Here is a 116,155-nt window from a genome sequence, read left to right on the forward strand (position 1 = left end):
TTAATGACAGTTACCCAATCTCCAACACAATGGAAAGTTCCTGTTTAACCCGGTTTGGCTTATCAGCTTGAAAGCATAAAAGTAAAACTTTTTGTTGTATTTAAATATGCATGTATCCTTGAAAATATGCAGACGCTGTAGATAAAGAGCACCGGCAAACGGAAGGGTGACATGACAAGCTACCCTTAGCTGCCGCAACTGGGAAATTCATGACTCTTAGTTCAGAAAAGCGCTGGTGGTGCCGCCACCTTGTGTCAATAAGTGGGACAACAAGGTAAAAGTCTGCTATTTTAAACTAAATAGATTACAGCGGAGCACAGCAGTTAGTGGGGAATACAATTTTGTTAATCGAAACGCATATATGTTTGTGTTTTATGCAGATAGATAGATAGATAGATAGATAGATAGATAGATAGATAGATAGATAGATAGATAGATAGATAGATAGATAGATAGATAGATAGATAGATAGATAGATAGATAGATAGATAGATAGATAGATAGATAGATAGATAGAATCTGAACAGGAGAGTGTATTTGTATTGTATGTCGTATGTCCTGTCTGGTGTTTAGGACTTCCAGTAACTGTATGACTTGTTTGACCTCCATGTTCACTGCATGCTTAGATGGAGGTAAATCTCCAGGGACCACCAGTTCACTAGAAATCAGCCACCGGGAACCTTAATCTTGCTGATCTTCAGATGCAGGTTCTTCTGACACCCGTAGACAAGGTTCTCCAGAACAAATACACTCGTTGTCCACTGGTTGCACAAAAGATAAACATAACATCATGGAGTGATGGAAATAACGCGCCGTTGCTTTTATTGTAATGAGACTGCGATGCCGCGTATCACTGGCGATTGCGCTCGTCAAAGCGATTGGAGGGGACCTGTGTCCATCATGCAGGATCCTGCCTGATTCCGAGCAGCACGGCACGGGAATTGCGAAATTCATTTTTTTGCACTGTTATGCTAAGATTTGTCGCCAAGATTGCTGGAATATAGAAAAGCCGCAGTTACAAAAATTTCTACAATTAATTTTCTTTCTTTCTTTTTTTAATAAAACAGTCCGCAGAATAGTATGGGCTCTAGTAACTCCACCCTATCTAAAATCCCAAACTTGGGAAGATTAATTGAGGAAACTGGATGTAAGATTGTGTTAACTATAACTTAAAATTTACATCGACACCATAGAACGATATTTTAAGTATTTCCGAGTTTCACATGGGAGCCAGTTCGTTGTTCGTTTGTTGTTTTGTCTCTTTACAGTAACTCGTGTTCCACGAAAACCTAGTTATATCCGTATTATACAAGACGGGAGAGGATTTTTTAAAACGCTCAACACGTTGGATTGTTCTGTGTACTTATAATACTGTCCCGTACTTTTCAGTGTTCTAATGCCATAAGGAAAAACGTTATATAACTACAGATTATTATGCATTGTAGTGCTATTCACACGAGATAGAGACCGATTACTGAGCGCTTTATAATGGTTTACACCATGCTTAAACATATCTGTTTCGATGTACTTTTGCAGTCACCCCTGCGCATTTAAAACGACTGTACAAACGCTTCCAAGCATTAGACAAGGGCAACAAGGGCTATCTTAGGTGAGCCACTTTTATAACTTTGCTTTGGAGAGATGTGGAATTGCACAATAGGCCTACCTGGTTTAGGGTGGGATAGCGCTGTTACCTCAATTGCAACCCCACTCGTATAAAAATGGTATTTTGACAGATTTAGTTTATCCATCCATCCATTTTCCAAACCGCTTATCCTACTGGGTCGCGGGGACTCCGGAGCCTATTGACTCGTATTCATCATATCATCCATCCATCCATCCATCTATTTTCCAAACCGCTTATCCTACTGGGTCGCGGGTTCATCATATCAATATGTAGTAATTTATTGTGAATGTATTTGTATATCTGGATGGATGACTGGTTGCCTATGCTTCTGTGTGTGTGTGTTTGTATGTGTGTAATTTGCAAATTGTCCTCATGTCCATTTCCGTCGAAGCTTAAGGTTATGCAGTTAGGCATATCCTGGTATCCCTAAATTGCCCACAGTGTCTGTCGTTCGATAGACTGGGGTCCCGCTGAGTGTGCTGTTCTGCTTGGGATTGGTGGACAGGTGACCTTCACCATGTTCATTGGATTGAAGTTGGATGAAAGTATCTGATATAATGATTTTAAAAGATTTACTGTATTTTGATACTGTAATCAGTGTTGGTTATGGGATGTTCTAATATGCTCTTGTTTAGACTTGGTTTTAAAATGCGTCTTGGGTGATTGGATGATGAGTAAATATCTAGGGTCCATCGTAGTTTACTCTGGTGTCTGTCGTGGTCTCCAAGGGACCCAACTGACCACTTGTGTTCAGATTTGTTACTACCTGGGTCACTTCTGCTAGAAGGTCAGTTATTGTGACTTCCTTATGTGGTCAGATGTGGCCCAGACCTTCTCGGCAAGTGGTTTGATGATGGGATCACTGTGCGTCTTGGTGGTCGTTTACACTTGTATTTAGCTCAGTCCACTTCTGAGCCAATTGTTCATGATGCATTTTAATACCAAGTGTAAACCTGACCTATGATTCATTGACATACTTTTGTTTTTTGAAAGTCCACAAGATTTTGGATCAGTTAAGGAGCTGGCCATGAACCCCATTGGCGATCGGATAATTGGAGCTTTCTTTCCACAAGGGTAAGATGATAAAATGCCTTAAGTGTTTTCAGTTTAGCGCAACCGAATACTTTTCAGTAATGAAGAAACAAGATGACAGTAAATTAGTCACCATTGTGTAATAATAATATATTACGAAACATGAATCAGTCCATCTCTCCAGTACAGGGTTCCTGTGTTCCAGACATATGTCAGGGAAGCAGACACTCTGACTGGAATGGCTGTCAGTCACAGGGTGCACACACACACACACACACACACACACACACACACACACACACACACACACACACACACACACACACACACACACACACACACACACAAATGGGTCATTTAGAAACTCCAGTCCACATAAAGCATAGCTGCAAGAGGAAACTGGAGTGAACATGAGCAGTGGAGGCCCAACTGCATATGGAGGAATTAAACCCTCAGCTCGAAGCTACAGTGCAATTCAGTCATTTTTGGCAAATTTATACTATGGGCTGACAAATATTGCTGCATTAACTGAAACTGTCAGAAGTGTGTAACACTGTTTTTAGTACATTTCATAGCTGTAGCTAGCTGGTACAAAAGCTGTTTGCAACTAAATACAATAACAACAAAGCAGATTTGTCATAAAATACCTTAAAACCCCCCTAAAAGCTTCCAGATTCCAAATCACGACTGTCTGATGTTTTATATTAGGAAGTAAAAAAATAGAACTATGAATTATGTTGTTAAGACTGTGTGTTTATATAATATAATTTGATCTAGATTCTTTGTCTGTGACACTCTCTGGAGCTGACAGTGAATCAAGGTTGAGGGTGTTTTTCTGTTTTTCTGGCAGGCAGGAAACTGTAGACTTCCACTCTTTTGTGAAGATCCTGGCCCATTTCCGCCCTTTGGATAAGACCCGGGCAAAAAAGCTAGACAGCCCAGAGCCTATCAACAGCAGGATTGGCAAGCTGAGATGTACGATCCTCTGCTGATGTCTAGCATTTAAACTGAAAAGCACGGTGATAATCTGATTTCCTGTTCTTACATTTCTGCAGTTGCCTTCCAGCTGTACGACCAAGACAATGATGGCAAGATCTCTCGTGATGAGCTGTTACAGGTCAGTAACAGAACCATGCAACAGTATTGTTTGTTTCCATAGACCTCTGTTTCTCAACCCGGTCCTCAGCGTCTCCATGACAGTCCACGCTTTTGCTGCAGCCCAGCTCCCTGCCAGACAGTTAGTGTTTTTGACCAGGAAGTGGGAGGAAGCAAAAATGTGGACTGTTTAGCAGGGAGCTGGGAGGGAGCAAAAACGTGGGCCGTCGGATTGAGAAACACTAGTATAGACGATGCTATAATCTGTTTTAAATGTAATAAACACTCAGTGATCCAAGTGCAATTCCTGGGGCCAAACAGACTTTATACATTGATATTAATTCAGCAGATTTAAATTATAACAATAATAATTATTATTATTGTTGTTGTTGTCTTGTTAATTAATAACTAATTTTTACCACACGTTGTCATTTTTATTTAAGGAAGTGCTGACGATTATGATGGCGTTTCTGATCATTTAAGCAGTAAGGGATTGGTTGTATGTTTGGCAGGTGCTGCGTGCCATGCTTGAAATGCAAGTGACAGAGGAGCAGCTGGAGAGCATCGCGGACCGCACCATTCAAGAGGCAGACTTAGATGGGGACAATGCCATCTCCTTTGATGAGTTCCGGAAGGTGAGTGCATTTTAATAATGTAATAATAATGTAATAGCACTGCATTGTGTGATAACTTGACAAAGTGTGAATGAATACATCCATTTTGGATATTACATAATACACCATATTGTTAAAATTTTCATCATAAAAAAACTCCTGCATGTTGTAATAACCACTGCTATATGTAATAATTTATTACAAGATGCAGGGAAATTTATTGCATATTACATTCATTATACAATGCGACAGATTATTACAAAATTCAAGTGCTGTTAGATAATGAAGTGAAAATATGTTGCATTTTGTTGGGTTATTACATAATGCAGTGTGAAGCAGCGCATTATGTAATAACACCGCATTATGTAGTAAGTGACAATGTGAATGCAGACATCAGTTTCGGTTGTTTATTACATAATGCGCCATATTATTGCATTTGCGTCTTAAAAAAGTGCAACTCCTGCATTTTGTAATAACTACTGCTATAAGTAATAATTTATTAACAAATGTGGGGAAATTTATTGCATACTGTGTTCAAGCTGCCTATTACAAAATGGCCTAAATTATTATAAAATGCAGGTGCTGTTACATAACAAACTCAATATTTGTTACATTTTGACATATTTTAACAATGTGCTGCTACAATGGCGTAAATCTAATTTAAAAATTAAACAGAATTCCGTGTATTTCAGTTGTGTTTAAACATCTTCAGATGTTTTATGTGAATATATAAGCTTCCCCACACTTCTTACATTTTAAAATTTATTTAATAAATCTGATAATCTATAATGCAGCTGGTGAGGTTCGGGTTGAGCAGCTAAAGCCATTTGCTGATTGGCAGTTCCCAGTAATCCCTCTTACTCTTTGGACATCATTTCAGCTTTGATGATTGGCACATGAAGTACATCCTTACCCCAAGCAGCAGGTCTAACAGCGAACTTTCTCTTAATTTCACAGTCATTGGAGAAGGTGAACATTGAACACAAGATGAGCAGTCGCTTTCTGCGCTAATTAGGACAAGGCTGGGTGAAACTGTTTTTTGGTTTATGGTCAGAGCTTCGACTGACTGGAACTACTAACCCAACTGACTGATCTCTCTGAGATCTGATCATGGTTTTCACTTATTCTCTTTTTGTAAAGATTTTCCAAGGTATTTTTTCTACTAAAAGGAAACCTGAAAGAAAGAGGGACCCTTCTCAGTGGTATATGACAAAAGAGGGAGACAGTATTTGTAAAGATGCTGTTGGACAGGTGTTATTGATAGAGCAAAGAGTAATATAGTCACTAGAGGAAGAGGACGCTAGCAGAACAAAGCAGCAGACTTACCCTAACAAGGCAGACAACCCCTCTACCTTCTCTCATAATAGTTTTATAATTATATTAGCACATTATATTCAATTTCTGTTTATAGAATTTCTTAGATGTACATGTCAGTATTATGTGGCCAATATTTGCGGTTTATTTTTTGTAATGTGAAAAATTAACAGTGTTTTGCAAGTTCAGAGCCTTGGGCATCTAATATCATAACCGATACTGTAATAAAATCTTGCTTTTCGGTGCTGGAGATTCCTGTTCTGCTCTGCTGTGACGTTGAAGTCTTTTGAGACGGAAAGGCGAAATGCGATTTCACTTTTTATATGTAGCAGTTGAAATAAATATAAAAATGATGTTCTAAAGAGCATACTATTTTATTTCTTTTTGAATCATTGTTCAACATTCTAAATAGCTTTTTAAATCCCGACTAGTGTCTTTTATGAATCTGAACTAATATGCAGAATTATGGAATCTGCAAACTGCGGAAAGGACAATGCAAATGTTAGACGCCCAGCGTGTAAGTGAATCAGTTGCAGCTGCATGCAGTATGTTTTTGGAAGGTAATATTGGAAGGAATATTGACGTCAGTCTGCTAATGAGGCATCAGTTGTGAGTTGGTCCATTACCGGTAACTACGCCTTAGGATAAGCCAGGATTCTATGCCAGAAAGTGTGGGATACATGCCCATAGTCTATCAGAGGCAGCACACAGTTATACAGCTGAGTCCCTGTTTACACTTGATCTAAAAAATGTGTTTAGGGCGATCCGATCTGACGTAGGCAGCACTAAATATGAGTGTAAACGGCCACCAAGACGCCCTGTTATCCGGTCACCCAAACCACTAGCCGAGCTGGTCTGCGACGCATTTGAACACGTATCTTTTGTAGTGTAAATGCTAACATATCATGATGTGTCTCTGGCATGGACGTCGCAATAACTGTGCGCGGATCCATTTGACCTTTTAGCGGAAGTGACGCAGGCGGTAATGAAATCTGAACACAATTGGTCAGCTGGACAACTTGGAAACCGTGACACACAGGTGTAAACAGCAGTGTGTCTCAGCTGGCTACTTATGATCCAGTCGCCCAAGACGCATTTTAAAACCAAAGTGCTTGAGAGACAGCAGTTCCCTTCAAGAGCACATTTTTGGATGGTGGGAGGAGGCTTAGGCAAGTACCAGTCACTAGGGGGCAGCAGTGAGCCACCTTTGGAGGTCTGAACCCACAGTGACACCTGCTGATCCGCTATGCCACCCTTTAATAGCGCTTAACATTCAGTATCCAGCACAGAACCAGTTTTTGCTGATTTTATTTCATAAATAATATTGATGGTCCAATTATAAGTAGATAGATGGTAATTTGCAGAACAGCCACAAGATGGCAGAAGAGGACAGCCCCTGGCAACCATTTACATCCATCCATTCATTATCTATAACCATTTCTCCTCTTTAGGGTCATGGTGGGAGGGGGGCAATCTAGAGCCTATGGGTGCAAGGCAGGGAACAACCCAGGATGGGTCCCCAACCCATCACAGGGCACACTCACACCTATGTGTAATCTGACAACTCCAGTTAACCTCAGCATGTTTTTGGACTGTGGGGGGGGGGGGGGACTGGAGTACCCAGAGGAATCCCCACAACGACATGGGAGAGCATGCAGACTCCACACACATGGTGGAGACTCAAACCCTGGTCCCAGAGGTGTGAGTGTGCCAGCTATTTACTTTTACATCATAAGGGTAACTTTTACTGAAGGCAGTACTTTATCGTTTATTTTCATTTTTTCCCCATAGGAAATAGGACATAACGTGTGCTGTGAAACCATTTATTTTGCATACGATTTCCAATATAATATCATTGCAAGTTTGTGTTGTGTCACAACTTATTACATACACATACTCTTCTTTCTTATTTATTCCTGGGCTGACAGGCAAGCAAAAGCCAGTAGAGGGAGAATCCAGTTCCTAAATGAGAGTAAAGAAAGAACAGATGATGATGTAATGTCACTCAGATATGGCTCATGGGAGTTTTACTTACAGAAAAATGTTCTGAGGGCAGAAAGACAAATGATTGGTTCTGAGAGATAACCAATCGGATTGTAGAAGAGGTAGACCCAAGCAACTAGAGGAGGCAGGACTGAGACATTTGATTGATTGGTCCTGCCTCCTGCAGTTGCTTGGACCCACTTCCTCTACAGATTTGGTTATCTTTCTGAACCAGTATTTTTTTCTGCCAGTGGAACATGTTTTGTGTAAGTAAAATTCCCTCGAGCTCAGATATGACTGTGGTATGTCGTGTTATGTTCTATTACAATGCCCACCTGCAATGGTGATTGTCATAGTGAAGCGATACAGCAGGACATCCAGAGTCCCTCCCTTGATATGGACGGGTAGATTATTGTCCGCCTACAATTAAAGGCCGAAGAGCAATGGGTAAATGCAGTGTGTCCCAAACCAGGAACAAGAGTTAGTGTTTTTGTTGTGAAGAAGTGGTCCATTAAATCTGTGTTTCCCAGCCTGGTCCTTGGGGCCCCCTAGACGGTTTGACATGGTGTTGGGAGGGAGCAAAAACACGGACTGTCTGAGGACCCGGTTGGGAAACACAGGCGTAATGGACCACTTCTTCACATCAAAAACATTAAATCTTATTAAGAGTCTGTTTATAATCCATCCATCCATCCATTTTTTAAACCGCTTATCCTACTGGGTCGTGGGGGTCTGGAGCCTATCCTGGAAGCAATGGGCACGAGGCAGGGAACAACCCAGGATGGGGGGCCAGCCCATCGCAGGGTACACTCACACACCAGTCACTCACACATGCACTCCTATGGGCAATTTAGTAACTCTGATCAGCCTCAGTATGTTTTTGGACTGTGGGGGAAACCAGAGTACCTGGAGGAAACCCCACACACATGTGACCCACGTGGAGATTCGAACACGGGGTCCCAGAGGTGTGAGGCAACAGTGCTAACCACTGCACCACCATGCCACCCCTCTGTTTATAATGTTAAGGCATATTCCTTTTAATCGTACCCCAGTTTTGTGTCTTGTGCTGGCTGGGATAGGCACCGCAAATCTTACATAGACTTAACATTCATATAATTAAATACTCATACAATTGTGTATTTTTCTTTGTGACTCATTTTTAACAGACTAAGAGGTACTGCAACATCACATAGCTCTGCATCAGTATCTAAACAGATGTTTTTTGGAAATAGCACATGTTCTGCAGGGATATTCTGTTTTTGAATTTGATGTTTTATTGTTTTCCAAGAAAAGTTCATCACTTAGTGGAAAAGGCACAACAGTCAGATAACAGATTTCAGTCGGTCTTTTTTCCAAATATAGCTGATTTTCTTTGTAAGGCTGATCTGCGATAGGGTTACTTCTAAAGTCAGATGGGAACTAACGTTTCCTCCAATTTTTTATTTACGTTAACATTGCCAAGACATAAAAATCCTAGCTAGTGTAGAGATAAACTTGGAATTTCAAACTCTTGTCCAGTCAAATTAGTCTACATGCATGTTTTCATTCTTTTATATTTCATTGTTGGGGGGGGGGGGGGCAGGTCTGGGAACTCCTGGATGTTTATAAAAAATAAAATGTACAGTTTGTCTTTACCTGAAATAACTTCTGATACTCTGACACCTTGTTTCCCAAATGTCTGGAGGTCGTGTTAAAACTGCGACTCGCCAACTTTTGCAAATTCTGTGAAGAGAAAGTGAGTATTTTAAAACGCTTGCAGTCTTTTTCATTGTCTTTGGAGGAATGAGACGTGTCAGTGATGCTTTACCGGCTAACGACATTAACGACTGGAGAAGTTAAACAGACTGCCTAAGGTTACATGAATAAAAAGTACGACATTCAGTCTGAAGGTGGTAGGTAGGGAAACTGAAACAGCTGTTAACATTTTACAGAAGTAGTTATACATCTGATACTTTCCCTTTCAGTGCGACCTGAAACTCTACTAAAAATATCCCGCTTTAAGAATGAGAGCAGAAGTGAAAATAGTGAACCATTTTTACACGGGAGGGTCTCCCATCCCTACATCTGTGCTGGAATTATGTATTTACACTGTTTTTAGTAACCATCTGTTGTTGATTTTGCAGCCTGTCAAATTGCCAGTTCTACATATAACATAAGGAATGTTTCAAAATTCAACATTGCCTAGACTTAATATTTATCACCCAGGTCAGCCTTGAATGAGCAAACACATACAGGGGGAGTAGGGGTCCACAACAGGAAATAATTTTATTATATACAGTGCATATCTACGTATATTGTATTGTATCATAGCAGTGCAAGTCTATGCACCCTTTAGTTGTCAGATGATTTTAAAGATGCAAATTGACAGTCACAGTAGGCCCCATTCCCACCTTTAATAATATATTTGGGGGGGGGGGGGGGGGGGATAAAAATTAAACTCCTCAGTTGAATGCATGCACGCCTTTTACAGCGGATGATATACCTGTGTTCTGATACTTACAGTGCAAAGCCAACACATCTCATCACCCATAGTATCTTGCCATGCATCAAGTGAGATAGTGACATTGATTAAGACAGAGGGGGACAACCAGTACCACCAGCCACCAGGGTATTTTGCCTTCTGCTACAAAGCTGAAGTAAAAGATTTTTCAATGGTTCAAGGCACCGGCCAGTTCACTCCCGGAATGGATTAGGAAAAGCAAGATCCGTATCTGAGAAAATCTTTGTACTGAATTGCAGGGGATCATCTCCCAGTTTAACTGTGCTCAAACTGGGTTCCAGGTTGATGATGACATTTCTTATAAAAGGGGCTCCTGCATTATTAGTTAATTATTAGTTAACAGTATTAGTTAAATGGTACATGCATACGCAGTCAAGATTTTGAAAGGTTTTTGAAGCATTTTTTTCAAATTACTTGTTACCACAGCTGAGAATACACATTGTCTTGTCCATATTATGACATATCATATATTATACAGCATATAATTTATTTTGGAGAGGGTAGGGGCTGGAGTTCCCCGTATGGTATGGTTAGTGCTGTGTCCCACGAATAGAGAGAGGGTTGTCTATGTAAACCAGAACTGGCTCCCCCAAAATGGGGTTTGCGTCCCCCAGTGGACACTGGGTTGAGGTCCCAGTGTGGCAGGGGTTCGTGTCCCCATGCTCAAGGACCAGAGAGGATGGTCTAAGGTCCCTCACTGAGAACATGTGTGCTTTAAAGTCCTGTGTTTTTGGTGGTATTTTATTTTTATTAGTTTGCTTTTTGTTTTTTAGAAAGAGATTCTATTTTTACTTTTTTCCTGTGCTTATTGTCATGATGTTGTTTCATTCCTTTCTCTTAAATGACTGTAAAGCATTTCGTAAACCCTAAGATTAAATCAGCACTTGCAATGATCAAATAAATACTAATCAGAGTTTGACATATTTTCTGTCCGAATGTTTGGTCATTTTCACCCTGACACTGTCTCTTTAAGACTGCTATGTTGCACATGAGCATTCCCATGTACCAAGGTCAAAATGGGTGCGTGATGCAATCAGAGGGACACAGTAAGAAGATCACCATCCAGTGGGTGCCTCCTCACTGCCTACTGAACTGACCAATCAGAAAACTTATTGTGAAGGGAGGCGATCAAACTTTTTTTCTACCACCCTCTGGATGTCGTATGTATACTGGTTTACAAACCCCATTTTTGTGAAGATTTTGTCCTGCAGATATATGGCTTAGGCATGCACAGATTAGGTACTTGCATACCTAGTTTGCTTAAGTCTGTAAGTCATTACAAGTCATCCACTATTAAATAAAGAATGTTCCAGTATATTCAAACTGTGCATTTTTATAAGAAACCCTGTTCGCATATTCTTACACTGTGTTAGTCATTTAGTAGCTTGCAGGAATACATAATGGACACTTTTTAATAAGCAATTTTATAATGTAAACTATTCCAAGTTCTTCTTAAATTTATACATGATATAAGCAATTCTTGTTCTTGTGAGTGAAGAAAAAGCGTCACAGAATAATCTGAAAGGTAAGACAGCATGTTTTATGTATAAAAGGACATGCTAATTATTCAGTTCTGCACAACAGTAGAATGTATATAAATCCTCATATACATTTCATACATTTGTTTGCAAATGTTTCCTGTCAAACATTTACCTTTATCCTGACAGACACTGTGGCATATAACTGAACGGCTGGAAAACCTGCTATGATTCTCATCTTATAAAACAAGGCCTTGAAAACACAAAAGGTCAAATAAACTTTGTTTTGTTTTAAGTAAATCAATCATTCCCTTCATCTCGATGTTATCTGTATAATTTTACTTGCAATCCTCACATCATTTTCAAGCGAAAACAAAAAGATTTACGATTGTTCCTCACCAGTAAATGTCTCATGTTGAATCTTGTTCAGTGCAGAGCCTTCGTCTGTTTCTCGAGCCACGACCTGGATAAGGGCATGAGAACATATTACAGTATTTCTGAACTACAGCCAAAGTATGGTCAGCCAGAGAGACCAAATTCTGTTTAGTGCCAGGAGTACAACTGGCTTACACAGGCTTAGGACCACAATGTTAAGATGAATTTTTTCTCTTATTTTGCTGTTCTAACATTTCTACATATATAACAAAATATAGCACTATACCACTTCTAGTGTAGTTAGTTTAGATGAATACTGAGATAATAATCATCATCAAAATAATGATGATAATAATTGCGAAATACGAATAGCTATCATTATGTTCCTATTGCGCAACTGTTGCTATTGATGAAAGTAACTATGAATTAAATGTCAAGAAAACAGATCATTTGTCAAGACCCCAGTCAATTTAAAAAGAAATTAAATTCATTTTCAGATAAATTTCTTTCATATGCAGTTACTCGTGGTTGTGGCCTCATTGAATTCCTTAGTTAGAGTTTCACTTCCCAGTAGAAACAATATTTATTTGGTGAAAAGGGAACTGTGATTTTTTAATCTTTTAGTTACAGTGTGAACTTGATCACTATTTAATGACCTGCATGATATACAGGATTAATAAACAGATTCTCTGAGCCTGTGCAAATTTAGACGGTAAGTTATGAGTCATTCATGTTCTTGTGCTGAAACTCTGCGATGAAATTAGAAATAAAGGATTAGCGTAAAGATATACTTACTGACATGGCCAAACATGCTTTTGCAGGCATCATAATCAATTAAAAAGCTAATTTATCTCATTGTCCTCTCATTTAAAGTCAGTGTGTACTTCTGTTTGTTTTGCTAAAACATTATCTTGTCATCAGACTGAGTGATTATATCTGTGTAAATGTTTGTGTGCATAAATCTGGCTTCTTGATTTGAATGTCTGTTTGTGCCATAGTATCTTAAAGAAAGAATACGTGGTAATATAGTATTTTACCCAAAATCTTATGTATTATTTTTTGATATCCACAGTCCTGACATGACTACCAGTATACTCCTATTGATTCTTCTCGGTGCCCCTGCCAGCATGTTTATCTCAAAGGAGAAACAGTAAGAATATTCACTGAATTTGCTATAGAAAGACAATGAGAAGATGTATCACTGAAGTAACAAATAGAGAGTATTATTTCTATGGCAATTACTTACATGTTTGATGTCATAATAATATAAGTTGAAGGTGCATTCCCAGTAAATGAGTTTCAAGGCTAGGACCAGATGCAAAAAATATGTCATGGCTGTGCTATGTGGAGACTTTGTGAGGTACTGGACTAGGAAGGAGTCCCCATCGGTAAAATTTGCTCACCGGGGGCAGGGGAGGTTGAGGTATGCACACAAGCACACAGGTTTCAAATTATATCTTTGTGGGGACTCTCCATTCATTTCTGTGGAGAAATCTCCAATCCCAACATGACGACCTTAACCGTTACCCAGCTCTAACCTTAACCAAACAAAATATTTTTAGTCTTGCATTCACAGATCTTTGTGGGGACCTGAAAATGGTACCCAAGACATCAGAATGACAGGTTATTATTACATTGTGGGGCACATTTGGTCCCCACGATGCAATATAAAGACAATCTACACACACAAACACACAAAGACACACACAGACACACACACACACCTATTTAGTGTTACAAAACACCAAGCAAAACTGCATTTGAGCAAAACTAAATTTAGCACATTGGTACTTTAGCCAGTCCAGTGTGTTCTCTAGCACTGGGAAATGTTTTGTCTTCACTTTGAATCTACATAACTTACTCTACAAGCTTGGATGTTATCTATACTAAAACAGACTTCATGCCCCCTTCCCTGGCAACCTCGTACTCAATAAGCAACTCAAAGATGGATAAAATGTTATGCAAAGATGGCAGATGAAGGAATGCAGCTGTGGTTTTTTTTTTTTTCTTTCATCGGAAGGCTGTGCAGGTGGGAGTGCATGAACCTAGCTCTGCAATGGCCAGGAACCTTCTGTGTGGTGAGAGAAAGGTTTATTTCCCGGACCTGGGGCACAACACGAAAACACCACGATTAGTGTAAACATATTAATCTTATGGTTGCCTTAAGCGAAATGCATGCCGCGATAGGCCAGGTGATTGTTCCTGTGATCATGCAGTTTTTTTAGGTCTAAATGAAATTCTATGTTGAAATGTTTCCCTAGATTTTGAATTATCATAAGCATGTTATGAGGAAGTTTGCCTAGAAACAGAAATATCACATAAACATAAAATCTGAGCAACAAACTAGCTTTCTGAATTTGACCTTATGGAACAACAGAAGCAGGTTTTCTGTGTAAGTGCTGGACATTTCTAAAAATGACTGAAGAACCGTTCGCCTTTCAAGAGCGTGAAGGACATCCCAGGCTGTGTGGTGCCACAACATGTTCAGAACTGGACCATCCATGGGTTATGGTAAGGGATTTCTAGTCATCTTTTAGTCAGAATTATGCATATTTAGATTTTTTTTGGCTTCATAAAAGTCACTTTAATATTCTTTATCTTAATTACTTCAAGATGAAAAATATTTTCTCAATCTTCCACGTGTAACTTTCCTTCCTTTCTGATTGAGGCCGATGCACGTTGACAAATGTTGCGAATGTTGGCCCATTTTCAACTCCGATCTTGAGGTGAGAAATGCACCACAGCAACATACGCCGGACAAAAAAAACTCAAGTTCTCATCTTCTGCTATTTACATGCTATTTTTCTGTTTTATCACTAAATGAATATTTAACCAGTATATTGCTGGTAACTGCATTTCCCCAAGATATCTGTTTTCAATAGAGAATAAAAACTAAATGAAGAAAGGCATTTAGAAGCAGCCGATTTGTTCATGATGCACATACAGATATAGACACACTCTCTTAAATATGTATATATTTCTCTTAGTTCCGCCTCCATATCATATTTCACATTCTTCTATCTATTTACATTAGTACCTGTATACACCCCCATGTATGTATATAAACCCAACTTTATCTCTCAATGTCTGGCACCAACCACCAAAGCAAATTCCTTGTACGTGTGAACGTACTTGGCAATAAACTCTATTTGGATGTTTTCTGCATGACAGCAGTTTTACATTTTTTTTATATACTTGAATTTAGGAACTCGAGCCTGAACTCTCCCAGCTATGGCCATCACTGATCAAGGGAAGAAACTTCACGTTTTGGTAAGATCTCTCGTTGTAGTCACATGACCAGTCCAAGCAGACAATGTCGATGACTGAAACCAAGGATACGCGAGTCCCACTGTAGGCAGTGTCTTTGGCGTCATTAGATCACTACGTTCGGCACTCATTTCATGCCGAGTGTGAAGGACCCTGTCAACAAGTGCCAGCAAAAGTAAACGTAAAATTAACAGGCAGATCAGTTTGGTGGCCACAGTCATCAGATAAGGGATACAGTTTACTGGGGAATCAAAATCCGCAATCTCACTTACGATCACGAGCTGCGGATATGGATCAAAGTAGTTCTCGAAGTGGGTCATTGAGAAAGATGTTTGCTTCAGAAAGACATGAAACGATCATTATGTGGCGTAAGTGGTTCCAAACTGCTTTACTTGATATGAATGCAAAGAAATACATACACAAATATAGCACAATTTTATATATGTGATTATGTGCAGGAGAAATGAATGGATCAAACACGGTTCCTGCGCAGCCTGCAAGGAAGGCATGAACTCCCCGACACGGTACTTTCAGACATCACTCAAGCTGCGCAGACATTTCAACATTGATGAGTAAGACACCAATCCAAACACATGTCTTCAACACTGTCATTTATATTTTTCTGCGAGAACTATGACGTACCGCAGCAAATGCCAGGGCATACTCAAAGTTCTAATAAATGACAGACTACTGAGAATATAAACATAAAACGTACTTATTTTCTCTCCAGAATCTTGAAGAATTCAGGTATCGAACCTTCCTGCATTAACTCTTACAAGGTAATCTTCCCATTTCGGAAAGAAAAAAAAAAAATGCTAGCAAACACAAAAAGCAGGATGGACTTAAGTAGTCACCAGGGTTTCAATTCTCCTTCAGAGCGATGACTTCCGTAAGGCACTGGCTCCGATTCTGAGCGATCTGCATGAGATCCAGTGTGTGAGAGATGACGAAGTAAGTGGGAGGCACCTGTACCGAGTTATTAAAAGTGGCCTTGACCGATTTTCCCGGCACCATTTTTATAGCGAGTGAGGTAGAGGGCTCGCAGTCACAAAAAGAAAGCGTGTTTATTCGTGCTGTGTACCCACCCATGAATTTTCTCTGATTCAGGAGCGAGAAGTTTTGGTCCAAGTGAAGATACCCCTTTACCAGAATTTCACACTGGGATGTCACCAGAAAGACCAGGAGGGCTTCGTAATCTCTTCCCCACCCTTGGTCAAATCTCCTTTACGTCCTTGTCCCACAAACTCTCCCATCTTCTATTTTCCCATCAAGCACGAAGATCCGTATCATCCATGTGCCTGAATGCACGCCACGCACAAAGTTCAGATATTCAGTTGAATGTGACTGAGATATTCCAACATTTTACTGTTCATTAATGCTGTTTTTAGTTCAAATATAAAAACTCTCTACTGATAGTGTGTAGAAATAAATCCCACTGAAAACTGATGCATTTGACTATTTATTGGCATGGAATTTCACACTGAAAATAGTCGGCTCTAAAAACAGAGGGCCCAGGGGTGGGACATTTTACGGTTCAACACAATAAAAAAAATTAAACTATGTTTCAGGCTATGCCGCTGTTATTTATACTGCAAACAAGAAAAATTAAATGACTTGACAGCAGGACAAAGTTACACGATGTTGGTTGTGTCAGCAAGTGCTGTGGTAGGTTGCAGTTGCTCAGTGTGAAGAGTTTCACTTAAACTTCCATTTTCCCCAGGAAACGAAGATTCAGAATTTTGAGTTGCTCATCCAGTTCCATTCGTACAATACCATCCTCTCCATCAATACTCAGAAGCACACCAGTTGCCTCCCGGTCCTCACCAAGTATGACCTTCACCTGCGAAACAAAATTAATTGGAAACTTATTTCTGTCCTACCAAATCAAAGTCATAGGGTGAATCAAAAACAAAGAGCAGAGATATCTGAAGCCTCCGGCACTCTGCTGCTTGTGGTGATGTATTCAACAGTACCAAACCACACACTATGCATACTTGGAACAAGACTCTCAGTGGAAAGGTGGTCAAGCAAATTTGTGCCTAAGTCTGAAGTTCATATGTTGGACACCAACTACTTCATTCAAATTTAGATATCTGAATATGAACCATTTCCTAAAATTCTCAAATTATTCTTCTTATAACATGGGGTGTTTTAGTTTCACTTACACATTTTAACCGTGGCATAGGAAACAAGACTTACCAAGGGCTGCAATTTAAATGACTTCCTTTTCAAGATTATCTAGTATACATTCTAAAAACCAGATTACCGCTTTTGCATGAGCTCTGCATACGCTGTCTGAGATAATCATCATTATTTCATCCTGGCTGTTTATATCATTCTTAGACAGCTCTGAGAGAAATGTATTTTGAACTTGCTTTTCCGCTCTATAAATATCTCAATATTTATTACAACAAAACCACATTGCGATATTTGATTTATTACCAAAATAGTGTAGCCCTGGCATGTTATAGCAAATACTTTCTTTCTTGTCATGCCATCCATATCTTCTTCTGGATTACAATAGAAGCTTAAGTCATTTGTCCATGGATCCATTATGACTTTTTTTTCTTTGTTTATCGTTAACTGTAACCCATTAACATTTTTCAAGATAGCGGTTGTACCGTGTTTAGAGGCAGGCTATTTGCATAAGCAAATTGAAAATGAACACGTTTGCAATCCCAGCCCAAAGTACCGAAAAAGTACCCCAGCTGGTTTGGTACCAGTATTTGACAGAAAATCAATGGAAAAGGGAAAGCACTGAAACCATGGTGTAATGTAAAATGATCACTGAAACTGCCAAGCAAATTCATTTGCATAAAGTACTCAAATTTGCAGCATCTCTTTAAAAAATGTTGCTATACTGATAACTTGAAAAATGCATACCTTGTTGTTCTTGGTAGGTGTTACTGGCTCCAGATGTTCACTGGATATACTAACTACTTTCTCTGTGTCTTGGAGGAAGACAGAGCACATCCCTCCCTATGAGTCAAACACAAACAGACAGACAAACAAAGTGATATTCAGGACAGGGGTACTACACAGTACAGCAACTTGCAAAAAAGTGTTTACTAAGACACATTATGCATTAAAAAATAAAAAGAATATCAGCTCAGTGGGTAGAGTTTGAATCTTGCAGCTCCAGTTTATAAACAATTAAGCAAAGTAGATATTCTTTGACAATGGAAACCTGTTAAATTCAAAATGCAAATATAAAACATTAGTTGCAGAACTGACCGTGACGCTTCGGATGACGCCTGTCTGGTTGATAACCTGTCCGTCGAGGAATGTATCCTTGACCCTAACCACGATGTCCGTAGTAACCCAGTCACATGACGTCTGGTCAATATTGGATCCTGGTGTGTGGGGATTATACCCACCAGGGGAAGGGGCACCTGGAGTCATAGGGCTGTAGCCTACTGGACTGGGGCTTGGACTAGCCTAAAGCAGGGAAAGGCATTTTGAGGAAAGAAATATAAACATTCTTAGGTAATTCAGTTTAAAGTCTCACCCCCTCGAGAGTAAAATATCTCTTACCTGGTAGGCCATAGGTGAAGGGGTAGGGTGGTAGCTAGCAGGGGAGTGTGTGTTTTGATAGCCCACAGGACTAGGGGCCACCTGGTGATAACTCTGGGGACTGGGGCTGGGCTGGTAGGAACCTTGCGGTGAGGGAGCTGCATAAGGAGAGTACTGGTCGGTATTGTACCTGAAATGCAAGCAGTGAGAAGTCTGAGGATTAAACAAAGCAGTCTACAAACAACTTTTCAAGTCGTTCCCTGTCCTTTAGAGTATTTTATTGCTTTATATGCATGTAAATGGCTTGCAAAGTCTTAAGGCCCAAAGTACACATCAAAGGGAGTAACAATCACCACAGAAACCACTCTTCTCTAATCTGCCTGAAACACACAGTTGAAATCCCAGCCATTGCTTCCATGGCCTGGTGAGGTCACCTCATAACAAATTCCTTATTGGCCACCTATCTGCCAGGATTTGCCAGCAGACTGCAGGACAGGGGTGGAACATGTAGGGCAAACTGGCCAATCAGGCAAGCTGGCCAATCAGAGCACACTGGGCTCTTTGGGGTGGGGCCTAAAGCTTTAACGGAGTGTTTCAAGCAGTTATAGACACAGGGGACAGAGACGTACAGTGTGTTTTTGGAACAAAACAACTGATCTATTCTAGTAGACCCCAAAAATAAAGTTATGAACAGAGAAAATGAGCATAATAGGGCCCCATTAAGCACAAACAAGAGTGACATCTTAACAGCTAAGAAGTTACTCACATGGCCGGAGTGCCAGGCGTTTGAGGGTTGTACTGTGGGTTGACCTGTGGGGATGGCACTTCTGGGTACCCGGGGGTTTGGGGGTTAGGTGTCCCACCGTAGCCTTGCGGAGACGTTGAAGGCTCGTCATCATAACCGAACTCAAAATCATCATCAGGGCTGCGATGAGAGGATTTCAGGCAAGGAATAACAAGGAAAGTCAAGCCAAATGACACAAATGTCAGACAAGTACAATGTCTTCACACAAAAGACGGGCCATGTCATTTGCTGATACCTAACCCTTTAAACATTCATTTAATGCCAAAATCCAAAATGTTAGGGCGATATGCATTGTGAAACGTCATGGGATTTTTCTTCAAAAACAATATGTCTATATTATTCTGATGGATCTCATGTCTTAAAACATTCCATATAAATGCAATTATGGTGAATAGCAACTCAGGGTACTAAAACAATTGCTTGCAGCTCTTCAGATTTGTTTAAAATACGACACTTTATTTAGCTACAAATTGACTAAAGGATTTGATTAGCCCACTATTCTTTACAATTAGAGAGGTAAATAATCAAGCAGAATTATTTTATATAGTCCACCCTTACCGTGAAGGGGTATTTGGGTTGTTGGGGTCCCAGGCTCCACTCTGTCCTGGTGTACGACTCCCATCATGCAATGGGGTCTGAGAGCCATAGTGAGGTGTGCGGCTTCCTGTTATGAAGGGAGGGGCTCATCAAAATAAATAACACTGCTGCCTACTCGCAGGAAAACTGAATTAGCTCATTTATTAAGCTCAATGTATTAAATGTGAACCACAGTAGACCCTTTCACACTATGGGGGTTCGGGAAGCAGGCCTCTCACCATCGGGAAAAACCTCGAGTGCAGCAGAGCGAAGCTTAAAGATACAAGAAGACTGAGATACAAAGATCACTGCGAGATAACTGCGAGATCACTGCGAGAGATCACGAGAGAGGATGCCATAAACATGCTTAGCACCAAACCAGCACAGCACATGGATTTTATGCATTTAAGAGTTGCTTTCACAAAATACCCAAAAACTCCTAAAACATGCACAAGCACAGTGTTTTCCCTACCCCCCCAAAGGCACCTCCCGCCCCTCCCTTGAAGGTCAAGTTAATTTAATTTAATCTTCTATACAGCACTAGATCACAACACAAGTCATTTAAGGCTACCTTTCCTATAGAACAGGTCTATACATTGTCCTTTCAGAGGAACTAAATAGCCTCATGTTATTTATCTTATTTACATAACAGCTTGACGTTTTTGTCTCTACACGGTCACGCGTTTACAATCCTCCTCTGCTCTCTGTATCGCGCGTGGCGGAGTTCCGCCCCGATACGCGCGCGCCCACACAAGTGAGCACACTCCCCCCAGCGGACAGGGAGCGCGTCGGAAAATATGCCATGTCAACCACCTGAAAAGCAGACAAAAATATCTGCTTTTTAAAAAAAAAAAAAACGTTTGCTGAAAAACTTTTGTTTAGTTCAGTTGTTATATTGATATTGGTTAAAAGAAAACATATGAATACCATGAATCCTGTTGGTGTCAGTCTGCCCCCCCCCTCCCCCCAAAGCTGTAAACCTAGGGGAAACACTGAAGGGTCAAATGTACGTTTGATTAATGAATCTCTCACCGTCATGAAGAGGCGTCTGTGACCCATACATCGGAGTCCGGGAACCAGTCCCATACATGGGGGTTTGAGATCCATACATCGGTGTTCTTCCATGTGTAGAGGTCATTCCTCCATGACGCTTGGCACCCCTATCAATAAAGAGGACATCCTGAATTTAAAGGTTCATGGACATCATCTGCTTCACCCGCTGCCTTCTAGTAGACGTTTAAGGTCAATCATATCATGGATAAACAGACTTAAAAATAGTGTTAATGAAACAATGACACTGTCTGTTTTGGGGCCCATTTGACCATCAACAAAATACTTACAATTGTGTCTAAAGAACCCTGCTCTGGCTTTCACTTTCTTATTTATATCTGTTTATTTCTCATTCGCACTTTTGTACATTTCCTTTTATATTAACAGTAACTCAGGCCTTTGAGTTTTGTGCAATATCCCTGTGTGCAGTATCTCAGCTGTTATTTTGATTACGGTATACATTCTATTTACAGTACACACATAAGCACAGAAATATACTTTTTATATTTGTATAATATATTCTTACTACTACTTTAATTTGCAGCGTTGCTATTCTATCATTTACTGATATTTGTTATGTGTGGAGGCACCGTAGGGACAATAAAAGGCATCTTATCGTATCTGAACATAATTAAACATGGAGAATCCGGTGCATGTATGTTCAGAGATATTTATTGCTGGAATGTTTCGTCAGACTTAAGTTCGTCAGTTAAGCTTCTTCTTCAGCCTCATACCGCCGGCACAGAACTGAGCAAATCCGGCTTTTGTTCTGATGCACGACGAGTGGAATATTTTACAAAATATGTTGAATTTAGACTCCTTGCCTTCTCTGAATGTGTTTAAAAATCTGTTAAACTCAGAGCTTAAAGAAGTGTCATTGTTTCATATACATTTATTTTACTCTTTGTATTTCTGGAGAGTGAGTATTTGTATGCGTTTTACATTGTGTTCATATTAATCATCTCTGTGTGTATGTATATGAAACTTTTGTCGTGTGTTTCTTATTTGCTGCCATCTTGTCCAGGACTTCCTGGAAGAAGAGATACTGTATCTCAAAGGAACCTTACCAGGTAAAACAAAGGACAAATGAAATGAAATAAAAGTATAGCCCAGGCAGGTAAGAGCTACACGCTCTACTTGTCACATGTACAGATAGCAAGCATTAGCCAAACAGACATAAAGGGCACAAAGGTACTCAAGTATACAGCCTAATTCTCAATAGAAAACTGCCGTCAAGACTTACACTGTTGTGAGGCGCTGGCGGTCCACAGAGATTGTCTGGCAAGTAGAATGTAGTTCCACACGAGCTGTGGATTCGGTGGCATCCTTTACTACTCCAATGTAACCTGCGATACGAAGTGTTAGGTCACAAGCGCTCATTTAGTGAACATGACGTGTCATTTATGATGGTTTCAAATCGAAAAACAGATTCATAGTTCATATCGTCCCATCAGGACTGACTGCATCACCAACCTTTGTAGGGTCCCTGTGAAATCCGGACCGTCTGCCCAATCAGGTCATTGTCCCTCCTACCGCGCCCACGGCCCATGCCTCCACCTCCACCTCTTTGCTGTTGGCCTGAAGCGAAGGACCATTACCAAGGCATCACGACCAATCACAGGGCTCGATATTCAAGTCACACCCACTGTGTGTAACATCTTAAACACTAAATGTTATAACAGCTTTGGACCAACCGCATTTTATCTTACAATCCATAAAAAGAAAAACAGACAGCGTGAAGAATAACGGTTCTGACCGTTGCACGTTTTGAAAGACTGCGCACTGCACGTTATTCAGGGGTTTCAGGAAGCTGCTGTCAATTTGCAGAAGACTTCTGGGAGAGGTGTGATGTCTGCACAATTTTTGAGTGGTGAATGGAGTCCAAGAAAAAAAAAATACTAATGCAACCTCTGTAGGCTAATAAAGTTAGCCAGCAACCTAACAAATGCACCGAATCACGCCAAGTCATGCAGTAGCGTTACAGTGACAGTGTGTTACGAACGACTAGGGATGTCTGAAAGATCGACCTGTTGATCACAATTAACTGGTAGGCAAGCACTGACTTATACCATTAGTTCGATGTATGCACATAATGTATTTGCAAAGTATTTGCATACTTTGTGTGCAGTACATTTCACAATGTGCCATGTGGCATCTACTCACCGCCACCTCCTGGATGCATTGGACTGCTGATTCGCGGGCTCATGGGCGCAAATCCGCCCACTGTGAAATTGGTAACGTCTCTGGGCTGAAGAGACAAAGAACATCTTTTGCTTTAACTGATGGCTGGCAGCAGTCTAGAGGCCCTTCCCCCTGGGAAACGCACAGGCTTGCAATAGGAAAGTTATAATGAAATTAAAGAACGGGAAAGAAGCACTTAAGCTTCAAAACACCAGCATGTGCGAAAGGGGTTTGACTCTAAAATAAAAGCAAAACAGACGTGCATTTTTCCACGCACAACACTAGGCAGCCATGTTGTAAAATCACAGCTAATTCATCTTTTATAACCTTTGCGGAGCTGTTCCCAATGAATACTTTATAGGCTGTGTCTAAACACAGTTAATAATAATAATAATAATAATAAAAAAAAAAGAAATTCCAAACTGGCCGACAATAATAAAAGCCAAATTATTTATTACAAGGCAAAATCCTGCATAGCTGCAGAGACGAACATTCACCTTAGACCCGCCAGCCAGGACCAAGTGTCGAGTCTTGCAGACAAACATGCCGCCGTTTTCCACCAGCTTCTTACAGTGCAGGAAAGCAAACCCTCTGAACAAATGACGGATTTCTCCTTCCCGCCCCTATGAGACAAAACCTCACTTTCGTTATTAATTTTTTTTTTGCCGCAGAAGTCTTTACAATTATCACGCAAGACATTCAATAACCTAAAATCACCTAAAATTCAGAACCAAAAATGGAGTTAATCTTTATAATGGAATGAATCCACAATTAGGGCTGAATATGGACAAAATGAATGCAAGACAGTAAGAAAACATTACACACCACACTACTGTTTACCGTTTACAAAACGCAAAAGGAGCAGCTGGACCGATGAGTACAACAGGCTCAAGACTTTCGATAAATTAAAGACACCAGAAAACGAAGATGTGGAAGATGAAATGTTAAAGGATGAGCCTATGGCTAAATGTTTATAACCAAAAGGGAGAAGATGAAACTGTAGTGCTGGTGGTGAAGCCAACGGCTTTTGAAACATTTAACAGAAGATCAAGGCGGCAGTACAATGTACCCCCTACTGGAGTACAGTCTGGGGGCTGTTTTTTTATTCTCCTCCTCTCTCCTCATGTTATTCTGTTTCTTTTTCCTTCTCTCTGTTTGCCCCCGTCTTCCTGGCCTGTCTACCCCCTACTGTGATGTTTGTGTATATGTATGGTCGGGTTGATGGCCAGTTTTTTCACTGGTACTTGTGACTAGTGACATGGTGTACTGCAACAGCAATAAAGGGTTTTGATCATCATCAAATATGCTAAGTACTAAGATCAGAATTGTTCGGAATAAGGTATTTCCTGGTACATGAAGGCAAAACCAGAACACGATGCCTTTTTACAATGATGAGATTAATACAAATACCCTGGACTGCAAGGAAAAGAGGATTCCATTGACACACATGAAGAGCATTCATTATTTTGGACGTATAAGGGCATTGAAGAGCACAATAATGTTTTGAAAAGTTGAAGGTAAAGGAGGAAGAGGGTGAACAGCAAGATGGACTTAATCATGACACCAGTGAAGCGTCAGATAGAAGACAACATAGCGTTCCTAAAATTACTGTCATTTATACTTTAATAATTTACTGAATGTTTCTGACTCTTAAATCCCGCAAAGAAAACCGAAATCAGTATATAAGAGAATATGGGTTTAGGCATCGTAATCATAACATCTTCAATCCCATGAATAGTGACTCCTTTAAGGGTCTGTACCCATTGAATACATACATGTCAATATTCGTCCATGAAAGAGCTATGCTTACCGAGTGGGGCCCATCAATGACCTTAACAATGTCCTTCACATGGATGTTGTTCTGTTCCGAGTCAAGAGCCACAGCAAAGCGGTTGTCCTTTCGCCGATTCACAGCCTGATGCCGAACTGTGAGCACCTTGCCATGCATGTTAAGGACCTGAAATATGCATGCGCCTTAGCCATACATTCATTTGAAGCAATACTGCAAACACCACAGACATTTTGGTTCCATGATCATGTTCAACAGATCTGCTAAAACTACCTGAAATGTCTCCCTTTCCAGTCGTACAATGACTCCCACAGTTTGGGGGTCAAGTTGTACCAGTTCTCCCCACTCATGTTGGCCACCAGCATCCACCCCAGAAGCTGTTTCTGAGCAGAGCTGAAGGTCACGTGGAAGAACCTTCAACTGCACAAGCACATTTACAAAAAAAAAACGCTATTAGGCTAGGGATTATTCCACACAGGAATTTATTACATATAACTGTAGGTAAACAATGCATGCATTACTTTAGCTCAGCATTTTCCAAATCATAAATCAAAAAAAAAATTAATCATCTGATTAATTACAACACTTTCCCAAGCCATTTGGGAGCTTTGAAAAGAGCCTTCTTACCTCGTGCATGGTCAGATCTGAAAAAAGTATGACGAAGTTCTCCTCCACACGAACGATGAGCCCCGTGTCACCTTCATAACGTCCAGCTATCACCTTCACATGGTCACCCATCTTGAAATACTTCCTTAGCTCATGAGCTGGAAACTCCAAGGGGTCCTATATAACACACACACACACACACAATATAAAAATGTAACTATAAAACTCAAAAGTTGGCAAAAGATTACTTCACATTGTTCTGTATTTATAACCATGTCTGCATGACCTCCCACCATTTGGACCCATCCTGACAATTGCCTTAAAATTTAACCCAAAGTTCAATTAAAGTATACTTTTATCCTACTCAGTTCAAGGTCACTGCATGCAGAAGATAATGATTGTACAAAACCAAAAGGAAATTTTATGGTTTAAGTCATATTGTATTCCGCCTGACAGTTAGGCACACGACTAAGGAAGGCAAAAAAGACGATTAAAAAAAACATGATCTTTGGACCACCCATTTATATCCAGTGCTAACCTGCAATTAAGACCTCACAAACTTAAACATATTAGACAACACGCTGAAAACAATACTACATTGCAACCCTTTACCAGCTGTTACCAGGACAGCATGTTATATAGCAAAACAAATATTTTACAATGTGAAAGATACAATGATTTGCAATCTTACAAAAGCAAACTCAATGTTTATTAAACTATTCAATTTAAAAGGTCACTGACTCTTGTTCATAGTCTATATTTTTGTTTTATGAGGCGTTACTGGGATTTTGATTCTGTTACAAGTTTATAAACACAGAAAAATTGCCTTTATTCCAGCTTCAGATGTTCACTATTATAACAGTAACGAAGGATTTATAATGTGACTGCAAAAAAAAAAATCTCTCCATTTGTTTGCCTTGTTTTTGAAGTCATTTGATCATGTAGGTATCACTACACAGGTTTGCAGTACCCAAGTAAAAACTGTTTAAGCAACAGGTTTCTGACTATTGAGAGCAATCCAGCAGGAGTGATGAATGTTAAGGTTACCAAGTTTTCTACTGCAAAATTTTTGTCTTTTTTGGAACACTTGTATGGAACATTTTCACATTACAGAAATGACAGACCGCATTGAAGTTCTTTTTTTTGTTTTGTTACAATGTCCCTAAAATGTGAAACACACCAGGATTTGTTTTGCTCCGTACTTTAGAGACAAAATAAGCCATGATGCCAACATCATTACAGAAAAAATATATTAATGGCAGGTACTAACCAGAAATACTCAGACCACTTCAAATATATTATATGATTACAGAATATTCATTCTTCAGGTAGCTACACCTGACCAATGCCAATACATAGGAGTGCGCATACCTGGTACGCAAGTACACATTCGCTGTATAAAGAGACACTCGGCAATCTGTCATAGCAGCACAAATGCGAATTCGTTTTATGTGCTTTTGTGCTGCTATAAAAAGACACCACAGTGCATTTTAATATTCATGTGACTAATTTGTACTTCTTTTGTGGTAAAAATGCTAAAATGTGACAGGAAATTTCCGCTTTACATGGCGAATGCATACTTGCATATCAGTTATGTGAACCCTTGATTATACAGCTGGGGTGGACAATCTTATCCAGAAAGGGTCGCTGGGTATGCAGGTTTTTGCTGCAGCTTCCGAATTAGGTCACTAATTAGAGCACTGATTGGCTGAAGAGTCCTCACACCTGGGTGTGAACAGCAGACCTAAAGGTTACCCCTAAACCTGCATACACACCGGCCCTTTGCAGATAAGACTGCCCACCTCTAATATACAGCAACCTCAGCCATAAGACTTGTAAACAACTTGATATAACTAAACACTGCTACTACAAAAATAAAATGCCATTTTCCAAAGTTAAACTAGGCTTTGTCTGGCAGGTCCACTTCTACAACACTGTCCTACAACCCATTCTTCCAAATGAGTGAGTCTGTATACCTTGAGGTCCTCATGTTTGGGCATGAGTGTGATCTTGTTCCCATCTACGCTGAGGATCTTGCCTTGTAAATTAATCAGCTCCCCTTCGCACACCTCGACATTGTCGCCAGCCTGCAGATTATGTTCCCGTTCCTTGCCTGTGGGCAGATGTCATAGTACATGCTTAGGTTACACAAGCGCAACAAGAATTGAATTTTGAGAGAAACTTTTGATTAAAAATACCATCACAATATTGTCCTTTAAAACTCCCAATTAAAACAATTATGAGCAACCGAAACACCATCTCTGACCATGCTTCACTGTATTCAAACCATACAAGTGGTTGGATTGTTGCGTGCTGTCATTTACCGCTTGGTTTAACCGAAAAAAAATCTAAATTAATCAGTCAATGACTAAGCACATGACAACAAGGCTGGGCAATATAACCAATATTGAATTATGGTGATATAACTTTTAAATCAGAAAATTAGAAAATTCAATAAACTTAAGGCACATTGCTTAATAGCACACAACAGCCTATCACATCTCAGAAACAATTCCAACCAATCATACGGGAGACTTAAGAATGGACAACCTATGCCCAACAATTGGCCAGAAAAGTTGACCGAGTTAGCGGAGCATGCCACATGGGGAGAAGGACCCCCTCAGACAAAACTTGGTGTCGGTGAAGAAAGCGACAGCTCAGTAGCCACATCTTTCTGAAACAAGGATGTTGCGGAGAAACAAGGTAAAAGGTGCCAGTGAGGCAGCAGTATGTTTTGCAGTTTAAAATCTGATACGCGACAGACTGGTGCCAAGTCTGGCAAAACGCTGCCGAAAACCTGTGCCAAATAAATCCAAATACCGAAAACTGATTTCATCAGTTGACGCATTATCATCTAGCACAGCCTACAGGCTGCTAGCGCTTAGAGTCACAAAGACTAGCGAATAGGGTTTCAATGTTCAATCTGAAGAAATACGGGACAGATACTGGTTAAAAAAAAAAAAAGTAAAAAGTATTAACATAGACTGACATGGGAAAAAGATTTTGCCATACCGCCCAGTGTATAAAAAGACCATGCTTTTTGGGTAGACTGCAAGTCAACATTATAAGAGGCTACAAATGAAAGGGTTAAAATTCCTCCTCTATCACTTTCCAAGTTTATTATTCTAAGATTACATGACCATAAAAACGCAAGTTCTTTACTAAAAAGCTTAATTCAGCAGAAAATGGAAGTTAATAAAGTAACTACCTGGCTGAGACTGAGACTGGTGTACAGTGTATAAAAAAATGCCAAATTCCACAGGATGTTTCCAGTAAATCTATCAGTTATGTCCATTTTGGTACCTGTGGTCTCTGTGACAACCTCAAGGTCAATCCCTTCTGGTTGGTCTTCAAACTTTTCCAGCTCAGACAATGTAGGCTTTACACCCTCTATGATCTATAAAAGAAAAATGATTTGTCAAGAGATCTCCATGAGTCATCTGAAACATTGAGAGTAACGGGTCATGTTTTTAACCAGTCCCATTATGTCTAGTTGAATGCATCTTCTCAGATTTAAACGGCTGCACAAAATGTTACGGAGAACATAACACTGAGCAAGGAGCTATTCCAGAGTACCATATCAGTGATGTAGTGCTGATGACAATCTAACTTACTACAGCGGACATGGCAAAGCTTTTAAAAAGAAATCCTTTTCGGCTGTATCTGTTGCCTTCAAATATCATGAAATCTCCATCATGACTGACTTCACCTCCAAGTGACCTGCAAGTACCAGACATGAGAGAATACAAATAGCAAAACAACTGGAAAATGATTTGGTTTGGAAATCCTTAGTTCCTTTACAAGTCAAAAGACAGGATATTTAGAAAGAAATCATACCTGATTTTCTCAGCATCAAACAGTCTCTGTGGGGGTCTCTTGAACTTCTTTCTTTTGGCAAACCAGTCTTTCTGTCAAATTTATAGAGACCCAAGACTGATTTATGTTCGCAACGGTTACTGTCAACCCATTTTCAGATTGGGAAATCATATTCACTTACCAGACTCATTCGTGCCTTGATTCGGTCCAGATCTATGCGTGGAATCAGTTTTAATGATATCGTATTTTGACTTGGTTCAACATAATCCACCTAATGGCAAAAAAGTTCAAAATCCAATGAATGCACCAGACCACAAACAGGAACACTAGACAAAATAACTTTTTCATTCATATAAAACACCTTTTCTGAATGTTCAAACCCACATTTTCCCATATGCATTTCGACTCCTCATATTTTAAACGATAAAGAGGGACCGCTAATGATATATAATTATACATACCTGAGCAATGTCATCCTTGTAGAGTCCTCGTTTGAGCCTCACCCAGGATTTAGGCTTAAGGTTAGTGACCTCTTTGACCACCTTGAGGACATCAGTCATTTCCTTGATGGGCACCATCTGCTGGTTCCAGAAGCCCATGCGCAGGTTTCCCACCCCCTCGATTGCAGCCTTTACATGTGTTTGCTTATAGGCCTCAACGTAGATGTAGCCCTTAACATGCTCAGGTGCTACAACAGATTTTATCTGCAGTGGCTGTAAGAAAGACATATAAATTACAACACAAACTAGACTTAAATCACCGTATTCAAGGAAAAGACTAGGATTTATAGTCGGACTCAAAAAATGAATGGAAAGTTTTAGTCATTTCCATTCCAGTATCAGACAGCTTTCTACAAGACTACGACTTTACAAGCATCACAAAATGCTTCGAGCACTAAATTGCAGCTCAGTGACAGTACATGTATAAAAAGACCATGCTTTTTGGGTAGACTGCAAGTCAACATTATAAGAGGCTACAAATGAAAGGGTTAAAATTCCTCCTCTATCACTTTCCAAGTTTATTATTCTAAGATTACAAACAGATGTACTGGAAAGTGTCATTTAAAATAAAAAGGATATATGGACATACTGTGTCTGTACACTGGTAGGCAATGAACTTCCTCATTAGAGCGATGGCAGTTGCTCTCTCTTCCCCGATCTACGAAGGACAACATATCAGTAAGAGCATTTAAGAAATATTACTATATCTAAACCTTAAAAATACTGACATTAAAACAAAAAAACATAAAGATAAAATGGTTCGGCATACCTTACATTTGACAGTCCATAAATTAGGATCTCTAAAGAAAAAATGTGTTTCAAATTTAGCTGTCTAACATGTCCACAGAATACCTAATCTTTTGCAGTTTTTTTTTTTGTTGTTGCATAAACTCATACATACTTGACTCCAGGGAGTAGCTGCTGCTGGGTGATGTCATCTGAAAGCTCCTCAGAACCCCCAGAGAAACTAGAAAAATGCAATTTTGATATGGTTCATGTGATCTTCACTCACATTAACAAAAGTTAGCGAAGTCTATTTTTATTCCTTGAATTCGATACATAAACAGCTTCAGACTTACTGTTCACCTCCAGAGGACTTTGCATATTTTCTCATGTAGTACTCCCCCAGTGCCTCCTCTCGAGAGTCCCTGCAACAAGAAATGCGATGACAACAAAACCTGAAACCGAGACACATCTAGTACATTAACTCAAAGAAAAACCCCCATCTCGAGTCAAGAATATTCGAACACCACTTATTTTTGCACAAATAATTTGAGGTTTAGGAGAATAATACACATGTATCTACACACCTCCACAGATTTTGGAGCCGGCGCGATCCAGAGTGGTCCTCATCCAGAACCGTGTGCTCAAGGTTCGACACTGGCAAACAAGACGAAGACACAGATTCAGGCACAGAGATGGGAAATCATCCAAGTGCTAGTGTGAAAGGAGGGTTTCTATTAACTTCAATGTGCAACCTTGGGTAAAAAAGCAGAACTGAAGAACGTTTGAAAGAAACACCACAACATCTTATAAATCTGTATCTTATAAAAAATATGTTCTAATAGTAACAACAAACAATATTATTACTGTTGCAGTTGTTAGGTCAGGGCCTTGAAAAATGTGCTGACAAAATCTAGAAATTATTTTGTATAGGAATTATATTTTTTTTATTTTGTGATTTTCACAAATGTGTTGAGTGACTATTACAAATTTCTTGTGGAGGACCTTTCACAAAATTCATTTTAAATTCGAATTTAGATGTAGCCTACGTAAAACCACGAAAAACAGCCTTACTACCTCAGGTAGTAATTACAGCTCATCTTAAACCTTTGCGAAGAAATGAGACCTGTTTGCTGAAAGGCCAGACTTGTTAATACTCAAAAGTATCATAACTGGTCAAAACAAATCTCACAGTACCACCTGACAGCTGAGTGATTACGGCAGCTTTTTTAAAAAAAAATATCAGTTCAGCAAAGCTTCAGTTAACTCAGTAATGACAACGACACTAATGTCATTTAATGCTCTGCATATAAAATACAGCACTAGAGAGAACAGATCCTTTGAGCAAGAGAAATAATACAGACTACAAGTTTATTTCCATCTGCTTTCAGAAAGAAATTGCATGCAGTTTCTCATCATTCAAACACGGTATCACCACTATTATTGGATTATGCAGTTTAAAAGCTGGCAGAAGCAAGCTGTGCATTCAGAGAGGGGATATATTATGAAGAGCTTCACTTAAAAACAGAGAAGACCTCCTTTTGCAATGACTGTATATTAAACTACTATCCCACGAAACAACTAATTTTCATGGCAATTCATCTTCCTTTTATATTTTCCCCAAGTCATTACACTAATTCAGACCAGCCAACTAAACTGCATGCATGTTTTAATTTAGTTTACAAGAGACCTTTAACAACTATAATGAACAGGAAAAATGTTAATGAAATATTAAAAAACAAATGAACAGCCCTGAAAACCAATAAGTCAAATATGTAAACAGGATGAATAAGATGTGTACCATATAGCTAGTTTTATGAGAGCAGTAAGAGAATTACAATAGAATTTGGCTAAAATTTGAAGTGAACTGACTCGCTTTGCAATTTGGTAACTGAATATCCTCTGCAGCAGAACTCACCATACCATTTTGTTCACATTACTATTATTATCAAAAAACGCTAATCAAAGTAGAACCTAAAGATTTCACTACATAATTTTGATTCTATTGCATTGTTTCTTATTTTAATCTCCTTTGGAAACAACAACCCAATGATTTTTCAAATAAAGAAAAAAAAAAACAATGTAATTAATGGCTGGGTTATACGGCAGCGTCGAGGTGCAAGACCACAGCAACCAATCATTCATCCTCATGAAAGATTATTTCAATAAGCATGGTAATATTTTACCGCCCTTTTCAAATACAACAACTGCATGGCAAACTAGCCACACCGAAAGATTATGGGACCCCCGGTTGTATAAAGACAATTCACTAAATGAGAATGTGCCAAGTAATTCTATGTCAGGACAAGCAAACAAGCTAAACGACAACAATATGAAACTCAGAGAGGGCATATCATCTGTTATAATTTTGGTATAGACTGATATTAGTTAATCAAGACATCAATCTGATGTGTCAGTTCTAGTCGATATTGCTGGCTGACATTTAAATTTTAACAATATTCAAAGTTAGTAGCACCAGAGCTAAAGACGCAACTACTACAATAATGGTGACTACTGCACTGAATGATCAGCCATTTTCTGTAGGAAAATGAGGGATTCTGTCGCTCATTCACCATTTAGAGGAGGTCTTACAGTACCGGCCATGAAAGTTTTATACAGCCTGGAACATTTTAAAATCATTATGATTTAAATACTGTAGAAAAAGGGTTTCACTGTATTAAAAAAAAAACAAACAAAAAATATCACTGCACTAATCTCCACCGAGAACCTTAGGAAGGTTTACCACCAGCGAGTGTCTCAGCATTTAGCTGGATATCGGTATAGGCAAAACTAGAGAAAAATATATCGGTACTCGTCAACTGATGCAGAAATTCCGACCACCGATTTTAACTATAATTAGTGTTAAGATAAAGTAGTTCGATTAAAACATTGCTAGTTACAAAACTGATAAGGTACTGGGTTAGGCCAGACACCTGTGAACTGTAAAAGTTCCAATATCCAGAGAGACACAGTCACTTGTGTTATAAAGTGAATTAACTCAGACTTACCTTCCACTTCCTCTGTTCAGGACCATGCAGGTGTGTTCAGGTGGCAAGGGAAGAGTACACAGCATGAAGCAAATTATATTGCCAGTGATATACAGAAAATGGAGGGAACAGGCAGATGCAAATAACAGACAAAACACGTTAATGAACAGAAAAAAAAGACCAGATGCAAGATCAAAGCATGAAAAGCTAAGACTTCATATGTCATTCGATGCTATATATAATAAACCAGTCTCACAAAATAATGATCTGGGGGCTATTTCAGGCATATGGTCGCAAGTTATCGCCCCATGCCAAAACAAATTAGCAAAATGTCCGGAAGATTATTTGATAAAGTTTTCAGCTGCAACAAACTTTTACTGAAAAGGATGCAACAAGGAAGAAATGCAAACTAAATACTCTGAAAAACACCATTTTCAGGATCTTAGCATTAAGCAGCTTATGTCCAATACAAAATAATCGAAAATTAAGGTTACAAATCTGTTGCCTCCCAAATAAGGCTGGGCAGACCATAATGGAATCATTCTGCCGTGTACCCCAACAGTAAAGAGGAGTGTACAACCACTACGCTGCTTCCTAACACAGTAGTCTCCGTTAAATAATGGGTCATTTTCACTACAAACCAGTTAAAAGAAATGCCCTGTAATGTATCTGCCATTCATGCTCTATCATTTTAAATGTAAAACATTTTAACAATCAAGCACAAACACAATGTACATATATTTAATAATGTGCATTAGAGCATGATTGTAATTACACAGACTAAAAATAATCGGGGGAAAATAAAACAGCAGAATATTGGGAATTGTGTTACCGTTAACTGAAGGAGGCATGCACAAGAAATAAAGAGTTATAAGCATAGGAAAAAAAACATCAACTTCCATACAGTTTCACAGGATTTTATGCAAATTTAAAAGCAAAAAAATGGCTTCACTTTGCCATAACTGACTTCATAACTTTTTCAAAGCTTTAAAACTTTATTGCTGTATTCAACCACCAGCTGAGCATGACTATATTGCAAGGTAAACTAATGCAATTACACAACCCCCCACAGATTAACGCTAATGTAATGGATTAAGCATTGCATCCATAGAAATCCTGTTATCTTTTTTCTGAAACAAATTGACTACTATGCCATTAAGAACTAACCTTTCTCCAATATATCTTCAGCACCATCCTCCCAAGGATCTTCATCTTCGTATTCATCATCCACATCTAAAAATAAGAGGAGAGATTTGTTTGTACTACATATTATATTTTCACACAGCACAGTCAACATCACACAAGCAATCTTACCAGCTTCATCCAAGATAAAGCCTCCATATTTTGGTTTCTTCCTGGGCCGATCATCATCCTCCTCCTCCTCCTCCTCTTCATCATACTCATCCTCATCTTCCTCTATGTCTTCTGCGTCTTCCTCCCCTTTGTCGCTGCCTCCAATGCTGCCTTGCCCCTCTTCCTCCTGCAGTAAGTACACAACTTAAGTAATACAGTGCCACATTAAGTAACAGTGTTCATGTTTTGGTGTATTGTGCATTTGCTTCTCTCATCTTCATTTAATGTATTTCTATAATTTGAACGAAAACACAGAAACCAAAGCTATATGTTATACATGCTAAATGATCCCAATAAGTTACAATCTGATAATTACCTCATTTTCATCGACCTCTTCGGCTTCGCTGCTGCGTTCGCTCTGATTGTCAGAGAAGTCACTGTCCTCGCTATCCGACATCCTGTTTAACAAGAGCAAGCAAAACGTTCACGCATTAACGACTCCTTATAACAATACTACCAATGGTACTAATAATCATATGCTCATTCAAAAACGACGTATCAGTCAAATGATCTGAAATACCTAGATTCCCACCTGTTAACTGCAGCTGTGCAACGACGACATTCTACATTGTACTTACACTCATACACACTAAACGAAAATGTTAAAACGAGAAGCTACAGAACATACTTCAAATTAAGTTACACACGAAGGTGCACTGTCGCGAAGCGCAGGGAAACTTGCTGATCCATGCCTGCATGCTACACTTTCTACAGATTCTTAGGTCAAGGAACACATTAACTACAGAAGTGTATACTTTATAAATTCATCAAAACAAAATTCAGCAAAATCAAACGTATCGGCCGCTTGGAAGGAGCCAATTCCTAAATGCTAAGCGTGCGGTACCTAGGCCTGCAATGCTAATTCCGTTACCTTAAATCAAATGCAAATATAATGTGGTATATTTCAGTGTTTTGTGAATTAATATGCTGTTATTCAACATACGAAGATCGTCTGAATGATAAAACATAATTACATACCTTTCGTAGCTTTTTACTTTTTGTAAAAATACACAGTATAGGCTAATCCAGTCGTCGCTCTTGTTTCCCAATGCGCAACGACAGAAGCAAACTATCGCGAGAGCTCGAATACCTCAGTTCTCACGGGATTTCGAGTCAAGTTGAACAGGAAGTGAGGTCATTTTTTGGTGACAGACCGGGATATCAACGTATATGAAGGCTGCTATATTTGTCTGATGTTTGCGGAGATCCAGTTTACTGCATTAAAACACAACAAAAACACTTAAAACCCACGTTCACAAAGCATGTGTGCTGTGTTTTCCATGATGTATCATTTTCTTCTATAACTAAAGCAATGAGTAAGTAGAATTTTTAAGTTCTGGTTGAAGAACTTGGGTAAAAACATATGTACTTTGACATTTGTGAAACCTGCAAATTCTTGCGTCCATCTTATGGGGAGGTATGAGCCGTGATTAAGATTCAAGACAAAGTCCTTCAATGAGTCTTATCCATGCTGAGCTGTGTAGGGTGGCCAAAGTCCATCAATAAATCTGTTCTCTATGCTGGCCTGTGTAGGTGGCACTGAAGGCGGCGCCCACGATGATACAGTTCGTAGGTCCCATTCACGATGGACCTGTACCTCAAAGTATTGAGCAAAGGCTGTGAATACTTATGTACGTGTGAGTTCTCAGTATTTTTATTTTTAATAAATTTGCAAAAATCTCAAGTAAACTTTTTTCACGTTGTCATTATGGGGTGCTGTGTGTAGGATTTTGAGGAGAAAAATGAATTTAACCCATTTTGGAATAAGGCTATAACATAAAATGTGGAATAAGGCATGCGCTGTGAACACTTGCACTGTATATATATCATTTTGTATCACTTTTTCTTAAATATTTTTGAGCGAACCTAAGCATGCCCTATATCCTCCTCATATCATTTTAACTCATGGCTATAAAAGATGCATGCAGGAACAGAAGCACGAGACGCATGAAAGACTGGCAAAGTGTCAGTTCCCCCGAAGCTTAAAATCTGTCAGACTCTTAAACAAATCGACTTCAGTGAAATTTCTACCACAGGTATGTATAAGATTGTTCGTATTCCTTCCTCCGATTTTGATTCCTTCTACATTTTCAGCAAGTCCGGCTTCTCTGAATGCATCCTTGTATGATGCCACGTTTGACCCTAACCCCTGGGTATCACCACACTCTGTCCAAGCCATAGCTTCTTGGTCAACATGAAGGTTTCTCATGAGGCTGATCAGATGGTTCGGAACACCCATGTTCTTTAACGTTGACCAAAGTTTGTGATGCAGTCAGAGGCCTTGCTGTAAGTTGAATATCAGTATAAGGTTTTCTGGTATTCCTTATGATCCATCTGATGTCAGTTATGATATCTCTAGTTCATCTGTCCATTCTGAAGCTTGCTTGTTCTTCCGGTCGTTCCCTTTCTACATATAGTTGTAATCATCTTTGTATATCTTTAGTAGAATCTTACTAGCAATGAGTGCAATATTTCAATAGTTACTGCAATCAGTGATGTCTCCTTTTTTAGGAACAGGAATAAACACTATCTTGTTCCGTCCGCTTTTCTGTTTTCATTTCTGCTGCCATGACCTCATGATTTGAGCTTTTGATGACTATATGAGCTCTTTTGTAATGTTGTCACATCCGGGCGCCTTGCCGACTGAAGCTTTATTGCAACAATGGTTATCTTTCACGATGTCTAGTGCGTGGTCAAAGACAGCTATTCTGTGTACTCATTCCTCAGTCTGTTCTAGTGCATTCGATCTGCTCCCATTGGCGTCTTTCAGTGTGCCAATCCTTGGTTGGAATTCTTGTTCTGATCTCTTTCATATGTAGGCTACTTTAATGCCTTACTGACACCATTTACAACTTGCCTATTGCCTTCAGCTATTCATTTGTTTTCAATAGCTTTCAGTGTTTCTTCAGATTTCTGTGGCTGTGATAGCTTTTTTTTTCTTTCTCTTCAGTGACATGTCTACAGTGACTTTGCAGTACACAGTCTCCTTAATGCTTATACCGAACATTATGATGCATTATAAGGGTATCTATATTGCATTACAGATCAGAGCTTCATTAAGCATAATGCATAATATTGTTTATAATAATAATAGTATTAATTCACAATTATAGCCATGCTTATGCCTTATGAATGCATTCCTATATTGTTATAAATGTGTTTATAAATTAGTAAAAACACAGCCATACGTGTTGCTTATAATTTTTTTTCCCAAATTCTGTAAATAAATCTCACCCCTTAAGTGATGTTGTCAACTGCACCCTTCTCCCCCGTGTCTCCTGGTAAGTGGGAGAGACCAAAAACGTGGACCATCTTGGGGTCCCTGAGGACTGGTTTGAGCAACATTGCTTTAGCCCGTCACTGACCCTGGACTGGGGAGAAACCAGGAGACCCAGTCTGCCACACAAAGTTTGCTTACCAAGCTCACTACTGAAGATGACACTGAGACATAATTCAGTCCTGGTTCCCCATCTTGTAGGGAACGTACACGCTACCTACCACTTACTGCCCTGCTTGGCCTCTGAGAATTATTATGCCTTGAAGGTGACACCTTGGTCTGTGTGGATATCTCTTCTATTTCCATGATGCTTCCATGGCTGCAGCCCGACCAGTCTGCTACTTCTATATGTCGCCAATGGCTCCAAGCACTGTGCCATGCACCACATCAAGTGGTAGGAAAGGTGGCACTGGGCCACTTTCTGTATTCTTTTCCTTGTGGCAAAACGGCTGACATCCGAAAACTACTTCTGAAATGGCTAGTGCCATGGACCGCACTGTTGTGCAACCCTGAAACTCTTCTCTCAAACAAGGAGATTCACCATCACAAGAAGCAATAAAAGTTTTGTATCCAGCAATGGTATACTTCCTCATTATGAGTAAAACACTTTGGTCATCATAATAAGAAGAATTCAAAATCATCTGTCTTATTTTACTGTTTTTTTACAAATAAATAAAAAAATGTCGTGATGAATATCATGATATTGGTTTTAGGGCATGTCGCCTAGCCCTGTTATTATCATGCCTTCTCCCTCGTGTTCTCTGAGTAGCTCTAATTAGCCACTGTCGTGCCATGCTCGCCCGATCCTCCTGTGTGCCACCCCCCCCCCCCCCCCCGATACCTCGTGTGGAATCCCCGTGTTTACCAGCTGTTTCTCGTCATTGTTGATTAGTCCAATGTATTTCAGTCTGCGTTAGGTACGTTTTCCCCAGTCCAATCATTAACATCAGTCGTTGTGTTTGTGTTTCTATGTATTCCTTCGATTAAACCCCATCTTCTCCTGACACCTTGAGTCCTGCTCTTGCTTCCCCGGTCCGCACCCGCTCCCATCGTGACAGCCACACCTGGTCCCTCTTTAACCCTGCCTCTCGTTCTAGCCCTTGTGTGAATCCTCCCAGGTACCTCTTGTCTACCCCTCATCTATGCCGTATATAGTGTCTCCTTGTCCTGAGTTTCTCAGTCCAGTCATTGCTGTGTTGCCGAGTGCATGTGCTCCTCTGTGGTATATTTCAGTGTTTTCCCCTGACTCTCCCTATACCTCGTTTTTTTACCCCTTTATTTTCATTGCGACATATTTTCATTTCTTCATTGCGACAATTATAATGAAACAATGGTTGGGGCAACTGTGATAAAGTTAATTTTAAGTCATAAATTAATCTTCCTCAGTCTTTTGCAATAAAGGACTGAGGTACAGGGCTTATACCATGATGCTTGAAGAATGATGTTGCTACAGTCATTTGAAAAAGTTTGGTAACCAATCTCAGCCTGCATAATAATTTACTTTACTTCCTCCTAAGAAGGTAACAGTGGTATGTCTTTCATTTCCTAGGAACATCTGAGTACTAAGGTGTTTTCCGAACAAAGATTTTTAGTAAAGCAGTATTTAGTTGTACGAAATCAAACATGAAAAACTGGCTGTGCAAAAGTTTGGGAAAGTTTGCTGATTTGAATTCATGTAACTGCTCAGTACTGATCACTTGCAACACCAAATTGGTTAGATTAGCTCATTAAGCCTTAAGCCTCATAGACAGTTGCATCCAATCAGGGGAAAAGGAATTAAGGGTGACCAACTGCAAGTTGTGCTTCTCTTTGACTCTCCTCTGAAGAGTGACAGCATGGGATCCTCAAAGAAACTCCCAAAAGATCTGAAAACAAAGACTGTTCAGTATCATGGTTTAGGGGAAGGCTACAAAAAGCTATCTCAGAGGTTTAAACTGTCAGGTTCAACTGTAAGGAACGTAATCAGGAAATGGAAGGCCAGAGGCACAGTTGCTGGTCTGGCAGGCGAAGAAAATACAGGAGCAGCATGTGAGAATGGTTACAGCCCACAGATCTCCTCCAAAGACCTGCAAGAACACCTTGCTGCAGATGGTGTATCTGTACATCGTTTTACAATTCAGCGCAATTTGCACAAAGAACATCTGTATGGCAGGGTGATGACAAAGAAGCCCTTTCTGTCCTCACTCCACAAACAGAGTCACTTATTGTCAGGGACGGATTATGGACCGGGCCAGCGGGGCCGCTGCCCAGGGGCCCTTGGGGTGCAGGGGACCTGTGGGGCCCCTAGCCCAAAACAATTTGCAATGCTTATCAACAATGTATTTTCGTTTGTCTATTTTAGAGGGCCTACATTCTTTGATCCTCTGCCTACAAGGGCCCCTGACCCTATAGGGAGGGCGTTTGGCTGCCAAGGGCCCTTGAATTGTGGTTGTTGTGGTGGTGGTGCTGGTGGTGGTGGGGGGGGGGGGCCTCGCGAACGTTTTGCCCAGGGGCTCACACAACCCATAATCCGTCCCTGTTTATTGTATGAAAAATCTCAAACTTAAGACAAGCGAGATTCATTCTGGAACAAATTGCTTTGGACTGATGAGATGAAAATTGAGTTACATGGTCATAACAAAAGGCGCTTTGCATGCCGGAAGAAGAACACTGCATTCCAAGAAAAATGCCTGCTACCAACTCTCAAATTTGGTGGAGGTTTCATCCTTCTGTGGGGCTGTGTGGCTAGTTCAGGGACTGGGGCCCTTGTTAAAGTCTAGGGTTGGATGAATTCAACTCAATATCAATAAATTCTTCAGGATAATGTTCAAGCATCAGTCACAAAGTTGAAGTTACACAGGTGTTGGATATTCCAACAAGACAATGAACTAAAACACAGTTCGAAATTTACAAAGTCTTCATGCAGTGGGATGCAATGTTCTGGAAATGGCCATCACAGTCCCCCGACTTGAATACCATCATGATTTGAAGCAGGCTGTCTATGCTCGGCAGCCATCAAATTTAACTAAACTGGAGAGATTTTGTATGGAAGAATGGTCAAACATACCTCAATCCAGAATCCAGACACTCATCAAAGGCTATAGGCTGTTATATTTGCAAAAGGAGGCTCAACTAACTATTGATGTAATATCTCAGTTGGGGTGCCCAAATTCATGCACCTGTTTAATTTGGTTATGATGCATATTGCATATTTTCTGTTAATCCAATAAACTTAATGTCACTGCTGAAATACTACTGTTTCCAAAAGGCATGACATATATTAAAAGGAAGTTGCTACTTTGAAAGCTCAACGTATGATAAACAAAAATCCAAAAAATTTAGAGGGTTTCCGAAACGTCCTAAAACTATTTACAGGTTATAGGTATTTTCACGTAAATGTGATTTAAAGTGACCAAGTGCATATCAGCAGCACTACAGATGTGTGAAAGTGACTTAATGGTCAGTGTTCTGTAGAGATAAGGGGGGTGATGGAAGCCACTGCTCTCGGGAAAAAGCTCTTCCTCAGTCTGTTTGTTCGTGACTTGATGGTCTTGAATCTTTCGCCCGATGGTAGGGGGACAAACAGTTTGTAACCTGGGTGGGTTCCTACATAGTCAACTAGCATAAACATTGTTCAGATCTGGGAGATTGGTGCCCACGGTCCTCTGAGCAATCTTAAGTATCCGGGCCAAGTCTCTCCGGTTCCCTGCCATGCAGCTGGAGCACCACACTGTAGCCCCGCAGCAGAGAATGCTCTCTGTTGTGCTCCTGTAAAAGTTAACAAGGAGCTGAGTGGGAAGGCTGGTTTTTTTAAATGTTCTTGAGAAGAAAAGTCTCTGATGAGCTTTCTTCACAAATTGAGAGGTGTTAGCAGTCGATTTCAGGTCCTTTGAGATGTAGCCCCCCAGGAATTTGATGTTGCTAACCCTCTCCATTTCCTCTCCACTTATGTGGAGGGGGGGGGGGAGGTGTCGTTTTCCTGGTTCTCCTAAAGTCCATAACAATCTCCTTTGTCTTGGATGTACTGAAGAGAAGGTTGCTGTCTGAGCACCACTGTACCAAGTGTGTCACCTCCTCTCTGCACTGGGTCTCTTGGTTTCCCGTTATCAGTCCCTCTACCGTGGTGTCATCTGCAAATTTCACTATGGTGTTGGAGGTGCGGATGGGTGTGCAATCGTGTGAGAATAGGGTGGAAAGGGCTGGGCTGAGGACAGAGCCCTGTGGTACTCCTGTGCTCAGTGTAAGAGTGGATGATACACGGTTTCCCACCCTGACATTTTGTGGTCTGCTGGTGAGAAAGTTCAGAATCCATGAGCAGAGAGTGGTTGTTGGCATGACTATAATGACTATAAATTTATGAATATTTTATAAATACTTAATTGTTTAAAAAAGGAAAACATTTATTATAACCACAAAAGTTAAGTAATTTGGTTAACCAGTCACATAGAGGCGTAATCGATATGTTCTGGCAAACCATTTTCAGCTGTGTGCGCATGTCTGCGCATAGGATGATGCACAGGATGATGCAGAGGATGATGCACAGGATGATGCACAGGATGATGCATAGGATGATGCATCGTCTACTGCGAAGGATGCATTCCATATTTTAAAGTGCCTTGGAGTTATTGTTATTCATCTGCATAATATCCATCCATTCATCTTCCAGATGCTTGGGTAATATCTCTAATGACATGAGAAGGGTTACTGGTGCCTTGTAAGAGAGAATGGTTCCAGTACAAATCTACAAAAAGACATAGATTACATTGATTATTAGAGTGGATGAAAACAGAAAAGGAAATATATATATATTTTTTGCCTATTATCACAATCCTTATATTCTGCATTTTCTTTAATGTTTGAAAATCTAATTATGGCAGGTAGTTTAAAGAGAATTCTCTGTTCGCCAGGGATGCACTCTAGCCATTTCTGTTGCTCCGTGAAATTATTATTATTATTATAGAAAAAAACAACAAAACATAAATGTTTATGTTTACTTTGCATTTCTTTTTTAAAATACTTGAACACAGGTAATCATGGATGATTTACATTTTTCACTCTGTCATTTTGTCACAGACAAAGGAAAAAAGTCACATTCAAAGTGCTAAGTTCTGTCAAATAATGAACATCAGTGAAGTCACCTTTATAAAACACATCGATAAACTGTCAGTAAGCATTTGTAAACCTTGGGTCTATCACTTTCAATCATGCATTTATGCACAATGGCATGATAAAACACTGTATAACAATGTGATGCATTAAAAGTTACTACAGGAATACAGACGTGCATGCAAGGTAGATTTTATGGACGAAAGTATTGGGACACCTGGCCATTACACCCACAGTAACTTGTATGACATCCCATTCTAAATCCATAGGCATTGATACGAAGTTGGTCCCCCCTTTACAGCTATAACAGCTGCAACTCTTCTGGGGAGGCTTTCCACAAGATTTTGGAGTGCGTCTCTGGGAATTTCAGCCCATTCATCCAGAAGAGCATTTGTGAGGTCAGGCACTGATGTTGGACATGAAAGCCCGGCTCGCAATCTCCATTCTAGTTCATCCCAAAGGTGTTTGAAGGGGTTGAGATCAGGGCTCTGTGAGGCCAGTCAAGTTCTTCCACACCAAACCCACCCAACCAAGTCTTTATGGACCGTGCTTTGAGCCCTGGGGCACAGTCATGCTGGAACAGAAAAGGGCTGTCCCCAAACCTCAAAGTTGGATGCAAAAAATTGTCCAAAATGTCTTGGTATATGGAAAGCCTTCCCAGAAGAGTGACAGCTGTTATAGCTGCAAAAGAGGAACCAACTCCATATTGATGCCTATGGATTTAGAATGGGATGTCATACAAGTTCCTGTGGGTATAATGGCCAGGTGTCCCAGTTCATTTGTCCATGTAGTGTATATACAGAATTCAAATGAGGTATCTTGTACGTGACCATTGCATTACTTATCAGTCCAGAAAATGGTGTCCGTCCTTGATAAGGCCACACACTCCTTTAAAAGAGGTTATGGCATGTTTTTTTGGGGATTTTAACTTGCACTGATGCCAATGTCTTTTTTTCAATTCCCTCCCTAATTGGGTCAATCCAACTTCATTCCTATCCTCAAAAAAACAATTTGCTCCCTGTGTGTGTGATATACTGCACACATTAATCACTGTTAAGGAATTTAAGAATTCACTTCAACAAGCATTTTGACTACTCTTACATATTTTTTTTTGTCTGGAACCACTGGTTGATTAAGCACTACTCATTGAAATGCATTATGGTCTGGAGTTGGAAATCCTCATTCAAAAAAACTTTATTACAAATATAAAATATTTTTAGTTTTAAGCAGCTTATCATTTTTAATCAAAATACTGAAGTGACATTTTATAATGGACATAAAAACACACAAAATTTTATAATATTCAATATTTCTTTATACGGATGGATATTGCAGTAACATAAATTGGTATTAAAGCACATTATGTTTGACATGGTTAAGACCTTACTTTTCTAAATGTTTTTCTAAATCTAAAAAAATTTAGATTAAATGTTTGAGATAGGGGTGGCCATATCTATTAGAAAGGGCCACTGTGTGTGCAGGTTTTCGCTGCAGATCCTTAATCAGATTATTGAACCCTGCTAGACTGGCTGAAGAGTCCTCACACCTGGGTTTGAACAGCAGACCTAAAGGTTACCCCCAAAACCTGCATACACACCGGCCCTTTGCGGATAAGACTGCCCACCCAGATTCCCATAAGTTACCTCGATTCCCGGCCTGCATTTTCGATAATTAAATGGGCCGATATTCAGCTTCCATTAAATGACTTTTCCTCACACGGAATGACGGCCTGTTAGCCACATCTGCTGTTCATCATCTCGAGGACCGTTTTTAATCCGAGAAGAAACTCCTCTGCTGGTTTTTCGTCATGAACCTCACACTGTAGACATTGTTGTCTATCCTTCTGTTACACAAAAAAAGAACAGTTAAAAATTAACATGGATGAAAGTATTGGGACACCTGGCCAATACACCAACAGGAACTTCCATGACATCCCGTTCTAAATCTATAGGCATGGAGTCGGTTCCCCCTTTGTGGCTATGACAGCTGCCACTCTTCTGGGAAGGCTTTCCACAGGATTTTGGAGTGTGTCTGTTGGAATTTTTTAAAAATTAACATTTTTTGCGGCCAGGGGCATAATAATAATAATTTTAATAATAATAATAATTATTATTATTTGTTGTTGTAGTTGTTCTTGATGTTATTGATTAATGGAATGGTGATTCGACAGTGTGGCCACACACTTCCAAAGCTGGGAGGTTGGTTTGTGCTCCAAGTTCAGCATTTTCCATCCCCATGTTTTCATAGGTCACCTGTTTTCATTAGCCAGTTAATGTAAACCAAATGTTACAATTGTCCAATAGGAATGTCACTTATCTCTCCTCACATTTTACTGGTATCAAATTTGCCTTTATCAGCTGGATGGAAAATTCTGCTTTGCAGAATGCCCCACCCATTTCCTCTCGTAGTTCAATAACATACAGTAAGGTCACGTACTATTTGAACAAAAACATTGACTGAATGGAGTTCATGAGGACTGGGTGGAGAAACAATTCACACTAAATGGGTCTTAGGGTGTGTGTGGGAACATGTGCCCTGCAACAGCCTGTGTAGAAAATCCTCTGCCTTGTGTCATTATTTTCCATTTGCACAAATGGTACATTAGCATCCTTCTCTTCATCTACCCCTTCTAGCTCTCCATAGCTTGGGGGTCACAGTGCAGGGTCAGCCAACATGCACCTCCCTTGGAGCTGGGGGTTAAGGACCTTGTTCAAGGGCCCACAGGCAAATGACTGTTCTGATGAGGCTGAGGCTTGAACTGGCAACCTTCTGGTCACAGCACAGAGACTCAGCCCACTGAACCCACTGAGTTGGGGTTTGGGATCACAGAAACTGTGTATTGCATACTGTAAGTAGGTATGCAAAATGGTATGATAAAGATTTATATTTCTAACTGAAAGACTCACTTCTGTGTTGACAGACATCAGTCTTTTGGGCAAGTCTTTGAAAAACTTTGGGTCCTGAAAAGCTTGATTTTCCTCAATTTCAAACATTAGCACTTTCACTTCTTCTGCAAAGCATGTCAATGTGGAATTGGGACATTTCTGCTGAATAAAATGGAATCAGACAAAGCACAATGAATTATTCCATTTTCAAGCACAATACAAAAATGTGTAGAATGCAACAATAAAGAAATAAAGTGGGAAAAGGTAAATGCAAAAAGTATTATGACATCAGTAAATAGCTTTGGGTTGACCTGGTAGAATAAAATTCTAGAATTTATTTAGATGGGTACAGTAACAAATATCCATCCATCCATCCATTTTCCAAACCGCTTATCCTACCGGGTCGCAGAGGGTCCGGAGCCTATCCCGGAAGCAAATATCGTATGAAACAATTCAAAGATAAAAAAAAATGTTGACATTTCAATAATGAAGAGCAATGAATACGACACAAGTTTACGCTTGTCATGTATGTGGTTATCGGTTGTGATATCCTGGCCTACTACTGAAAATAAAAAGCTAAATCTCAGTTTTAAAAAAGGTTAGCAAAAAGTTATCTACAGAAGGGGCGGCATGGTGGCGCAGTGGTTAGCGCTGCTGCCTCATAGCAAAAGGGTCCTGGGTTTGGTTTTGGGTCCTTTCTGTGTGGAGAGCGCATTACCGTATCCGTGTGGGTTTTTGCCAGGGACTCTGGTTTCCAATAGCATGCAGGATAGGATGATTGGTGAGTCTAAGTTGCCTCTGTAGTTGTGTACATGTGCACTCTGTGGTGTGTTGGCAACTGCCCAGGGTTGGTTTCTGCCTGCACTCATTGTTCCCAGGATAGGCTCCGGTCCCCCCGTCACCCCAGTTTCAGATAATGGATGGATGGAATCTGCGATAAGAAAGTGACTCACCTCATAGCTTGTCAAACTTGGTGTGTACAGTATGCATCCAAAGGTGTCCTGATGATAAGAAAATGCACACACCCCTCTGCTTAGAAAACACTGCTCGGACTTCAGCACTTTACTGGTTGCGATGAATTTTACATTATAGCCCGTTATGGAAAAAATTGGAAATGCATAGTACAAAAAACAGAGACCTGAAAATCGTATAATTTGTGACATATAAATAAATCACCACCTTCTCTTACCATTCCGCGGACAGCAATCAAGTAATCCTCCACCACTTCAATTATTTCTGCGCTGCACTGCGGGGTGACTTCAGCTATTCTTGTCCACATAGTAATCAAACCCAGCAAAGCCAATGTGTTGCTGAGGGAGCAGGTGGACAGGTCTATCCTTCGTTCCTCTGGCATGGCACAGCCCTCGGTCATTTGCAGAAAAGTTTACATGGTCTTGTAGGGCTCGTCAGACAAACATTTACTGGAATCAAGAAACCAGTGCATATTGCCCAGGATAACTTTGAAAATGCTATGTCTGAGAACCAGAAGGGTGCACCATCGTGGGTAGTAGTTCAATAAGTTCAGCACCCCTCCATTCACACGTCAGCCCTTTTCTTCCTGCAGAGGAATACAATTTTTAAAAAGTTCAGACACTTATAGGTCTACTTCATCACGCACGAAATGAGGAGAACTGTTTACAAATTTTCTGTCTGGCTGTGTGATTTTCCGTAGGGTATTCCTTTGGCTTCCCCCTACAGTTTAAATGCCTGAATATCCAGGAAGGCAAGGGAACACCCTAGGCAGGACGCCAAACCTGAATGTTCTACGAATGAATTTAAAAAGGCAATATGAAGGTGCAGTTAATGTACAGCCTGACAGAATATTCACTGTGAGTGAGAAAATTCCTCCATAGATTTTGGAAATGGGGAAATAATAAAGTTCAATGTAATCTTGTATTATCTTGTTATTACGTTGTTATTAAGTTGGGGAAATAATAAAGTTCAATGTAATCTTGTATTATCTTGTTATTACGATAAAAGTCGGTCTAAGCTATCTGTAGTCAACCGGCTGTGCTGTTTAATACATGACCTCATATTTTATATTTCACTTTTTCAGTCTTTATACTTTGTTTAATTTTCACAAAATTCAAAAAAATAATAATACCCGAGCTCTTAATCCTTAATCCGCTGGGGGTCATGCTTTGCCATCGTGGGGAAGAACCACTGGCAAAGGAAAACATCACATATGGCCAGATAAAATGGCACCAACATAAGAGTAAATTAAAAGAACCTAAAATAAACTGTAAGTAAAGCACCAGTATGTAGATAGGTTTCGAATCTTTCCATATCCAGTCATCGATCTTCCAGCCATTTACTCTGGAGAGGGGGAGGAGGGTTGAAACCTATCCTAGGGGGACACATGTACACACTCACACACTGTGGGCATGTTAGAAATGCCAGGTAGCCCAGGAATACAGATACTGAGTGCGGGCAGGATGCGAACCTGCACAGTGAAGGATCCTGTCAAGTTCTAGACAGGAAGTTGGCCACAGCGGTACCCTCTTTATGTTCTGACTTAGCAAACTCCGGTCAACAACTTTTTCCACTGCCACCGCCCCCACAACAACTTTTGTGTGTGAAGCACAAGTACTATCCAATAAGCCACTGCGCCTCCCATCTTCAACAAATCCACTTCCTCTAACACAAAATTAACACATATCTATAAAACACTATTATAGATCTTTCTAAAAGTATCCTAGTGGTGTTTCCAGTCATCCTCCTCCTTCTTAGAGTCAGCAAATCTTATTTATCATTATTTTCCAACCTCTTGGCAAGACTAAATCTGCTATTTGTCTAAAGAACATAAAGCTCAAAAGAGGTTTCCAGAACATAGTTATTCTAATCAGATTCATAGTGGCGTAAACGATAATGCAGATTATTAAGAAAGACCTCAGCCGTGTCCTGGATAAGAGTTATAACAGTGGACGGATAGAAGAAATGTAAGAGAGATTTAGGAAAGATTTAGGAAAAAGGTCAATGTTTTTTATATATATTAAGGCATCCTGTGAATTCAAAAGATAATTTAATGGCTACTGAACAAAGAAAAATCAAACTACTTATTTGATTACTTATTTGACAGGCAGATATTGTAAGCCTGTTAAATGTAGAAGTTATATAGAAGTTATATGTATAATATGAAAGTTCATAAGATGCATTCGGTCTCCTTCATAAGCACTTGCAGAATACTTGTGTCACTGAACTGAACTGGAAGACAATTGTTAATAAATACTTGACCCAAAATGACTGGAGGAATGCAGAAGATCAACAAACTATGCAAAATTGCCTGTTTCCTTCCTGCAAACAGAGTAGTGGGAAGATGTTTGCCAGTCACATCCACCACTACATTCCATACAGTTTGCTGTCTGTATCCAAATTGTTCATTAAAATTATTCCGATTTCAGTGAAACTTCATTCATTTCTGCAAAAGACTAACTTAAATTTCACTTTTAGGTTTTCCATCCATCCATCCATTTTCCAAACCACTTATCCTACTGGGTCGCAGGGGGTCCGGAGCCTATCCCGGGAGCAACGGGCATGAGGCAGGGAACAACCCAGGATGGGGGGCCAGCCCATTGCAGGGCACACTCACACACACCATTCACTCTCACATGCACACCTACAGGCAATTTAGCAAGTCCAATTAGCCTCAGCATGTTTTTGGACTGTGGGGGGAAACCGGAGTACCCGGAGGAAACCCCACGACGGCATGGGGAGAACATGCAAACTCCACACACATGTGACTCAGGCGGAGACTCGAACCCGGGTCCCAGAGGTGTGAGGCGACAGTGCTAACCACTGCACCACCATGCCGCCCCTCTTTTGGATTTTATGAAAGAAAAATATTTCTCAATTTAATGAAGTGAATCACTTGTATTTAGAAAATGATTTCGGAAAGAAGGCCAATAAAATACCTTGATAATATTTCATTTGATTCCAGCTTAACTGAAAACCATTTTCGAGAAATTCTGGAGCTTTTTCCAGACCCGCGGCCTTAAAAGTGCCTCTGCATCTCCGGCAGCGCATGGCTCTGTGTCTGTGATCGGAGCGTTGACAGTTTGAGCCCCAGCCTCGGCAGAATAGCCAAGTCTGTAGGCTCATTTCCAAGGCCCTTAACCCCCAGCTCCATGGGGCTCTACTACCTTCTCTGCCAAGTTTGCTTTCACCTACATATGTGCCCGTGTATCACGGAGAGCATGATGGGGTAGCTGAGAAGAGGATTTCAACAAAGTGTCATTATTATTAACACTCCCTAACCTCTCCACTGAATGTCTGTCCTGTCATCACCTTTATTCTGATAGTCTCTTCATGGAGAGTAAAGGAACAAAAATTACAAATGTAATGCAAAGATAAGGGGCCCGATTTTATGCCAGCGGAAAGCATCAGGCGAAGTGGTTTTGCTAGTTTTCTACCAGCGCATTCCTCCTCTTCATGCCAAGCATGAACGGTGTCAAAATAACAAACGTGTTTCCCCCCTGTTGGGAGTGGTATTTTCAAAACGAGCTTTGGCCGTGTGCATCGTTAGCAGGTTGATTTTTTTAAGGCAGTGAAATTAGATCACACTTGACCAACAAAAACCGCGTCTAAAGTCAGTGGTACGTGATTAAATGATATTTAAGCCGTGAATTTTAAAAATATGCAGATGCACGACGCTCATTACTCAGGTACGAAACCATCCAAGCAATGCGCCACAGCCCAAGTGCCCCTGCCTTTTAAAGGTGAAGTAACATGTCATTCTAATTAGTTTATGACATGTTATGCCTAAAACACACCTCTAAATAATTAAGAGACAGAAAGACAGAAATTTCTTGGCAGAAAGTCTGTTTTTTTCACCGTCAAGATAGCAAAATGGATTTGGACATAAACGTCCATAGTCACGCCTAGTGCTTTACGCTTTGCGTTAGTCAAAATACAGCACAAGAGCTTTGTAGTAATTAATTCAAAATCAATATTTATATTTTTCATTGTGGTGCAGTGGTTAGCACTGTCGCCTCACACCTCTGGGACCCGGGTTCGAGTCTCCGCCTGGGTCACATGTGTGCGGAGTTTGCATGTTCTTCCTGTGTCGTCGTGGGGTTTCCTCCGGGTACTCCAGTTTCCCCCCACAGTCCAAAAACATGCTGAGGCTAATTGGAGTTACTAAATTGCCCGTAGGTGTGCATGTGTGAGTGAATGGTGTGTGAGTGTGCCCTGCGATGGGCTGGCCCCCCATCCTGGGTTGTTCCCTGCCTCGTGCCCATTGATTCCGGGATAGGCTCCGGACCCCCCGCGACCCAATAGGATAAGCGGTTTTGGAAAATGGATGGATGGATATTTTTCATTGTAAAATCTGCCCTGTTTCCCACACCAATGATGATGGAAAAACAAATCAGTATGGAAGTGGTCTTGTGGATTGTATCCTTGATTCCTAATTTCAGCATTGGCTGTGTGGAGTCTGTGTGTTGGATGTTTTCCTTCTACAATCCGAAAAACTAGTATTTGGATGATCTGGAATCTTTATATTGCAGTGACGATGTTCCCGGTGATTGACCGGCATCTTTTTCCTGAGTTTCTTGGGCTAGACTGTAGGCTCACCACCACCCAGAAATGGCTTATGGAAAATGAATGATGATGAAATCCCCGTGAATGAGCTGTGCTAGTCGGAATATTTCATTATCATATGGGTCAATGTCAATACAGAGGATTATTCAATTGGACTTTTTCTAAACCTTTGTCTGATTAGCTTCTGTGCCTTTCAGTGTCTAGAGTGACAATCCCTTTGTATCTTGCTTACCCTTTCCACTCCAATTATTACTCCCTATTAGTATCCACAGTCGATAAGTAATATAGTCAGAACATAAACTTAGTCCGCATGCTCTCCCTGCGTTTGTGTGGACTGATGCTGGGGGCTCTGGTTTCTTCCCACGGTCCAAAAGTTTTCAGAACAGTTTGATTAAGAAGTTTAAAATGGCCATGTGCATGCACCCATGGCCGCTTGTTTCTGGGATAGGCTCCAGTTGTCCTGACAACCCCAGTTGGGATTAAGCAGTTATGGATGGATGGGACAGAATGGAAAGATATCCAGACATCCTCCTGTGAAAGATTTGAAACTAAACACTGGCAGCTGAAGGATTCAAATAGCAGATCCATAGTTCTTGGCAGCCTCTGCAGCTCAAACACTTGTACAATTGAAAATAGTGCTGGCTTGACAACTGACTGGTAATGTGCATCTGACACTTTCCAACTGCTGTAATACTCTTGGATTTTGGAAGAGATTTGTGAGTTGGAGAGAGGAATAGAAATTTTTACTATCATCAGCGGAACAGATTCCAGATTTGGAGAAGTAAGACCAGACTGGATGCAAGACTATAGTTGCAATACTTACTTAGCAAGAGTGAAAGCTGAAAGCTGAAATTACTATCATTCTGTCTGAATTATAAGACCAGCCTATATAAGAAGAGCAGAAGTGCTCGAGTTCATTGTCTTTTTTTGTGTTAGCAATGGTTACCTCCAAGTAAGCACACGCAGCCATTATCTCTGCATTAAAGTGGCCTCACGTGCAAGGAAACTTCCACTAAGAATATGACACCTGAAAGAAACCATTTACCGGATCATCAAGAACTTCAAGGTGAGAGGTTCAGTTAGGGTAAGGAAGGCTTCAGGACAGAATTGTGTTACTACCAGTGCAGAGCTTGTTCAACATTGGCAGCAGGTAAGTGTGAGTTCATCTGCACGCACAGTGAGCCAAAGACTTTTGGACAATGGCCTGGTGTCAAGAAGGGCAGCAAAGAGGCCACTTCTTTCCATGAGAAACATCAAGTACGAATCCTAATTCTGCAGGAAGTACAAGGATTGGATAGCAGAAGATTGGTGCAGAGTAATTTTCCCAGATGATGCCCCCTTCTGACTGTTGGGGACGTCTGGAAAATCGATGGTCTGAAGAATCTTCCAGCATGTTGGAGCACTTATGTCACCACTTGGCTCAGAGATCGTAACACTGAAAATTTAGATCCGTGGCTAGGAAACAAATCTTAATCCTATTGAGAAGCTGTGGTCAATCCTCAAAAAGCAGGGGGGGGGGGGAATATATTGCAGAAGCCTAGAAATTGTAATCAGCTCTGAGCTTTAACATGGCAAGTACGGATCACCGTATTCACTCGATTTGATGTATTTGCCAATGAGAGCCTTTCAAATTTACGAAATGTTTATAATTGTTCTTCAATATACCGTATAAACGTAAAAAACAAAAATCTCAAAATGCCGGCACAGCAAAATTGCCAAAACACAATTTTTGCGCCACTGTCAAAACGTTTGGCTACGATGGTACATAATTCTTTGTCTGTACTTTTCATGTAGTGCTAGAACTTTACATACCGCACAGCATCTAGCCTAATAAAGTCACGTAACAGAAAAACTAGTATATGCAGGGTGTACACTGATCAGCCACAACATCATAACCACTGACAGGTGAAGTTAAGAATATTGATTATCTCCTTACAAGTCGTGGCACGGTGTTGTAGTGGGTAACACTGTTGCCTTTCTGGGATCAAGGTTCGATTCTAACCCATGGCTCCATGTGTGCGGAGTTTGCATGCTCTCCCCAAGTCGTCATGGGGTTTCCTCTAGGTACTCTGGTCCCCCCCCCCCCCCCCACAGTCCAAAAACATGCTGAGGTTAATTAGAGTTACCAAACTGCCTGTAGGTGTGCATGTGTGAGTGTGCCCTGCGATTGGTTTGCACCCAGTTTAAGGTGTTGACTTGACCTACAGATTTCCCACATCTCACTCCAATCATCTGTGGGATGTGCTGCACAAACAAGTCTGATCCATGGAGGCCTCAGCTCGCAACTTACAGGATTTAAAGGATCTGCTGCTAACATCCTGGTGCCAGATTCCACAGGACACCTTCAGGGGTCTTGTAGAGTCTATGCCTAAGTGGGTCAGAGCTGTCTTGTCAGCACTAGGTGAACCCCTACACAATATTATGCAGGTAGTTTTAATGTTATGGCTGATCTGTGTATATATGTATGTTATATGTATATATGCTGATTCAAACATACACATTCTGTCATGCCCGGCTCGTCCGCTCCTCGTGTGTGCCACGCCCCCTGATTACCCACGTGTGCTTCCCTGATCGTCTCCAGCTTTGTCCACTTACTTTGATTAGTCCCGTCCTATTTAAGTCCATGATGTCAATGTCAGTGCTCGTTTTTCCGTCCTGCCCTCAGAATAAACCCCGTTGTTCCCCGAATTCTGCCTGCCTTCTGCCTGCCTTCTGCCTGCCTTCTGCCTGCCTTCTTGCTCCTTGCTTGCGCGCTCGCCTGCCTGTGCGATCACCCGTTCGCCCAGCGATCGCAACCAGCACGTAACGTGACACATACACTGTCACGCAACAATAAATAACATATAGCGAGCATATGCTTGGACAATAGGAAAATGAACTGGTGCAGGATTAATCATGCAAACCTCATATGAAATCTTACAATTTGCTGGGAAGCAAACAGCATGCATTCACTACTTTGCTGTAAACGTGATGAGTTTTCCTTTTTTTTTATACCGGCGACCTGTCATGTACGACGGAGATTTGGGGCCACTACTAATAAAAATATAAAACCTCGAGAATAAAGTCGGAACTTTCAAGATTCAAGTTGTAATTTGCCAGAATAAAGTCATAATTGCATCCACTTAAAGGAAAAATAAGGAGAAACCTGACCCCTGACAACTATCAATATGTATAAAATGGAGTACATGCACACTCCATAGGACATGCCAGCCTCGTTTTGTTTCACAGCTATTAACCCTTTAGTACGTTGCCCCAATGGCATATAATATGCATACAATGTATTGATTAATAACTGTTAGAGAGAAAGTGACCCTGATAATCCAAGGGCTGTGCATTGTCCCACAGGATCCCCTGCTCAAGGCACACTTCATAGGACACGGCTCTCCCATTTCGTTTTAGAGCTATTAACCCCTTAGTGTGTCGCCCCATTGCACTTTAAGTGGATGCAATATAATAATAACTATTACAGACGAAAATAATCTGAAAATCCAAGGGCTGTGCATTGTTCCCTGTAGTCCACTGATCAAAGCACATTTCATTAGTTGTGCCTGTCTTGTCTAGTTTTAAAATTATTAACACATTCATGTATTGTCCCATTGCACATTATACGGATACATTCGAACATTCAAAACTTAATTGAAAATTCGTACGTGCAGTAAAGCAATCTGGGAAGCAAAGGAGTGTGCAACCTCGCCATGAGCCCAAAATGCTAAACCACCCTGTCATTACAGCTGAAAGGACCTATTACATTAACTATTAACATGATTTTGCCCAAATCACGAAATGGTTTGGAGCGCAAAAATAATCGGTGTGCATCGTTGTCCGTGTACTGGACACCACAATTCTGTCATTAAAAACTCATTTTGCCACGTAAAGTTCTTACACGTTTTTGAACCTTTTCGCGTAGTTTTGAATGACTTAATTCTTGAAACATTGCAGGTTTTTTCCCGTAATTTTATGACTTTATTCTCGAATTATTATGACTTTATTTTAACAAATTACGAATTTATTCTAGAATGATATAATTTTTTTTCTCGTAACTTTGACTTTTTTTCACTTTATTCTCGAATTATTATTAGTTTACTCTGGCAAATTACAATTTTAATCTTGAAAGTTCCGACTTCATTCTCGAGGTTTTATATTTTTATTTTTATTAATACTGGCCCTAAAACTCCGTCGTATGACCTTCCCCAAAGAACATTTATATTTAGTTCAGCACATTACGGTTCTGCAATGCGTTAGGACAGTAGGCCCAGTATACTTATATGCTGGGAAAAACATGTGCATTTGTACCGAACCTGCGCTTCAACAAGTATCCATAAAATCAAATTTTCCTTTTTTTGACAAAAATAAATAAATAAAATTAATTAATTAAGTAGTTAAACACTCGCAGGGTGTCGATTTCCTATCTGAGTGGCATATAATAAATTATACCTGGACTAGTATTAAGGGAAATTCAGCTCCGCAATGTTCCCCCTGTCGCGCGCTGATTTCACCCTGTCCATAAACGTAGTAGATATCGGCCGGTATCGAGATTAAGAACATCTTGGGAAAAATACAAAGGCAAAAACGTGTATATGGCCAAAACATATTCTAATTATTTATGTTTGTTATCAGGTTACCACAGGTTTAATTTAGCTCAATGATATTTTAAAATGTACGTCTATAAATTACTGCCCATTATGCGCAAAGGCATACTTCAAACATTACGCAATGATCTAGAAATTACATACTAGTCCTAAAAGTAGAATGGTTTCTTGTTACGACAGTATTAAAACATCGTAAATCTATATTTGCAGAAAATAAATTAATACTTACACGTTATTCGGCCAATGTGCAACAAGAAACTCGTCACGAAACAAAAAAAATATATTCTTGCTTTCAGTTCCGAGGTTATGAAAATGCAAGCTATTTTTCCCTCTGCAATAAAGTCCAGGCAACGCTCACGTTTTAATTAGTCTGAAATGACCATAGCTCTTCTGACAGCGTCATCTGGGACTGCTCCAACTATATTATTGTGCAAGCAGTTTAGTAGAAAAGCCAAAGAAGTCGGCATGTCGAATAGGTGTGACAAGTATTATCCCGCCGCTGTTGAATGGGAAGTTTGTACTAGTTTAATCACATCAGGCTGAACTTGGTTACTTATTCGACAGTTTCTTATTTCTGAGAAATCGAAGAAAGCACACAAATCAGATTCCGAATTTAATGAATTTTATTTAAAAGAAAAGTTTAATTTCAGAGCCAATGGCCGTGTGACCAAAAACACTGAATTATTACAAATTTCTTACTAAAACGAAATGCTGAATACCTTCTTGGCGCTTTCGATTTAGCGCACACAGTGCCCTCTACAGGAATCTGTCGAAACAGCATCCTCTCTTCAAGGCAACGCGGATCCCGCGAATAAGAAGCTGGAGAAGAAGTGTCCGACTTCAGCCTGGTTTTCAGTACATTGTGGTTTTATTTGTAAAAATATAGTTAATGTTAATGCTATATAAACTTATCATTATATACCGGTTGTTGTGCTAAGAATATGATGAAGTTACTAAGCTGAACAGTATGGTTGACGCAAAGAAAACTTTTTTTTTTTTTAAATCATGCAACTATAGTAGCAACTTTATATAGACGTGCGAAGAAATATGTTGTTGCACTTTTGGTTTCGTAATGCTTAAAATACCAAAATGGAAGGCGTTGGCAAGTACGATGAACTCCCACGCTCATGCAAGAAATCGCATGGCAAATTTATATAATTACATTATAAATCTGAAGTTAGCTACACCAAGAGCGCTGCGGTAATTTGCAAACCCAACAGACTATTTACGCGGTGATAAAGCTGTTAGATGTATGTAAATGCTTGTGCATGTGTATGCAGACTTGCCTCGAATTGAAAATGTTGCTCCGGCCAGCTGATCAGAGTTGGCAGCCCTGGCGCCTATGTGGCCCTTTCCACATGACGTCGGGCAACTTTCGTTCTGACAGGTTAATTTATTTCCGGTTTACCCGCCTTACATCGAATACAAGAAAACTCAACGCTAACCATCTGTCAACAGCTGCCCATGTAACAAGCATGGCAGATGCTACCGCAGCGTTCCTTGTTCTAACAGTAAACAAAGAAATCCGTTTTTGAGTTACCACGATTTGCCTGTGCATGAAAAAACATTTGTTCTTTGGGTGAGGACAAGTTAGTTTGATTTTATTTTGAATACTTGCGTGTCTGTATTGCTTGTCCTTGTTCGTGCGCTGAAGGTGGGGTCTGAGAATCAAAACCTCCGCGTGTCCTATACAAATTACAGAACTGGCAATAAAGGCTTTTGATTTTTTTTGCTTTTGACAAGACTGCACTGATGTGACTGAGGCATACTAATTTTTTTGACAGCAATATATTGTCCTGTATCATATAAAACACTTCAGATATTTTTTGGTAACTGGAAATGTTTGTGTTTATCAACATATTTCACAATTCTAGAAAGAGGCTCGCAAGTTCCGCTTACCAGCGAGCTAGAAAGCGTCTTTGTATTGCTGTCATCGATGAGTCACAGGGGGCACTATATACCTACCTGCTGGTGCAGTGGTAAAGGATCTTGATTATGCTTGCCATACTTGTCCACGTAAATATTACGAAACAAAATGTGTCACGTAATTACATTAAAATTATAATTTATTAGTATTCTGCGGGGCTGGACTTACTTGTCTAATTTAGACCGTTTCGATATGGAAAATACGCGTCTGCAATCCTTTAACATCTTCTACCTGTACTCGTGACAGATGCACCAGAGACTGGGTAAACCCCATGAGAAAGTATTACTCTCAACTTTACATTTTTTCCCCACTTGATTCGCACTGAACTTTCTTTTATTCGAGTACTCCGGTGCTGCGCTAGGATAAACCGGAAATAAAGAGAATCTGCTTAGTGTCAGAATGGAAGAACCTGACGTCATTGTGATAAGGGCCTATGTTCTACCAGGGTCCGAAACAGTTGTCAGGCTCGCGGGAAAGGGGAAATAATTAAATAAGTATGAATGCAGGTGGTTCCTAATGCTTAGTAATACTGAATCGCTCGCAAACGAAAATCAGAGAGGGTTGCCAAGTGTCGCATCTGGTGTGACACTCACGGCTTTAGACTGTCACGCAATCAGCCTTACGGCAAATCTCTATTTTTCCATTATAAACCTAAAATTAGCTACATCGGAACCGTTGGGTAATTTGCGAACGATACTATTTACGAGGTAATGAAACTGTTACATACATATAAATGCGTGTGCAGACTTCTCTCGAATTGAAAATCCTACTCCAGGCAGCTGACCAAAGTTGGGAACCCTGGGAAAGTCATTGTGTACTGTGGTTTTAAAATGTTAAACATTGCAATGTGATCAGCATAGAAAATACCGATTTGTTTCTTTGAGAGAGTGTACTGGGATTAAAAATACTGGGCCAGTTGCACCTTCTGTTGGGGCGGATTTTAAACAGACCTGCAACACTGGTCCAAAATAGAAAATATATTAAAAAATCACAAAATAATTTTTACGGCAAGTCTATAGTATTATTCCGTTACAAATCTAAAACTAGCTGCATGAAAATCGTAGGGGTAGTTTTCAAACCCTGCAGATTACAAACAAGGTAATACAACTGTAACATGCATGTTAATGCCTGTGCAGACCTGTGGCGTCTCAAATTGAAGCCAGCTGACAGAAGTTGGCAACCCTGTGATGCACACAATGGCATTTTACAACCAATACTTTTCTTGTTTGTTATTCATTAATTAAACACATACTTCTCTCAGAGCTGCTATTGCACCACCGTCTGTAGGCAAAGAGTATGGTAGCGAATTCTGCGTAGAAGTTATCCTTGAAAAAGTAGTTTCACGTTAATCACCATGGAAAAAAATGGTTAGAACTGCCCGATGAAATGGACATATTACTAATGAAAAGATATCGCAGTACGTAAAAAAAAGAAAGGCTTCGGATAGCTGCTATAGTAGAAAGTTACAAACTTCAACCAGTAGATGTCCTCCTAAGTAAGTGAAAGTCACCATATTCACTGTAAATTAGGCGTAATTATGAACTAATTCTTCGGATATATTTACCTCTAAATTTCATGTAGGCACTTAGTGGAAAACCTAAGAATCTATTTTCATGTGTCATATAACCAAATGAGTATTCTTACAAGACATATTCTATATTCCTGCAGCACCTACATTCAGCATTATTTAGCAGCCGGTTTTGTCCAAAGTGGAAAAAAAACAGGGTTAGATGGTAGACCAGAAGAAAAAGCCTTGCTGGCAAAGGCCCTAAGGTGAAATCATTCTACCACCCATGGGATTTGTAGCAGCAGCCGCCTTCAATTTATTTTACGACGCTTTTCACAACAGAGTTCTTCCTCCAAGGCGATTGAGACGGATTTGCCGAAAACCATCATTCATCATTTATACAGATGAAACGAAAAAAAGCCAGGTGATAAAAGAGGAGTGGTACCCCCAGGGATGCCTGCTTTTAATCAAAGCAATGTCTTAGTCTTCTGGTTCTACAATTCCCCTCCTATAACTGGAACTTAAATATAGGGACCACTATCCTTGTTTACCAGACCAGAAGTACTTTACCCTTGTTCCATGAAATGTTGAGGAGGCGTGCCAGCCATGTCACTCCAACAACATCCCTAGGGGCATACTCATACTTGGCTTGGTTACCTTGTACCATGCCCAAGCACAATCGTCCCCGCTCTGCCGCTGGTCTGCTCTCACTCTGCGCTTAACGCTCCAGGCTTTCATTACCGTTTATGAAAACACAACACAATGGAGTTCATGATTAATGACTTTATTTTGTGGTTTATATTTTGTCGTTTTGAGCAGGGACGGATTATGGGTTGTGTAGGCCCCTGGGCAAAACGTTTGCGAGGGCCCACCCCCCCCCACCACCACCACCACCACCACCACAATTCAAGGGCCCTTGGCAGCCAAACCCTTGTAGGCAGAGGATCAAAGAATGTAGGCCCTCTAAAATAGACAAACGAAAATACATTGTTGATAAGCATTGCAAATTGTTTTGGGCTAGGGGCCCCACGGGCCCCGCTGGCCCGGTCCGTAATCCGTCCCTGGTTTTGAGTAGCATGGCCCTCTTATAGATTTATCGATTATGCAATTCCTCAATTTTCATTTAATCGTGCTGCGCATATAAGATCATCCCGTATTTTACCAAATATCTTGCAGTTTTTGCGTGTTGCATCAGGCTGTTCCTGGATACGCTCTTCAGCCCAAATTTCCAGCAAACACTGTACCTCTTCCATAGACTAATGTCACCTCTTTGTTAAATATTTGTGGCTACTTGATCTGTACAAGCTACCCGATTAGTTTCTTCTGGGACCAGGTCGTGTATCGTGTACATGTGCACGTGCATGTGTCATGTCCATGTTCCATGCTTGGGCATGGTAAGCGATCACACTAGATGTGCACCATGCAGCTGAACCATACTCGGTCCACCTCTAGGGTACAGAGCAATCATGCTAGTCAAACGAACTAGACCTTGGAGGTCAAATGTGCTCAGGTACGGTATAGGTCACCTAATGTGAGTACACCACAATCTTAATCTACCCCTGGAGGCTTTTCAATATGGGGACATCTGATTACCATAACTTCAGCTGCATTGATAAGACACTGATCCAGCAGACGTTTCCAATGATGTCTGCTGGTAAGGGGGCATATCCTCTGGGTGGAGGAATTCCTTAGCGTCAGCATTTCCCTACCCCAGCCGAACGTAGCCCTGAGCAAAACGCTGCCTTAAATGGTTTGCCGAAACACATTTGGGGCCACCCTTTAGTCGCTCTCCACGGCCTTTATAAACTCCTCCCCTGTGCAAGCTGTTGGCTCCGTGGCTACATTTGCCGCAGCCTTTCTAGTCTGTCAGCACCTTTCCGCTGTTACCCAAGATCCCCGTGCATCAAGCAGCACCCTGAAGACCTCTCTCTTCAGCTTCATGGCTTCCCTCACCACAAGTGTCCACCAGTGGGTCCTAAGGTTACCACCATTTCTGGTTCTGCCCCGAGTGGCTCCCGTGTGTTCATTTATTTTCTGTGTTATTTACCATAGAGCCGACTCCCAGTTTGACGAAGCCGGCACCTCAGTCAGGATCGTGTTTTTGACTTTCCTAGTGCCTTTAACATCATCCATCCTCCGCAACAGGGGATTATCTCAGGACAAGCCAGCTTAATACCCCACATTCTCAATGATCATGGACTACCTGACTAACAGTGTGTGTGGCTCCAGGACTGTGTCAAAGATGGTGCTGAACAACATTGGGGCACCTCAGGGAACAGTCCTGTTTCCCTTCCTGTTTACTATTTGCAGGGATGGGCTGATGCCACTGGTTTTCTTTTTGATCCGATGTCAATTCGATCCAAGGCTGGTTTTGCCGATACAGAAATTTGGTACGGATCTTCTCAAAATGAAATTTTAGATCAAAGGAATCGTTATTTCAGTATCGAATCTCATTTCCCAATCCTCCACACTTTGTGCTTTCAGCACAATGCCAGTTGATACTTAGGCTATATCAGCAATGGAGATGAGGATAAGCGATGTAGGGAGAACAATCTACGTCTCAACGTCTGCAAGACGAAGCTGGTGGCAACGTTGTGCAGTAGCGGCACTACAAAGGGGTCATTCTCAGTATTGGGGCCCTTTTATTTAATTGTTTTGAAAGTTTATTGTATTACTTAGACCTTCCACTGCCCAAAAAAACGGGTGTCAAGCTGAAACACTTATTTTGCAACATTAAGTAGACAATTTGTAATTCAACCATAAAATTATGTCCAGCTAATCATAGACAAAAACAAAGATTAATAATATTTCCATTGCACTGTGTTAACAGAAATGCCACTTCCAAAGAGATATTATGTCTCTCAACAATAATTTTTTTGTTGTTCAGCCCTCCGAATATCTTGCAAAATTGGACAATATTATGAACAATTCTGCCCATTCGCAACAGGGGGCGCTGTCCCATAGCACATCGTCACCGGCACATTTCAGCGCGGTGTGCTAAGAAACCCTAGTGGGGATCGTTCCTTCCTGCTGCCATTACACTTTTAAAAACGCATTTTTTTCAGTAATTTTGTTTAGTTTTTTTTTAGGATATTTATGTATTGTGCGCTTTTTAAAAATGTGTTTGCGCCGTCTTTGCACTCAAACTCTGTTTGGCACTATATGTGTGTTCGTCTGTGCGCCAGAATTCCCCCCCGGGGGTCAGTAAAGTCCATCTTAATCTTACTAACAGGCACTGACTGTCTTCTGGTTACAGCTTGCCCATAAGTCCAATAACGTTTCACCACTTGGGTTTAGATTTGGGGGGGGGGGGGGGGCAGCATACTTCCCACTCACACCACTCCGGGTATGTTGACACTTGGCCACACTGAAGCTCTGTTTAGTACATAAACAGAAACTTAGTCAGAGTTTTCCTACACGCAACACACAGACACATTGAGGTACCCCTACTTGGGAAAAACTCCAGCTGCACTATCTACAGCCTGGGGTATGTGCTTTTCTCCACATCCATTGGAGACCATCCATAATGGGAAACTCCATAGTTGGAGTGATATAAACACCTGATTGAGTGGTTTAGTTCCCATACTTTGCGTGGACCTCTGACCACCAGAGAGCCAACATTCCATGTCAGTATCCTTTGCCAAAGTCTGATCTGTGTGGTCCTTCCTGCTCATGCTTGCTTTTCCTTGCAGGTGGGGAGCCAATAGGATGGTAAACTGACTTTATACATTTAAATGAGATAAAATGGTACATCCCTGGTACAATATTGTTCCCCAAGGTACAAACAACATTAGTGTACCCCCCAATGGTACAAACATGTTCCTTAGAGTCAATTTCTGCACCTCAAAGTAGACTAAAAGGTAACGTACAGTTGGCAGACCCTTGAGGGTACGGCCTCAGTGACAATTGCATAATTGCACCCTAATAACTGCACCCTAAACAAATTGATTCTTTTTTTCTGAAGGTGAAGTAGTTTCTGACCAGGCAAATGATCCAGAGATGCATTATTTAACTTTCCTCCCGTATCAATTGCATGGTTTAAGGCACAGTCAGACCCCTGCCTGACTCTCCTGACGCCTCCCTCGCCTGGTCCCCCTCCCCGGGCTTCCTCCTGTTAGTCTGTGTAATTAAGCACCTGTTTGTCTCATACTTGCTAGTCTGGTCATTGACGTCATGCCATCTCGTAGCTGTTGCCCAGTGCTCCTGTTTCAACCAGCTGTGATCCCGTTTGTTTATCATCTGTGTTCATTAAGTTCAATAAAACCTGTTTTGTTTCTCCACCCTGCCCCCCTGAGTCTTGTCTCATCGGTTGTGACAATATGAGTAAATGTGATGCAATTTATACATAATAATTCCTAATATGTTTGTATGTGTTTATTGTATGTTTTTCGCGTCAAAATGTAAGGGGTCACTTCTTACAGTATAATACCCCAAAAACTATCAACAAGATTTCATTTATATTGTCGAGCCATGCAGTACTGAAATTAAGCAAAAACCTCTCCATCAGACAGTATGCTTTTGAAGTGTATTAGTGGTAAATAATCACGATATTTGTCAGAGTTTTTGGTGAGCCAGATGCTGGTTTTTGTGACTTTTGTGTCAAGGCGTGTCAGTAATGAATATAAGATTCGGGGCTCACATATGATCAAGATGTAATAGTGATGAATGGTGTTAAACACTGGCAATCTAAATACTGCATTTTAAAGAGAACACAGTCACAGTCGTGAACCATGTGCCATAAACCTGTATCTGATACAGAAAATATTGGATTATTTAGAGTTTAAATATTTGTAATGATTCACATTAAAGTTTCATTTAGTTAATATATGGGGAGGATTATTCTATTAAATTAAAACATCATTAAATTAGTAACCCGTCCCAGAGAATTTTAAGACATTATAGTCTTTCTGGGGAAATTGTCTGATACCTGCTGTATCACTTCTCCTGAACACATATTTCTAGCACAAATGAATGTTTTAAATCCTCAATGCTGTTTGCAAATTCACTATTTAATATACTTTATTGTAGAGTGTAGTCATTGATGTACACAGTAACGCCTTTAATTTTGGTTTATTACTGCAAGACCTAGAAAGCACAAAACACAATATAAAAAGTTTTTTTTTTTAATGTCCTGTCTGCCCTTCTGCTTCCTCTTCAATGGTTTATGGCAACTGTTAGAAAAGTCACACTACTAAGTGGTTTATTAAAATCTATTAAAAATCCAGGTCTATTAAAATCAGAACCTCCTCATTCCCATGTAAAGTATATGCTACCAGCTTTCTTGCCACCTGGAAAGCATAAAGTTATTTTGAAATTGAAGGAGATGTATAATGTGTAACGAAGAATATACCAGTTATTAAAGTTGAATTATCATGTTGTACCCAAAGGATGTGTATACTTGCTTATGAAATGTTTGGGTGTGGACATTTGTGTTTTATTCCAACACATCCATAATGGTAAAATTCCCCTTGAAAAGTTTTTCAGCTACTTAGAAGAAATGTACATAGTTCTAGTCAGCACCACTGGCAGAGTGATGAGGCAATTGACAATTACACTAAAACACTGGTATTTGGTTGCCCTGAAATAAATGTCTATTTCACAGATACATCCACACACCTTATGACATTACAGTGCAATGTAAGCGTCAGTGTTAAGTGCCAGACACACACACAAAAAAAACGAAAGCAACCTCATAAATAAGAGCTATAGTATGATCTTGCTGTTTTTGGATGAAAATATCCAAGCCTTAGATAAACAAAGCCATAGAATTTCTTTGAGACGAAACAAAAATGAGGGCAAAAATGTATAAAACGTTGTTAACAAAATAACAAAGACGAATAACTAATTTTTGGTTGGGGTTCAGTCTGAATGTCCTCTTGGATGCAGTACCTGTTCTGACTGAATGTAAGGCACATTTGTAAAAAATTGCCTGTATTCCAGCACACCTTAGAGCCTCTTACAGGTCTGGGCAAGGCTGCAACCATTAATACTTTTGTGCCTGTGACCATTGTCAGGTACAGGCACAAGTGTCTGGGTCAGGCTAACTTGAGCGTTGCTTAGCGCAGTAATGCGGCCACTGCCAGCAATCTGCAAGTTGACAGTGGTAGCATAGCTGGTCCTCAGTGATCCTCGGCCCACCCTTGTCCAAGAAGCGCTCTCTGGCTCAGTCTCTGGATTGGAAGTAGACATATCCTGACCCATGGCAGGAGGAGAACAGGCCACAGTGGGGCTGACAAGGCTACTTTGATTCCTGCTATTGTAGTGGTCACTGCCATGTGACTCAGCGTTTGAGGGACCAGGAGAGGGCGAAACACATTTGTTGGGGGTTTCCGGACCATCATACTTGGTCAGTAGTTCTCGTATGTCAGGCCAGGCAATGCTAGTGAAATGTCGCCCTCCCTGGATGATTTTGGTTGGTGCGAGTCTGACAGGGGATAAAACACCAGATGGCGGGTTGCTGTGGGCTCCCTGGGGTCTCTGTATACCTGGACTGTGTTCTACATTCTGAGAATAATGGTTGCTCTCCGTCCATGACCTGTGTCCGTTTTGTGCTGGGACGGGAGCTCTGTCTGCCAGGATGAGGAAAGGAATGCTGCCCGCGTGTGGTTGTCTTTGGGTCTGGGGTACGTTTGAGTCACTTACAGGGGAGACCCCCGCCACGTAGGAAGGGGTGACGATGGGGTTTTGTGGCTGGGGAGTAGCGGCACCCCACATGTGTTTGGGAACACCTATAGGGGGAGGGGAAATGATGCGAGGACTTCCCGATGTTGGTGAGGAAAAGCCGGAGGACGGCGTCGAACATTCCAAAGAGACACACAGCAGAGTAAATGTATGTGCCTCAGATATGCGAAGCGACTTCAGATGAGGAGGCTTTTTCGACGGGATACAGGGATAGTCTTGGGTAGGTTGGGTACAATAGAGGGAAGAGCAAGGAGAAGGAGAATGCACTCGAGAGCTAGGCTCGGAAGCAGATGAAAAGGGTCGGGCCACTCTGTTATAGGAAGTATTTTGAAGGTGATCAGGAGAAAATAATGACCTTCCCAGACTTGACATAGATGTCTTCCTACTAATGCCAAATTCACTGCCCCAACTATTTCTATTGTTGTTATTGTTGCTGTTGTTCCAGTTTGGGTGATTTAATTGCTCCGGGGTAGTAGATGACGGTGTCTGCTTATGGCAGGGGTGTGGGGACATTGTTGGAGATTGTCTGGCACTGGAAGGAGTGGAATGGGCAGCAGCACACTTGGTTTGTTGGGTTGTGGTCAATGCACTGCCAAGACTTATATTTTGAGAAGTATCTACTATAAAACTCAGTTTTGGTGAGGGAGATCGTAGTCTCAGAGATATAGAGGACTGTGGCAACGTAGGAGAGATGGAACTTTTTGCATTTAAGCCGCTAGTCATGGCTAAAGATTGGGTGTTATTGCTCCTTTTTGCAAGGCTTTGGCTTATGCAGGAAGCTGCTTGCGACTTAGTCATCGGACTAACGAAACACGAAGAGGGCTGAGGGTTTTCTACTGGGGTAGTGCAGCACTTGGGACTACAACATGGCTTTTTATCGCCTACGGTGGAAGGCAAGTTAGATGGTCTATCATTGGAGAGATGCGGATGTAACTTTGGACGGGATTCTCCTGAACTTGCTTGTACCTGTTTCTTGACAGAGTCTTCATGCCTAGGAGAGACAGGAGGCAACCTAGAGCCAACAAAGAAACATTGTGACATAAGAAAATTATTCAAAAACAATATACAATATATATACACAGGAAGAAAAGAAGACAATTGTGGCTTTCCTGAGCTTTATAACCACTGAACTCAGCTGATTTGATTGGAACGAACTCTCTCTCTTACCTAATATTAGACTCTGCTTAAAGGCCTGTGACAAGCATTTTAAGTGTAAGAAATAAGTCACAGTTAAATAACATTATACTGTTTTATGCATTACCGTAAATACAAACCTTTGACTGACGCATTGCATGGCTTGTGCCTCCAGATTTGAAGGAATGCACTTTGTTTCACTATCATCTGGCAAGTCTGGTCTTTTGCTTGAGACCTTTGGAAGATCTGAAAAGGGCGACCTTCTCTGAGTGGTAGCTTGCTCTTTGGTTATCTGGTCCTTCCTCAAAGAAGATTCCACACTGTTAGAGATAGGCTGTTCTGGAGCTGATATGTCCTTTGTGATGCATGAAGAAGAAAAAACGTCTGTTGAGATGCCTTCCAGGGAAACCTTCTGTAGTGGGCAGGAAACATATATTCTATTCTGGCTCGGAAGCCCTCTCATCAAAACAGAGTTTTCTAAATTTTTGTTATCTATTCCAGGTTCTGAGGGCAAAGTCACATTATCCTCAGGGGCAGATAAGGGCAACACCGTCTTGGGATGTTCAGGATTCTTGTCACAATCACTTGAATCTTCTGGAACATTGGCACTTTTCTCTGTCTCCTGTTCTAAAGTCATTGTCATTTCTTTGCTATCCAATATTTTGCCATCTAAATTCTCCATAGATATGTCTTGTGAACATGTAAAGCTCTCCTGTTGCGAATTCCAGCTAAGATTTTCCTCAAAATGGCAAGGCACATCTCTCATTTCTTCCTGTAACTCTTTACATTCATTCAGTGCCAGGTTTTTCTGTATTGCCATTGCTACCTGTCGCACTTTTGATTCAGTAGTTCCGTCTTGCAAGATGAAGGGCTTTTCTGTTACAGAAAGGCTTTCCCTTTCGGAAAACACTGAATGGTCACCCCCCTGTTCTTCAGGTGATATGAAATCAGTATCTTTGTTGGAATCTGTTGGTGACTCATAGTCACATGGTGCATTTATTTGTACAGAGCTGTCCTGCTCAGGGTTTGTGCTTTGTGTTTCAGGCTGGGTTTCCTTCAAGTAAGAACTCCCTGGACACAATCCATAATCTGTGTGTACTCCTCCAGGAAAGTGACAAACGACTCCTGTCTCAGTCGTTACTGTCTCTGCATCTGTTCTGTCTTGGGATTTTTGATATTTTGGAGAGAGTGGAGAAGCAGGATGTAAGATGGAGGATCCTTCCAGGTCTGAAGTGCTCTCTCTGGAGCTGGTTACAATACAGCTGTTCTCCTGGACGTACGTGGAAGACAGCTGCTCTCGAACAAGGACGTGGCCGTACATCAGGGGCTCTGTAAGCACTGGACAGTCTTCTAGCAGAAAAGAAGACACAGCGAGGTTTGGTTTTGCTCAGCCTTCTGGTAAGACCTATGCATGTCATTTATGAAAGTTGGGCTCAAATCTATGCAATTTATGCAAATGAAAAGAAATATTTGTGTCGTGCAATAAAAAGTTAGCTACTGACAAGTATGGAATGAAATTTGTTGCTAGGTATTAAAACCTTCAGTAAAAATAAGAATAACTGAACAAACTCCTTCATATAACATAATAATTCATTGAAACACCTATAAGATCATTAGATGAGTATGTGAGCGTTTTAAAAAATAATAAAATGAAATATATATTTTTTAAGGATTGTACCTTTTGAACCCTAGCAATCATTTCACATTGTTGCCCTTCAATAATGATAATGCTGCTTAAATGCTTTAAACAGGCCAATTTGCAAAAATTAAAATACTAACCCAAGAACAACCTAAAATCAGAACTGATATTACTGGCTCACCATTAACAATTTTGTATATAATTATGTTGGATTGAGCTAAGTACAGTTTTTTTAAATATCGTACCATTAGACCATTACAAGAACTATCTATTAAAAACTAAGGACTTTTCTAAAGGAGAAAATCTCAGTTTGAGGGCAAAGACTCACCTAGTTTTGTTTCCGTCTTGTCCGTCTGCTCGGACGCGCTCCCTGTTCCCTCCGCTGACACCCGGCCCTCCTGCAGTCTCTTGTGCAGTGGCATCTTAATACTGGCTGCCTTGTCACTGTACATGCGGACCAGCATCTGTACTTTGCTAAGGATTTTCTCCGAATTCTCTGACAAGCAGGGATTCACTCCACCCTCAAACAGACCCATTCCCATCACATCAGGGCTCCCCTTGTAGAGGTTCTTGCTGAGAATGTCTTTGGTACGTATGGAGCATTTGCTCACTTTGATCTGGCTGGACAGTCCCTCCAGATTTGTACATGGGACGGCGCTTTCAGACTGGACAGTCTGTTTTGTGATCTCTTTCAGGTTCTGCTCAGAATCGTCCCCCTCAGTTAGAACCTCAGGGTCCATTTTGTCATCCTTGCTTGAAACACTATTCCTACATTTTGCAAAAATGCCAACGGAGCATTCCTCCTCAGTGGAACTTTTCCTTTTAATATTTTGTCGGTTCTGCATTTCTGTATGTGCGCTGCACTCTCTTTTCTCCTTTTCTTTCCAGATTTTCATCAGCTCAGAGCAAGTATGGCTCTCAGTATCAGGAACTTCACTACATACCTCCCTACATGCATACGATTCAGTATGAGCATCAGCTAAATCTGTCCAATCAGCTGGCAGGTCGGCTGGGATAAGGATCTCTTCAGGAAGAGGAGAAACATGATCATGTTCAGAGTCATCAACATCTGAGCGTCCAGTCACTGACTCACAGAGGTCTTCCTGTTGACTGACAACATTTAACCGGGATACTGACTCCTTTACCATGCCACTGGGAATGTGAGAAATACTGTTTCTCCTGGGTATCTGGCTATCTGTGATCTCTGCAGCCTCATAGTAATTACGGATTTTCTCAATGATTTGTCGGTTGCTCTTTGTCTGCGAAGATTCATTTTTCTCAGTAGTTAAAGGCCGGGGGAGGCAGTTTTTGCTTGACTCAGTGGTCTGGGGTCCTTTGTCATTGTTAGAAAGACTGGAGGCTTCAGCACCATGAAATCCATACGTACATTCAGATTGTGATTCCTCCAAACTATCTTGACTAGGCACGTCGTTCGTATCCTTTAATTCAGTAGGGTCTATGGAGTTCTCCGTGAAGACCAGAGTCCGGTTCTCTTGGCTAATCTCTTGCAGCATACTTGCTGGGGACGGAATGCAACTTTCTTTTCTAGATTCCTCCACGTCAGACATTGTACCAGCCTGACATGGATGGGCTTGGCCTTTTGTGATGACAGTTTTATTGTCTTCCACTGACTTCTCATCTTGCATGCCAATATAATCAGAGTCTTGGTGGCAGCTGCTAGTCCCAGGGGAAAGAGGTTGGTCCTCATCCTTCTTGGTGATACAAGTGTCCTGTTCTTGGGCAGTAGCCGTGATTTCCAAGGTCTCGGGGACGGTGTGTTCCTGCGGAAAGAAGAACGGCACTTTACATTAGAGAAAAGGAGCCAAGCTGTTTCTTCAGTGCCCGAGTGGGTAACAGCCTAGATGCTTGTAGCATTTTGGGGCATCTTTGCTTACACTTGCATTACAAATGAAAGTCAATTGCAGATAATTACAGGATATGAAAATCATTCAATGTGCAATTTCATCATCTGATGATTTGCACAGTTTGACCTTGGGGAGCGCGCTTTCTGTAGGGTAGCTATTTCCCGTCTAACATTAAATAAATGATGAATTCTTAAAATAAATCTTATTGGAAATGTTTTTCTGCCTTCGGAATGCAGTTGCCCCTCACTTTATGATGGTTCGCTTTGCTATAGTTTGACTTCACGATGGTGCGATAGAGATGCACGTTCAGTAATCGGCTTGGAATTTTGATCTGTTCCTGAGTTAGCAATGCGCCGTACAATACTGGCTACTGATGCTGGACGACGGCAGCATCCACACAGCCACGCTTACAGTCTCTGTAGCGATCGCAAGTGTAAAAACCTCGTACACTGTTTAACAAAGTATCGTATGGTGGGTTTTCTTTTTGTGTGTTTAACCGAAAAAAACTTGTATTCATTTATTTACTTATTTCAATTTCTGGTATTTGGTTAGTTACAGAAAAGATTTACTTAATTAAGTGACAGTAGCTTATTGTCGTATCATATTCGGCTTATAATATTTTCCATGTATGATGGGTTCATCTGAACGTAACCCCATCGTAAGTCGAGGAGCACCTGTATATTTATATAACACATATAACAATGTCCCCTGTGGTGGACTGGTATCCCATTCAAGGTGTCCCACTGTCTTGTGCTTTATTCTGCCTGGGATATACCCTGTGTCCAGTGTAGGTGATTGTAAGATGGATGGACAGTTGGACATCAAGTTTGCCTTTGGCTATTGTGTAAATAAATACAGAATATTTGTCACGGTTATTGTACTTTAAATAAAAAGGGATCTTCAATAAATTGCAAACATGAATATTTTGATCTGAAGCCGGCCTCACAGTATAAAGGTAGGTACCTTACTAAGCAGCTGAGCTAGCATCCCTTCCCCAGCCTGGCTTTGGTTGATGAACTGCATGATCTCCTCAGTAATTGACAATGTTGGAGGGGTCATGTCTTCATCTGGGCCAAGTCCAAGGTTGTCCGGTGCTGATCCCAGTTCAGTAACGGAGGAAGCTGGCGTGCATTCCTCCTGAGGGCACAGCTCACACTCCTTACCTGCCTGTAAGCAGAGTAACCATCACACAAATAACTGTGCAGAGGTGTATTTACTGAACGCAATGGTACAAAGCAGTGTTTCCCAGTCCGGTCCATGGGAACCAAAAGACAGTCCACGTTTTTGCTCCCTCCCAGCGTAAAAATGCGGACTGACTGGCAGGGAGCTCGGAGGGAGCAAAAACAAGGACCATCTGTGGGTCCCCAAGGACCAGACTAGGAAACACTGGCATAAAGAATATTGGCAACATATAAAATCATTCACAAAAACAAACAAGGTGGAATTATATATACATTTATAGAAAAGATTCTTCGGACCTACCTTTAATGCATCTGTCATTCAGAATTCCAATATGGTTTTGAGAACAGGGAATAAAAACAATAATCCCAGATTAGTAATATATTCAAAGTATTAACCAAATATTATCATTGTATTATGTCATACAATGAGGATAATTTTCTGTGATCTCTGCATTGACTCTACTGACATTCATTCAATAAATTCTTCATATTAATTTGGCATTAAGAATTTTTGAGGCATTCAGTTGTCAAAATTGCACCCCACTTTGGCAAGAGAGACTTAATCGCAGTGCTATCATATACCACCAAGATACATAAGGAGTGAATTCAGTTCCTGAAGAGTCAAACTCACCGCTCTGCTTGCACACGACCTCAATATTCTTGGCAGGGGCTGAGGAAACAAGCAGGAAACACAATCCATTGTTCCTGCTCCTAAATGTATCACGACCTTTGATTTTATTAGATTTATAGTGCTACTTCGTTAAGCAAACATATACAGACGCTCCTCTACTTACAAACGAGATACTTCCGAACGGCTGTTCGTAACTTGAAATGTTTGTAAGTCGTTATCCAACATCATTTTAAGGGTGTACGCAAGTCCAAAGAGCTAGGATGCTGGGAGTACGCACGCTACGCTGCTGCGCGGCGGGAGCAGCAGCCAGACGTCGTACTACTCAGAGTTGGCGTACAGAAAAAAAACTTGATGTTACGGGCAGGAAACGGGAGCCCAATGAACACAATTTGGACTTACAGTCCTCTTCGTTCATATATCTCAAAGTTTGTAAGTAGAGAAGCGTCTGAAGATTATGCAGGGAAAATGTACTGCTCCCTTATACCAGCTAATTTTACGCTGGTGAAAGTCAGGTGTTTATAAAACTTGTTAAAAATATAGGGTCTAACCTGACTGCCTTCTTCCACGACGGTATGGAAGGTTTCCTTCCAACAAGAGTGGGAGACTCTTTTTTGCTTTCTCCGGCGTGTAGATGAACTCTGGAGGCTCTGCAGAAACCACATAAATTATTTTGTTGTCAGCATCAAGGTGCAATTATGTATGTTACTGTAATATTGAACGATGCATTATTATTTCATTATTCTGTTCATAGCTTTCGCCAACCTGACTGCCTCCGTCCTCGTTGGTGACCTCGTGAATCACCGGGTCTTGGTGAGGAGGATATTTTTTTAACCGACTCGTGGTCAATCTGAAGAACTGGTAACCAAAAAGTATTATGGTGCAATTTTTCCAGCAAGTATAGATGTAGAGATTAATCAGTTTATGGAAAGAATGTAAATACAAAATAATAATTCTCACTTTGACTGTAGTTGTCTCCAAGGACCTGCCTTGCCTAGAAATGTTTGAAGAAATGAATAATTTTGTTGGAATTCCAGGCTATGTTCACAAAGCACAAAGCGGTGAGAGGCAGCACTTCGGACAAACCTTCTGAGGCAGCGAGGCTGGGTGGTTCTCAACGATCAGTCTCTTGAGGTAGTGCAGCCAGAGTCGCTTTTCCTCCTGGTTCTTTGCCTGGAAAAGAGACTCAGCCTCAATGTCTCAGGAAAAGTGAGGCAAAGAAAATGCAACATGCAAACGTTCCACTAACAACGACAAGCAAAAATTCTTAAGATCACGAATGATGCTGTCGATAAAGCTTAATATACTTGATATGTTATGCTCGGTTGCCTATATGACCATAGCAACTAGAGAATATCTGACTCTAAGGGTAAATTTAAGTACAACATTGACTGCAGCACGTCTCTGGTTTGTGGCAAAAACACTGTCATTCAAGTGTCTGACACTCAGACGTCCTTGAAGGCATTCCTGTGTAAAATTACAATTATTTCAGGATATATTTTCCAGGTATATTGCTTAAAAATCAGGATCATACTCATTTAACCAAAACACATCTCAGTACTGACAGCCTACTTGACGTGCTGGTCTTCATGCACAGGCCTGATTCTCTCACCTGTACGATGTGTTGCTGTTTGGGGATGGTCTGGTCAGACACTTTGAAGCACAAAGGGTCTTTCAGGGATTCTACCAGAAGCAGATTACAGCACTAAAAAGAATCATGGAAAAGAATAAATGAAATGAAGGTAAAATACTGCTATAATGCATGTATACTGCTGTCCCAAAAACTAAAAGCCGGTAGAATAAGCATGAGCCGTATATTAGATTTCTGATGATCAAATGACACTTTTAATCTGATTTTGAAGAACAAGGTTGTCTCAGTATGAATGACAGTTACTACATAGTAATTTGTCATGTAGTGGCACAGTGGTCAGCACTGTTGCCCCCCCCCCCCCCACACACACACACACACACAGCCCAAAAAACATGTGGAAATGGACTGGAGTTACTAAATTTCTCATGTGAATGGATGTGTGAGTGATTGGGGTGTGAAGGTTGCCCTGCAATGTGTGGGGACCCCATTCTGGGGTGTTTGCTGCCTTGTACCTGTAGCCTCCAGGCTCTGGACCACCAGCCCCAAGCAGATACAGAAGATGAATGGATGGATTTTAAGTGGGTAGTGTGGCTTGATAAGGTATAACTGGGGGTACTGCGTGTTCCTGTGTGGAATTGGCTTGTTTGTGTGTGTTTCCTCTTGCTGTACCCGCTGTCATCCTCTCCATTGTGTGCCCAATGCTTCCTGGGACTGACTTACTCTGAAACCAAGACTGGGTAGGCAGTATGCCTGTAAGTGATGACCCCGGGTTCAAATCTTGCGGTCAGCAGAGTGACATCACTGTTGGGACCCCGAGCTATTCACCCCGGGGACTGTCTGACCCGGCTTTCACAATTGTACATCGCTTTGGATAAAAGCATTTGCTACTTAAATGTAATTGATGTAGTTTCATTAACTGCTTTCTATGTATTATATAGTTGCAACATAGTATCTATTTTGTCATTTAGTAAACGATGGTCAGTTTACGAAAAATATACTTTAGTATATTAGTATCTATAGGTATTGGTATCTACAGGAAACTTACAGTGCTCACTGCCACACCATTCCAGATGTGGCTTTCCTCTGTTATGATTCTCACACTCAAAGCCAGCTGCTTCCAGCTGGCTTTGTGTGTGACAGAAACTGTATAATGTGAACATCCATCCATCCATCCATCCATTATCTTAACCGCCTAGTCCCCACTGGGGTAGCGGGGGGCCCGGGGCCTGTCCCGGGAACAACGCTTGCATGCAGGAACCAACCCTGGGTGGGCTAATATGAACTTATGTGGCCAAAATAATTGTAGTCAGCAATGTGGCAAACAAGGGGGAGACAGTGGCAAAAAATGCTGTTTTAAAAAAAGATTTAGTCTTTCAAAAAAAGGTATTTATTTTTGACAGTGTTGCTGTTATCCCACTGTCTGCTTACTTATTCAGTGCATGCATACTACCATCAGTCATACAGAGATCCTCCCATGTTTATCACTGATAATTTCTGGAATTACTAAAAGGTCACAGATTGAGCTGAGAGCTATGTAGCTTCAGCTAAGGGTCTCCCTGCTGTCTCCCTGCTTTTTACATGCTTAACCTGCACAATACAAACTTTAATTAAACAATGATCCTGAGCACTGGCCTCTTCAGTCACTGTACTTACAAAGATGTGAGTGCTGTATATGAAATGTTCCGCTCTCTTCTTTGCAATAAGGAGCATCTTGTCAAACAGGAAGAAAGCCCTCTCCTTCTTGACCCTTTGTACCCGGAAGGAGCCCTCCAGGACTAGTTCTCCAAAACCACTGAGATCTGGACCATCCCAGTTGAGAAGTAAGTTCTCGATTTCCTGTAGCGTAACATAGTGCAACGTATCATTATTAAGCAATGACTACCAACTATGAAATACTTACACACGGCTTAGCCTACAGAAAAGTATCACTTGAAAAACAATAAAAAATGTGAAACAGGCCTTTATTGCATATATCACACTATAAAAGCTGATCAGTGAGACTGCATCAGAAAAACTGTAATATATTCCTATGTTTGACATATGAAATTTCAATAGGTAAAGCTTTACATTAGCTGCACCTTCATAATGCATTCATAAAACATTAATAAGCATAATGTAAGAATACCCTATAATGCATTCATAGAACATTTATAACCAGCATGTTGCTATTTCTTATCATCTTAACACAATGCATTCATAATTTCAATGAAGACATGACAGCTTTAATATACATTAGTAACAAACATTATATGATTATGTGATTATAATGATTATTAATGTATATTAAAACTGTCATATGTCGATCATTGCAAGTATTGTGAATGCAATGCTTTGAGCCACATTAAGGGAAACTTACACACTTATAAATAAATTATGAAAGTGCAGTTAATGTAAAGCGTTACCTCAATATATAATTTGGGTTAAATTTCACTTTCCATGATACCTAATTTCTGTTCTCTAATAGTTACTGGGTATACTGGGGACACTGGGATGTGCACCTGCAGTCTGACGGCATGTTCCTGTTTCCTTTTCATGTCATTGATGTACCAGGCCACTGCTGTCATAGTGATGGTGGCATCTTCCACAACCTCATACCCAGGGTCACTCTTGTCAAAATGTTTAGATAACTCCTGTAATACAAAAAAAAAATGAAACTTCATGGAGGTTTACCTGGATGCATAAAGTCTACAGGTGCCTTAGAGTTTATTACTGATGTTCCTTATCCAATGTCCAGAAGAGTCAGCAGTGCATCACTCACAGACAGACAATTTCTACAAGATTTTCTTGAAATGCTCCTCGTCATACTTCCCTACTGGCTGGAATTTATAGCATCAAATGAAGCGGAAGGTGTCACTTGTGGATTGATGCCTGAGCTGTGAGGACCGACCTGCAGCAGCAGGTGATACTTCAGGATCCTCTGCACTGGCTTGAGCAGGTAGGTCTCCAGAGGTAGAGAGTGACACAGGGTGGCCTGTCGCTCCTGGAAGAAGCCCACCAGACATTCGTTCTTCATGCACTCTCGCAAGACAGCCACTGAGCTGGGAGGAGAGAACATGGTCGGAAAAGTTACTCCTCGTCGATGTTAATTTTCTATGAAGGCTAATAATGTATTTACATATTTCCATAACCACCCATTTTCCAAAACCACTTTTACAGTACAGGGTCTCAGTGAGAATGAAGCCAACTGCGGAAAGGGTAGCACTCTACTCATAAATACTTAGTTGTTACTCAGTTACTACTGAAGTACAAATTCTGAACAAATGTAGTAGCTACTTTAGATTAGATAAAGCATGATTCATTAATGATGAACAAACATGAGATCAGTATTTCACTGTTATTCGTTACTTGTTCCTTCAGTACATCCTTCAGTAGTTAACAAAGATTTACAGAATTAACAGATATAGTATCAAATTTTGCAACTGCTTGAGATAAAAGGTATGTCACGATTCATTGAAAAGGTACAAACACTTGTGTTATTCGTTACTTGTTCCTTCAGTAGTTCCTTCAGTAGTTCATAAAGGTTTACAGAATAAACAGATTTAGTAACAAATATAACCTGCTTGAGATAAAACACGTGTCACGATTCATCAATGATGAACAAACATAAGATTGATAAATAACCAAGACTTATTTTGTGGTTAGTTAATCCATAAGTAATAACATAGTGTAAAACAGTATTATGTGTGCCCCCTCAAGTGAAGAGTTACCACAGAAAGCACAAGGCTCACACTAGGGGAACCTCTGGATTAAAAGATGCCCATTTATCCACTAGGGGCAAATTAAAGTCACTAATTTGCAAAACTGCATAAGGAAACCAGAGAATCCAGAGGAGACTCTAATCCTGGAGGTGTTCAGTTACAGTGCTAACCGTCACGTTACACCGCATGACCTAACCAGAAACTGAAAAACATTTCAATGTCAACATAATCTTAAATACTCAATACAGAATGATGGTAATCTATATCTGAATATGAGGTTCAGATGCTCATTTACACTTACTTGGGGTAGTTCATACAGTAGAGCGTGTAAATGTCAAAGGCCTCACTCTGTTAAGTTGGCAAAAAAGGTAGCATTAGCAATGTGGAAAAATGAACCGAACTCAATGCCCATTTAGCAATCAAAATGAAAAGCAATATACCATTAAGAGGTTTCCACACAAAGAACCTTAAGAGTTACTTTGCTTATTGGCTATAACAATGACCATTGTCCATAGAACAGGCTAAAAATGATGCATGCAAATGGCGGCGTCACTCAAGAACTTACATAAACTCAGGTCAATACCACGTCTAGCACTCCATAGAGTCCTTGCCTTTGACTCACCCTCTCTACGAAGCACTCTGCAATGCCTGCTGCATGGGAGCTTCGCTCAAGGTCTTCCAGCAGGTCGCTGTTGAAAGAACAGTGGGTGTCATACTGTGGTACACAAGACTGTGAACGTCGGCTGTAATCTTAGAGTCAAAGCAATCATTAGGACAATGTGCAATACCACAAATGGTATTTACAGGTACGTATTTTCTTGGTACTTGGAGGACAGCTATGCTAAGGATGAGTTAAAAAACACTGTTTTAGAAATGTATTAGTTTTACGATGTCACAGACAATCCAGGCATAGTTAACTCAGAACCCTGTGTGGGCAAGAAAGGCTGCCTGATCTCCTGCTTCTAGCCAATGAGACGATCGTCCCTATCATCAGAGATGAGGTCATCAAAATCTTTAAAGGGCATCCGACCAATCAGAAAGGTTCCACTTTTATTGAAATCCCACAGGCAAAAAACTCTGGAGGTCAAAATTTGTGAAATTCCATTATCTTAAATGTTTATGTGTAAATAGCTATTTAATATGTTGAGTTCATATTAAATCACTTATAAATAGTTCATAGAAAAAAATATAGAAAATCTGAGGGTATAAAATGTGTGATGAACACTAAATTCTGTTAAGTGTATAACAGTGTACTTTTTCCAAAGTGAATATTTATGGCTATCCTCGCATTATTGTACGAGTCCGTCAAACCTGAATGTCTTCTTTTACGGTGTATTTGCATATTTAAGTTCTGCTTTGGAATATGACAGATGACTGCATTTCCATTCACTTTTAATGTGAAATGCTTCCACAGAAATGACGTTTTCGCTCTTTATTTGGACTCGCATCCTCTATGCACCATCTTCCTTCCACTGTATTGGCACATAATTGAGAAGAAATTTTTGAATCAAAGCTTTGAAATAATCAAATAATCGAATTTAATCAAGTAATCATGACAGCTCTAGCTGGCATGTATTTCTATGCATCCATGCATCCATCCATCCATCCATCCTCCCACTGCTAATTCTTGTCAGGGTCCTGGGGATGTATGTTGGTTCATCTCAGATTTCTGGCTCTCCTTATCCTATTTTGTATATCACTGCACGTTCCATTGAAAGGTGTTCGATTTTGACAATAGTGCTGCTGTCCCACTGTCTGCTTACTTATTCAGTGCATGCTGACTATCCTCAGTTATACAGAGATCCTCCCCTGTTTATCAATGATAATTTCTGGAATTAATAATAGGGCAATGACTGAGCTATGTAAATCACACAATTCCGGTCAGATCGATTTATAATTCAGTAAAATTGTCAAGCACATACTTCATATGAAATACTGCTTAGCTAATGATAGCTCTACACACAATGGTCAAAAAAGCCCCCCCACCCCCCCCCCCCTATTCAGTGATACAGTATGACTGAAGCTGCAATCTTCACTCCCTGTACTCTCATCATTTTGGAATTTGGTCAATACCCACAACAGCATGCAAGAGAATTTACACTGTTCTCTATGTACAGAACAGCCTAAAGAGGGTGCTAATCTGTTATAGTTACTACTCAAATTCTTTGGAACTCCACTTTCTTGTTGTGTAGGGAATTTTGACATACTGAATTTTGTCTTTATATTTTAATGTACACAGTGTAGAACTGTTTGTTCACTGTGCCACAGCCAAGCTGAAATCCGCATTGTTCTTGCTGAATCCTAGGTTAGATTAACATACCCTGCTTGGAATAGGGTTACACATGGAGTGGTATTTATCAGAGAGCTGGGCAACCAGTGTACCTACGCTGCATGAAATCGCTACATGGAGCCCACAAGATAAAAGATGAAGGTCTGATGCAGTGTAATTTTGGCAGCAGGAATGAATGGCAAAGGTCAGACCATTGTGTAATTGCTAAAAGTATATGAGTATAGCTGTTGATTAAAAACAACACATTTCACTGAGGAGGGGTAATTCCCCAAGTTATATTATTCTCGGAACACTTAGTTTTTATTTCAATAAGTGTGAATAATACTATGCTGTTTATGAAACTAATTTATGCTAAATGGAAAATGCAGATGATTGTCATAGTATATTGCTTAATGCGGAATTAAGTCAACCATATTAAAAGGGTAAAAAAATGTAATCATCAGAAGATAAACAGGAAAACTATTTCAACCACTGTGAAAAGAGGGTATTTACTTCATTAAAGGGTTTGTTTTTGATTTATCTTGGAGACTGTTCCAGGCCCACTGGTTAATACAAAATTCCCCTAATTCTTTTAGTTTCCCATGAATCATCGACTCTGTAAATAAGAATGGGCCGCGTACTGAAGAACTGCACACTGGGAACTGAATGACGTTACAAATGATACAGCCGAGGTGGAAAGTTCAGGTTCAGAAAGTACAAATCCAGACCAAAATTCTGTTTCAACCAATCAGTTGAGTGCTCTGTGAATTTGACTCTTTATACTCAGCTGGTTGATTGAAACAAAATTTTGGTCTGGATTTGTACTTTCTGAACTTGTATTTTCCACCTCTGCTTTGGAGCTCAGTTAAAACTAAAGCAAATACATGCTACTTTTATTAGGTACTAAAGCAAAATAAGAGATATTTAGAGTTAGCACCAACCATAATATATATAGATAGATTTATGTATAATATAATAAAAATCACAATAAGAATATTATATCCGCTTTCTGGCTTTTGGCAGGTTTAGTTTGTAAAAAATTATGGACAATAATTATATTCTCTGGAATTTTCATACAGATCTGGCAGGTGTCTCTATGTACTATATCTGAGGCCCAGGGTCGAGAGACACACTCTAATGATGTAAATGTACTATATCTGAGGCCCAGGGTCGAGAGGCACACTCTAATGATGTAAATGTACTATATCTGAGGTTCTGGCCCAAATGGCACACTCTAAGGATGTAAATGTACTATATCTGAGGCGAGGGGCCAAGAGGCACACTCTAATGATGTAAATGAACAGCAGTGAGTGAGACATTCCACACAATCATTGTAAACAACCAGGAACGGACAATATCAATATCATTGGAAGAGTAGACAGAATTTGAAGGTCTTTGCAGTGTCTAGTGGTACGTTAAACGCGCAGTGGACTACGTGTAAATCTAGTATGTATGTACAGTATGCATCACAATGAATGAGCTACCTACAAACACTAAAAATGGTAAGCATATATTTATATATATGAGATTTTTGCATACAACTTAGCCAAATGGCTAATGACATAGTCACAAGGAACTGGATTTGACTGGATTCAAATTTGAAGTCAAATTTTTTTCAACAGACGACTTTATTAAACTAAAATTTTATGACATCATGACTTCTATGGAGCTGGAGGGTAATATTGATAGCTTTGGTCATTCTAACCTGACATGTTCTGAGAAAGGGAGAGCTTTGCAGCTCCTTTTTACTTCTATAATGAGTTCATTACTCATAGCTGAGTGCCTCATGTCTTGGCAGTGACCAAAAGCAAACGAGATCCGCATGTCGTCAGAAAAAGCAGCGCATGCCAGGGAAGTAGACATAACAATACCAGAGTGGATTCTTGGGCCCCATTGCTTAATGGTGACTAAATGTTTTAGATATATACAATTTCATAAATTAGGTCAACGGAGCCTTCTTCAGAAATGCCAATCAATGAACAACTGGGAAGAGAGGAACCTCAGGAATGTAGGCCCACACTGGGGTGAGTCTGGGAATTTTTATGAAAGATATGGGGAAACCTCTTGTTTTCAGCTCCCTTATTTAATTAAAAATGAATACAAATCAAATTCAAAGCAGGTGGAACTACTGCCTCGCACTGGACAAGGATCTTAACTGTAGAAGTATTTCCTATGCAAAACAGTGCAGTGAACCCTGCTTGACTGCAACCCAGCTGCAGTGTTTGGGTCACGTTAAACAGAAATGCACGTGAAAGCACTGCCTTGGCAGCAGAGCAAGAAACAAGACAACAAGGCTCTTTGTGGGTGGTGACACACCTGCTGCTCGCTTTGGAGACATTGATACACCGAACAGATTTAAAAAGCAAAAATGTACTTGAGTTTAATACGGACAAACATATTATGCTACATTTGTTGAACTTATTTTATGCGGGATAGACAAATATTTAGGCCGCAAATATTTAGAACTCTCACACGCACATACACACACACACACTGCATTTTTACTTCTATACTGAGTTCATCGCTAATTACAGACACACAGCCTTCTCCCAGGTTACGATTGAGTTACGTTCCGATAAACCTTAATCATAAGGTAAAAATATCGTAAGGCGAAAAGCATTTTAATACAGTACACCTACCGTAAGAAACACCACAGCCGAGCATAGCCTACCTTAAAGACATGCTTAAAACACTTACATTAGCCTACAGTTGGGTAAAAATCATTAACACAAAGCCTGTTTTATAATAAAAAAAGTAGATTCATACTAACTAATATCAGGCCTAGTGAAACTAGTATGAGATTAAAAATACATCACGTCGAGTATAACTTGTCATCTGAATGTTGAAATATTAAAACTTCAGGCAAGCCTGAGTGAGACAAGCTTCTCCTTGCAGACTCTCATTATAGGTAAGATACATCATAAGAAGAGTGTTTGATCTCGCAAATATAACGTGAAATATGTATGAAAGTGCGACATTGTAATTACTCAGGACAGCAATATACCCTCTTGAAATGAAAGAATTTATCCGTCTTTCAGCACTGAGTTTACTTCTCTGTAGTTATCTGCAGTGTAGTGTGATTCGATTGCGCATGAAAAGGCACCTCTTACCTGTTAAATTCATAGATGTCCTCAATGTTGCAGAAGAGAGTGCTGACTTCCTCTGGCTTCAGCGGCAGGTCCCCGCAATCAACAATGCAGCCCAGGTAATCCTAGGGAGCAACCAGAGAAAAGAGGGCATTTTTATTCTGACACAAGCTCCTGCCATTTCTTTTTAACCAAAGGAACCTTTGGGATAAAAAGAAATGGGTTTGTTAATATACATTATTTGGGCAATATTCAAAGATCAAAACATTTCAGCCATGTTAAATCCTAATTAACTGTCTTGTCAAGTGACCAACTAATTCATGAGACGAGTTCTTCACACAAAGACATTTATAAAGTGATCCAACATGCTCAAAAACAATAAAATGCTTGCAGCCAGTGGTTTTCGTAACCAGGAAATGGCTTGTGGGCTGCAGTCCAGCAAGGGACCTTTAGGAAAAACAAACGAAAAAGAAAACAATATAAACTCTGAAGCCTTTTAAAAAATAAATGAATAAACAAAAAACTCAAAAGAGTTGATGTAAAGCAGGGAAGTGGCTTGTAGCAGCAAAACCCACTGCAAATGTTTTTGGGTGCATTCCAAGGTCATATCATGTCATGCCATGTCTGAGTCAGGTCAGTCCGGCCAAGAACGAAAGAATGAAAGAGAAATTGGTCTGAGAAATTCATCACCTTTAAAGGGATGAAATAAAACTGCAGCAGATGTAATTGCAGCTAAGATTTACAACCAGCCGGTGGCGGTAAGAATTCCCTCCCTGACCCGTGAAGTTTGCACTCCCTCTGAAAACTTATAATGAGAAAATGAAAACAAACTTCAAGCAATAAGGACGAAAATCTTGAAAACGGTAAGAAAAGAATAATGGGAGAAAACAAAGGCGAAGAAGGAACAGAAGACTCTAATTATTCAGGAACAAAAAAACCTGCTAATCATACATGTTAACGTTTTAGTTTTACTTTAAGAATAGTTCCAATTTTGAAAGTAGGTCAGACATTTGAAAAAAATTTGCCTCTTTCCAGTCCCCCGACCTTCCGCAATGTAAGGGCCTCTACAGTTCCCCCCAGGTTCCGGAATCCCAGAGTTTTCCAGAGCGGGGTTACAGCCAAAAGACCCTCCCCCAATCTCCTGCCCTGATTAGCCGAGATACTGAATACAAAACACGAGTTCTATCTCTATCAGTCATCCAACCACCTCAAAAACACAATTGTCAGGGTCGGTTCCTATTAACAGTGGCTTTGTCATCATCCCTCATTGGCACGCAATCAAACCATAGATGCAAAATACTTTGTACTGATACTTTGCACAGAGCTTTGTTCATACACAATCACATAGATTTTGTATGTACTTTTAACCGAGAAAATATTATATATAGAATAAAACTTACTGTATTTTTTACATTCCCCTGCTACTGTAGATTCTATTGTTTCTTTGGGCATCTTTGATTTGCTTTTACTGCAGTTAATTAAATTACAAATATCAACGATAATTAAAATATGTACATCACTGAGACAGGTAGCTCACTGCTGCACCACGCCACTCCTCGTTATGAAATATGCCAGTGTTTCCCAACCCAGTCCTTGGGGACCCGCAGGACAGTCCTCGTTTTTCCTCCCTCCCTGGTCCCAGTAGACTGGCTGGCAGGGAGCTCAGAGAGAGCAAAAATGTGGATTGTCTGGCAGGGAGCAAAAGCGTGCACTGACTGTGGGTCCCCGAAGACCAGGTTGGGAAACACTGTTATATGCATAATTTATAATGTTGTAAGGTCAAAGATCCCTTGGCCACTGGGGCATTGTGGTCTTTCATTGTTTGGATCCACATCTGCACTCTAGATAAAACTGTCTGTCCAGTTATTATCACCAGCTATCCAGGGCCCAGTTAATGAGAAGGATTTTATTTTTTTTCAATCGTGAGATACTTTAGTTTTCTTCATGGCAGTTTGCATTTTAAAGGGCACAGCCCTTGTGCAAGTACAACACTAATACCCACAGTTGAAGCACCTATCTGCACTAAAAATCACTCTTTTGAGTACTGATAAGCAGAGGGAGTTATAACTGCTTCTTCACAGTCATAATTCCATTCTATTGGGTGCTTTTTTTATGGACCTGGCTGTGAGGTTAGTTAGGGGTTATTGCAATATATTTACATTTATTTCTTGAACAGACACTTCAATTCAAAGCTACTTGTTTAAGGGCCCAATTGTGAAATCACGCTGCCAAACAGGGAATTTGAACTGGTGACCTTTCAATCAGGGTTACAGAATGCAAGTTACCAAGTTCTATTGCGTCAACCTGAGCACTGGAAACACATTAAACTGAGAGACTCATGGATATATACACTCTCGAGGTGCCATGTTGACCTGCGCCACTCAGGTCCAGTACATCTAGCGTCATCGGCGTAACAGCTGAGCGATACGTCACAGGGGAAAGTATTTCGGACGGTGGAAGAAATGTGTCTTGGCAGCTCCGTTTACCTCCTGGCATCAGGTCTTCCAGACAGATTTTGTGTTGTACTAAACTGGTTCTTCTAGGTCAGTGTTCTCCACTGAATTGCAGAAGAGGGCCACACTTACCGGTGTGGAGTGGGGTCAGGGGCCCATCATTTACTTTGTGAAAGTTGGCTAGCTGGAAGTAATCTTGATACTGCTTCACTTGATTGTTAGCTAGCTACATAGCCGTACATGATTTGGGAAGTTTAAAAAAAGATGTAAAAATAACAGCATTTAAATCTAATGGTTAGGATAATTGTATCTTGCTCTGATTTTAGATTTGCTTTGCTTTGTCTAAGCTTTGTGTCATTCCAGCTGATCAGTCCCATTCATGAGACTATTTATTCGTAGCCAAACACCAAAAAGTAAACAATCCAAAAATAGGCAAAGCATTACACTGTTTAGTACCTTACCCAACTGAACCATACTCCTCTCACCTCTGCTCCCTCTCTGCCTGTTTTCATGGCCTTTTTAACCTCACAGCCATTCCCTTTGGGCTATTCCATTGTTAGGGGTAATTTTTGCATCCTTGGGCATGTACCATTCTAGGTCATTCTGGGGGCAGAGCTAGGTTTTCTGGGCTTAAGATCCTTTACTGCTTATGGTGGAAGTGGAAGCTATTTTACCAACGGAATCAAGAAATCAGGAGATATTTATAAGTAATGATCACCGTGTTGAATAAAATAAGACCACAGAAAAGTCGATGGAAATGGGTGAATATGACAAAGATGTTTTTTCATTAACAAAATGATTTCAGCTTCTGCATTCATTCTTAAATCACCCTGTACTGGAGAAGATGTCGGTAGGTGGATGGATTACTTCAGGAGAAATCATTTTTTGCATTGTATAAAAATACCTTACTAAATAAATGTATATGTTTTGGCAAGAAATGCCCACTTTTGTTCTCTAGCAATAACTTGCAGTAGAAAGAATTTTTCACGGTAATTTAACATCGCAAAAAAATCAGTTGTGTTCAGTAAGATAAACAGGTGTCATCAAAACATAAGAATTAGTGAATGTGATCAGAAGAAAAAAGAAAAAAAAACAAGCTTACTTCCACAATGCTCTTGAGGTCCCGGACGTAAGCTTGTTCGGTCTCTACAATCTCCAGGATCACCCTCTCTAGATGGGAAAGTTTTGGAGCGGGAGAGCAGGGAACATTGCGCCCAGTCCCTGGACCACGGTCATCTAGTAGCTGAAAATAAGGTGTGAGGTCCAGGTTGATGTCGCAATCATTGCGTCGGGACTGGGGATAGGAGGGAGTTGCCCCATAAGGCAGGGAAGATGAGGAGGATGATTGGCCATCTTGTAGAGAGGCAGAGGATGCAGAGGAACTTAAGCTAGCTGCTCGGTCGCTATCAGAGCAGACAGTGTTGACGGAGGTACAGCTGCCACCGGAGGCCTGCTCTATGGAGGCCATCCTTCCCACAATGCTGTTCAGTGAAGACACAGACGAGGGGCGCTGGACAGCTGCCGTGGAAAGAGGCAACAACTGCGATCAGTAAATCACATTCCATACATAATTGCTTTATTGATGCTTTATTACTAAAATTATTCACTGGTTTGTCTTAGCAGTCATTACAATGAAGGTGGATATAAGTACAGGTGCTGTGGCTGATTGGTGTAACACATTGACATTGAATGGAACAGACAACATAACTAGAGGTGGAATAAGTTCATTCACAAATACCCATCAACTATTTCGACAAATCAGGTAAATGCATGCTGAGATAAAATTTTTGAGCCTTAAGCTGTTTCTGCACCAGCCGATGAACTGCAAGTGCTATGCCTGTCGGGTTAACAGGAAATGTGCAGAAACAATGAGGTTCACACTAATGCACAATAACATGTTTTTTTTCTGCATGAAAAAAGGTTCGCTTGCTCTACTGAATTCATAACAATATATAGGACTCCCATAGTCCATTTTAGATGTCACTGCTGTATAATACAATAATAATAATAATAATAATAATAATAATAATAATAATAATAATTAATAAACATAGATAGATAGATAGATAGATAGATAGATAGATAGATAGATAGATAGATAGATAGATAGATAGATAGATAGATTTATATTTATGTTAGTTGATTTATTGTCTTAGCGACTCTATTAAGTCTCATCTAAGTATTGTTAGAGACTGACAATAATGGAGCATTCACCTGCTTCCTGGCAACAAAAAATTACCCCGGAGACTGTTAGAAAGTAAAATATCTAAGACTTCCTGTGAGAATAAAGAGGGTGGCATAATTTTTTTTTTTTTACTCAACCAACCATTTTGCATACTGCTTCTCGCTACCAACACCTCCATATTTGGTTATTCTAGCTTTGGTATGCTTTCAATAAGTACCCTGGAGCAGATTTCAGCCAAAAATAAACTGTCCAGCGTTCACCATTCCTTTTGACATTTACAGGAACTGAGAAGCAACGGTTTGCTACAGTTACTATAAATGTATCGCTTCTTTCAAATTGTGCCATTTGCAGGAAAGTAAGTTCAATACAGCAAAGCAGGAGCCAAGTTCATTTAGCTTTCACTAAATGAAAGTGAAAGTTAAGTGCATCTCCCACAGAACAGGAAGCATAAAATACATTTTTACATTTTTTACGTTTATAAATCAATCTTTGGAAATATAATTTCTGTTTAAAGTTCACCCCAGTTGCTCTGCATACGGAAGAAAAAAAGCCACATCTCTCAACATTTATTCAAATGCACACTTTCAATATTGAATATTAAAAATATTTGTAGTCAGATTATACTCACAATTTAGTTTCCCGTTAATTAATACATATCAAAGGTGCTGGTCAATATTTGAAGGCAAAAATCAATAAGAGGTTCTAACACATGGTTGATTCCCTGTTACCTTCTCAAATTTCACAATGCTCTGTGCCATGACAGAACCAGGCAGTGAATGACCATCTACTTTCTCGCGTAAAGCCTTATATGCAAATACTCAGAACTCACCTACCTACATTACTGTAACCTGAATTCGACACCCTGATATTCTGTACATCCGGAACCAAGAAAACCCTTCAATTCTAAATAATAATTTTACTGCTGAGTTTAAGGTAGGTCTGGCGATTAGCCAGTCTCTCACACTACTCCGCCGGAGACAGAGACACCCCAACGTAACCAAAACCATTTCCTGTCTGAATTCAGTTCACTGCAAAAGCTTATTTCTTGTCTAAATTCTCAGACAAATAACGTTTAGTAAATCATAGGGTGGTGAGACCACAAAGGCCTCAGGCTCACAACTCATAGGAAGGCTTACAATTAAAATTGCTTCATGATTAATGAGCACTTTGTGGTTTACAAAAAACAGTGAACTTAATAATAAATTAAGTACTGAAGAATAAAAGACATATATTCCATTCAAAAATTAGAGGCAACACTAAACCCCCCACACTTGTCAATCACCAAAATTACTAACAAGACTGCAGAATAATAATACTGAAGTTACCCATGACACATTTTTTGACTCAACTGTTTTTTTGGATAAACAGATTTACAAATATTAAAATTTTATATTTTTTTGATTAAATAAAGATGTGATGTTTAAAATTCAGGGTCACGGGAGTCTGGACAAGCTGGTGTATAAAATGGATGGATGGATGGATGGATGGATGGATGGATGGATGGATGGATGGATGGATGGATGGATGGATGGATGGATTTTTAAAATGTGCCCAGCTCGCCATGCCTAACAAATACTGAGCAGAAGATAGCTTTAGCACATAGAGGGATATGGTTGCACCCTAAACAGAGATAACTGTACAAGAACAGACAAGCCACAAAGGAAGTACTTCTGATTAATTAAAGCCATTAACGCAGATTGGGGGTTGGGGACCCTTAACCTGGACGGATCATCAGCCACTTAAGCAGCAAACCATAAACTCCCAAAGACAAGAAACACAACTGACCTATCAGAGTGTAAAGTGCGGAAAAATGTCTTAAATAAGTTCTCCATTTTCACCTCACTGACTTTCCTTGTTTTCTATGAAAATAATTAAATCTGTCAGTGACTTTACTGGAAAAAAATGCTACTTTAATGTCTCAAACCTTCAACGGAGAGCAATAAATCAGGACTACAATTCTTTTCATAATTACTTCACTTTAATATCAGGCATTTGATATTTGCAAAATGTCAAACTTCATAACCGTTAGGTCAAATATTTTCTTATTCTACACTCATTAGTAGGAAGTACTGTTCGTCATATCACTAGGCTGGGAATGGATTAAAATTCAAAGTTTGATGACTATTAAATGTGCATCGCCATTGTACCATCGTGAGTGGAACGATCGTAAAAGCGATAAGGACTTATAGCTAGGATTGTAATACAGTACAGATCAGGTACAGTTCATTTTCTCAATGTGCCCCTTAAAGGATATGGAATGGTGTGAGGCCACATTAATAACCACGTATGCATAATACAATACATAAAGGTTCAAATACACATTGAGACCAAGCAAATCAGTTTTCAGTCCTGTATCTCACCTAAATAGATGCCATTTTACCCCTAAAACATATTTACAATGAAATGCAACATTAAATTCAATTAAAATTTGCAAGGTCAGCGCCCCCTTAGAAAATGGCGCCCCGTGCTGCCTTCTAGGTCACTAAAAGGGTTGACTGACATTGCTTGGACCATCCAATGAAGGGGAGCAACCCAGGAAGACTCCACTGCTGACACAGGAGCACAGGAAAGCCCAACTGAAAGGCATTTTGGAGCCCAGTGCCAGAAAGCTGAGTCCCCATCCGGGACCATGGATCTTCCATTAGGACAATAACATGAAACACTTTGAAAAACACCCAGGAATGATTAAGAAGAACATGCTTGAGAAACCATCAGTGATTCCAAGTCTCATTGAACACAGTCTAAGAATAATAACCAGTCCAAGTTATTTCAGCTCTAATATTTGCTAAATAATTTATCTCTAATGCAGAGTGATTTGAAAAAATTGCATAGCTGACAACATGTTTAGCTGTGACTGTAGTTCGACATATTTTCCTAAATACCTAAGCCTTTGTAAAATGCAAAATCAGGCCTTCATAAAATAGTTAGGCCTGAACTCAAGGGTTTATTTCAATTCCAAATGGACATTGCAAATGTCGGTAGTTCAGTAAGGAAGGCTGCAGCTCTCTAGATCAGTGTTTCCCAACCCGGTCCTTGGGGATCTGCAGCCACTTCCATGTTTTTGCTCCCTCCCAGCTCCCTGCCAGGCAGTCCACATTTTTGCTCCAGGTAGGGAGCTGGGAAGGAGCAAAAACAAGACCTGTCTGTGGGCCCCCGGGGAATGTATTGGGAAAATTGCTCTAGAACATGCTGGCTCATTTCACAATCAAATAGATATAGTGATGCATCTGATTAGATAAGGGTGATCTTTTTTTTTTTTTACTTCTTTTTACTTTTTTTTACTTTTACTTTTTAATTTTTTTTTTCTACTTACCTCCCAGCCCCCCACATTGTAAACATATTAAAAATGAAAGTTTCTTAAAAAAAAATAATTTTTCATATGAGGAATCTAAATAACCATTCTCTGTTATAAACAGGGATTAACTGGTCCGCAAGTACGCATTCACCTTTAAAAGCAATACGTGCGGCAATCGATTAATGTAACAGCGCAAATACGTACGTATTTTATGTGCATTTGCGCCGATATGACAAGATATTACCGTGCATTTCAACCTCTATACCGCAAATGAAGTATGAATTACAATATAAAGGTAAAAATGCACGAGAATGTCTTGTCATATCGACGCAAATACACGTAAAATACGTACACATTCACACTGCTACAACAATCAATTGCCGCACGTTTCGCTTTTAAAGGTGAATGCGTACCTACGTACCAGTTAATCCCTGGTTATAAAAACAGTAAAAATACGATTTTGCTTTCAAACATTCTAACTGATTATTATCATTTCCTTGATAAGCAGTCATCCGTACTGTATCTTTGGTGTACATATGCTATTATGTTATAGGACACCGTAATAGTGTCATTGCTCTACTGTTATTATTTAACAATATAAGCGGCATAGGATCCCATCCAAACAACTTTGTAGAGGTTGCCAATGCACTCAATGAGCATTTGACAAGCATCAATGAGTCTACCTGCATGTCTTAGATTGCAAAAAACACACACACACACAATGCAGTGAGAACATGAACATTTCACCCACTGAGCCACCAAACTTCCCCCCTTAACAGGACATGCACTGGCAATATTGAGATTGAGATGTTATATAACAGGTAAACTAAGCCAAAGGTTTCATATTCAAGTCCTGTGAGACCCTTTGTTGTTTCTATGTTGGAAAATAATCTTATGTCCTGTTAGGTATAATTCAATACATACAGTTATGTAACATAATGATGTTGGTCATCTTGGAGTTTCTTTCATATAAACTTGTGCAATGTTTGCAGAGTGAAATGCAGCCAACCCCTTGACCTCTGACCTTGGGCGCTGGGTTTTCTCTGGTCTCCACGACCCACCCCCTCAGGCATGGTGCAACGTTATCACAGGGAACAGAAATCTGAAAGGAAGAATGAACAGAGTGGCATTTATTTTTTTAAGCGATTGTGAATTCACAGTTGACGATCCATGTTGCAGAAAGTCAGAGAAGAACATCAGCCAGATCTCTGGACCAGCGAAAGTCTACAGAAAGATGAGTTCCAGCACCCGGAGACAAATCCCTGAAGAAGTCATTCATATTTGTAAAAATAATTTTACTTCTTTCATGCATGGCCAAGATGAAGTCTTATCATAGATTTAAGACGTGTCGTATAATATGATGAATCACAGATATATGTTCTGGCACATATATGGACGCTAAAGTATTTCAAATGAAAAAGTAACACAATTCACAGATGTGAATTATGTTGCATTTACTTCAAAAATGTTTTTAAATATGGTATACTTCATATTGTCTCATATACATTTAAACACGTTTTTATTACATAAAACTGTATTAGATAATTATTGTTTGTAACAAACCGATATTCAGTATATCCTCTGCCTTGGGCTATCCCGTATTTCATAGGCTCTAGTATCATTGCACTTAAAACACCAGGCAATCTTTAATTATATTTCAAAATAAAAACATAATTGCACTTGCCAGAATTTTATATTTTCTTTAGCTAGCATATGATTACATTAACCATGCTTTATTTGTTGAAAATATATATTTTATATCGGTTCATCTACTTTCTAGTAACTCATCCTGGTGTATGAACACATTTCGTGTGTGTGCATTTGTTTCAACAAAATTTAGCTGACCAGTGACAAAAAAAAAAACATTTTAATCACGAAAAGTATGACTTTTTTGCTTCATTTTCTTTGTTTCTTAAATTATAGAGGACAAAGTGAGGCTGGAAAATGAACCACATTCAGTCCTTTACTGAATTCAATTATTCACGAAACACTGCTAGTAGAACACAAACAATGAGAGAATGCAGCATTGTATTTTTCAAACCCATTGCTTCTCAGGAACATTTGAGATTATTAAAAAAAACTTTGCTATTCTAGAAGCCTAGCTGAGACAAACCACGACACAAAGAGCGTCTCTGGGATTCGTGTAAAAAGAATTGCAAGAAAACGAGTTCAGTGACTGCACACTTATGAAAACAAAAACTGTTGTTAACAGTGAACACAGTCCTGCTTTATCAGTGCTGGGGTGCCTCCCCTTCCTGTCAACGAAAGTGTAAGGCAAAAACCTCCTGAATTCTGGGGACTGACCCATGGTGAAATTCTTCTCACTGCAGGAGAATAGAAAACAAAACATATGTAGTGCTTGGCTGGAAGACAAGAATGCACTCCTCACATGGATTGCAGTGTGTTCTGCAACTGTCGCATTCACTCAACAGCTACGCTCCAGTGCCGAGTTATAGGTGGAAAAAAAATCGGATCTATTGAAAAAATAACCTTGGATTAAAATATTGAAATATGAAGACTGGCTTGTGAAATGAACTTCTTTTGTTTTGTTGGAGATTTTCAAAGAGAAAGTATATTTAACCGTGCATTGCCAACCTGTCTGTGTGTGGATGAACAAGCCCTTGGCAAGGCACCTATTTTTGGATTGGAAAAAAAACTGCATAGGCTATATATTTAAATACCATGTCCATGATAAAAGTTGCATTTCGATCATAATGTCCATCAGACTTTGCCATGCTGTTGACCCCTGTATGTAACTCTGCGTATAGCTTATATCTTGAATTCACAATTTGTGTTCCTTTTCGCAGAGGGTTCAGAATTCATTAGTATACATCTCATTTGAAACAGGGATACCATTGATGTCCATATGAATGCCATATTCACATAATAATTTCAATGAGATTCCATCAGAAAACTGGTTTTCCGGTTTAGGAGACTGTGGTTCACGCTTCACATATAAGTAGCTGACTCAGGCAATGCGACCCACATCCTTCCACAAGCAGGCATTTTCTAATTAGGTTTCATAATTTGTTAATTTGCCTGTTGTCCTGACAATGCTGTGTGTATTGCTGAAATGCGTGCATGTCACAGCCTCAAGCGGTCTCCTTCCCATTCAGTTTTTATGGTTCCTTTAAGTGGAATGATTATCTTCATTAAACTTCATTAAAACTAATTATACAGTATATTCTCATAGTCAGGAGGAAAAATATTTTGGATCATTTCCGAAAAACCCTCAAAGGATTTTGCACCATTTAACAATATTTTTCTGTAGAAAATCACTTTTTCTAAAAGACATCATGAAGATTTCAGAACCCAAATGTATGATTCGACCCCACGTCTGCTCACTTGGCCCAGGCCATCCTAGGCTGTAAAATTTCCAACATTCCACAAATGGTATTTGAAATGGGAATTGCCCCAGACTTTCCCCGCAAGCATTGGGATGTGGCTTTAACAGGGATAGGGGGGTATGGGGGATGGAGAGACGAGATGGAAGTTGTTCAACATCTGGTTAACAAACTATGAGGTTAAAGTGAGGTTACTCAATGTCCTCCAAATGGAGCAATTTCTTCCCTGAGATCAGATAGCAATGACATTGAAAACATGTTTTATTTTCAACCTTTCCTCCCCTTGCCATCCAAATCTGACCTAGAAGCCAAAATCTATGGATGACATGCCATCAAAATAAATGCAGTCCGTAGAAGAGAGTGGGGTACAGCCTAGCACTTTTGGTTTTAGCTAAATAATTTAAAAAGTGTTTCAGGTAGATTACTCATATTTTTATACCAGCAACATGCACATCTCTGCTACACTTAGAGTTTGTAGTAAACTGACCGGAAGGACGCCCTGCTCAACCATGTGGTACTGTGTTACATTTAACCCCAAGTTAGGTGTTACCTCACACACCCCTAATATAACCAACAAGACCAAGATAGCTACCAACAAGCTGATTTGGTAGGAGGAATCAGCTGTAGAGCAATCTGAATGTAGCATCCTCTGTACTTGTTCGTGTATATGTACATCTTTATTTGTTTATATATATAACTGTCAGGGTCATTGCCAGTACATCCCTGCCCTTCCTGTCTCTTCTTTGCTTGGCCAGCAGGTGGGGCTGGCCATCTCGTTCCCTCCTCTGTCTTCATGCTAGTCCCTAATGTATTCTCGCAGCTCCTTGGAGCACTGCATAGCTCAGGGGTTCAAGGCTGACCAAATACCAGCCCTATCTCTTACTTTGTATTTATTGTTTTTTCTGATTTCCCTAATCTTTATTACTTTCTGTTTGTTTCTCTATCATCAGTTTGCCCTTCTTGTGTTTTGTTCTGATGTATGTTTTGTACCTTTGTGTTTCAGGTTGATTTGCTTTGCATTGTACTACTAGTGTCTGGTTTGTCTCCTAGATTTGATGTCTGAAGCTTTCTAGTTCTGTTAATTAGCCCCACCTGTTGCTCGTCGTCCTGTCCTTTCTTTGATTGGTCATTTGGGTATTGTTCTTACCTGTCCTGCATTGTCTTGTTACCCTCGTGTGTGTTTAAGTACCTGGTTTGTTTTTAAATTAATTCTTGTTTTTTTTCCCCCATTTGTCTTTTGACCTCTTGTGGTTCCATTTATTTTGCGCCTTCCGCAGTTTGTTCAGCTTGTTTAATAAACCCCTTTGTCTGGAGCCATAAGTGAATCGTCACCTTCTTTCCCCGCCCGCACCATGCCCCGCGTCCGGAACATATAACTGGTCCTCCTGTAGTGTTACAAAAATTCTTGGGGAACTACCATAAAAGTTTGTCATATTCTTATACGTGGAATTTTCCCAGAGAGAGAACCTGCATTTTTCAATCCTTAAGCATTACCATTAATCTGAAGGAATAAAAATAGAAAAATGGCCAACAATGTAGGTCTATTTGGCACAAAAGCTTACACTAGACAGAAGCCATTGCTCTCATTAGAGTTAACCTAAGCACTCCAGACACAACATAGACCGCATAATCATTCACTAGGCAACACCAGTCCCATTTCTTCTGCCACCTCTGTGTTAAGTTAGGCAATAAGAATAGCACTTGAAATGTAGGCAAACACAAGAGGAACCAAGATATTTGGGGTGTGTATTTGTAGAAAGAGGCGGTTAATGGGGAAGACAAACTGTGAGAACCTAACATCTGGTTTCTAAGTTACACAATCACAATAAAAGTACTGAGAGTGGTCCTACATAGAATGGCACGTACCAAACAGTGCTTACCCACATGATTCTGTTTGTCTGTCCCTTTCTTTTCACCTGGGGCGCATCTGAGCACTCAGTGCTGAAAGGACTTGGACCACTAACTGCAATGTACATAGTTGAGTTGGCTTAGAAGAAATCAGTAGTTACAATGCATATCACTAATGACAGAGTCAAGAGACTAAACAAGGTCAGGTCATTAGTAACCAGGATTCAAGACACAGAGCTAAACAAGAAATCAGTAAACAAACTAAAAGTCAAGACCACAAACTATTCAAGAAATCCAAATCCCAGTGCTGAGGTAGAAAGTCAGACTGAGGACGAAGGAGTATGTAGAAGCGAACCTGAACAATGAGACATTAACCAGGCAGAATGTAAATTCATTGAGTTAATGTGGCTGATTATGCTCTGAAGTCCGGCTCTACACCAAAAGTAAATTATCTTTCAAGCTCAAGGTCCATTCGTCAATAAAAGTCTTATTATTGCGATATCAAGCATGTGGATATTGCATTAAACTGTGCTGCTAACCAGCCTGTTCTCATATTTTTTCAGAAGGGGTTGATGTGAAATATAAACATGCAGTGGATGCTACCCTCCAAAGACAATAAGCTAAAGACATTACATTCGTATGTATAAGAAACCATATGCAACGAAGGTGCAAACCAGCAAAATGTGGCACAGCTCTTGGTATCCAAGCAAAACTCAGTACCAAGATAATCCACAATATTATTGTCCCTTACAAGACATGTGCATGGAGAAACATAAAATGTGGATGATAATATATAAAACGGTAGATGATGGTAAGTCAAGCAGGATTTTTGTCGTGCCATCCGTATATAGGTATACAGTGGCATTAAACAGCATTGCCCCAGGACTATGATATAGCAGCAATGAAAGGGTAAGTATTTTCACAATACTTAAAGGGCAAAGTGTAGGAGAGCATGAAACTGGGATGCCAGACACAGGAGTCTGGTTATCAGAACCAGTCAGGACAAAGTCGACATGCAGAAGGGCCAATGGAAACCGTCATGCAGGGTGACCGACAGAAAGTAAGCGAGGTAGGGAGTATGACTCACGAAGACCTGCGTGTAGACAGACATGATGTGCTTTTCAGTCATCAAACAGAGTGTTATTCATGCATGCAGACACTCCGATAGAAACACCTGCATTTACTGAGACAAATCCTGCGTCAGAAAGAACACCGAGTTTTTTTCCCACACTAGCAGACATTACCGCACTAACAATGAAATCATCACCGTCGTCAGTCTTTTCATGTGACAACGTCGAATAAGATGTATAAATTTAACAACAACATGCCAGATATAAATCTATTTCTGTACAAAATGGTGTGCGAAGTTGAAATTTCACCTCTCCTGTATATCAGGAAGGATAGATATTCATGAGTCATAGTAACAAAAATGATTGTTAGCTAATGACAGACTTTTTAGATCTACACTGAGTGGCCCAATGATGTTGCAGCTGAAAATTAAGATTTCACATTTTCATTTTTTTTCATTGTTCAACTTTCCCCCCACTTTATACTGACATGATCCTATCTTAGGTCCCCGCCATGAGTTACCATAGCAAACTTAAGCATTGACGCCTTAATAGCACATCATGCATCCAGTTTTGGAACAATGCTCTGAACATAATTTCTGTTTCTTTTATCACAATTCCCCACATTCCACAATTGAAATGTATTAGTATTTTATTATATTGGAAAAACTTGGAAAATGTAAATAATGCATTTTAAGCCCGATAGCCATTTGACGGTTTATTTACATTGAGCAGCTGCTGTCTTTACCACATTGCTGATGTCATAAAATGGTCAAGCAGAAAAAGACATAGGAAGACACAGCTGATGACATCTGGAAGGCAGAGCACTGACTAGGTTTCTGCTGGCTGGTTTCCTAGGTTACTTGCCGCTTGCATTTGCAGAAAATGGCATTGAGTTTCGTTTTATTAGATTAGTGCTTGTGAGTGAAAAAGCTACTATGAAGAAAATGGAAATTTGTGTGACAGGAAAGGAACAAAAGCCTATTGTTTAATCAATCAATTGCTTAAGATTAATCATTATTTTAGAGTAAGATGGGTTAATGGAGAGAGTAATAAATAGTATTACTCATGATTTAAAAAGACAAATATAGTGATTACAAGCACTTTAGCCTCCGCAAACACACAGAAAACAAAATAACATAAATTGCCAATTTCATAAAAAACTCAACTGCACGACTATAATGAGATTGCGTACTTTGAGACCTCATTCAACAGGTATTCAGAACCCTGTAGATACTGCTGATTATTCAGAATTCTCTCAGAATGTTCATGTTGAATAGGATGTAAATCTAGACTCTAGAGTTCCTAAGGTCGTCAGGCAGCAGCAAGACCACCATACTGTTCTTTAAACGTTTCTGACCTTGGGTCATCCGTGTGAGTCTTTTAAGGGTTAACACTCATACAATATTTCATCCTGGGCCCTGACTTTCATTCGCATAAACATATTTGACAGCAACTCTATGGGCATTTTGATGGGTCTAATGGACCCCAAACATGCCAAAACAGACACTATATCTGTAGTTGTTAGTGGAAGTTTGAGCTGAAAGAGATATGAAATCAGATGGATTTTTATGGTTCTGTTCTGAGAGAAACACCAAGAACAGTAAACACAAAGAACTGAACAAACAGAAAGCAATTTCATTCCAAGCAATTGAGTTTGACTGAGCAGGTCATTGGAGTTTCCATGAAAATGGCCTTGCATGTCAGTTTTAAGACAGGAGGCACAAAATGTATTTAAGCAGTGTTTGAGTCACTTCCTGCCTCTCAATTTGAATCCCTTGACCAATCACCATTCCATTTCTTCTCTTGATGCAGACGGAAAGACCCAACAATAACCTTTTCCCAATGGCTCCAAGAGCAACTTAGCATAACTCCCAAGGTACTATAAAAGACAAGGTTCTGTATGTATAAAAAAACAAAAGTTATTGTGAAACACAATGACATTGAAAACTGAAGGGAAAGCACAAGGCCCTAGGAGGTGGGAGGGGTTCATTTTTGAAGGATCAACTCTGCTGTTTTACTGGTCATTGCCCTACCAAAACATGGCATGTGATCAAGCTTTGCAGGATTAAATAATGCAATATAAATGAAAATGCAAAAAAATTGTAATAATAAACTACAGCATTTGTTGTTTTCAAAAAAGTGTTAATCCCTCAAATGAAATAATACAAATATTTGCTGTATAACTGCATAATGACCTCACCCCCCCCCCCCAGTATATACATGACCACATATGAAATATTGGTTATTTTATTAATAATTCATATTTCTTAGTAAAGGCGCAACCTATAACTGTCCCCAGATGGCCACCCCAATCAAAATTTCCTGCAGGCTGATCCAAACTTATATTAATGGATTTAGGACACAACTATCAATTCTAAAATACATTTTGGCTTCGCCAATAAGTTATTAGTAATAATACAGCAGGATCTATCAAACCTGTTCTTCAAACAACAGAAAAGCTTTATGTCACCATACTGGGCTTCAAATAAGCACTTTATTTTTCACAGAATTAAAACATGTTGCTCTTATTCATCTTTTTTTGCCAAAACCATGTATTATTTATTTGAAATCTAAAACTATAGTAAGGGTGGTGATTATTGGCGGTACATTCACTGAAAATACAGCTTCATAATTCTACGGTTCATTTTGTCATCAAATTGCAACCCTTTAGGCAGTAACATGACTAATCTGTTATTGTAGTCAAGAGCTCTGAAGAATAAAGGAAGAGCTGTGAATAGAGAACATATGGAATTCATTGGGATTTTTTTGGATAGCAGGCATACCAGTTGACTTTCAGGAGAACATAATGTTTGTTGTGCAAGTGAAGTTTGGGTGCTAAGAGTGAGAGATTCTGCAAGGAGAGGCCTGTTTCGGTGACCCTAGCGCACAGCCTTAAATCTTGCGAGCCGCACACAGTCACTGCAAACAGAAACACTGGAATATGGCTTGAGGCAGTGAATTATTACATTCCTGTTTTTTATAGTACATAATTGTAGATGAACCTAGCCCGAAAAACATAAGGCACATACTTAAAAGAGAATTCCTGAGAAAATTGAGGATTTCACCTGCAGTTTGTCATATTAATTGCGACAGGGACTTGAGTCCTTGTACAGTTACATTACGATCTGGAATTTTTCCAAAAGTGAAACTCACCGCTGAATCTGTACAAATTTGGTATGATATTTCTGAACAACTTATCTATCTTGTATGACTGATGAAAAATAAAGGAGTATCTCATTTGTCAGTGATGCTGCTCTTCCCGAAAAATGTATGTTCTTAAACAGCACATTTATTTTTTGCATATGTTTCTTCAACATCTGACAGCCTTTGTTCAAATTATCCCAGTATCTCAGTAAGAGTTGTTTCACAGTTGATTCTTTGCTTGGTGCATTGGGGCAACCATTTTGGGAGATGTATACTATAATAAAATCAAATGGATTTAATGTAATTGAAGTTGCATAGCTGTTATTTACACAGTTCAACAGCTTATATTTTATAGGGTACCTTTCACTGTATTTCTGTATTTGTACCAATTTCTGGTTCTTTGTCAGCTGATGTCTCACTTGTACATCATTTTGCATAATAGAATGTTCCTATTTAAAACATGTAAAAGCCCTAATCCTGTTCTTTTCAGTTCTGTTCAGATATAAATGTTGCACGATGAGAGACTGAAATGGTTGGATACGTAGGACATTGTCTTTAACCAAATCAACTTGATGTCATTCACGTTTGCGGAAAAAAAAACAGATAAAATGAAGTAGAGATCAAAAATGCTACCGGGTTTAGCTGCCAGTGCACTTTGTTCACTAGGAGTATAGTGTTTAAATCTCAGTATAAGCTCGAGATTCAGTCAACTGTCCAAGATGTAAGAAAATCACTTTTACCAACGTCAGTTGCCTCCGCTCTTTGTCAAAGGCTACGTTCCAGAGTTGCGGAAGATTAATTGAGAGAGCAAGATCTTAAAGTTAACTATACGTCATGGGTTAACCGCATTAAAGCAACAAAACGTGTTTAATAAACGACAGTATTACTAATGGCATTATATAATGTACTTTAACAACTTAAGGACCAATTATACTATTATTATAACATACAGTACAAAACTTCCACTAAATAAATGAGGACATAAAAAAAATTGCCATTTGAGGCTATACGATTCCATAACTAATGTTTAAGAACTTACTTATGTTTACATTTCCATATTATAAAAAGTTAACTGCACCCAATCTGATAATATTTTAATATGTGTTTTCAAATATTTATAATTATATGAATTGTTAATTTTGTTGTTGTTTCTCTTACCTTTACAGGTGTAGACACACAAAATACTGCGGCTTGGCGTGTCCCATGCAAATGAATAAAAATCCTTTAACTGAAACTGTAGTCCCAGACTTCAATCTACTGGATTCCTTTCCACCAAGAGCGCAGTCCAAGTAATGAGCATTTTCCCCCGAGTCGATATGCTTTTTGCAGTTTTATGTCCCAAACAATAACACTCACGGCGACAGACGAGACCTATTTTCAACCTTCAGCCTCGTAGTCCAGCATTTCTATTGTTGCATCTGAGACACCTTCCCTTTCTCTTTGTTTGCATACACTGAATATGATCTCTTTTATCTAACGGCAATATGTAGTTGTCAAATTCAAGTTCTCCACCGCATCATTTCTATCTGTAAATCAATAAGAAAGTACCTCAAATAGTAAGACAAGACACCTTTTGTTCATCTTATTAAGATAATATTTAGGTTAAAGTTTTCTGGACGAAGATGTCCAAAAGTTGATCTTTCTCATATTAATGGTCATTTACTAAGATAATTACGAGGTTCTTTGTTTTCGTTGAAAAAGCAACACCTAAAAAATTGCCTAAAATCCGCTGTTGGGAGGACAATCGTGTCAACCCCTTTGAGAAGGACAATCGTGCAAACTTCTCAGCGCACCGCCCCTGCAACTACCAGAGAGCCGATCATGACGTGAACCAGAGATCGAAATGAAATCCCCGAAAGTCAGAAGCCCTGTCCCCCTCCGGCCGAGGCTCATCGAAACTTCCTTTAAAGTTAACTCTTCTCATTCTACGTTTTAGTCACTGCAGTCAAGTGATGGTGGCAGTGTGCGTGCAAATGCTTTCCCAGTAAAAAAAAAAAAGTACGAATTTCCGAAGAGTTGCATGCGGTTTCAAACTTGTATTATATAGTGCGTTTTTGTCTGTATTCGTAACGGAATATACTGAAAAGCTTACAGATACATTTCACGAGAACTTTTGGGTATCTGCGTTCATGTAACTTTAGGATACATACACCAAATTATAGGCTATTATGACCAATGCAGACATTTGTTGTAATGATTTTGAGCTTCAGTGTGTTTTAAATGGAGGGGAATACGCGAAGAAATCGACTTCAAGCTAAATCTCGGTAAAATACAAAGATATCGCCATGTTATTGTTTCTACGTTTAATTATAGTTAAATGCGTTGAATTATGGTCAGTGTTAAATTATCAATGTTGAAACTGAATTGATTTTTGGTCTGACTTTCAATATCGAAAAATTGACTGTGGCAAAACCTTGATTCGATGTTGATATGAAGTGAAAGATTGAAGATCAACGTTGTTTCAGCCTCTTTGCCTGATATGGAATCAATGTCATTTCAGCATGTGCTTGCTATCTGGGATGTGTAAATGTGTGATGTGTGGTCATAGCTGAAAATCCTCTTAATTCAAACATAGCACTTGCATTAATGCTCAAGGATAATATAGATATACAGTGGATTATTAACGAATAGTGGCATATACCTGGAGCATGCCGACAGCTGTTTAGAAAGATAAGAATCGCTTTCTTGTCTGGTAAGGGGGCGTATACTGTATGATCTTATATTCATAAGTAATGGTTTTTGCATATAATGACATTTCTGTCTGTCAGGTTACACATTTTACATTACATCCACCGAGGTCTTTTAAAAATGATGTGTTCTATTTGTAGCAATAGATGTACAAACGAGAGTATGAAATATCAATGAAACTGGCAGAAGTGGAGATCGATCTGCAGTTGAGTGTCGGGTTTTGGTTAACCCCAGGCAAAACAAAAGGTTTTAAGCACAATATAATTTTTTTCAGTCACTTGACTTCTCTAAACATGATAAAAACAAATCAATCAAAACCTTTGGGATTCCGTTTTTTGTTATCGTTATATTTTTAAGCCATTTTCAGGTCTGATTAAGTACAAACTAATAACATCATTTATTATAAGTAATTAGCCCAGTTTCCATTTTAGAAATATAGCATTATTAAAGTTAACTGGACACAGTTAAAACATAGCAAAATTATGATAGCAGGCCTTATCGATTGTAGATTAAAGTAAGAATTCTGAAAAGAAACTTATATACATATCCTCCTTGGAAATCACACATATGCTTTTATAAATATTGTGTAGTGCTTGTTCCTGAGCAAATTTTCCATGCTTGTATTGAACCACTGCAAGACCATGCTGACAGGAATAACACATGATAGGAATTCCATGTCATTCATTTATATGGTATATTTCCATACTGCTTAGAATGTATAATATAAATGTAACAGTCATTATATATAAATGTAATATACATTCACTCATTCACTCACTCATAATGCTCTTAACTGGCAAAATCAAAGCAGACTTATCAACCTGAATGGACACAATGCCTATGAAGTCTAAGATATACTATTTACCATGGAAGCTCTGTGGGACCCAGAGACTGAACCCAACACTGCTACTGAATCTCAGTTAAAATGCATTTGGAGAGCAGATTGGTAACAGCTATGTAATTCAAATTGCTGAGGTGACTACAGTGTTTTTCCTTACCTTCCTTACCCACTTTCCTTACTTTCTGATTGGTTCAGAGAGATAACCAGCAACTAAAGGAGGTAGAACCAAGACATCTGATTGGTCAGTCCAACTTCCTCTAGTTCTTTGGACCCACTTCCTGTACAATCTGATTGGTTATCTCTCTGAACCAATCATTTCTCCCTCTGCCCTCAGAACATTTTTTTGTAAGTAAAACTTCCACGAACTGATAGGAAGGGATATGTTGAGATATATTGATTTTTTCCCCCATTAATACGACTTAATGTTTTGTGTTTTTGCTGGACCATTGAGTTTTAAGTATGACCAAAACATGTTAATTGGAGGTTGGAGAATACTCCAGTAGTACCTGCGTGAAAGAAAAACCTACATCCCATCCCCAGTAAGACATTGTCCTCAACTGGTGTTAGCTTGTCAATTTCAGTTCTGGAGCAGGGCCCAACCATTTAATCATCTAGATTTCTGAGAAGCAGGAACCAACAGCTCTTCTCACTACCTGCTGGATTATGCCACACTGAATTTGTTCAAAGTTTAAGTTCTATAAAAGTGCAAACCAAAATAATGTGAAGCTCCTACCACAAAATACGAGCCATCAGAGTGGAAGTTTCTATTCTTGAGAATATCGTGTGTGGAAACAGTTATACTGTAGACCAGAAAGTAATTTCCCCAGTCCAAGAACTGGTCAGACAGGGAGAGTAAAGGGGCAGAAATGAAGGACTTTACATATTCCAGATTTTTTAAAAAGTAGCTAAGCAATTGTACATCTTGCTGCACCTTCAGCTCCAAATTCCAACAACACAGCTGTGCCAACTGTAGCTTCAGGAGGAAAAATAAGAAAGAGTACAATAAGAATCCAAACCAAAGCATAACAAACTGATTTTGGACCATAAAGACCTGACATAACCATTTATCCTGAACTGCGATATTTCGTGCTGTGGATTAGAAAACACATTGTTCTAGAGACCAAGGATAAGCAGGCATTGAAAGCTTAAAACCTCCATTTAGAAGAACCTACAGATATATAGCATAATATTGTTTACAGTACTATACAGTACAGTACAGTATAATAAATGTAGATGAAACAATTTCTTTATAGACCAACAGCTTCTTTAGAGCCCTGTTAAATTAGTATTTATATTTAAAACTTCTTATATTACCACTTATATTTTTACCATCCATCGACACATCCTGCACACTGCTACAGTCCAGAGTTCAAGTGAGACTGAGCCGTTTCCCAGGAAACATAGGACATTAGTCAGGAGTAACTCTGGTCAGTCCATAAGAGGACATACATACCAAACTGCAAAGTTATGCATTGACATGTTTTAAAAATCAGGAGAATGAATAATAAAAAACAAGAACTATGTTTTAGACGTTTTCATAAATGGTGCATAGCCTAAATGTGCATGGTGCCTACATTTTTATGCTATAAGCTATTTCAGTGTTGTTAGTGATACCATAAAATTATATGTTTTTAAAGCTTTTAATTTAAATGACATTATTGTCATACATGAAGAGAACATGAATGATTCAGAAGAATGTGATTGTAAACATTAAAGGATTGTGTCCGTCTCTGTACTATACCTTTCAGGCCCATCCATCAGATGTACTATACCTTGTGTGCCCATCCATCAGTTGTACTATACCTTGTGGGTCCATCCCTCAGACGTACTATACCTTGCGGGCCCATCCATCAGATGTACTATACCTTGCGGGCCCATCCATCAGATGTACCATACCTTGCGGGTCCATCCATCAGATGTACTATACCTTGCGGGCCCATCCATCAGATGTACTATACCTTGCAGGTCCATCCATCAGATGTACTATACCTTGCGGGCCCATTCATCAGATGTACTATACCTTGTGGGCCCATCCATCAGTTGTACTACACCTTGCGGGCCCATCCATTAGATGTACTATACCTTGCGGGCCCATCCATCAGTTGTACTATACCTTGCGGGCCCATCCATCAGATGTACTATACCTTGCGGGCCCATCCATCAGATGTACTATACCTTGCGGGCCCATCCATCAGATGTACCATACCTTGCGGGTCCATCCATCAGATGTACCATACCTTGCGGGTCCATCCATCAGATGTACTATACCTTGTGGGCCCATCCATCAGATATACTATACCTTGCGGGCCCATCCATCAGATGTACTATACCTTACGGGCCCATCCATCAGATGTACTATACCTTGCGGGCCCATCCATCAGATGTACTATACCTTGCGGGCCCATCCATCAGTTGTACTATACCTTGCGGGCCCATCCATCAGGTTACAGTTTATCATTGTAAATTATCTGAGCCATACCCAAGCTGTACCTGCCCTGACATGGCCCTGCTTACTAGCAAGGCTGAAAGTGTGACCAAACTGAGCTGGCTGTGTCACCACCATCTGATTGGTCGATGTGTAGAGAGATACCAGTTTTCTGCCTTAATATGCATGGATTATCTGAAGGAAATAAGGGCATATTCTGTATACTATTTATTATTAGTATTATCGCACCTTGTGATGTACCAGTGCATTCCCAGTAACTCAGAACTTGAAAATTTCTAACCTCCTACTTAAAAAAGCATTACAGTACAGCTGAACGGAATAGATTCGTAATGCAAATTCTGCTAGCATTTCATGCTAACATAGCACGGCGATTTTTACAGACTTGCTAGAGGAAATTAGCACATAGTAAATCATACTGTACACCAGGCGTGGCCGGTCTTATCCATAACGGGCCGATGTGTATGTGGGTTTTCACTGCAGCTCCCTAATTAGATTACTAATTAGAGGACTGATTGGCTGAAAAGTCCTCACACCTGGGTTTGAACAGCTGACGTACAGGTTATCCTAAAAACCTGCATCCACACCGGCCCTTTGCGGATGAGAGTCACCACCCCTGCTGTACACCATGTGAACAGTAAATCATCGTCTCTTCGGTTTTTCGTCACTGTTGCTCTCCAACCCTGGCCAACGCCTTTTGCAAGCCGATCCTTCTGCATTGGAAACCGAACTGAGCTGGAGCCGCCCTGTAACTGGTCTTTCTTTGCAGTATGACTCAGTTACTGCTCGGTTCCTGTATTCCAGTGGAAAAGCATCATTAGTAACCCAAATGTGAACATGCAGCCCAGAATGGGAGAAGGATTCAAACCTTGAAATAATTTTATTTAACCTCCTGCTTATATTTGTGTATATTTGTGTTTCGAATTCCTCAAACATTACACATGTGAATCATAATCATAATCATAATTTCTATTTCAGTCTTGAATATCACTTCCCAGTGCATTTTTTTAAAATTTATGTAGACTCACTATGGTTATGTTGCCTGATTGGCAAGCAACAAAAAAAAAATTTTTAATTCTGCACTGCCATCCATTACACACCTATTTAGTAGATGCTTTTATCTAAAGTAACATACAACTGAGAAAGAAGGGCCAGCCCATCCCTGAAGCAATTGGAGTTAAGGGCCCAACAGTGAAATCCTTCTACCAGCCAAGGTAGATCACAGGCACAGTCATAACTCACATAGCCACACAACAAACTAGGCTTTCAGAGCAAGTCAGTCCCAGGAAGTTCTGGGCACACAATGGAGAGGAATACAGGGAGCAGAGCACAAATAATCTGGCGAAGCCAGGCATCTTTAAACTGCAATAGTTAAAACAAACCAACACAGCAGGACCATACCATTTGCACATAGAGACGGAAAATAAAGGGACTGGAGGCTGGAGGTGTGAGGACACCATGCTGCCCACTGTATGGCCCACTACTGAAAATTATATGTCATTTATATAAATAAAAATAGACACTACTCTTTGGTACAATAATATTACAGAATTATACACTTTAATTGACAGGGAACAAATAATATAGTATTATACTTATGTGTTAACCACAAACTACTACTCAGTTACATACTGATCTCATGTTAATTTATTAATGAATTGTGGCACGTATTATCTCAGGCAGTTAATATATTTATTACCATATTTGTTAATTCTGTAAACCTTTGCAAACTACTGAAAGGACTATTGAGGGAGCAAGTCACAGACAACACAAGTTAAATAATGATCTCATATTTCTTCAGAATTAAAGAATCGTGATGCAACTTTTATCCTAAGCAGTTACTATATTTGTTACTGTATCTGTTAATTATGTAAACCTCTGTGAACTACTGAAGGAAGTAGTCATGGATAACACAACAAACACTGATCTCATGTTTGTTCAGCATTAATGAATCGTGACACATCTTATCTCACTTAGCAACTTCAGTACGTTTGTTCAAATTTTTTTTGATAGGACGAGCGGCTATGGAAAATGGATAGAGACTGTAGATATCATTTTTCTTTAAAATACATAATTTCATATTATATTATGTATATTTATATGCAATAAGACCAATAATTCATGTGCGTGTAATATTTACATGCCATAAAAAAGCTCTTCAAATTTATTTTTAATTTTTGCAAATCATATCATGTTATGCTGAAGTTGCTACCTAAGACAGCTCATAATTTTTTCCGAAACACTTTGACTAAATATCTGCGAAATAAGCATGACGTGATCGTCTACGTCTTAAACCACCTCTGCTCAGTGAGTAGGGCCAGACACCTTTAGATTTATAACACTGTGGAGGATAGGTGGAGGAGGGGATATTGGGGGGAGACATTCCAAACACATAGCTAAGCGCAACATAAGCAAACAGACAGTGCTACCCTACCTAAGCCTTTAACACTGCCTTACACTTATGTCCGACTGTGTCACACATGTAAATGCACAAAACCATAAGCTGGCAAAGATAAATTACAACATCTTAGCATAATGACAGTGTGTCAAGTAGCAAACCTAAATTTTTTGGGAGGTCTGTAAATGGGGTAAAATGGAGTCCTTCACAGCTGTCGACATACAGTACTGTACAAAGGTCTTTGGCAGTCAAAGAACTTTATGTTTAAATGACCTTCATGTTGGTGTAAAACTATGATGTCTGTCAAAGTGTTAGCATGGCCATTTCAAAACCCCATAGTCACCTCAGTATTTGCAGCTACCATCCAGCACACCCGTGCATTTTTTGACTCAACCACTAGCACACCTCGCTTGGCTAATCAATACCTCACTGAGTTATTTACCTAATTTAATTAATTAAGCAAGTGGTGAAATTTAATGAGTACATAAAATGGTTGGGATGCTGCTGAGGAGAAGGTTTGAGAGCCATCCAACAAGATATCAGTATTTATTTTGGAGAACAGATGAAATTCCTGTTAGTTTTAATTGTGTTACTGTTATTTTGCTTGTGTTCAAATGTTAAATTGTGTTGTTTTTCCAGTGCAAATATAGACCTACTACTCAGCTTTAAACAATTCCTTTGACTGCCTAAGACTCTTGCATAGTGCTGTACTTCTTTGGCCAGCTTTGAGATTAAAGTGTGTATAAAGCCAAGCCTCTTTTCCAGATGCCCTAGATTATATGAAGTGACTCTTCCATAAAAGCACTAAGCAAAATTCATGCCACAAGTAGATTTTGATAGACAAGTGGTTGCCAGCAATGACCTAAAGCTGTCAAAGATCATTGTAAGTATGGTTGGGAACTATGTATAGATGCCAATCAATAGCTGTTGAAGCATCACCGTGGAAACCATTGGGGGCTACGTTTCGGTTACTAATGACAGTAACTTATTCAATACACTGTGATAATAATGATTCATTTTCCCAAATGTACAAGTCAAACTATCTCCATTCTTGTCTGCCCAATATTGCTTCCCCTGTGTATGTTGCTTGTGTGATGACATCTCGTCCAGGGTGCAGGGACCGGCTAATGATTTTGTGCACCATAATATCATATCATATTATAAATATCATAAATATCATAAGATATATCATATTGAACCTCCAACCCAGATCAATTCAATTATCTTCCAAATTTTTTAGGAGCCTGTCACTCAGAGACCTCTGGAATAATCCTGGCTTTCCCTCCCTTTATGCCCCCCCACCAGACTATCCCGGCCTAGTGCCCTAGTGCCCTAGTGCTGCTTGGGATGGTGCTTCCTAAGACCCTGCACATAATAAGTGGTTGGACAGTGGACTGGCGAATCAATATGCTTACTTGACTATACTTGAATACCCGTTTTGCATCACCTTCCTTTGCCGAAGTATGGTTTGAGTACTCAAGAACAGAAGTATGGAGTATAGTAAAAATCTCTGGATGTCATTCTTGCCCCGCCCCAAATATGGAGGATTCGGTGGTTGCATCTTTGCCAAATGAGACCAATCCCATGATTCATTGCACCCCAAGTTCATTCTTGGAAGGCAAGTTAGCAAGAACGCTCTTGCCAAGAACACAAGTACATTCTTTGCGTTCTTGGTATTGATGAACACCCATCCTTTCGGTTAAATGCATGAAGAACGTTAGAGGGCCATTTTGGAAATGGAAAACTGCATACAGTGACAATCGATCTACTAAGCTGCAAGCATCAATCTTACCTTATTCGTATGTAATAGGGCAAAAAACAGGAGCTGAGGCCTATTATTTCACAGCAGTAAAACAAGAATCAGCATGTTCATTTTAGAGTATGAATGACCTGATGTCACGCAACTATGTGCCTGAGACGTGCGGATTATCAAATCAAATGTGCGCATTTGGGAATTAAAATATCTCTGTCGTCATGAATAGCTGATATGGGGACATAAGGTGGTTAACCCCACAATTATTACCCTCAAGCCTAATAGTTCCAAATAGATGTAGGAGGAAATGCACAGATTCCCAAGAGTAAACAAAGAATTGACATCCTGCTCTTTTCTTCCGCATCTTGCTAACTCAGGGCAATGTTCTGGTGTCCAGTGACCAAGATCAGTCAATAGTGGCTTCCCAAAGAAGCCACAGGATCAGTGACCTCAGTTCCTGGCCTCCTTTCTCTTCCTCTCTCCATTCTCAAACTGCGGAGGGCATTGACTGCGTTACAAGAAACATGTTAAGTGAAACTGTAAAGCAATTTGCTGCAAAGGCGCTCATTATCTACTCAACTCAGTATGTGAAATATTTCAGGACTTCTTTCAAAATGTGTCCATATAAAGACATCAGACTCAAATGTATCATCTATTCACCTGTCTACAGATAATGAAAATCATGTTATAAGAAAAACCTATTTTAGAATAATTATTGTACACATAAAGAAGGCCAACAATCATAATTCAACCTGTAAGTATGACTATTTTTGTATGGCCACCTTTTAAAATCCTTTACTGTTTTAATACTGACTGCCACACTTTTATTTCAGTGTCTCTTTACTAATTTATATTCTCTCTTTTCATCTGTCCATTACTTATGTAGCTTCAGAGATTCAGTTGTATGATTCACCATAAATAATGACTCATAATTATCAATACATCTCCTTTCATGGGAACAGGAGACTCTTTAATAATGACTCTTCTTCATTCACACAGAGAAGATTCTCTTTAACAATTCGATTCTCCTCCTTTTTTTAGGTGGCTTGCTAGAGTAGATGTGTTAAATGTTTTTCTTTTTCTTATATTTCTTTTTAATCTTCCCGTCGCCAACATCCTGTGATGTCATGTGGGGTTAGTAAGTCATTGCAAAGCAGATGTTGGTCGGCTTTCCATCCAGTACTTCTGGCTCAGGACCCGCTGGATCTGGCTCTACTGGGTCAGTGACGGGCCAGTTCTGAGAACAGTATGAAGCCACAGACAAGACCACAAGCAGTCAAGGTCCGGCCAACATTCCACACTGAGGTACAGCTAAATAACTGGGTCAGGGAAGCTTGATCTAACACGTCAGACTCTCAAACTCGCCATATTGACAGAAAAGCTGTGTATACTCCGTTTTGCTGCATAGTTAAACTCAGCAAGACATAGAATATATAGAATGCGGACGCAAGATTCACCAAAAGTCTCCCACTAAAAACAATTCAGACGTTAGGCATTGGAAACTTGCCCTGAATTCCTTCGGAGCATGTGCGTGTGTTTCTGAGCTCACACGTCCTACTTTCTTTGTTTTCTTGCACGACTGAATGTACAGACTTTGTGGAATTGAATGAAGGTATATGTGACAAGAAAGGGATGTGTGGAATATTTTAAAGTGAGATCAAACACTTTTTTTGGCTTCTTTTGTTACAAGCTGAAATTCATTTTTGGACACTCACATCAACCCACCTTCAGGCCTTTTGTCTTATCACATTTCTTTACCCCTAAATCAGCAGAGACCATTTAACTGGGGGGTGGAATCATCTGGTTTCACTGGCAATTTATACATTTACATGATAGATTACGTGATAACCCATGCAAGTTGGTTTTGATGAAATACCCCTGAAAATGAATCCAGGATTTTTTTTCCCCTTTCCTTGTTTGGCGAAAGTTTTTTTTTTTTTTTTTAATAGTTTCTCATGCAATCTGTGTCTGCTGTGTCTTCATACATGCTGAATAAGGGACAAGCGACGTTTTGCACATTGTCTCACATCTTGGCTATGATTCACCATCCATGACTAACATCTGTTTTGAGTCAGATCACTGATGAGGTAACATGGCTGACAAAGGGAGCAGAGTAGATTTTAACGCCTCCTGAAAAGTAAAACGGGGAACGGTTTGCTGGCAAAGAAAACCGTCTGATAGAACAGCAACGCTGGCTGGCATTACAGAGAAGGTGTATGCTGCATACCACACCATCTTTTCTCTATCTTAAGAAGCTGACTCGCAAAAAACAAAGGACAAAAACAATAGGAAACCAGCACTATTCCAGCCATATACTTTTAATATACCTTGTACGTGTCTGTACCACTAAGTAGGAAATGGGTAAACGTGTATTCCTCATCAAACACCTCAATAGAAATTGAAGCCTGGAATTATCTTTGAAATATATCATGAAGTTCAGCATCAAGTCAGACTTAAACAGCTGATGTAACATATAAAACTGAATAGCAAACACTGAAGAAAAAAAGAGGGAAAATATTCTTCTTCTTCTTCTTCTTATTATTATTATAATCATTGTCGTTGTTGTGGTTATAAGGGTACATATGATATATAAGTGATTATATATATGTATTTTTTTCCACAGTAAATAAATGTAGTGTATTAATTTCCTGATACACACGACCTAGTGCTGCATTAGTGTATGCAGTAGTATGTTTTAACCTATTCAGAAGGACTTGGTTTTTCAGTCCAAAAAAATTGATCTGCAGACATCTAGTTATCAGAGCAAATGCAAATTGCAAATGAAATGGAGAAGCCGAAGAAGGTAAGAAGAGAATTAAAATTAATAAATGTAAAGGGTGTACGATGAGGAGTGTGAGAGTCTGTACCATATCCACTCAGCACACTTAAATTGTCTGTCTAAACTATTTTCCATTTCATAAACATTTTATGATTCTCAAGGTTGCTTTTTATAAAGAATGACTCAGAGGAAACCCTTTGCCTTTTTAAGCATGATTATCTGGCTTTGTGTCTCTACGCTGCCACCAGATTTCCCATTTATAGACACATGGACCAGCTATGCAGACAAAAGAAAAAAGCAGGAGACAGAAATGATACTGGGGGGGGGGGGGTAGGGGGGGGGAGGTAGAGGTGGAGGTTGGTTGGTGTCGTGGGAACTGCAAGCTGAGCCCAGGCTGTAGAAGTTAAACCTCCAGAGGATTTGCAACTGCTTTCAATTTTGGATGGGGATACTCAAATTACAGCCCCCATTCCCGCTAAAAAACCCCCACCCCCTACTAGTCAACCCCTCCTATTTCAGAGGTCCAAAGACATGACATCATGTTCTGCAATTTATATATATATATATATATATATATATATATATATATATATATATATATATATATATATACACATATACACACACACACACACCATCTTATTAATTTTTCCCTTGCTTCGTTTCCTGCCTTTTTCTTTCACTGTTACCAGCCACAGTATCACTAACACTTCGGTCAGTGACAGTCAGCTGTCGTCACGCAGTTATGGTGGTTAAAACCATCAAGAGGTGTAGTGGCTTGTGATGTTAGGACACGTCCCAGTACGCTTTTCAGCAAAGTCGTGTCACTTTCAGTAGAATGCAGTCCCCCTAATATATTACCGTAGACACGATAGAGGAGGGGGCTGCAGAGGCATGGCACTTACCCAGGAAGAATGCGGAGAATCCTTCAAAATCCGTCAAGAAGCTGGTTCAGGGGTCACACTAAACAACCACAATTACACTGGCCTGGGATGGAAACCAGATGCTTCTATCGCCGCAGCAGTCATTCGGCTAAATGGCCAATGAGAAATGAAAAGGTGACTTAAAATTCTCAGTGGCCAGATGGGGATGGGACCGGCTACACTATGGCAGCATGTTTTCTGTATTGTTGCAGAGTTTGTTCAGCTAACGATCTCCCCCCCCCCCCCCCCCAAATTCTCTGTTCAGCCTCTAATGACCTTTTTCTCTTTTTTTTCCCCTTCTTACACAACCTCCCTGTAAATTCTCTGGCTAAAAGTTCTGTAGAATCATGCAAGTCCCTCTAATCACTGTGTATATCATGTCATTCTTCATTAAAAGCATCATATTAGGATCTTAGGACAGGAAGGATAAGCAGGCAGTACTAGGGGTATTGTGGGCCTGGGAGGAGCGACGCCTCGTGTCTGAGAAGTGAGCTAAGGGCCTTGATTTCAGAATTCAAAGTGCCAAATCCGGGGAGCTCTTACATGCAAAAGACGGAAGACTTGCCAGTGTTGTTGTTTGCTTTATTTTGCATGGAGATATTCCGTCGGTTCATTTTCCATACCTGCTTGTCTGATGCAGGGTTGCAGGGGTTCAGAGTCTATCCTGGAAGCTACAGGTGCAAGGCTTCTAAATAACCCAGGATGGGGCATTTTGGAGATATTTACGGCGATAACTGAAAGAACCCAAAACAAGACATGGCTGGCAAAGCAATGGAACAGGCTCTTTTCCGAAGGTATCCCAAGATTCTGCGGGATTAATGCTGCATTATGTTGAAAGGGAAGAAATGAAAAATGCAAACACATTCCAGCCTTCATGAACTCCATGTCGGCTTGTACGGTAGCTATACAAATGACTACTTCCGCAGAAGTAAAACCTCAGATATATTCCAAGCATTCCAAATCGAATATAATTAATTTTTTTCTGAGAAAAAGAAACTCAATATGTATATTTGTAACACTTGCAATTGTCATGAATAGCAGAAGGAAGTCAGCTAACTTGTTTTAGTTTAAACTGAAATACATTACAATCAACAAATAAGGTAGAAGAAAAGCATTTAAAGATACAGCAGCATTTCATGGGCTGAGTTGTGGGGGGGGCAAAATTCTCCCAAACTCAGAAATAGCGTTTTCAACATATAAGCAAGAAGTTTCTGTATTGTTACTTTT

General features: G+C 39.9%; 6 protein-coding genes and 1 long non-coding RNA gene across 11 annotated transcripts; 2 read left to right on the top strand and 5 right to left on the bottom strand.

Moving 5' to 3' along the window:
• The first annotated feature begins 901 nt into the window (after positions 1-901).
• Positions 902-6,044, top strand: chp2 (calcineurin-like EF-hand protein 2). Its single transcript, XM_048980476.1, has 7 exons — positions 902-1,147; positions 1,537-1,609; positions 2,621-2,701; positions 3,510-3,634; positions 3,715-3,776; positions 4,267-4,389; positions 5,326-6,044. Exons 1-7 carry the CDS (start codon positions 1,081-1,083, stop codon positions 5,377-5,379), a joined length of 585 nt encoding a protein of 194 aa, XP_048836433.1. The 5' UTR covers positions 902-1,080; the 3' UTR covers positions 5,380-6,044.
• A 1,447-nt stretch (positions 6,045-7,491) lies between these two features.
• LOC125711513 (cytochrome c oxidase subunit 7A2, mitochondrial) lies at positions 7,492-12,192 on the bottom strand. The gene is made up of 4 exons (XM_048980477.1): positions 12,043-12,192; positions 9,301-9,387; positions 8,001-8,085; positions 7,492-7,644 (listed from the first exon to the last, which is right to left on the bottom strand). The coding sequence occupies exons 1-4, from the start codon at positions 12,055-12,057 to the stop codon at positions 7,589-7,591; spliced, it is 243 nt and encodes an 80-aa protein (XP_048836434.1). The 5' UTR covers positions 12,058-12,192; the 3' UTR covers positions 7,492-7,588.
• A 388-nt stretch (positions 12,193-12,580) lies between these two features.
• On the top strand, positions 12,581-16,847 carry rnaset2l (ribonuclease T2, like). Of its 3 annotated transcripts, none has more exons than XM_048980475.1 (10): positions 12,581-12,730; positions 13,091-13,168; positions 14,039-14,107; positions 14,462-14,529; positions 14,687-14,744; positions 15,224-15,288; positions 15,744-15,857; positions 16,016-16,064; positions 16,162-16,236; positions 16,393-16,847. In XM_048980475.1, the coding sequence occupies exons 3-10, from the start codon at positions 14,075-14,077 to the stop codon at positions 16,585-16,587; spliced, it is 657 nt and encodes a 218-aa protein (XP_048836432.1). In that variant the 5' UTR covers positions 12,581-12,730; positions 13,091-13,168; positions 14,039-14,074; the 3' UTR covers positions 16,588-16,847. The 3 variants fall into 3 exon arrangements, with proteins under 3 accessions (XP_048836432.1, XP_048836430.1, XP_048836431.1); XM_048980473.1 differs by having other exon boundaries at positions 14,039-14,096; XM_048980474.1 differs by having other exon boundaries at positions 14,039-14,096; positions 15,744-15,809.
• supt5h (SPT5 homolog, DSIF elongation factor subunit) lies at positions 16,732-36,321 on the bottom strand. Its single transcript, XM_048980471.1, has 30 exons — positions 36,163-36,321; positions 35,501-35,582; positions 35,146-35,311; positions 34,999-35,064; positions 33,853-33,864; positions 31,432-31,501; positions 31,201-31,269; positions 31,023-31,088; positions 30,891-30,921; positions 30,711-30,779; positions 30,083-30,334; positions 29,803-29,892; positions 29,643-29,713; positions 29,420-29,525; positions 29,109-29,202; positions 27,782-27,918; positions 25,827-25,982; positions 25,473-25,619; positions 25,221-25,367; positions 23,908-24,033; positions 23,393-23,477; positions 22,703-22,807; positions 22,473-22,575; positions 21,212-21,339; positions 20,162-20,267; positions 19,565-19,723; positions 18,820-18,988; positions 18,520-18,723; positions 18,169-18,264; positions 16,732-17,125 (listed from the first exon to the last, which is right to left on the bottom strand). The coding sequence occupies exons 2-30, from the start codon at positions 35,579-35,581 to the stop codon at positions 16,985-16,987; spliced, it is 3,252 nt and encodes a 1,083-aa protein (XP_048836428.1). The 5' UTR covers position 35,582; positions 36,163-36,321; the 3' UTR covers positions 16,732-16,984.
• Positions 36,322-39,720: 3,399 nt separating this feature from the next.
• Positions 39,721-57,522, bottom strand: LOC125712071 (uncharacterized). 2 transcript variants are annotated; one of them, XR_007383187.1, is made up of 6 exons: positions 56,788-57,522; positions 47,621-47,989; positions 47,385-47,432; positions 46,453-46,590; positions 45,190-45,389; positions 39,721-43,181 (listed from the first exon to the last, which is right to left on the bottom strand). It is a non-coding gene; the product is annotated as an uncharacterized LOC125712071 (long non-coding RNA). The 2 variants fall into 2 exon arrangements; XR_007383186.1 differs by having other exon boundaries at positions 46,453-46,593.
• A 7,458-nt stretch (positions 57,523-64,980) lies between these two features.
• On the bottom strand, positions 64,981-72,761 carry LOC125712064 (uncharacterized). 2 transcript variants are annotated; one of them, XM_048981694.1, is made up of 4 exons: positions 72,275-72,761; positions 69,775-71,227; positions 67,948-69,154; positions 64,981-67,685 (listed from the first exon to the last, which is right to left on the bottom strand). In XM_048981694.1, exons 1-4 carry the CDS (start codon positions 72,368-72,370, stop codon positions 65,939-65,941), a joined length of 4,503 nt encoding a protein of 1,500 aa, XP_048837651.1. In that variant the 5' UTR covers positions 72,371-72,761; the 3' UTR covers positions 64,981-65,938. The 2 variants fall into 2 exon arrangements, with proteins under 2 accessions (XP_048837651.1, XP_048837650.1); XM_048981693.1 differs by having other exon boundaries at positions 67,948-69,157.
• On the bottom strand, positions 72,497-102,948 carry LOC125712010 (pleckstrin homology domain-containing family G member 2-like). Its single transcript, XM_048981586.1, has 17 exons — positions 102,262-102,948; positions 92,722-92,799; positions 87,320-87,735; positions 83,789-83,889; positions 79,032-79,098; positions 78,711-78,757; positions 77,599-77,749; positions 77,210-77,341; positions 76,365-76,547; positions 74,733-74,825; positions 74,207-74,293; positions 74,081-74,114; positions 73,886-73,978; positions 73,672-73,770; positions 73,124-73,162; positions 72,794-72,804; positions 72,497-72,508 (listed from the first exon to the last, which is right to left on the bottom strand). Exons 2-17 carry the CDS (start codon positions 92,768-92,770, stop codon positions 72,497-72,499), a joined length of 1,614 nt encoding a protein of 537 aa, XP_048837543.1. The 5' UTR covers positions 92,771-92,799; positions 102,262-102,948.
• Positions 102,949-116,155: the final 13,207 nt, after the last annotated feature.

The sequence above is a fragment of the Brienomyrus brachyistius genome, chromosome 17, assembly GCF_023856365.1.
Source record: "Brienomyrus brachyistius isolate T26 chromosome 17, BBRACH_0.4, whole genome shotgun sequence".
NCBI lineage: Eukaryota > Metazoa > Chordata > Actinopteri > Osteoglossiformes > Mormyridae > Brienomyrus > Brienomyrus brachyistius.

Coding starts and splice junctions, on each gene's coding strand:
- chp2 (XM_048980476.1), top strand. CDS start 1,081: ATGGGCTCTAGTAACTCCACCCTATCTAAAATCCCAAACTTGGGAAGA. Junction 2,702..3,509: donor GGAGCTTTCTTTCCACAAGG/GTAAGATGATAA, acceptor TTTTTCTGGCAG/GCAGGAAACTGTAGACTTCC. Junction 4,390..5,325: donor CCTTTGATGAGTTCCGGAAG/GTGAGTGCATTT, acceptor TTAATTTCACAG/TCATTGGAGAAGGTGAACAT.
- LOC125712064 (XM_048981693.1), bottom strand. CDS start 72,370: ATGACCCCTCCAACATTGTCAATTACTGAGGAGATCATGCAGTTCATC. Junction 71,228..72,274: donor TAGCTCAGCTGCTTAGTAAG/GTACCTACCTTT, acceptor TTCTTTCCGCAG/GAACACACCGTCCCCGAGAC. Junction 69,158..69,774: donor CAAGACGGAAACAAAACTAG/GTGAGTCTTTGC, acceptor CTTTTCTGCTAG/AAGACTGTCCAGTGCTTACA.
- LOC125711513 (XM_048980477.1), bottom strand. Junction 8,086..9,300: donor AGTATCAGAAGTTATTTCAG/GTAAAGACAAAC, acceptor CTTTAATTGTAG/GCGGACAATAATCTACCCGT. Junction 7,645..8,000: donor TATGACAATCACCATTGCAG/GTGGGCATTGTA, acceptor ACTCTCATTTAG/GAACTGGATTCTCCCTCTAC.
- supt5h (XM_048980471.1), bottom strand. CDS start 35,581: ATGTCGGATAGCGAGGACAGTGACTTCTCTGACAATCAGAGCGAACGC. Junction 30,922..31,022: donor CAGCTACTCCCTGGAGTCAA/GTATGTATGAGT, acceptor TTTTTTCTTTAG/AGATCCTAATTTATGGACTG. Junction 25,983..27,781: donor CCAAACATGAGGACCTCAAG/GTATACAGACTC, acceptor TGTGTTATATAG/GACCCCTTGGAGTTTCCAGC.
- rnaset2l (XM_048980473.1), top strand. CDS start 13,098: ATGACTACCAGTATACTCCTATTGATTCTTCTCGGTGCCCCTGCCAGC. Junction 13,169..14,038: donor TTTATCTCAAAGGAGAAACA/GTAAGAATATTC, acceptor TTTCATCGGAAG/GCTGTGCAGGTGGGAGTGCA. Junction 14,097..14,461: donor GGCCAGGAACCTTCTGTGTG/GTGAGAGAAAGG, acceptor TCGCCTTTCAAG/AGCGTGAAGGACATCCCAGG.
- LOC125712010 (XM_048981586.1), bottom strand. CDS start 92,770: ATGCCTGAGGGGGTGGGTCGTGGAGACCAGAGAAAACCCAGCGCCCAA. Junction 87,736..92,721: donor GAGAAAACCCAGCGCCCAAG/GTCAGAGGTCAA, acceptor TTTCCACGGCAG/CTGTCCAGCGCCCCTCGTCT. Junction 78,758..79,031: donor CAGAGTGCTTCGTAGAGAGG/GTGAGTCAAAGG, acceptor CCAACTTAACAG/AGTGAGGCCTTTGACATTTA.